At 41.8% G+C, this 144,179-nt stretch overlaps 6 protein-coding genes across 7 annotated transcripts in view; 4 read left to right on the forward strand and 2 right to left on the reverse strand.

Annotated features, from left to right (window-relative positions):
- Positions 1 to 8,304, reverse strand: part of stag3 (STAG3 cohesin complex component) — a gene marked incomplete at its 5' end in the record, with an annotated part of 26,906 nt that extends 18,602 nt beyond the window's left edge. Inside the window, 9 exons of the mRNA XM_080466220.1 lie at positions 207 to 286; positions 976 to 1,074; positions 2,367 to 2,564; positions 3,752 to 3,903; positions 5,031 to 5,235; positions 5,571 to 5,647; positions 6,637 to 6,733; positions 7,482 to 7,694; positions 8,149 to 8,304. Of these exons, the coding sequence (XP_080322346.1) occupies positions 207 to 286; positions 976 to 1,074; positions 2,367 to 2,564; positions 3,752 to 3,903; positions 5,031 to 5,235; positions 5,571 to 5,647; positions 6,637 to 6,733; positions 7,482 to 7,694; positions 8,149 to 8,304 (1,277 nt within the window). The remainder of the gene's footprint in view (positions 1 to 206; positions 287 to 975; positions 1,075 to 2,366; positions 2,565 to 3,751; positions 3,904 to 5,030; positions 5,236 to 5,570; positions 5,648 to 6,636; positions 6,734 to 7,481; positions 7,695 to 8,148) is intronic.
- Positions 8,305 to 11,622: 3,318 nt separating this feature from the next.
- gpc2 (glypican 2) lies at positions 11,623 to 26,695 on the forward strand. Its single transcript, XM_080466309.1, has 11 exons — positions 11,623 to 12,062; positions 14,176 to 14,334; positions 15,884 to 16,018; positions 17,695 to 17,870; positions 17,959 to 18,039; positions 18,742 to 18,907; positions 20,597 to 20,727; positions 21,944 to 22,090; positions 23,267 to 23,403; positions 24,328 to 24,500; positions 25,584 to 26,695. The coding sequence occupies exons 1-11, from the start codon at positions 11,906 to 11,908 to the stop codon at positions 25,862 to 25,864; spliced, it is 1,743 nt and encodes a 580-aa protein (XP_080322435.1). The 5' UTR covers positions 11,623 to 11,905; the 3' UTR covers positions 25,865 to 26,695.
- Positions 26,696 to 29,752: 3,057 nt separating this feature from the next.
- Positions 29,753 to 41,456, reverse strand: LOC308110588 (integrin alpha-6-like). Its single transcript, XM_080464982.1, has 25 exons — positions 41,175 to 41,456; positions 40,981 to 41,102; positions 40,424 to 40,503; positions 40,079 to 40,343; positions 39,693 to 39,812; positions 39,217 to 39,430; positions 38,849 to 39,045; positions 38,506 to 38,594; positions 38,300 to 38,427; positions 37,081 to 37,170; positions 36,928 to 36,992; positions 35,912 to 36,051; positions 35,636 to 35,770; positions 34,981 to 35,102; positions 34,745 to 34,901; positions 34,477 to 34,560; positions 33,676 to 33,755; positions 33,513 to 33,587; positions 32,599 to 32,701; positions 32,150 to 32,326; positions 31,912 to 31,992; positions 30,661 to 30,771; positions 30,423 to 30,527; positions 30,206 to 30,331; positions 29,753 to 29,871 (listed from the first exon to the last, which is right to left on the reverse strand). Exons 1-25 carry the CDS (start codon positions 41,342 to 41,344, stop codon positions 29,785 to 29,787), a joined length of 3,123 nt encoding a protein of 1,040 aa, XP_080321108.1. The 5' UTR covers positions 41,345 to 41,456; the 3' UTR covers positions 29,753 to 29,784.
- A 2,030-nt stretch (positions 41,457 to 43,486) lies between these two features.
- Positions 43,487 to 60,389, forward strand: bod1l1 (biorientation of chromosomes in cell division 1-like 1). Its single transcript, XM_080465054.1, has 30 exons — positions 43,487 to 43,714; positions 44,637 to 44,761; positions 44,848 to 45,053; positions 45,592 to 46,083; positions 46,350 to 46,496; positions 46,638 to 46,795; positions 47,337 to 47,433; positions 48,091 to 48,217; positions 48,299 to 48,359; positions 48,450 to 50,133; positions 51,236 to 51,306; positions 51,379 to 51,481; positions 51,575 to 51,679; positions 52,256 to 52,299; positions 52,380 to 52,431; positions 52,584 to 52,642; positions 52,741 to 52,798; positions 53,215 to 53,273; positions 53,374 to 53,449; positions 53,540 to 53,577; positions 53,935 to 54,103; positions 54,751 to 54,836; positions 54,925 to 55,048; positions 55,665 to 55,717; positions 55,814 to 55,871; positions 55,968 to 56,002; positions 56,411 to 57,224; positions 57,617 to 57,749; positions 58,505 to 58,570; positions 59,540 to 60,389. The coding sequence occupies exons 1-30, from the start codon at positions 43,598 to 43,600 to the stop codon at positions 59,655 to 59,657; spliced, it is 5,535 nt and encodes a 1,844-aa protein (XP_080321180.1). The 5' UTR covers positions 43,487 to 43,597; the 3' UTR covers positions 59,658 to 60,389.
- Positions 60,390 to 69,515: 9,126 nt separating this feature from the next.
- On the forward strand, positions 69,516 to 71,921 carry nkx3-2 (NK3 homeobox 2). Its single transcript, XM_080465055.1, has 2 exons — positions 69,516 to 70,132; positions 70,703 to 71,921. The coding sequence occupies exons 1-2, from the start codon at positions 69,775 to 69,777 to the stop codon at positions 71,125 to 71,127; spliced, it is 783 nt and encodes a 260-aa protein (XP_080321181.1). The 5' UTR covers positions 69,516 to 69,774; the 3' UTR covers positions 71,128 to 71,921.
- A 7,465-nt stretch (positions 71,922 to 79,386) lies between these two features.
- On the forward strand, positions 79,387 to 116,096 carry rab28 (RAB28, member RAS oncogene family). 2 transcript variants are annotated; one of them, XM_080465056.1, is made up of 8 exons: positions 79,387 to 79,616; positions 88,216 to 88,312; positions 92,030 to 92,118; positions 96,720 to 96,849; positions 112,350 to 112,453; positions 112,554 to 112,631; positions 114,994 to 115,095; positions 115,898 to 115,997. In XM_080465056.1, exons 1-7 carry the CDS (start codon positions 79,542 to 79,544, stop codon positions 115,087 to 115,089), a joined length of 669 nt encoding a protein of 222 aa, XP_080321182.1. In that variant the 5' UTR covers positions 79,387 to 79,541; the 3' UTR covers positions 115,090 to 115,095; positions 115,898 to 115,997. The 2 variants fall into 2 exon arrangements, with proteins under 2 accessions (XP_080321182.1, XP_080321183.1); XM_080465057.1 differs by lacking the exon at positions 114,994 to 115,095 and having other exon boundaries at positions 115,898 to 116,096.
- Positions 116,097 to 144,179: the final 28,083 nt, after the last annotated feature.

The following is a 144,179-nucleotide window of genomic DNA, read 5'->3' on the forward strand; positions in this document are numbered from 1 at the left end:
TTTGTGTACACAGGATAAATGCTACTGCTGATTATCTTCATGTTTCATTTCAGCTAAAAGTTCAGGTTTGGTCAAACGTGCGTCACGCTTGCTTTCAGTTTTGTTTTTGCATATTCATCAAATATGCCTCAAAATGACATTCCTGTCCTGCATGTTCCAGATAGCAGTGCAGAGAATACATTAGAGACTGAACACGCCTCCCTTACTGGTGGATGAGCTGCAACAGCTTGACCATTTCCACTGCCACGTCTGAGTCCTTGTCCAGCACCATGCGGAGCATCCTCTCCTAAACACACACACACACACACACAAATGAGCTGTCACAAAGCACACACAAAACGTGCAGACATGCCTAAATGTACTCTCAGACGTGCATGCACACGCACGCACACACAAGCACGCGTGCACACAACCCTGCTGATTAGCCAATAAGCCACAGCATAAATACCATTTATCTGCTGCAGCACATGTGGCTTAGGAGGGCTTTCAGTGTTTGAGAAGAGCTCATTAACCAACAGTAATTGGCAGCAATTAATGCAGCCAGACACATCCCCACACAAAGGCCAAGACCATAACAACAAACAGGAATGGTGAAAAATAACAAAAAAAAAAAAAAAAAAAAGCACAAGCATGACAAAGAAATGTGTGTGTGTGTGTGTGTGTGTGGGGGGGGGGGGATATTGGGAGGAGAGAGAGGCAGACAATACAAAAGCCTAAACAATAGATAAAAGGCAGATGCTGACACACACACACACACACACACACACACACACACACACACACACACACACACACACACACACACACACACACACACACACACACACACACACACACACACACACACACACACACACACACACACACACACACACACACACACACACACACACACACACACACACACACGGAGCGAGAAGAGGGAGAGCAGAGGCATTAAATGAGGCGTGAGTCCAATCCAGAGGGAAGCCTCACTTTAAATCTGCTGGTGAAAAGCTCCAGGCGGCCAATGAATTCCTTTTCCTGGTACAGACCCTGCAGGGCACGCACACACTGCAGACGCACTGGACTTTGCTGTGGAGGGGGAAAGGGAGAAAAAAGTAGAGTAACACACTTTCTATGAGTCTGCTCGGATTGGAGAAAGCCGTCTTGTGTGGGTGCAATTCTGTAATCTGGGAGTAAAATGCCCTAAAGGCCAGTAAAACATGGATATCAACGAAAAAATATTTGGACTGTAATCACAATTTTATATTTCACGCTGCAAACTAGGGCTGGGTGATTAATCTAATGATTTCCCAATCTAAAATGATGTGATTTGAAAAATACATAAATGCATGAGCACAGCTTCTTCTCAGTGAAATGATGTATTTATGAGATGGCCTTACAAGGACAAACGCAACTGAGAAAATATGTCCATCACAAAAATTGTCCAAGAATCCAATCCCCAAAAATTCAAAACTATAATATAATATAATATAATATAATATAATATAATATAATATAATATAATATAATATAATAGTTTATGATTATGGCCTATAAGGACATGCAAAACCAGTCTGCAAACAACATGAGAGATCTGCGCCAGCTTCAAATCAAAGCACTGAATTATTCACCTTAATGAATTCCATGAAAAGAAACCACTCAGAATTTTGAAATATGATTTCGATGACAGTCAGATCCACATCTGACAGTTTATCCACGATCGCACATTTACACCCTAAGACATTAGGGTGTATTTTTTGAGATTGAAATGAATGTTCGTCGTATGAAATTAAATTCTACACTAAAAACTAAGACTCCTTAAAATCCCCCTTCACTCAGTGTGAATCGTGTTTCTGAATCTAATTGCAAAAAGACTTGCACTCATTCAGAAGTGAGGTTTTCTTTGACAACTTAAGACGGCGGGTATCTACAGCAGATTCTTTAGAGAAACATGAAACTTCACAGAATTTAATGAATCATTTAACAAATCTTATGTCAGAGATTTTTTTTTTTTTTACTAAAACCTGTTTAAGCCCTTCACTTCCGTTTTTTATTTCCTTACTATGGGGAACTCTTAAGCTTGACCCTGGCTTTAGCGGGACCTTTCACCTCCATGCAACAAACTGTCACTTCTGAATAAGTCATAAAAAGCGATCCTTATTCGGCCATTTGGCGTATTTGTTTGGACTTTTCTGATGATCTGCATTTAAAAAGAGTCCAGCAGTTGCAATAGCACATTGAAACTTCCCCGGAATCGTATCTTTTCAAGTGGTGGAATTTGATTCGACTCAGTGATGTGCGACGTTTCCCCACTGTGATTAAACGACGAGACATTAAGGCCACAGAGTGACTCCTTTTGGTTTTCTGGTAAGTGATCTTACTTTGTCATAGAGGGTCCATCCCAAGTACTTAAGACATCCGTCATTGAGGAAGTCTTCGGGGTCTGTTCTCAGCCATACGCCCAACTCCTCCATACACGCTGCCCGTATGTCCACCAGTATGTCTCGATAGCGGTGCACAAACACACCGCGGAAAGTGGTTTTCATCATGGAGGACAGCTCCTCACTGTTCTCTCGCAACTACAACATACAGATAGAACACAAACTCATGTATGTCTTCACGATTATACATATTTAAAGGCAGAGGCCTCTTCATCTCAGGATCCACAACACTTCCTCTGTTCACCTTCTCGTCGATAAAATGTTTCTTTTCTGCTTTTTAAATCACTGAACTTATCGTCAATCATTAGTAAAGATACACGTACATCACAAAATTCTTATTTTTTTTAAAAGTTATCCCTTCACTCACAACAAAAGGTTTATTCCGTTTTCATTGCGATAATTACGGTCGCTGGTTAAAAATAACAGGAAAAATGTTTTGTTTCTTATGAAATATTCACATTTTTTGACATCTTTGAATTTCTTAAACTTATAAGCTGGAATTATGAGAAATAACACACAAACAGTTGAATTATGTCAGTTTTAGTGTGATGAATCTAAAATACATGGCAGTTTGAATCAGTTTGAAATAAATAATAGGACTTCCCCGTTGTCTTTTTCTTTGAAGTGGTGAAGTACACTTGTAGATGAGCAGAAGAAATGTCATCTTTCATTATTGTATTACATTTATTATTACATAATATATAAAAAGCAGCTAATGAAAGTATTCAGGTGTGAACAGAGACAGAAGTCAAAGAACAATATTGACTAACTGATCAATTTACATGACTCTATATGAAAAGCATATATTTCAGTTTGATTTCCTGGATTGTGGGATTAAACCAGAGTATGTGAAGAAAAATGCACACACAGAGTGACTCCCAAACTCATTCTTGACCCTTTACTTGTTGCTCTGCTCTTCAGATGACAGAAAGCTGGTAAGACTCAGGTCAGAGTCCACAGTCCTACAAATTATAACACAGGAACCTAAAACCTAAATCAATGGCCTCAAACTTTTTCCTTTTGTTTTAGTGCAAAGAGGTATGAAATTGATCATGAATTTGCAATTTACATACATTTACAATGGTTTTTTTTTAATGTTGTGGTCGTTACTTCTGGATCTCAGTGTTTGACTTCAGATATGACTGAATCAGACTGACACCTAGTAGAGAAATTTTAAATTATAGTTAGTTTCATGGGAAAGTTGCTGTTTCTGTCATTGTGATTTTACCATTTTATTATTTGTAAACCTCTGCCAAGCCAGCTTTGTCCCTCAGCCACACACACACACCTCCATTATGAGAGTGGCAGTGAGTGCGTTGCATCACCTCGTTGACGGTGGCCTGCAGCTCATTCAGCCTGTCCAGTGCTCTGTCCTGCGCACTCTTGCTTTTCTCCACGTCGTATCTCCGCTGGGTGGTCTGCAGCTGAACGGACACGGCCACAGCTACTTCCACCAACCCTGTCATCAACTTCAAGGCTGACGAAAGAGCAGGAAGGAAACTCCACGTGGTGCTAAAATAATTATGCATAACCGGGATCCTACCTCAGACAGACAAATCTTTGATTTTGTTCGAAGAATCAATTATTCCATCATCATATGGAGCGACGTCAAGTTGCCCCGAGATTCTCACTGATATTTTTCTGTATTTAACGTCACACTTCTGATGTGTACAACGGGCTCATTGTAGTTGATGAATCACAATAGAAATAAATCTATGCGAGTAATAATTTGCAGTGTTTATCAGTCTGATCATTTCCCCATTAGATTAATACAGCAGATCATCTTTGTTCAATCCGCTCTGTCTGTTTCAATGAGTAGCAACACAAACTGTTATAGTGAGGCAGTGTTCACACTTGTTCCGTCAAACATAAAGCCCATTGGCCAAAACCGCCTCACAAGAGGCTCCAATCCGGCCAAACCCCCAAGCAAATTGTATATATATATATATTTTTTTTTTAAAGAAAACATTGATTTCTTTCAAACAAATATCTTAAGACTCGAGCTTGAAATGTCGGTGATGCTGCTGCCATGAAAGATAACAAACTACCATGAGCCTCAAAACCATGCTGTAAGGGTGACTTTGTAAAAACTTGTGTAATGCAACAGTTATAAAAGTTTTTCTTGATATTTCACTGCATTTTGCAGCTGAAGGTGTCAATAAAATTGTTTTTTGTTGCGATTTTTAGTAATTTTAAGTAGTAATTGTTTGTTTTTTGGGGAAAATATAGACATTTCCTCACATATACTCTGCGCCACAACAAAGAAAACCTTTAAAGTTATTATGGCACTATTGCACCAGTTCGTCACCCTCAGGATGAAATTGGGTTGTGTGTAGCCATGAACTAAAATGTGTTTGACGCCCCTGATCTAGACCATATGAACCACCTTCCACCAACACTGTCCTATCAGTTTGGTCCAGAGACAATTGCAAAATAAATCTAATCAAAGTAATCCTGTCAGTGGTCAAATGTTTAACTGAATATTCAATTTGATTCCTGTTCTCATCTTTTAGTATTTGTATCTCTATTTTCATGTACATGTTAATGTCTTAAAACTGCAATAAATCATGTACAGTATGTCTGTATTTTCAACCATGTGCTTACCGAGCAGGGTGCTGGTGTGTCTGAACGCCCGGACCTGCGAGTCGGACAGGCCGGTGAGCAGAGCCAGCAGTGACGGGAAGAGGTATTCATCATAAATGAGGCTATTCTGGCAGCTGCGCACCAGAACCTTCACAAACTCAGACAGGCCTGCTTTTAAGCGCCTCAGCTGAGGCCCCGGAGTGGACAGAGGGTAGTCCACAGAGTCCTGGAGCGAGAGAGGAGCAAACAAACAATAAACCACAAAGAAAACAACTGGAACGATCTGTACCGAGATGTTTTTAAGAGACTGAAGCGTGGCCATAGGAAAAGTGATTAGCTCATTAACATGTTCATTAATCAACATTAGATTTTAATAAATGTGCTCCATCATGCTGCGCTCCATCCTTCAGATCATAATCTGTCCGGGAGACAGAGGCTAGATGGGCTTCTCAGCTAATTCCAACAGGATTATATTGTTGTGAGGAAAAGATTCACACAGGAATAGAAACATTAGTGATTGTTTTCATGGTATTCTATTTTTATTTTTATTACAGATTTTACCTCATTGAACTCTTTGGTGAGTCTGCTGATGATCTCAGCGTTCTCCATGCTTTCAAACATCTCCTGGCTGACCACACCTGAACAAAAAAAAACCCTCAATATCAGCAATTTAATCAATAATTTAAACAATTATAGCAATATTTGAAGGGTGCTTTCAAGATTTTATGAGTTTTTGGACATAAGCCAAAAATCTTACATGCCATTTTAAAACACATAACAATACTTATATTTTTAATTTGGCAAATCATCCTATTTGGCAACTCACACATGACATTGACAGAATAGATTATTAAAAGGGCTGCAGCTATCAATTATTACAGTAATCGAGTATTCGAGTGAATTAAACGAAGCTTTGAGGCACAAAATTTTGCGTCGATGCGTTTTAGTAATCAAATTACTCGAGGAACTGTTTCAGCCCAGATTAAAAGTTGTGCTCAAACTTTGAGTTGGGTTCTGCTTTTATAAGGTTTCTAGAAATCTGCTTCAAACATCTCCAACACCACAATTGCAGCTGTTCTGGCCCTTTTCACTTTCAGTCAGTCCACCTGATGAATGGATTGAGAATAAATGATGACACTGCACACATTCATTCATTTTGTAAACATAATCCAAGTGCAGGTGACAGCACGTCACGTCACATAAAATTTCATTGTTACGTTTTTTTTTGGTAATACCACATTATGTGATATGAGTTATTACTCAAACTTGTAAAAGATGAGGTGAGAAAGCCAATAATCATAGTTTATTAAAGAGACTCATACAGTATTATTATTTTTTTTTTATTTCTACTGCCTTTAAAAGTACATAAAAATTTGAAAATAGGTTTTTACTTTCCAAGTAGCATTAAAAAAGAATGGCTACATGATTTTAGAAAACAAGAGTGCTCTATGTTGAGATTGGTGTCACTTTGGTTGGATTTTCAGAAACACGCAGCATTGTTAGCAGGCAGATCGATACCGTTCGTCATCCGATGAGCTCCACTTGGAAAAATAATCTCTTAAACTTTGACCCCTTCTTCTAGCCCCCCTGCCACTCTCCTCCTGGCCTCTCCCGCTTAACCTCTGACCTCTGCATCCGCAGGACTGAACAATGAAGTTGATGAGCACCAGCAGCCCGGCCTCTCTGCTCCGCTTGTAGCTGTCGAGCCACTCATCCACCAGCGCCTTCAAGGATGACATGGGACAAAGAACCAGTGAGAATGATGCGTGGACATCAGCTGAATGAATAATACATTACAACAATACTGTGGAGTTCAGCTTCAGGCATTTCTCCACTCATTTATTCTGGTCTTTACAGCATATGGCGATCTATAGACTCCACATTTTTCAGCCCTTATAGTTCCCGCGCCCTTTAAATAGTCATTTTATTCATCAGCTCTTTTGCATAATCTTTTTTGTCAACCATGGCACTCTTCGAGAGCATCTGCTCTTTTGATTATAACTTGTCTAAAGCAGCCAAATTTCGGGGGAGAAAAAACAAAACAAAACAGAGAAACCTTCACAAAAAAGATGAAAACGTTTTGGGTTTTTTTCAAATTTGGCATATAAGAGGGGCTTCACCAAGATTCACCATCTGCATTGTTCTGCTGGTCCGTGCTGTAGTGACAGACTTTTTATTACAGCTCAACACACTTTCTTTTATTATGCGGTCATCCTTTTGTATTCTTTAGACCAGAGACGGGTCAAGCAATACTTGGGCTGGACGAGCAATGTCAATCATTGACTACAGCATCCAACGAGGGTGCTCTTTTCTGTAAAATCCTATCAGTCAGCCAGCGACAGCTCATGATGACCCCTCTCATTGTCAGTTTGAATCTCTCCTCATTACACATGCCTCCTGTAGCACCTCCCCTCCTGTCACAGGATTGCCTCTGTGTGTGTCCCCCCCCCCCATGCTCTGCAGTGTGCTCACCGGCATGGCACTCTTGCCAAAGCGGACAGCATCATAGATGTCCCGAGCACTGATGTCCTGTTTTCTCCCAGCCACGCTTGTCACAGGTCGAGGAGAGACGTGTCTGTCTTTCCCGTGAGAGCGTGGCTGTTGCTGGAGGTGGGAGGCAGTGGAGCCGTTGTGGGGGCTGGGCGTCACCCTGGATGCAGCAGCGCGTTTGGGTCTCTTGGGTGCCTTGACATGAAAGGGATTTATTTAGGGGTTTGGGGAGAATCGATGCAGTCAACTGAATTAGCAGCAGTGTTGTCAGTATTAGATATTGATATCAGACTTGAAAAGATTATGAAACTGATTTGAATTGTTCCAAAATATAGAAGATGAGATTCTTCCATAAAACAACATCTTCAGTTTCATCGGAGGACCACGTAAAACCCAGTTTGATAATCGTAAAATGAGATTATAGTAAATAATAAACAATCCAAAAAGTAGGTTTTTACAACTTTACATTCAGTATGACTTTAAAACCAAACCTTAACACGAAGAACCTTTAAAATTGAATTAATGTTCAGCTGCCTGCATGTTATACAACGCCAATCTGAACAAAACCCACGGCACTATTGCACACACTGCATCAGTATACAGAATCTAAATGAGTCAACTTTCTTTTGAAAAAGAAAAGAAAAAGTACCCGAGGCTCCAGTCCTGCCTTTTTTCTCCATGTTATGGGTTTCAGCGAGGCCTCGTAATCGCTGCCAGAGTCTGAAAAGTCATCCAACCCGTCGAGACTAGAAGTGATGGGGAGCAGCATCAGCACATTGTCCTTGATAAGACCACACAGCAGCATTATGACCTATGGACTCAACATATTCAGGACTGAGTTTAGCGATAACAAAAATCATTAATGCATTTTAAAATAACAAGTTTAGTGCCAAAGTAATGAGATGAACTATTATTGTGTTCATTTATTCACCTGTGAAGGACAGAAACAAATCAGTCTATCCTTGTCTGTCCATCCTAGTTTGAAATATCATTTTTCTATTAGAGATTAATCATTTTTTTACAGTTAATAATCCATTAATACACCATTTAATTTTTAACATATCTATTTGGTAAAGGTGTTTTCTTTACTGCTTTCTTTAAATTTTACATTTTTGCCTTCTTACCTTCATAACTCAATGTATGATTAATGTTAAGATAAAAACCTCATAACTTAAGAAAGGGTAACCAAACCTGTCCACTTTTGACTATCTTGTTTAGGGTGTTTGTAATCAATTCGTCCAAAAAGTTGTGTTTGACCAAAATAGAAGAGTTTTTCAGAACATAATCTCATAATATCTATTTATCTGTCCAACAGTATCTTCTCTGAGTCAGAATCAAAATACAACCCAACAATATCTCTCTTTTCGCATCTATTATTTATTCCATAGATATTTGAACCATTTATTGTTGAGTGACTGATCTGATAGTGTTTTTCACTATCAGGTAACATTATTTAGTTATAAACTGAATGTTATACACAGAGGAAGGATCACTGCTTGAACACTTCGACATTATAGGATTAAGTCTGTTCTTTTTTTGGAGGGGGGGGGGAATTAAAATATCAATGAAATTAAAATAAACATAATGTAAAAGCAATTCGCATTACTAAATTCACTGTGAGGCCAAGTAATGGAGAATATCCACTTTACCTGTCCAACACAGATCCTTCACTCTGCATTCTGGCTGAGGGATTTGGTCTGGTCTTCACAGCTGGTTAGATGGTTTTCCAGATGGTTAGATGGTTTCCTAGATGGTTTTCCAGGTGGTTTGATGTTTTTCTAGATGGTTTTCCAGGTGGTTTGATGGTCTTCTAGATGGTTTTCCAGGTGGTTTGATGGTCTTCTAGATGGTTTTCCAGATGGTTTGATGGTCTTCTAGATGGTTTTCCAGATGGTTAGATGGTTTTCCAGATGGTTTGATGGTCTTCTAGATGGTTTTCCAGGTGGTTTGATGGTCTTCACAGACTTTGGCTGCTGTGGATTGACACGTTCGAGGTCAGCTAAACTCTGCTAATAAAATTAGCATTGATTTAGCTAAGAAGCTAAACCGTAATATGAACTAAGAAGCTGCACAGACTGGTCTACTGTTTTAACAGAAGTTAAACTAAACTAATTTAAACATTGCTTTTAAAAAAAAACAAAAAAAAACATACGAATTTATTAAACATACTGAGATGAACTGTTAGCTCAGATGTTGCTAACTCCACAGAAAGTATAGGGACACATAGCATTATAGGCACAAGCAAACTTACAGCTTTAAGTGTGACGAATCAATTTCGGCTATATGACAGATGATAAGACTTTACCTTCTAAAAAAAGACCACTTTTGTGACCGCAATTTGTGCCATTAATTCGCAGTTTTTAATTTTCCTTTCTAAAACTACCAGTTTTAGCGGCAAAGGAGTCCTGAAAAAAAAAATGTTAGGAGGAAGCTGATTGGCTAAGATATCAGGGCCCCGAAGAAACTTGATATGAGTGATCCTGATTGGGTGGAATTTAAGCGCGCGTGAATATGATTGGTCCCTTCAAAAGGGATCGATTCATATTAGTTAATAATAAGACATAAACTGAACTGAATTAAATAAAATATAAGGGTCAATACTGAAGATTTGCAAGTTGGATTTGAAACCACAGTCACTTAAATTGTTTTTTTTCTTCATCATAAAGACATAAAAACACATTATTCGTTAATATCCACATATTATTTCTGTGCAGGTTTGATTTAACCCCCTGAGGTGGTGTCGGTGGGCTCAGCTGCTCTCTGCATGGTCCATTGTTCTGTGTTTGAAAGGCATGCACCTCGGTCAAAGCAGACAGGGGGAGGCACTGCTTCTGCTCCACGGCTTCAAAATAAAACATCTATATAACACAGCGTCTCCACCTCTTGAGTCTGGTTCTGCATGTTTCCCGCTGTTAAAAGCGCGTTTTTCCTTTCCATTCCCTCTGGTTGCTCATGTGGAACTGTATATAATCTGCCTAAGCTGTGCCACATACCTGATCATATTGGGATTTGTTTTTCAGACTCAAATCTGATTTATGATTTTAACAACAGCAAGCTAGATCACGTGGTGTAACTTGCACTCAAGTATGGGTAGAATAACACAAACTACTTGAAGCAAAATATCCTTTCACGTGTCCCAAAAACAAATTAATTACAGAGATTGTAGTAAATGTAAATCATTACTTCCCACATTGCCTAGTGGAAACTGCAGCTGGATAATCCATGCATTAATCCATCACTTATTTCCATTTTATCAGATTGAGAGCAAGCTGGAGCCTTGACATGGGCAAAATGCTGGCATGGAGCCAAATGTAACCACAAAATACACATCTGTTTGATCAGGGAAATTTGATAAATTTTCGATCATGACCCTGTTTTTCGAAATCTTATAAAGCAAATTTTGACCCGTGAAATTGCCACAGATCATGAAAACATCAGAAATACACATGCAGACATGTGTTTGAGAACCTTTGTGATATGCACATCAACCTCCTCGCAATGTAATTCATCACCTGAGGTTATGATGAATTAATTTCCATCTTTTTAAATTTACTTCATAATTCATACATACTCCGTATAAAGTCAAGCTTAGATCTAGAGTTGTCTGGCTCTCTTGTTATACCCGGTGATTCCTTGTATTTACTTTGTTTTCAAATATAACAAGTACTGCATTGTTATTGAGCTGCAGTGGCTCCCGCCTCTATCCCTTGTCCATGTTGTTATATAAATCAGATTTGCTGATTGAGTTCTTTCAGACATCCCATGATGAAGAATTGGGAACTCTCTTATAAATCAGTTCATACATTGTTTTCAGTCACGTGTTTTAATACTGGTATTTTCTGTTCTATGCGAAACAATTCAATTGTGCAAGGGAAGCATGCTTTCGGATGTGGATATAACAGTGAACTTGCTTCGTTATATATTCAGGTTGTGGATTATGAGAACTTTTAACACGCAACCACAAGCTGGTGATCTTTAATAGAGGTGTCATTGTGTTTGTTGTTGAAGCTCTGCAGTGTCCTCCTGTCTGTGCTTGTGTTTTGAAATCGCTCCCTCTTCCGGTCTGACTGTCGCTCTTTACTCTAACTTGACGCAGGTTGATTGAGGCTGGAGCGCCTCCCTCACGCTCCTTTCATTTCTAACATCAGCTGAAAGCAGGACACAACCGATGGAAACATACGCGTGACGTGAAACCTCACCCTGGATCAATTTTTTTTTTTAATTTTTGCATTTCTTAAAGAGAAAGTATGGCTGTTTTGAACGTCTGAGGATTCGGGACCTTCCTACCCGTTTACTTTTGTCTGCTGTCCGGCCACCACTCCTTCCTTCATTTATTTATTTATTTAATAATCCTCAAGCAGCTGCAGCCACTGTTTAGTTTTTAAATTTTTTTTGGGGGGGTGAGGATGGAGAGCCGGTTGCTGGTGCTGCTGGGCACGGTGGCTGCCCTGTCCGGGACCCGCAGCCCGGTGGCCGCTGCGGGGCGGAGCTGCTCGGACACCCGGCAGGTGTACGCGGAGATGGGCTACAGCACGGGCACCACTCCGCTCACTCAAATCTCCGGTAAGACTGTGCCTCCTCCAGGGAGGAGCAGTTTAAACTGAAACACTCATGTACAGTTATTATATTTAAAATATGGTGCGTTTCTGTGATATTAAACGCGTCATTGCGCTCCATTTAATCCCAACTGGGATTAAAACAACATTAAGCGCATTAATTTACGCACCATAAATCACTATAGGGACTATTACTACGCCAAGAAATGTCCTGCTTAAACTACAGACATCCATAACAAAAAAAAAAAATCACTGCATAGGGAAGTAGTACAAGAAGGTTTCCCAACTCACTAAAACGCCTCAGAGAAAGAGTGTGGGGATCATCATGGTGAGTTTCTTCTGGAGAAACACGGTGTGGTTTAAAACAAATTACACCCGCCTCCTCCTCCCTCTGGTGCGGTTTAAATGGGATGATTAAGGGGATGAGTAAATTGCCAACACCGGTGCAACAAAGAACCTCGCCCCTAATTAGTCTTTGCCTACTGGCCCACTGTGAAGCCCCTGCATATACCCAAAGGCTGTGTGCACTGCTGATAATCTAATCTCCAGAAGAAAAACACTTCCTGTAGATTACAAACACTTGGGATTTTGGATGATTTGAAGTGATGGGTAGAGGGGGGAAGGGAAGGGGGCAGATTTCAAAGGTTAAATGGTTTAAATGTTTGTTATGGCCAAGCAGGAGCAATTGTTTATTTTCAGATGTTGCCCACACGTCTTGAGGGTTTTAGCTTTGCAGGTGGATTGGTGAGAGATTATTCCTTGTTTGCTTCTGAAAGACAAAACATGAAGCTCCTGTTAAAAGTAATTGTGGGTAAAAAAAGAAAAAATGTAAGTTTGCAGGGAATTGATTTCATGGCAACCGAGCTCAGTGTGTGAAACACAACTCATTGTGTGTGTGTGTGTGTGTGTGTGTGTGTGTGTGTGTGTGTGTGTGTGTGTGTGTGTGTGTGTGTGTGTGTGTTCAGTGGGCCATCATCACTGCCTGAGTCTTGGCTCACCGTCCCGTGGGCCAGTGGGGAGCAGATGGCCGGGAGAGTGAAGGATGAAGGGTGGCAGTTTAGAAATGGAAATAGAGGGATGAGAGAGGAGTAATAGTGGGACGGAGAGAACAAAAGAGGCAGATAGGAGCATCAGCCAGGGTGGAGTTGGAAATGAGACTTTGGTCTGTACTAACAGGCCCGATGTTCGTGTTAGAGTGTAATACTACAGAAACAAAGAATCCAGTCGTCTTCCACATTTTGTGCTCGATGACCCCCCCCCCCCCCCCCCCCCCCCCCACCACCCTTATGCCTGTCGTTTGCATACATCATTACCTCAGACATATCAAAGACCCCAACCTGAGCTGACAAAAACAGACAGATTAAAGTTGAATTATTCATGTGGGTAAATTACAATTTTTTATTTTAATCAGGCTTTTTGTCTTTGATAAGATTTCCCTTTGCAGTGTGTGGAACAATGTAGTTCGCAAGACATTTCTATTTACCTTGACTAGATGTACTGACATCACTCACATTATATAGGGTGGTCTTTGAGATTGTTTCTGCCAAGGGAGCTCGATTAGCCTCAGGAGGTTTTGGTTTGTGTAAAGGCAGGCAGGCAGTTCCGCAGCGAAGACCCGGACTGTGAGCCTTGTTAGGAGCGTATTGCTCCAGACGGCGTAGCCCTGGAGATCTCCAGGCCATGTAAGGGGCAATGACCCCGAGTTAGAGGTGTGGTCTACTCAAAGGCGAGGCAAATGTAATTATAAAGCACCCAAGGCGATTCTCAACTCTTTACAAGGGAATAAAGGGGGCACATTAAAACAAGGCGACTAAGAAAAGGCGTAAAAAGAAAAATAAAGTGAAATGCAATGATAAAATAAGTAGAATCTATAAATTGGAAAGCCTGAGGAAATGATAGGGTTTTAAGGCCTGATTTAAAAAAAAAAGTGTCTAACAGCAGGAAGTTTGTTTCACAGGTGAGGCAAGTAGGTTCTAGTTTAACCTTATTATCACGCTGTGCAGCTATAAGTTCCCCCCAGGGTATTTTCTCCACTCGTTTCTCCACATCGACATCCCAAAACATCTGCAGACAGCGCTAAACCTTCTTTTCCCGTGTGTCCGGGTTGTGCATGGCCGTAGGGGAGCACCTGCGGCTCTGTCCTCAGGACTACACCTGCTGCTCCAGTCAGATGGAGGAGACGCTGGCGCTGCAGAGCGAGAGGGATTTCCTCAAAGCCATCGAAGACAACAGCCAGTTCCTGTTGACCACCTTCACGCAGAGACACCGCAGGTTTGACGGTAAGAGACACCGTCCTTTTAAATGGGAAGTAATGTGGAGTATTTATTTAGATGCAAAGGCAGGAAAAAAAAAAAAAAAAGCTTCTCACTCACTGCTCACTTAAAAAATAGTGGAAATGCTCTCTATCTCGCCTTAGTGCTTTGTGTTCAGAAGAGTTCACTCTACTTTATCCTGTTAAATCCTGGACGTTTGACCTGTTTCTTTGAAAAATAAATATTGATGAACTCTTTCACCCTTAAGGTCGCAGGGACGTGACACTTTTAGGAATGTAAACCAGACAATGGTATAATTCTTCTCAATAAATCTTTCCTTTAACCTCTTAACAAACTCAACTTCTTTTTTTAATGGTATTTTCAATGGTTTACATACTGTAATTCTCAACATAACATTTTACCTGTGACATCCATTCATAACTAAATAACTACACTCCCTAGAAAAAAGGGAAACATGGGTGCTTCTTTGTGATATAAAAAAAAAACTTTAAATATGAAGTAAATCTGGCAAAACCTGAAAAAAGAGCCGTCGCCTTTACACATTAACACACATTTTGTTGCAGTCTTATGGCAAATGTAATTCGATCCATCTTAAAAAAAAATCCTTAATGATGTCAATCCACCGTTGGTTTATTTCTATATTCCTACACTTCCTTGTAATGGCCTTCCTGCCACAAACTCAACTCTTTAACTAAATGTACTTTCTAACACAATGGATGAATAAGTCACACTAGAAACAGCAAAAGCCCTGAAATCCTGACTTTTTTTTTTGGGGCATTCAAGCTCCAGTAGTAATTGCGGCGATCTCTCGTCTCCTAAAATGAGTCGTCTTGCGTCGTAGGAGAGGAAGTCGTAGACGGCCACTGTCATGGTGGCACATAAAAGTTGTTTGTCTTGTTTCACGGTCAGACTCATTTATCTTCTACTGAAGGCACCGGCGGCGAACGTTCATGATGTCCGGGATGACAATGTTAGTACTGGATATTCAACTATGTCCTCCTGCTTGTCACTTTGAATTCAGTGGGGAATAAATCACATTTTAATATTGAACTTGATATTAAATCCACATCGCACCGTGCAGCAGCTAATAAGGGACCGTGACTCAAGACCCATGCCTTTTGTTTCCCGCGGTGGAGAGAGCAGTGATTGCTCCTTAAAGCGTCTGGGAACTCGGATCGTTCAAATCATTTGCATTTTTGCAGGCTTACACAGCCTCCACAGCCCAGAGAAGAATTTACACTTCCTCCTACCTGCGTTGGATGACTATCACCTTTTTTCCGCCGTCCTCTTACATTTATATAATGTCTGCGGTGACTCACTGAAGGACGCTTGAGGAGTGGGAGACTGTGTATGAGTCTTCAAGATGGATTTTCTGTGGCGTACGTGTCGTTACACTCGGTTACCACTGTGAAGGATCTGATAGAAGCATAATTCTGAGCTGTTAAACTGGAAGGGGGAAACCTGACACAAAAAAAAAAAAAAAAAAGGTTTAAAAAAGGAAAAGAAGGCGGGTGATCGACTCATTTTAATGTCTAACTCTCTTCTCTCTCTGCAGAGTTTTTCCGGGAGCTAATAGACATTTCAGAGAAGTCCATGAACCAGATGTTCACCAAAACCTACGGCCAGCTCTTCACCCAGAATGCACACGTCTTCCAGGAGCTGTTTGTGGAGTTTCGCAGATATTATTCTGGTTGGTTCAATGTCTTCTTTCTACATTTCACACATAGTGTCGTCAGGGTGGGAACTTTCTTGATCATTACACTTTTTGTGAGGCGACGGTCCCACCATCCATTATCTTGATGGATAAGAACGTTAAGAAATAAAATGTCAGCTTGCGGGAGTAGTAGTAGTAGTAGTAGTTTGTTTATTTAAACAACCCCTGTTCACTTATAATGTGCTAACTTACAAGTAAATAATTTGTGTTTTCAAATGTGTAAAAACACATTTCTTCACAACTACTGTCACATGGGTTCAATCACTGTCAGTTACAAGTAAAAGTAAAGTTGGACTTTTATTAAAAATACTCAAGGTATTAGTTACCATTTAACCACATTCACATTTAATTTAATTGACCTGGAGTGAATATACATGTTGAAAGCATATTTCTGAGAAACTATAGCGCAAATAAGAATTAGCCAATGGAATTTAATGTATAGCTGTTTAAAGAATTTCCCTCTTCGATTAATAAAGCTATTCAATTCAATTTTATTTTATTTTTTCTGAAGAATTAAGGACTTATAATAAAGTAGCAGAATGGATGACGCGATGTAAAATGATTTAGTTCAACAAATACTCCAAAAAGTACCCCTAAACATCACCTAATTGCAGCAATGTTAGTTTATATATTTCTAATTTCATCCCTGTAAATGTTCAGAAATGGATTGGAAAATCCGGGATACACTAACGCAGGAATGACGAGGCTCGAGTCGGCGTCATCATAAAGAAAGACTAACTGCCGAGTAAACAGTCTCCATAAAGAGCGACGCAAAGCTGCTGGGATGAATTCACAGCAGCGCTGGACATCAGAGGATATGGAGCTTTTTTTTTCTTTTGATCAGCAATTCACTGCAACGCAACGGAGAGAATTGGTTTCCCACGGATGCCAGACCGTTTCTATTTATGCTCCAGATCACTCTGTTTTGGTGAATCCAATCTGCAGCCTGCTGCTGCTCAGCCTGCCAAGCAGCATGCATATGGATCATGTGAGGCTGGATAGTAGAATGCAGACTGGAGAGTTTCACTCAACGTCAACAAGCTTATTTAGAGGAAGAGATTCGTTAATAATACCACGGGCCAGACAACATAATGTGACACACACACACTTATATTCAGGTTCTATTTTTGCAAATAACACATTATATTGTTGGATAACAGTACTCAATGTTGTATCAATGGAACCTCTTACAGATCTTTAGGAAATATCAGACATAAAGTATGTGTGAAGAAATGTGTTGTTAAGACTAGTGGTACACAATATTAAATAAAAAAACTTTAAGTAAAAAAAAAAAAGTGTTTAGATTTCTAGTATAACAAATTTTAAATCTTCTATTTCCACTCATTTTGATGAATTTCCTACAATAAGCTTAAGGAAATATTGAATACAAACACATTAGATATTTGAACATTATTGGAAAAATGTGCTCCCTACATGTTATTATTTATTTATTTATTTACTTCACTGTATCTACATCAGATGGTCAGTTTTGCCTCATGTTTGTAAAACAATTTAAAAAACAGTATATGAGTGAATAACACTGAGTGCCTTTTATCCTTTTATCACATCACCATAATCACGATTGGAATGAGTTTGCGTCTCCAAACCCGCCGAGGAAGGAAAAACTGTGACGTCTCTCCTTCTGTCCACAGGGGGCAGTGTCAGTCTGACGGAGGTCCTGTCAGACTTCTGGTCCAGGCTGGTGGAGCGGGTCTTCTCCCTGGTGAACCCTCAGTATCACTTCAGTGACGACTACCTGGAGTGTGTCAGCAAGCACGCCGAGCAGCTGCAGCCGTTTGGCGACGTTCCCCGCAAACTCCGCGTCCAGGTGTGTGCACATGAGACCAACGCACGGCACGTGAAAGAAGGTTTTACTGTGCGACTGATGTTATTTTTTAATGTTTCTTTGATCTCAGGTGTCGAGGGCTTTCATCGCAGCCAGAGCGCTGTCTCAAGCTTTAGCTACTGGACGGGACATCGTGAACAAAGTGACAAAGGTGTGAGAATTTTTTTTCACACTCCTCATGAGGGTTTTTAGAATTTAAGAGGATGGATGTTCACACTTGTTGTGACAAAGAGACTTTCGATCAGTTTTAATCTGAAAATATCTATTAACAGTTTATTTGTTTGCCATTTGTTTGTCATGAAGTTATTATCGGCAGTAAGGGAGTGTCAATACAGAGAATTAATACTATTAACACGCACACTTGCTCACACACACACTCAAATACACAGTTACACACAGACGCACTCACACTCGTATATAGAGGCACACACGCATGCGTGCACACACACACACTCAAGTAAAAGGGCACTCACAGACACACTAAAATAAACCCACTCACTCAAACAGTCACACACAGACGCACAAAAACACACTAAAATATACAAACACACACACAAACACACTGAAGTAAACAGAAACACACACTCAAACAGTAAGTTACACACATTCGCACACACACACATTCGCACACACACACACTCAAATATACAGGCACACACACGCATGCATGCAGACACAGTCAAATAAACGCACGCACACACACTCAAGTAAATGGGCACTCACTGACACGAACGCAGACACACTAAAATAAACAGACTCACTCTCACACACACACACACACACACACACACACACACACACACACACACACGGTTGAAGCTCTCTGACCCGTCCCTCCCGCCATGTTTTGCAGCTGACTGCAGACTCGGAGTGTGTGCGTGGCCTCATGCGTCAGTGGTATTGCCCCCTGTGTCGAGGGATGCCCTCCGTGCGGCCCTGCCACTCCCTGTGCCTCAACGTCATGAAGGGCTGCTTAGCCAATCAGGCCGACCTGGACACGGAGTGGAACAACTTCATTGGTGGGTGAGAGGACAGACGGCCGGGTCAGACGCGCCATGCATTTTTCATGTTTTGAGGTGGTTCCTGTTTGTCGGTGTAAACCCACAATTTCTCTCACTTCAAGAGATTTCTGGATCATGAAACACAAAATATGGCAAATGAGTCTTTATTCCTCTTTAAAATATTACCATCGTTAAACTTACCTGAAAGTGGCACGATTTCATTGCCTCCTTGTCACTCATTTACTTGCACTTTCTTTTTTTAACCCTAATGGATTACTGCTCCATTAATCATGCATGCCTCTCCGCTCCCCCACAACTGATCTGTCTTCCTGTGTTTGCTTCCCCTTTCATCAGACCTTCACCTTCTCGCCATTATTTTCTTCTTTTCATGTGCAGTGCCTCCCCTTTCATCACTCCATCCGTGTCTATCGAACTCAAACTCCCTTCCTACTTTTGTTGTACACCCTTTTTTCCCCCCTCGCTTCTCCACGCTCGTCTTTATCTGGTGACGGCTTCCTGATCGTGCCGAACACCTAAAGACATGCAAATCAAACCCTTTCAGCTGGGTAGGCGTTGGGATTTTCCAAGAGGATCCATCGTCTTGGCTTTTTGTTGCATATGCATCTTGAAAAAACTAGGTATTGTAAAAGAAATAAAAAATAAAATCTTGGGTCAATCAACTCAAACTTTCATGTATTTTAGATTTCTAGCACATAAACTAGGGATATTCCTGCCGTGATGAAATAGTACAAACCACTGCTCCACTGAGACTATTTTACATGTTTTATTTTCGTGTGCAGTTTCCACCAGAGGTGCATCCGTTTGTTGACTCTGTTGATTTTAGATTTTCGTGCTTCTGATGGCCTGTTCTGATGCCACCATGTATTATTTAAAGTGAACATAATAAAGAGACAACGTTAACACACCTAATGCAGGGATGTCAAACCCATTTTAGTTCAGGGACCACATACAGTTGAATTTCATCTGGACTGGACTGGTAAAATGGTGCCGTTAAAACCTTTAAATTGAAACTATTGTGACACTGTAATGATGATAAGTTTACAATTTGCAGCCCATTAATTTCTAATGCGAATGAATGAATCTTTATTTCGAACATACAAAGAGAAAAAGAGAATTGTTTAAATGAATAAAGCAAAAACAAAGAAATGACACAATCCACTTGATCTACATTTGCATGAGCGGAAAACTTATTTACCTCAGACTGATGTCATACTAATAAAGAACAGAAAACATAATAACTCTTCCTCATGCACACATGCAACATCAATTTCTCCTATAATTTGATATAAAATTATTAAACTGCATTTACTTCTATATTAAATATATATATATAAGGAAATGTGCCTAATATGTTGACGTGCAGTGCATGAGTGCTTCGTGTCCGGTTCAGTCAATAAGACTTTGTATGACACCGTATTCTGTGCATCACACACACACACACACACACACACACACACACACACACACACACACACACACACACGCACACACACTTTTTGGAGTCACCATATTAACCTTAACTGCAAAGTTGGTAGTAACCACACACCTCCGTGCTGCTCTAAGACATTCTGTGGATCGATTAGTAGGAAACCTCATCACCCAGCTCTTTCTCTCTCTCTCTCTCTCTCTCTCTCTCTCTCTCTCTCTCTCTCTCTCTCTCTCTCTCTCTCTCTCCCTCTCCATCAGATGCTTTGTACCAGGTTTCAGAGAAGCTGGAGGGGCCGTTCAACATGGAGCTTGCAGCCGACTCCATCTCTGTGAAAGTGTCAGAGGCCATTATGCACATGCAGGAAAACAGTGTCAGCATCTCCAGTAAGGTAAGGAAGAGGGCATCCGGACATAAAAAGAAACGTAAATGACTATCCTTAGTTCTGTTTTGTTGCTTTGGCATTCATCAAGCTGTTTTTTTTTTTTTAAGTCTTAAAGTCTTTGAGGGTGCAAATAAAAAATAAATCACCATCATGTGTTTCTTTGACTTATAAGTCAAAGTAATGATTTAGATTTCTTGAATCTAATCTTCTTAATGAGGCGGCACGCAGTAAAAAAATGACAGGACTTGAACACAAAGAGAATGACAAGCTCAGAGGATGATTAAAACATGGCAGAGATCCCGGGAGTGAATCCACCAGAGAGACGCCCACGTAGTCTCGGAAGCAGAGAGTCTCACGGTTGGTGATGGAAGCGCTGCGAGCAACATGCAGCTCTCCTTCCGACCTGCCCCGTCTTCTGCACCTCATCCAACCACTGTGACCGCTGAAGACGGGTTCGCAGTTCAGCTTTTCCCAGTCAGGCCCGGAAGACGACCCAGCGGCTCCTGCTCTTGTTTGTTGGCTTCGCTGTAATGTTCTAGTGGGCTGGGCCGCAGACATTCTGAGAGATGTGGAAGAGGTTGGGAAACACTGATGTGTAAAAAGCACATCAGTCTTTCTCATGATGCAGTGGAGCAATAATTAAGAAGAAGATTGCAGAAGATTCTCAGATTTGAAACACATTTGCATCTGTTCTTGGAGTGTGTTCTAGTTTTTCAGAAAAATTATAAAATATGCATAAAAATATCAATGAATATGCATAAAAATGTCATTTTTCTAACAGATATCTGCTATGCCAATGTTTCCTAAGTCTTTTTGGCCGATTTCTGATAGTTACATAAAGTTCTGTTGAAAGAAAGCAACGTGCCTCCTCCTTGTGTGATCAACATTGAACAATCGTCACAAAAAACAAAAAACATTTTAGACAACAAACGTGATTCAGACCGGTTGTCACCATTTTTCATGCTTGACGAGGAAAAGTTCATGCTTTTCTTTGGTACTATAGTATATGTCACTTATATTACACTACACAGGATGAATGAAAGTCGGAGTATATGGTACATGTCATTAAATGTTAAGACACAAGTTGATGCTCATTTAGTTTTCTTTAAACATCTGCGGACTTTCTCCTCTCGTGGTGCCGTTTCCCAAGGCGTTCTACGACGTGACTAATGAGAAATATCCTCATAAATAAGATGTAAACGTGAACGCTGTCTTCCCCCAGGTGTTCCAAGGTTGTGGAAATCCCCGGCCGACTCCAGCACGGGCCAAACGCTCGCCGAAAGAGTCGGGAGGCAGCAGGAGGCCTTTCCGCACCTACACCCCCGAAGAGAAACCCACCACAGCTGCAGGCACCAACCTGGACCGACTGGTGAGCAACGAACAGAGGCACCAAAAAACTCACCTGATCAATGACTTTTAGTGCTGGACAGGCAGGACGTGAGGCTTTAAGAGCTCGTGTGAGGTTCCTGACCTCCTGAGAGGTGACTAATTCATGCATTTAACGTCAGTACCAATGTGATGCCATCTCTCTGGTCTGCTACTCGAGTACTACAAAACTCTGAACGGTTCTTATACCGTTTTATAAATGACTCCAACCTCTCAGGTCATCCGGGTCCATCCTGTTCTCTGTTCGCGAACAATCTTCCTCACGTCCATCCTTTTATTAGTGCACGTACCAGCAAGTCTCCACGTGCACTATCATAGTGTTTCGTTCATGGAATTCCTTGAACGGGCTGCTTGACCAACAGATGAAGTGACGGGAAAGTGCAAACTACTAAAGCAAAAACCACCTCTGTCTTGGTTTGTCCATATTTTCACACAATGAATCATAAATCACTTTAAAACCGCTGAAGCCAAAGTGCCTCACATAATAGACGAGTAATAATTACAATAAAAAAAAACAATAAAATACAGTAAAACAAACAATAAGGAAATAGGGAATAAGTCAAAGTTGCTTTATTTATCAGCTCAGCTACACATTTTCACACATAGAGAACCGAAATAGCTTTTCCCTCTCACGCGACAATTTTAAATAGAATAAAAATTACACACGCTAACATATAATAATGTACATGTAAAAAAGTAGAAAAATGTACACAAAACGGTGAATAAAAAACTTACAACAGAGAGGTCAAAAACTGCAGCTGAGTAGCTTGAAAATAAAAATGTGTCTTAAGATGTGTTTTAAAAGTGAAGGAGATTGTCTGGTAGCTCATCCAACAACAGACGGGCTGAAACAGAAAAAAGCTCTTGTTTGCAGTTCGACTGGGAAAAAAAATCAGTCAATATAAAAGACTAAAATAACTCAAATAAGTCCTCGTTTGGTGACTGCAGCGGTTAGAGCCCAGGCAGTAATCATTCAACCGAGGTGATCGAGAAAAAATTGTGATTTTGTGAGGAAAGATGTTTTTTTAAATCTATTCAGAAGAAATAAAAGATGTGTGGTGACCCCGGGGGCAGAGTCGCGCCAGCTCCTCGTCCGCCCTGCAACCAAGACTTCTAACCACGTTTGAGTCATGAGCGGTTTGCGTTCACCTCCACGCAGGTTACCGAGCTGAAGGAGAGACTGCGGCCCATGAGGGGCTTCTGGGTGTCCCTCCCACACACCATCTGCAACGACGAGAAGATTTCTGCCGACGTCACGAACGAGGACCGATGCTGGAATGGGCAGACCCGGGGGAGGTGAGCCAGATCACAGCGAAGGGCTGGGGGAGGAAGGCGGACAAACAGATCCGAGTTTATTTAATTTTACCATCACCGGCCGCCCACACACGCTCCCTGTGTGGGTCTGCAGGTTATTATGGACGGAGAGTCCAGCGTTGTGGAGCGGAGCCGGTCTAGAAAAATGAAATCTGCCAAATGGGATTTATTTTTGTTCGGTTCAGTTTTATAATCAGGAACAACACAAGATCATGCGAAGACAAGTACAAAAATAAATAATAAAAAAAAGAAATCAGGTAATGCAACAAGAAACTGGGTCAGTGAGTCACTGATTCGTGTTTCTTTAAACAGCTTGAATGAGATGCGTCCGTTTCATTCCAGTCCACTCACCAGGGAGATCTTTGTCGCATCACTTCCTCTTTCAGTCTGAGCTTTTTCAAGTCTTCCCTCCATCGCTTCCAAATGTAGGCATTAAAAGAGGGGAACGTCCATCCAGATCCAGTAGCACTGCTGAGTGAAGGTCGAAGGATTAAACTCTGGACTGGTCGGCAGATTATCTGCAGGTAGATTAGAGTCACTTCACATGCATGTTCTTGGACTGTGGGAGGAAAACCCACGCTGTAAGAACATGCAAACTCAGCACAGAGAGACCATTTACAAATTCAGTTAAATTGATTCAGTGATCCGACACAAACCCAAGAACAGAACTTCCAGTCCGTCTATTTGCACTTTAGCTGATGGTTTATTTGAAGAAAACAAAAGATGAGGATATTTGAGGTTTTACTATAGAGTGAGGTTTATATCTTCCTCCTCGTTGTCGGGTACTAGTACAACCTGTGTCTAACTACTGCCACCAAGTGTCCAAATAATGCCACAACAAGAAAACATCTAAGTAAACGAAAGAACCTGCCAAAGAGCATAATGTCTGAGAGCGTCTCCACGCAGGTACCTCCCAGACGTGACGGGCGACGGGCTGGTGAGCCAGATCAACAACCCCGAGGTGGAGGTGGATATCGCCCGTCCCGACGTGAGGACCAGGCAGCTGATCATGGAGCTGAGGGTGGCCACCAACAAGCTGAGGCATGCTCAGACCGGCCAGGACATGGACTTCATGGACAGTGAGTGCTCCTGTCCATCGAATGGATGTAGTGTAGGGTCGCATGGCGGCTGGAGCCGAGCTCAGGCTGGTTGTGGGTGGAGGGGAGGTGTCACGGTTGGAGCCACCGCTCGGTGTGACGAGGACGTTTTTCTTTAGATCAGGAGAGCAAGTTCTGAAAGTTAACGCATAGGAGCTCCGAATGCCCCCCCCCCCCCCCACCACCCACCACCACCACCACCACACACACACACACACACACACACACACACACACACACACACACACACACACACACACACACACACACACACACACACACACACACACACAATTCAAAAGTGAAGCTTTTTACTGTATTTCTCTTTTTCTTTGCTGCAATTCATCATTTGTTTCTGGGGTTTTATCACATTGACTCCACTGTTTCTTTCTATTGTCACTCGTACAGCTCGATCTGACAGTCCTGCTCGCTGTTTGTCTCTCTCTTTCTTTCTCCCTCTGCCTCGCCCCCTTTCTCTCCATCTTTCCCAGTCTGTCTGTTTCTCTTCCTCCCCTTCTGTCTCGCTCTCTCTCTCCCCGCCTCCATCTCTGTCTCCCGCTCTCTCCCCTTCCATTTCTCTCTTTTCCTCCATCTCTCTCTCCCTCTCTTCCCCCCTCTCTCCCTCTCCATCTCTCTCTCCCTCTCTCTTCCACCTCTCTCCCCTTTCATCTCTCTCTCTCCCCCTCTCTCTCCCTCTCTCTCTCTCCCCCTCCCTCTCTCTCTCTCCCTCTCTCGCTCCATATTACAACAGAGGATAAATTTCATACTTGTTTTTTTCTTCTTCTTTTTTTAAACCTTGAATATAAACACACCCTCAGAGGATTGTAGGAAAAATCTGACTCTTTTAATCAGCAATGTTAAAATTTTGATGACGGGATAAACACACTAACTGGACTTTAAAGAAATTGTATTTCCATGTTTGAATATAAATGAGAAACATCAGTGGCAGCTTTAATTTTCTTAACACTTTTGTGTAGAAACTCCTCCTAAAAGTCTCCACAGCCGTTTAGTAAAATCCCTTTGTGTGATTTTCTATAAATTGTTGTCACGTCCTCTTTGTTCCAGGTGAGGAGGGCAGTGGCTCCGGAGGCGGAGACCCCGATGAGAGGTACAGTGACGACTGGACGGGCTATCGGCCTTACATGCCACCTTACGTCAAACAGCCGCGGAACCCCGCCTCCAACCCGGCGAAGCCCCCCCGAGGCAAAGACAGAAACGGGTCCAAGTGGAGCAGAAACAACGGCCACGGCCGAGTCCAGTCCGCAGCCAGCCTGCTCTCCTCCTGTTCCCTGCATCCTTTGTCGTCTCTGCCCATCATGCTCACTGTTGCCCCCATGTGGAGGTAGCCGCTCACTACAGGCCGGAGGTGAGGAGGAGTTTTTCCTCTCATGCTGGACTCTAAAGCACATTATGAAGAAATTAAATAAAAAAAAAAAAAAGAAAAATCATTCCATTTGGTAACACCAGCAACAACAAAAAAACAACCTAAAACAGGCTAGTTTAGCAATAATAAAGAACCTGTTTATAGTATTTTTCCTACTCCCAAAGCTCAATGAAACTGACTTTTTTTTTTGGGTGCTAATTGTGAGACGTTTGACTTATTGGAGTCTGATGTGCTGTGCTGAGACTCATGAGTGGATAAACAAACACTTTTTTTTTTTTTTTTCCTACAATGACAGGGTTAGCTTCAGATTTGTGGGGTGGAGCTGATGGTTCGATGTTTTCTGAAGGGAAGATGAATAAGATGAATGCTGCCAGTAACTTTACTGGAGTCTGAATGAGCATGTGCTGCTTTTCATCTCAAATCTTACTGATCAATTGAAACCTTTTGGTTTGGATCCGGACGTGGGTAACAATTTAATTCACTTCCATTATTTAAACTTTCTTATTTTTGTTGGATGTTCAAAAAAGGCAAAAGTGCGACTTGTGAAAAGAAACACTTTTGAATGTAAAAGCTCAAAACTGAGTTGGCTTTCTTATGGTAATGTAATATACATTTTTTAATTTATTTCTAACATGTTTTATTCTCATTGTAATTTTAGTGTTTTTTTCTCTCTCTAACTTTCTCTGGTTTAACGAAGAAACTCAAGTTGAATGTATGAGTATTACCTGCAGACCACACATACCCGTTATGAAATTGTGAAAGGTGCATTATGTATTATTTTTTTTTAATGTATAAAAAAAAAAAAAAAAAAAAAAAGAAACCTCGCACGACAGCACTGGTGTCATTTCAAAGACAATTTTCTGACGTTGTGCTGCTATACCAACTAAAATCATCAAGTTATGCCATGTGCCTGTTTACTCTTGCAATGCAGGTTTTACCCACCAGGTGGCGAATCACACCAGCTGGCCCGTGTCCAATCTAGTTCATGGGTGTCAAACATTAGGCCCAAGACCAGTTTTGCTGGTGCAGTCCAGTTGGTGAGCCGATCGTTGTCTGTGTAAACGGCACATCGGGTTATTCCCTACAGTCGGAGCTTTGTCTGCATGTCTGTGACACAATCTGTACCACATCACGCAAAAAAGCGGCCCTTGTTTGTCTAATTTCTCATAATATTTTGCAAGAGAATGTTTTTTTTTTTTGATGTTGCATTTAAAAAAAATTAATTAAAATCAACATTTCACTGTATTTGGCACCAGAAAGTGTTAAAATTAGCTTCATGTTGGGATTGTACTAATTTTCAATTGTTATTGTTTTGTGTTTTTCCGGAAATATAGACATTTTCATCTCAAATACTCTGCGTCACAACATAGAAAACCTGTTAAAGTTTAAGTTTAAAGGTCATCATGGTACTGTTTTTTTAAGATGAAATTGGGCTGCATGTGGCTTCTGAAGTAAAATTAGTTTGACATCCCTGATCTGGTCCATCTTCAGTCCCCTTAATGAAAAAATTAATAAATAGAATATGGATTACAATCATGTGGGTTATCATGAACAATTGGAGTGATCTCGTAAACGGCACAATCAGACACGTTTATCAGTGAATTACAGAGTATACATGTTAATTTGATAAATGTTTTTGTTCTTTCACATTTGTATACACACATACATACATACATACATACCTACTTGTGCGCCTTCAAAAAATTCCATAAGACTGAGGCATGAAAACCAGTTATCACATTTTCCAAAGTTCTTGTAAAGGCTTCAGATTCTATTATTCCAATGATCGGATTTCTCTTTAATGTTTTTATGGTTATTTAAACAGGCTCACAGTCACTCTCATATAGTGAGTGAATTCTTTAAACCTTTTAAACTGAAACTTATCTAGTTTTGTAAATGCATTATCTACTCTGTCCTACAGTTTTACCGTTACGTTTTTCCAGACAGAAACACTGCCACCTAATGCACCAAAGTGGTATTACCTATATTGTGCAGACTGCACCTTTAATTGAGGTTTCTTGTTTCTTGTTTTTCTCGTTAACCAGAGATCGTTAGGGGTGTGTGCGTGTGTGTGCGTGTGTGTGCGTGTGTGTGCGTGTGTGTGTGTGTGTGTGTGTGTGTGTGTGTGTGTGTGTGTGTGGAGTTATTAAACTCCTCTGTCTACGTAGTTACAGTCTCGATGTTGTATTTATTGAGAAGATGTCGGGACGTTTTCAATGATGTATTTGTCTCTTTATTCCTTCTGAAAGCTACAAAAGAAGATGAAGACAGTGAGTGAGCGCACAATGAGACGTGAAATTCAATCAGATGGACACAGAAAGACAAACGATGTTAATTTATTTTCTATTTACATTTTCTGAATGTGTTTTTTTATTTTCTATGGTGAAATTGAAGAGTGGAGCTGTCAACATGTAGAAAGGTCAAATTGAAGTGGAAATCATAGTTTGACAATTAGGGAATAATTTTAATTCAAATTTCTACTGAGAGTTAATTAAACCAGTTGGTTGGGTTTTTAAGCACAAGACTGCCGTCTTCATCTGGAGGTGAATAAATCTGATTAAATCTGATAATCTATGACTCTTCCTTCTTGGCTGGAAACGGCGTGACGAACAGCAACACGTGGAAAACTAAAGTTTCTTTGCTTATTTAAAAAATGGTGTTAAAGGAGAGGTGGAGCATGTCGACGTGTGTTTGGTGAGTCCAGAGACACAATTTCTCCTGAAGACAGAAATCGGTTTGTTTGGACGAGGAAAACGAGTGACACAATTCCAAGATTTAAAAAAAAAAAAAAAAGCAACACATACATAAAGACAGAAACACACATAGACAGACAGACACATGCAAATACACACAAATACACACAAAAACCAGGAAAGACACACAAAATGAGTGGGTTTCTTTCTGGGAATCAGACAAGTTGTATTTTCTGCTTCATTAAAAGAAAAAAAAAAGAATAAACGTGCATTGTGTGTTTCACACTTTATTCATATTTACAAAAAGTTGAGACTGATCTCAGTTGCACCGTTACGTCTTTCTACATTTTTTACATATATAATAGGACGTACAGTTTAATGGAGGAAAATCTGAATCGAGGTGAAACATTTATAGTTTGCTCACTTATTTATACGCTCATAAGCATAAAAACTAAAAAAGATGAATCTCAATAAAGAAGAAAAAGACCTGATATTATAAAAATACAGATGAGAGAATTATCTAAATCCTATTTGTGTGATGCATTTTTAAGGTGGAATTACAGATGTACTGAAAAAAAATAGAACATTATAGTCATATATGTTTTTTTATTTATTTATTATTTATGTTCCATAATATAAAGACCTAAAATATTCAAGCATTTCTAAAAGTTGAATTGTGATAATTATGGCCTCTTATTGAAAAAAAGAGAAAAAACGTCAGATTTGATGTGATATTCTGATATTATAGTCTGTAGTTTTTATTTGAACGGCCTAAAAGATAAAAATATTGATTAAAAAAAATGAAATGTTTCAGTCTGTGTAATAAATGGAAGAATATAGTAAATGAGATTAAATAAAATAAATCACACTTACTGACAAAACAAGTTACCGTCGTGTCGTTTTGTGTGAAATTCGTTAAAAAATTCAGATTTTCTTTATGAAATTAAATATTAAAAACTAGCTGATGCTTACTCACTGTGTAGTTTGTGTACTCTATATGGTTTTGACTCTTGTTTCCTCCTGATGAGGCATCAGGTTATATTTTGACCTTGAACGATGTGGACGCGCGTTTGAATCCCAGTCGCAGCCGGAGGAGCGTCCGCAGTAAAAAACTAGAGGTGTACTCGAGTACTTTGCACCCCTGCTCATCAAATGCAGCTCAAACTTCTTCTTCTTTTTATTTTATTTTTTATCCGTTAAGAGGAGCCGTTTCTTCCAGTGGATCTCCATCATGTGGAGGCTTCTTGTTCGGAGTCAGACGACGAAAGCAGCCACGCTGATGACGGCAAAGAGAGATGAGAGTCATTACAACAGTAATAGATTACATTTACTGAGACCGTATGTAAAACTGTGCCTGTGTGTTTTCTAAAGCGTGCATAAATGCTGCATAGAACTTAGTTTTGTGACGTTTCACTGCATTTTGCATTTGGAAAAACAAAAACTTCATGTTTTCTTAGTAAATTTAACAGTTTTTTAAAAAAACTAAACAAAACTTAAATTTTTTTTCAAGGCTTCTATTCTTTCGGATACTTTATTATCGTCTGTTATTCTGATTCCTCCTGCACCCTGGGCGTACTAACCACGAGGAAGCCACGCCATCGTGACATTACCTTCCACAGAAAGACGGCAAACACAAGCAACATGAGCAGCAGCGCGACGACGGTGAGGAAGATGATCCACCACGCAACTTTGATCAGTAATTCCACTTTTCTCTCAAAGAACACTGTCAGCTTCACCTGCACAAAACCAAACAAAACATAAAGACTTAATCTGAATCAGACACTTTAAAGGTTCTGAAGATTGATCTGAAAGGCATGAATACGGCACCTTTGTTGCAGGATTACTCGATTTGAATCCGATATTCTCTGGAGAGTCGGTCAGACTGAGGGTGGCGTCCACAACAATGTCCAGATAATTCAGGAAGCTGTAATCCTGAACGAGAGAGCAAAACTCAACAGAGCTGCACAATGAGCTTTAACGTAAAACAATCCAAAAAAAAAACATTTCACTGGGGCATCATGAGGATGACTGAGTTCAAATGTCAAGGCTCAGGGAAGAGATCCACCTCAGCCAGAGTTGAGTTCCACAGACGTGCGTGCAGCGCCAGCAGAGCAGAACTGTCCAGGCCCAGCAGGGGGCAGCGGACCTCCACACACCGCAGTCCGTCCGAACACGTCTGTGGGCGGGAAACAGAGCATCACCTCACTACTGCAAACACACCGAGCGATGAGAGGAACCAGTCTCCTTTAACCAGGACGCAAGTCAAAGGTTCAGCCTCCAGGACGTGTCCAGGGATGACTAGGTCTCGTTCAGGAAAAGGGACGATTGAACTGACGCACTTGTGTCACGTGTGGGAAACTGTTGAGTCGTACGGAGCAAAGTTTGATTTGATTTACATGATGTTCCTTTAAACACCCGAGCTTCCCCACGGGGATGGATAAAATATCCATCCATTCATCCATGCATCCATCATCCATCCATCATCCATCCATAAACCTACCTTTCTATCATCCATCCATCCATCCATCATCCATCCATCCATCCATAAACCTACCTTTCTATCATCCATCCATCCATCATCCATCATCCATCCATCCATCCATCCATAAACCTACCTTTCTATCATCCATCCATCCATCCATCCATCCATCCATCCATAAACCTACCTTTCTATCATCCATCCATCCATCCATTCATCCATCAATAAACCTACCTTTCTATCATCCATCCATCCATCCATCCATCAATAAACCTACCTTTCTATCATCCATCCATCCATCACCCATCCATCCATCCATAAACCTACCTTTCTATCATCCATCCATCCATCCATCCATCCATCAATAAACCTACCTTTCTATCATCCATCCATCCATCACCCATCCATCCATCCATAAACCTACCTTTCTATCATCCATCCATCCATCCATCCATCCATCAATAAACCTACCTTTCTATCATCCATCCATCCATCCATCCATCCATAAACCTACCTTTCTATCATCCATCCATCCATCCATAAACCTACCTTTCTATCATCCATCCATCCATCCATCCATCCATCCATCCATCCATCCATCCATCAATAAACCTACCTTTCTATCATCCATCCATCCGTCCGTCCGTCCATCCATCCATCCATCCATTCATCCATCAATAAACCTACCTTTCTATCATCCATCCATCCATCCATCCATCAATAAACCTACCTTTCTATCATCCATCCATCCATCCGTCCGTCCGTCCGTCCATCCATCCATCCATCCATTCATCCATCCATCCATCCATCCATCCATCCATCCATCTAAACCCTCACCAGTGATTTGTATTTTCTTTTTTTTGGAAGCAACTCGTCAGCGGAGAGAGCTTCAGCCTCTCGTCTTCTTCTTCTCCAGCCCTGCAGACAGACACACACACACACACACACACACACACACACACACACACACACACACACACACACACACACACACACACACACACACACACACACCGTGTCAGCGTCAAACAAAAGGCTTGTTCCTCACACCACCAGCGATGGATTTATTTCCCACCTTCGGTTCTTTCAGCGGGTTGACCTGCTGGGCAGGAGAGCAGGGGACGGACTGGACGCCTTTACTGCTGCTGTGACTCAGATACAGAAGCCACTTCCCCACGGAGTTCTCCTTCGGCCAGAAGACGTTCAACGACGCGTTGGCGAAATGTTTCAGAGGCCGGCCCAAATTTGTTATCTGTGAGGAAACGAGGTCAGATTTTATTGCACTTGATGTGAGCGGAAAGCAAACACACACACACACACACACACACACACACACACACACACACACACACACACACACACACACACACACACACACACACACACACACACACACACACACACACACACACACACACACACACACACACACACACACACACACACACACACACACACACACACACACACACACACACACATTCACACACACCTAAGAATCAAATGCAGTAAACGTGAGCTCACCCTGAACTCATACCGAACTGAGGCTCCGATCTCATCCACTGACTTTATGGCGCTTTCTCTGATGAAATTTTCACCAAATGACACCTGAGAGGGCACGGCACGCCTGTGCAAGAAACACAGATTATCAGGTTGAAATGATTTTAATCCAACAGTCAAAAAAAAAAAAAAGAAGCATTTAGTCATTTCAACCATCAGAAGACTGGAGTCGATCCCAGGTCACACACAAACAAGCTCGCAGGACAAACACACACACACACACATTCAAACATCCGAGCAATTTTGAATTTAGAAACATATTTTTGAACTGTGGGAATAAACGACACGACAAAGTAGCTCCACATCAGAAATGATGAATTACTAGTGTGTTTAGTGGTTTTGACACGCTTCTTAGTGCAGTTTTGTGTGTTAGAAAACGTTTTGTCAACATAAGATAACGTTTTTTTCATCCCACGCGTTGGGCTGGGCGATTTGACCTAAAAAAATTAAAAATAAATGGGTTTTTTTAAAAGGAAAATTCGAGTTTCGAGTCGATTTTTTTTCTCAATGTATTTAAAAATGACTGCAGTCGTCAGATATACTGTCAACAGTGCAACTTTTATTGCTGTGATTGTCCTCAGAGCTAAAAATGCATATAAACAATCCCAAAAAAAGAAGTAAATGAGTTAATTTGCAAAATAATCACTTTACCACCGTGCCATAAAAAGTCTTTAACAGACTCTTACAGACGTCAGTTTGATGTCGAGGCGATTGGCGAGTGTAGATATTCAATGTGTCTCTGTGTTTGTCCGGTGACGACCTGATCAGAGTGTAAGCTGCCTTCCTGCATCGTCAGCTGACATCGGCTCCAGGCTCCAGTCGGATAAAGCAGAATAGAAGTCACAACATAGAGGAGATGAAAAACAAGAGGCACATACCCAGAAACCTGCAGCTCCATCTCAAACACGACTCGAGCCAAGGCCTCGACCGGCTGTATGCTCTGCACACTTGTTCTACAGCAGAAAGAAAGTCTGAGTTACACAATCACAGTCCAGGAAAACACAAACCGGTGCCCGGTCCCACGCAGGTTGACCTCCTTACGTCTCAAGTTGCATCGTGACGTTGACGTGCTTCGTGCTCAGTGAGATGCCGGAAGTGATGAGAATGATGTAGAACGTAACCTGAGGGGAACGGAAATGAATCAAGCAAGACCCAGTTCCAAAAAACAGTTTTCACTAAGTGCAGGGAGGAGGACGGGCTGTGACACTGGTGTAAAAATGATTTATTTATCTATATTATTTCAACACTATTTACTATCCCTAATATTTACTATTTTACTTAAAAAAATAAAATAAAATATATATATATTTTTTTACGAATTGCATTTGATCGATCACTCTTTCAGCTATTTTTTTTTTTTGTTTTTTTTGGTAAATATGAACACAACTACAGGGGTATAAAATGATTTCTTTATTTATATTATTTACTTACTATTTTTCTAATATATATATATAATATAAAAGAATATAAAAAATATAATATATATATATATATATATATATATAAAATATAAGAATAAATAAATATATATATATATATATATTTTTTTAAATATATATATATTTTCTTTTTCTATTTTTTTTTCTTATATTTTTTATATATATTTTTTATATTATCATTATATATATTTTTCTGCTTCAACCTACTCCTTTGGAGATATGGCTGATGGCTGGGCATTATTTATTTATTACTTATTTTTGGCTTTGCTTTGCTGTGTCATGTTTATTTGTTTTGTGTGTATTTTTTTTTTATTTAATTTTGTTGTTATCGTTATGAATAATCTCATTTGTGCCCACATTTCCAAAATGAACTTTTCAAACCAACGGCAGCAACGCTCCTCACCCCAGCATCTCTTGGGAGGGGGTTCCCCAGCTCACAGTCGATCAGATTCCCTTTGTCGTTGGCCGTACATCCCAGCTGAGACTCCTGCGTGACAAACAAAACCTTAATATCGAGAAGAAAATCTCAGTGGCGGTGGAGCATAGGAGGTCATGGGTTCAAATACATGAGGACTTTTCATGTGTGTTTTGCAAAAAAAAAACGCGCATGTGAGGTTAATCGGTGACCCCGAACCGCCCGTGGGTGTGACGGTGTGTTTTCCTGGACTCACCGCCGTCCCGCCGAGCGCTATGGACGCGTAACGCAGCGTTTCGGGCAGCGTCACGACGGCGTGGCTCTGGTGCGCGTCGTCGCCGTTCTCGTTGGTCACGGTGATCTCCAAAGCGATGTCCTCCTGGGACGGAGTGATGACCGCAACGCCGTCCTCCCTGCAAGACGACACAAAATGAAACCTGCACCGTCGGGTGCAGGTTTGGGGGGCGGGGGGGTTCAGGTGAATTGGCTCACCTGGTCAGTGATGTGAAAACGTCGCGACCATTCAGCGTCTCTTTGGAACAGAACTTGTAGTGCAGCTGGAGGTTGCTTTGGCAAATGTTGTCGCCGCCACAGCCGCGATTTACCAAAATAATCTGTGCAAAAAGAAATCAAACGATCAAATCAAAGTAAGTTGTACAGAACTGTGGGAGTTTCACAAAGTTATTACGGATTTGTGAACTAATGACAACGAGAAGCCTGAAATGAAAACGACCTCCTTATAGAAGCTTTCTGCTTGTTGAGATTTATTTATTAAATTTTATTGTTGTTGTGGCGGTTATCACTCTCATGCAAACCACCAGGACACTATTAAGTCGTGACGGAACCAATAGTCTTTATTTTCTGAAGCCACTAGTTGGCGCTGTCTGTTCAACTTTCCTGCCAGTCTTTCAGCCTCTCTCTTCAAACCCAGAGCGCCCTCTAGTGGAGTCAGGAAATAAAGCAAGTGGTTCATGACGCTTCATTTGGCCATCACTACTATAAAGACATCTAAATTAGCAGAGACAATTAAAATTGACATACGAGTCACTTTTTTTTTTTTTTTTTTTAAATGAACAGTCAACATGAAATCATATGAATAATTCTTTCAAATTTTTCTTATATTTGGATAGTATCCAGACATTTGTACCTCCGACACGGTGCTTTTCCGCTGGTAGAAGTTAAGGATGGGCGTAACGCCTGCACCGCTGCTGCTTCTCTGGCCGGAGGTGAGCGACAGCGTGACGGAGACGGAGATGTTGCTCAGCCGGTCCTGAACGTCCCGCTGAAACACACGACACGCCATTATGCTTTGTGGCGCCGCATTATGTGATAACGGTGCAATATGTGAGCTACAAGGTTCATTGAAAACAAATCTACTTTAATGGATTTAGTACATTTCTGCTCGAACAAAGTGACAGAGTACCAGAAGTCGGAGCTTGATGTCCGTACAGACTTGGCTCCCCTGACCCGGCAGCTCCAGTTTTCCGTGAGGCGATCCTTGGAAGTTGACTCGAGCTCTGGAGTTCCTCCTCTCAGAATCAGCCTCGAAAGTGTAGTTGACCCCTGAGCAATGGAAGGAAAGTTAACAGTTGGCTGAGTACTGCTGACTGGATAGTATTACTTCTAAATATACCCCTACATCATATGGTAAATGAACACTGTCTGTCTTTAGTACTTTTACTGTCACACTTTCAACATAGTCCAATATCATCCAGGTGGGTGTTGCATATAGGATAGCATTAATAGTAGTAGTAGTAGTAGTAGTAGTAGTAGTAGTAATAGCAGTAATAGTAGTAGTAATAGTAGTAGTGGTGGTAGTAGTAGTAGTAGTAGTAGTAATAGCAGTAGTAGTAGCAGCAGAAGTAGTAGTAATAGTAATAGTACTAATAATAGCAGTAGTGATAGTAGTAGAGGTGGTAGTAGTAGTAGCAGTAGTTGTAATAGTACTAATAGTAGTAGTAGTTATTGTTGTAGTAGTAGTAGTGGTTGTGGTAGTTATAGTACTAATAGTAGACGTAGTAGTGGTGCTAGTGGTAGTAGTAGTAGTTATAGTAATGTAGTAGGAATAGTAGTTGTACTCATTGTAGAAGAAGTGACACTATTAGTTGTAATAAAAGTAGTAGTGACAGTAATTGTAGCAGTACAAGTCATAGTAGTAGTACCAGTAGTAGCAGAAGTACAATAGTAGTAGTAGTAGTAATAATAACAGTAGCAGTAGTGATACTAATAGTAGTAGTAAAAGTGGTTGTAGAAGTAGTAGTAGCAATAGTAGTACTGATAGTAATAGCAGTAGTAATAGTAGTTGTACTAATAGTAGCAGAAGTGACAGTAATAGTTGTAATAAAAGTAGTAGTGGTAGTAGTAATAGTAGGAGTAACAGTAGTCACAAAGAATCCCAAACATGAAATTCAGTGTGATGGACAGTGTGAGGACACTCACTCAGCTTGGCGTTAAACGATGCAGGCCAGGCAGTGTAAGTGAAGCACGCCTTGCCTGCAAAATAACTTGACGGGTTTACAACAACATGTTTGGTTAAAAACAATTCAAACTGAAGCGCCAATATGCAAAACTTTGTGGCTGTGCACATCTTACCATGTTTGTTTACCACATTGTTGCTTTGTGATGTCTACTTCGTTTGGTGTGATCTTCAACAAAGTTCTAACACTGACAACCGGCCTCGCTCTAGAACAACAACAACAACAACACCCTGGCGTGAATTCACTGGTCGTTAACACGTTTACACAACTTTTCATGTGACAACACCTAATCTGTTAAAAAAAAAAGTGGTGCGTTTACACTGCAGCTGCACACTGACCGCGATGTAGTTAGTATGCCGGACCACGGGAGGGCGCTGTTGCTTGTTTTTGTAATGAAACCACAGACGTGTGTGCAGAGAACAACACGCTGTAAACGTGAACAAAATGGAGAGAACCTGACATTGGTATGTAATGATGACGAATCGGATGCTATCAGGGGTGAGTCTCAACTATTAAACTACTGATATGGACGATAAATCTAGAATACAGACTGCTTGTCATAACACTACAGGTCCGCCATGTTTGTTTTCAGGCGCATGAGCAGAAGGAACTATTTAGGGGGGGGTTGGGGGCGCATACGCAGTAACAGCACTGTCGCCCCCATCAGTCTCTGCATCTGAATCTCGACCATGAAAGAATCTTTCCACCTTGGGGGACCCGTATAAAAAAGTGAAGAAAGTGTTGCGGATACACTCGTATTCGTTGTCGTGTAAACATGGCCTTAGCGCTTCTCCATCTTTATATATATTCTCTCTCTCACCAGCCTATGTAACATAACCCATCCACAGGACTCTGGGACTTTCGCTCTCTTTTTCTTTTCTATATTTGTGGTTTGTTCTCTATGAGTCTCTGACCATCGCCCTTTGTTTTTAAATGCTGCCAGTTTGGCCAGGCCTTGCTTGTAAAAATCATTTAATCTCCAGCAACTGCCCGGTGAAAATAAGGCCCAGTTTACGCGACGACATTTCGAGTGAAAATGCATCGTGTCGGAAAAGCTTTGCCCTTCCATGCCAACGTTGTGGAAGTTATGTCTGTTTCTACACTTAGGCTGAAATCAATGTAGTTTTCATGTTGGGCCAAACATTGTTCGTTTTGTCCATCTTCTGAGCGTGTGCAGACGAACTGCTCACTACAGCCGCGGTAAGCAAATTGCAATCGCAGCAAAGAGCTCCACCAGTGTTACATTAAATGAAAATGTGTTGTTGAAATGAATCTCAAAGAATCAGGGTTCCAGTAATTGAAAATCATCTTCAAATATCAATATTTCATCTCACCTGTAAACAAAAACCGAATCCGAAAGCGATCCGACGGCCAAATCTGGGTATTGATTGTCATCCACGTCCAGGTTTCCAGTCAGAGAATATCCAAACTGTTTGACCTTCCTCGACCTGTGTGACAGTACCTGATGGAGGAAGTAAGAATCTCACTGTTAAACATTTTCAATCAGTGGATCTTTTCATTCCCAGTCAAACAGGCTCACCTGAGCTGGTGTTTTATTGATACCGTTGGACGAGCCGTAGTAAAGATATACCCGCCCAGAACCATCGTACGGTGCCCCTACTGCAATATCTGTCGGCAGAGAAAGTAGATCACAAATGTGTGTGTGTGAAAACAAAATCTGCTAAAAATCGAAAAGTCATCGTTTTCTCTTAAAAGGTGTGAAGTGTAAGAATAAAAGATTCTACTTTTATGTGTTGGTGGCAGTGTGTAGCGTCTGGGCATTCTCTTAATTCACCAAAAGTACAATTTTGTTCTTCAGGTTATGAATCAGTGTCCTGCGAGTGTATTACCTCGTGCAATATATATTATGAATAAATGACAACCTCCAAAGCCATCCTGATTGACGTCTCCTATATTTTCCACAGCGAGTCCAAACATGGAGTCTTTACGTCCGGCAAGTTGAGTTGGAACAATCTTCTCCCAGTTCTTCCCCTTGTCGTTGAGGTAAACATAAACTGCGCCTCCGTTTGCTTTATCTTTATCGTAGAACTGCGGCGCGCCGACAGCGAGGTCGTCCCACCTGCACGTACAACGAGTCCAGAATACCGGAACAAAACCGTGAAACAACAATATGAAGCCGAATGGAAAACGACAAGCACAAACCTAAATAACTGAGAAAATGGTTATTAATTGGCATGTTGAGACACAATAGAGAGCACTGTAAACTGAGTGGAATCCTGACGCGTCCTACCCATCGCCATTGAGATCCACCACCGCCACATCGTAGCCGAAGGAGGAGGCGAGGCCCGGCCCGGACAGCACCAACTCTACCGAGAGATTTCTCTTTGCCGCGGCGTCGGCCTTCATAAATGCCACCTGGCCGCTGTAGCCCCCCCGCGGTGCTCCCGACACCACCGTCAGCTCACCCTGACCAATGAGAGCCATCCCAGAGTCGATGGAGAATCCTGAACAGAGAGCGGAGAGCTTCATTGTCCCGCGCTTTTCGGTGATGGGTTCCATCTGCCGATTACACTGCGCAAATAATAGATGGTTAATTAGGTCAAATGTGGCCTGATGGCACTAAGGGTTGGAGTTAAGCAGTGCAGTCTACGGTGCCGATTGGTCCAGTAGGCCATAAGCAAATGTTGAGGGCGCTGTGGCCTCCAGGGGGTGCTACCAAATCGAGGAAACATGAGGTGAACGACGGCGATCAGACTGAAAACTCACCCAGGTAGCTGCTCATTTGCAGAGGGATGAGTTTTCGGTTGAACTGGTCGATGTCGCCGGTCTCACGCGGCTCCTCACTGTCATTGTCCAAGTTGTCCAACACCTCCATTCGTACGATTCCTTCACAGCGTCAACGTGTTGCAAATAAAAAAACACAGAGAAAGCGAAACTTACTTATTTTGGGAAAATAAAAATTGGAGATGAAGCGCAATTGCAAGTGTGGATTAAGACAGTCGAATCTAATAATAAAAACAGGCTTGATAGTTTGTTCTATAATGACGTTTTTTTTTTTTTGTGAACACGAACTTTTCAGAAACAAAAATGATGTATTTTCACTTGAAACGTTGTCGTGTAAACCGGGCCCGACGCTCTCTACTTTATGGTACCTCGCCACTGGTAGGCTCCCGGCGCTCCAAATAGCAGGGTCTTGTTATCCTTGGCGAAAGCAGCCCCGTGACCCTGTTGGCAGTACGCAAACCACTCGTGGTCATTTTGACGTCTCAGGAGGTGCTCCTCGTCACAGACGACCCTCCTCCACGTCCTCGCTTCGTCCCCGACCCGCAGGTCGTCCTTCAGGAGGAAGCACTGGCCCGTCAGGAGGTGAGTGGTGGTCGGGCTCGGGATCCACTGCCTATAGCGATGTGCACAAGCCTGTGATGAAAGGAAATTAAGACTTGTAAATGCTCCGAACATTTTATTTATTTATTTATTTTTAAGTTGTGTTTTCTTACCATCACATGCTTTCCTGGACCTTGACTTGTGACTCTGACTCCCATCCACTGGTTGTTTATGCCTTTGCTAAGGAGGAACTCTGGGAAATAAATGAATAGAGCCTTGAGCTTTACTCTTGTTTGGTAATAAACAAAAACACAAATATGTGTTTGTATTTTCTAGCCTCCAATAGTACATGTTGAAACATTTCTATAATCTGTGCATTCAATTTAAGTTACAATTACTTTTGGAAACGTTTTTTTAATCAAAACCTGAAGTGATGTAGTGGATGGACGATATACAAGTGATGTTTTACTATCTCTCTCTCTCTCTCTCTCTCTCTCTCTCTCTCTCTCTTGCTCGACAGTAGAACTAAAATATTTTGGTCTGAGGCCCAAGCTTCAATGATCTGATTGTTGCTCTCTGTCTCTGTCTCTGTCCTCTCTCTTTCTATCCTCTATCCTCTAACCAGAACAGCAGGGAGTCTCCACCTCTGAGTCTGGTTGTGCAGGCGTCTTCCTGACAAAGCGGTTAAAAGGAAAACAGGTAACTAGGACAAAAAATGAATTCAAGATACCTCGATCCTGAAACTCAATGGGCTGACAGTGCTCCGACGCCGCACTCAGGTCACACTGGTAAACCAGGCCCGTGACGTTGACTTGGTCCTGACGTTTAGCACGTGGCGCACCAACAAGTAATCTGACAGAAAACAAAAAGTTTTAAGGCAAATTGGTGATTTGATTACAGAAATTAAAAGTAACTTTGACTCACAGGTTCTTTCTCGCTGGGCTCAGCTGCTGGTGGAAGGCAACAGAAAATCCAAACAGGCTGCCTGGATCTCCGTTTTTCTGCAGAACATTCTCAGTGTCTAGGTTAAACGCTACAGCGACAAAACCTTGAAAATGCCATATCAGCCACAGAACCAACACGTGCCTGCCCATGACGGAGAGTTTCAAGTAGTCCTCTTGTTTCCATGCACCACACTCAGAGAGTGCAAACACTCATAAGAAGCAGGTGTGAACCGTCTCACTGTTCAGACAAATAAGGTGTGGTGGCAGAACATTTATCTGCAGTAACAAAGCTCTGCTGTTCAGCTTTATGGTTTACGACCCAAGTTAATATTAACCGATTTTTGTTGTCACGGAAGATAAATGTGAGACACACCTACTGAGAAGACATTCAGAAGTGTACTTGTTCTCGCAAACTGGCCCTCCCGTTCAGAACAATAACACACACATCTATGAACAGTATCATATATTCTTGCCTTTTATTTATTTCAATTTAATAGCTGTAAAATTGTCCCCCCCCCCAAAAAAAAGTGTAGTAAGAGAAAGCCTCTGCACATTTTTCTGTGTGTGTATGTATAGGTGTCCATATATAGATAATATAGTCAAGTCAGCTTTATTTATATAGCATTGATTGGAATATGATGGAGGGATTGAGGAGAGAAGAAATGGAAGGAGGAGGAGTGAAGGAGATACTGCTGTGGTGAGAAAGTGGAAGGGACAGGAAATGTCTAAGCATGTTCCTAAAGACATAGAGAGGTAGAACCAGCAGATGGCGGTAATGCAACAAACATGGATGCAAACTGCCGGAAAACCAAAAAGAAAAAGAAGAAGACGAAGAAGTGGTACAGACAGACACATCTAACGTTAGACAGACAGATTGAGAGACAGACAACTCTCCATACGCATAGACAAATAGTTTTGCTACAATAATACCCCCATACAGACTGTACTTTTCGGTTTAACTGTCTGATCAGTAAGGTCTTTTTTTTTTAATCATATTGATGGAAAATATGGCACAGCTAAATAAAGTTAGCAGTTAGCGCCTACGCTATTGTAGGGAGCGGTCTAAATCCTGCAACCAATAAGCTGGCATAGTAATATTACGTGAGACCTACGTATATGTTGGTCAAGATACTAATACTTACGTGTTCAACGTGACTGCATATGGTAGCGTGGCCGAGCGGTCTAAGGCGCTGGATTAAGGCTCCAGTCTCTTCGGGGGCGTGGGTTCGAATCCCACCGCTGCCAGAAAGTTTTTTTTATTAGTTATTTAAACTCATTATTGATAAAAAAACAACTGCACAGTAACGTCGTCTGACACCACGTTTAGATACTGTTAGCCAGTATAATATCTGTGTCTTATGGACTTAGGCTCTATTGGGAATAACCAACAAGAACCCAATTTACACACGACGACTTCACATAACAGAAAAGCATGAGGTCGAGGTTTGTTGCTTAATCCACTTACCTCTCTAAAAGAATGATCCCAGGTAACGAGCATGGTTAAAATGCTAGAAAAATAAAAATTGTATGTGCTTTATGTTTAATGAAAGAACTGTTTACATGTACATTGTTTTTCCTCTCATGGTGGAATAATAAAACAGATTTTCTACTTTAATTTGATTCAATAATTCCTTTTGTAATTAAGTCTACTTGTCTGAATTCAGGATCCACACCATGTCTTTACTTTGTAAAATTTAAGTAAACAAAACTCCAAGTTATGTACTTTGTTCATTGTGTTTTGCCCTATGACCCTGAACAAGATTAAGCAGTATAGAAGATGGACGGATGGCTGTATGTCATTATCGATGGTTTTGTATTAAGAATTTATTAAAAAAGCACTTTAGTATTGAAGTTTTGTTATTTGACATTAAATCCAGAGAATCTTCGGCACAAGGGCAAAACAAAAGACTGCTTTTGAAACCTCTCTTTCACATTTAGATTTCTAATTGTAAATAATCCTTTTGATTGTACATTCGTTGATTCATTTTTACATTTCTGGCTTTTGTTTGCTTCTTTGTATATAACAGGGGTGTGTAATATAAGACTGTGGGCCAAAACTGGCCTGCAAGTATTATTATTATTATTATTATTATTATTATTATTATTATTATTATTATTATTATTATTATTATTATTATTATTACCACTCAAGCCATTAGGTCGTATTTAAATTATATGGAAATAAGATTGATAATGAAATTTCTTTTTACATATGAATGTGTCCAGATTTCCACACTCTTATTTTGATACGGACAGTCTCTTCTCAAGAGCTTCCGGTTGCTGCTCACATCTTCTTCCGGGTCGTTCCCGCCTCTCCAGTCAGACCACAACAGAGCATCGGCGTTCAGCTCGGAGGTTTTCCTTCCTATGAGCAGCTTCTGTCGTCGCTTCTGAGCCGAGGTGATGGCGGGTTTGGCTCCCGGAGACCCGCAGCTGGTGTCGATGATCGTGAACCACCTGAAGACTCAGGGGCTTTTCGACCAGTTCAGGAGAGACTGTCTGGCAGACGTCGATACCAAGGTACCGGCCGGCGGCTCGGAGCGCCTTTAATAACAATTACTGCCGCTTATGAGGGTTTAACTGTGTTAAAAAAAAAAAAAACAATAAAACAAAACATCCTCATTGTGTTCTTATTTGTCCTGCCACTTTTTGGAAATCAGAAGAAAATCACTACAGCTTAACAATAATTAAATAAAACATGGCGACAAGGCAATTTTCTCAATACACGTTTATATACTGTATTTTGACAGTACTTTATGCAATAGTTTTTTTTTTTTTTATATATATATAAAAAGAGATTAAAAGCTACTCATGCACAGAAAACAATTTAACCTCTGCACAGAGAGGCTATGTCGTTATAACCAGGTTTGCACCTGATGCACTTTGTGTCATGCAAGTGATTATAAATATACTATAACATCTGTAGTTCAAACAATTGGCCCGATTTTAGCCCTCAAATCGTAAGGATGCAATTATTGTTGCCACAAATGGCAAGTCTTTGCGTATCTTTACTTTTTTGCCTTTGAAAAGCCTCAAATATATATATATATATATATATATATATATATATATATATATATATAAAATAAAAATATCTCAATACAACAGTATTTCGGTCATTTCTTCCAAATTGTGTTTTTTTCAATAGATGTTATGCTTTCATAAGTATATTTCACATTACTTTAGAGTGTTGTTGTCAAACTGTGATCTTTGCGGATGGCGTCCAATAGGAAATGTTAAATATTGAGGGATTGAGTTTTAACCTCGACACTCTTGTTTAAAACCATAGAAGAAGGTTTTACCTCACTCTGACTGGAAACATCCCTGCAGTTAAAATAAAAACCCTCACCTCAGAAAAATGACTTCTTCTCAGTGATCCCCAGTTGCGGGGGATGTAGTGTGTTGCAGTGTTCATCATATAAACGTGAAGCCTCTTTTGCAGCCGGCTTACTTGAACCTGAAACAGCGAGTGGACAACTTTGTCTCCAACCACCTGTCCAATCACACATGGAGCCCTCATCTGAACAAAAACCAGCTGCGAAACAACATCCGGCAGCTCGTCCTGCAGTGAGTATGACGCTCCATCACCTCCTCTTGCTCTCGCCTGCACGTGGACGTCCAGGCGCTAACGGCATGCTGTGTGTGTGTCTTAGATCAGGGATGCTGGAGCAGGGAGTGGACCGGATTGTGGCTCAGGTGGTCGATCCCAAAGTCAACCACATCTTCAGGCCGCAGGTGGAGCAGGTGGTCCGGGAGTTCCTGTCCCCGGGCAGCTGCTCCGAGGAGCCAGCGCCACCCTTTCCTCCTCCTCCTCCTCCTCCGCCAGAGGCCACCCCGGACTGCAGCTTTCCTGAGCAACGTACGCATCTTTTTACATCGATGAACATGAAATACTGCTGCATCTAATGAAAGACGATTTTCCTTAAAGTGGTGGCAGTTTTGTTAGTTCATTTATTTATTCTGTATTTTAAAAAGAAGATTTTCATGAACTATAAGCTAAATTTATTAAGAATAAAGAAAAATAAAAAGGTTTGAATTATTTCAGTTGCTGTGAAATATATATAAATGTATGGCTGTTTCACAGTTTGGGTTGGATCTTTGGAAAATACATTTCCATTGGATACATTTTTGTTAATATACTATTATGTTGATATTATTTTTAAGAATTTAATTTGATATTTTTTATAATTTCTTTAATTATTATTCTAGTTTTTTTTATTTATTTATTTATTTATTTATTTATTTATTTATTCATTCATTCATTCATTCATTCATTCATTCATTCATTCATTCATTCATTCATTTATTATTTTAAGAATTTAATTTGATATTATTATTTTTTGATATAATATTATGTGGCTAAATGAAAGTTGAATGACTCGCTTCTTTCTTCACAGCCTCCTCATCGACGCCAGCTGCCTCCAGCAACGCCCTGTCCATCCTGGACACGATCACGTCTCTCAACCAGGAGGCCAGTGTCAGGGCCAGCTCGGCCCTGGAAAAGACCCGCAGCAGGGGCCACGCGCTGGAGGAATCCGCGCAGCTGATGGAGGAGAGCGAGCAGGACGAGAGTGTCATGGAAGAAGGAGGCAGTCAGGGTGAAGACAAGCAACACCAGGACACCCAGGACGCAACGCCGGCAGCAGAAGTGCAGATGATGGAGGCAAAGATGGAGGAGGCGCAGGAAGACATGGAGCTGGAGGGAGAGGAGCTGACAGAGGAGGTGAAAATGGAAGAGGAGGAGACCCGAATTCAGCAGCAGTCAGAAGAGGAGAGAGAAAAACATGCAAGCAAAATGGGCGGGAAACCTTCAGAGGAGAAACCGGAGGAAGATTCTCTCAAATCCAGCTGCCAGGCCAAGCAGAAGGCTCGGGACAGGATCAAAGAAGGTGTGTGAGAGAGAGTGTGTGTCCTTGAAGCATGTTGTGATTGGTTCATTTAAAGTTTCCGTTGATCGTGTCTAGAGCCAAATCAATGACACGTGTGTATCCATGGCAACATTTGTATCTTTGTTACCTCAACTTCTCTCGACAGACTAGTTTGATTAAGCACCATTGCAGAGCACACATAAATGCATGGAAGCATTTTGTTGCGTTTTAACCCCAGAGTACTTGCAAAAGAAGGATTTCAGGCCCGTCTTCTCTCTGTCCTGCAGAATATTCTCTGGAGGACTCCGACTTGGAGGGTCTGAGCGACATCACGGTGAGCTCCGTCCACACCAGCGACCTGTCGTCGTTCGGGGAGGAGAGCGAAGACGAGGAGCTGCTGACGGACTCCTCTGAAGAGGGCGAGCTGCCGCCAGGTGCTCTATGAGCCATTTGCTTTTGTGTTTTTTCCCACTTGAAAAATGTTGTGGAAACGGAACCTAAGCGTAAATGACAAGTAATCTTAAAAGAAAACGCTCACAGACCTGTCAAAATTGTGCCTGTTTTCATCGCTCCAGATCAAGATGACAAGAAACTCGCCGGTGGAGAAACGGGAGACGAGGACAAAGAGTGCAAACCTCGCCGCAAGGCCTACGTCCACAAACCGTTCCTCTACTCTCGTTACTACAGCGACTCTGACGATGAAGTCACTGTGGAGGAACGCCGCCGGTCTGCGGTCAGTACACGTCCGCCTGTCGGGAGTGGTGGAAGTCACTGAGATGAAGCTGTGTGTCTTTCTTAGGATTTATTTTCTGGTTAATTTCTTTATTGAATTGTACAAGTTTTACAACGGATCAGTGTTCATATTTTCATCCGACACTGAGAAAAAATATATAGATACTCCGACCCTTCATATATTTAAAAAAAATGAATTCAATTCAATCAATAAATACGAAAAAATAAATGAATGACTGGAAAATAGAAAATATTGGAGGGATGGTTAAAAAAAGAAAAAGTACCAGTTTTTGTCTGCAAAGATGTAAAATATGTCAGGAAAGTTGCCATTTTTCAAAAAAACATCTCGGAATTACCCTTGAACTCCTCTTATCTTTTCTACTCGAATGAAAAACAACAGACTTCTAATGCAGCAAAACTTCTTGCTATCAGTGATGTAAAAGCGAGAACTGTCGACCGCTTAGAGGTAAATTGACTGTGATCCTGGGGTGTTCCAAATATTACTGTAAAACAAAAAGGATTTTTTTTAACTGTTTTAAAAGGCAAAGGACAAAGAGGAGAGACTCCTCAAGAGACAACAGAACCGAGAGCGAATGGAGGAGAAACGTAAACAGAGAGCAGCACAGCTGGAGGAACAAGGTTGGTTCTGCTTTCTGCCCGTCAGTTTTTTGTGCTTAATTTTGGCTTTTTTGTTGTTTTGTATATAATTGCACCTATATGGGGCTGTTATACATGCAAGTGGTGCGTTCCCAAACACCTACAGGGACCTGAAAGTGTTTCTACCTCAGGTTAACCTCACTCATTTTTTTTTATTTCCTTCACTGTCCAAGACTTTTCTGTGACTTTGGATTTTTTTTCTTTGCCCTCAATCACGACTTGCAGGCTCACTTTGGTGCCCTTCTCAAGTCCCCCCACTTTCTTCCTACAACTTTATATCCTATTAATTTGATATATGATTTTTTGATGTATCTCTATTGGTTGTTAGTAGCTGTAGGTGGTAGCAGCAGTCGCGAAGTTGAAGATGATATCAGGCTGTTTGCGAGCCCACTTCTTGTTATACGTCATAAGACGATGCGTTTTAAGCCACAACTAGAGGTATGGTTGAGACGGACAAAATTACAGTGTTCTGTGACATGTCAGAAGAAGAGACAAGCGTAAGCCTTCCAGTCAATATTGAGGGTAAAAATAACGGTTATGGAGAAATCTTTGCCACTGCAGGGGAATAAACTCTATAAAGACAAATTTCCTTTCAACACTGAAATGCTATTCATTGATGGAGCCTGGTGTCTTACACAGATAACAAAAAACAAAAGGGTGGCGACGCCGGCGGGCAGGAGGGTCCCAGAGCCAAAGAGGCTCGCAAAGAGAGGAAGGTCCTGGAGAAGAAGGTGGCTCTCAGCAGGAAGAGAAAACTAGACTCCAGGTGTGCCATCAACACTCACAGAGGCTCGTCTCACTTTTTCACTCTTATGTTTTCTGAATGTGTGTGAATTTGACCTTTCAGGAAAGAGGGAGATGCTCCAGGCAAGAAGAAAGGAGAAACGGGAGACGCACCCAAGAAATCTGTACGTGAAAGCTCTCATGGAAGCAACAAAGTTTTCAATAGTACGTTGTGGTTTTAATTGGTCATGTTTATCTGTTCCATTCGCTATAAGGAATCAAAACCTGCTTCGTCAAAGAACCCGCAACCTAAAGCGATCAGAACTCAGTCCGATTCGGCCTCTTTTGATGACAGACACAGAAGGATGAGCGGCAGCTTCTCAGAAGATTCCAGCGACGCAAAGAAGCTCCCCGACAAAAATCGGACGCACTCCTTCATCCTGGAGCTGGAGCAAGGCTCCCAGGAGGCCCTCAAACAACGCAGCGTAGGGAAGTTCGATCGGCTGTCCCGCAAAGAGTTCCATCCCAAGGAACGGAAGGACAAAGAGCGCAGCCTGTCCGATGAACGGGCCAAGCTCAAACTGAAGCAGGAGAAAAGATCCGAACATCAGACGGACGATCTGCAGCAGAGAGAAGGCCCGGCAGGTAAAGTGAGCTCTGATGAGAAAGGCGAGAAGAAGCCAAAGATCAGGAGTGAGAAGAAGGTGGCAGGAAGCACAGAAGAGGGAAATCTTAGAGACGTCAAGAAGACGAAGGCTGCAGCTTTGGAGGGCGTCAAAAATAAGGAGAAAGATAAGATCAAGGAAAAGGGAAAATGTGAGAAAAGCTCAGTTAAAGGTGACTTCAAGCCGCTGCTTCAGCCAGACTCTACCGGCTGCTCCGAGGATCGGTCCGACGTGGAGCCCGGCTCCGACAGTAGCAAGAGGAAGGACAAACACTCCAAAGAAGCCCTGAAAAGGTCGAAGAGCCACGGTGAGGAAAGGCCCGCAGACAAAGTCAAGCCTAAAACGGAGAAGGACGGTGAGAAGGAAAAGGTTAAAGCAGATCAAGAAAAGTCAAACAAGTCGAGCTCCGAACCAGAGAAAGACCAGAAAAAGGTGAAAGTGTCAGAAAAGGGAAAAATATCAGACAAATCCAAATCCAAATCAAAAGAAGAAACTAAGATTCTGCTGTTGCCAAAAACTGAAAAGAAAGTTCAGAGTCCAGAAGTCAGAAGTGCCGGAGGAGCAAGTCTCGGCAAAGCTGAAGCTCCAAAGGAGAAGAAAAAAGAACAAAACAAAACCTCAGAGGAGAATTCACATGACAAGTCAGATGTGAAAGGAACGAAGAGGAAAGTGGAGAAGAAGGACAAAGCTTCAGAGAACAAAGACGATACCCAGGAAGTGAAAAAAGCACCAAGAGAGGACAAAGTGGAAAAGGCTGTTAAAAGTCCGAAGCCTTCAGTTCCTCCTCCGAGCCAGGAGACGGACGAGCCGCCCAGGAAAAAGGCTCTCGTCCAGGACGCGAGCACAGACTCCGACCCCGTCACCGCCACCGTCACCTCCTCCTTCTCAGACGACACCTGCGACGCCCTGAGCGACATCACCCCGGAGCCGCCGGAGGGGGAGGGGGAGGCAGAGGCGGAGGCGCGATTCGGCGAGCTGCCGGCCGAGGCCGACGCCCTACTGAGCCTCATGGACGTCTGTGCGTCGGCGCAGGCCAGGCTGCCCGCCGGGGGCCTCGCAGAAGACCGGACTCCCGAGATGGAGCTTCAGGACGCCGACATGAAGATGAAGGAGGCGGCCCTGACGCTGCTCTCTATGGACCCCGACAGCACCGTGTCCTCCAGCCTCCTCGGCCAGACCATGACGGAGGAGCCGGTGGCGGAGGGGCTGCTCCCTCCTGACGAGTTGCAGGCGGCTGCTGCGCCGTCACCACCTACACCTCCGCACGCTGCGGAAGGGAAAACCCACTCGGCAGGTTAGTGGGAATGAATCCTTAAAGCTGTAATGTGTAGAGCTTGATCAAATCCACTTTTGTGCAGTAGGTCGCTGTAGTGATTCGAGATCTTGAATTTCTGAGGGTTTTTTTCAGTTACCGTCATCATCTTGTGTGATTACTGACATTTTTCTTCTGCTGAGGACTGATCAAGGCCACGTCCACATTGACATGGTGCATCTAATTAGGTTTTTTTTTTTTTTTCAATCGCAGCAGTCTGAAGAGTGAAATCACTCAATTTTGAAACCAGCTTCCAGAGCGTTTAAAGCAGATAATACTGGCTTAACATCTCTTTCCGGGCTGCTACAAGCTTGGCTCAAAGTGGGAAAACGGGACACAACATAAAAAAAAACAGATGGAGCAAGGTTATTTATTTTCATCTCCTCTTAAAGGGGTCACATTATTCAAAAATGACTTTTCTAAAGGTTCTCCAGCAGTACTGATCGTCCTCATACCTGGAGTGACGCCCCAGAAGTGAAGACAGTCTGTCCTCTCTCTCCCTGGCTTGTTTCACTTTTTAAAAAGTGTGTTGCTCCAACCAGCCAATCAGAAATCAAACCCTATATAGTGTTTCACTGTAATTTATACAGTGAAATAAATTAGGAGGCGACAAATGGAAAGTTACATACACTTTAGGCTTCCTGCTTATTATTGTTCATCTGAAAAAGATGCAACACAACAGAGCCCTGACGGACGCTTGCCAGCCAACAACTCAGCAGCTGGAGGACTGCAGGACTGTGTTTCTGTTACCGGAGCTGCTGAGCTTGTTTTGGCTTTTCCAACTAAATCTGCTGCTGCTCCTCCGTCAGGATAGTGACAACAGCGAACGCCACCCGCTCCTCCGTCCTTCATGTTTTCTTCTATGGTGGTCTCACAGTTCCCTCCTTCAAAAGGCAGCAAAACATCTCGTCTTTTTATGGTTTTCTTTGACAACTTTAGAGTCGGAGAATTAAAAATGTTGAACAACTGGACTTAATTTAAAACTGACGAATGGACGTTTGAAGATTGAAATCGTATTACAAACTCTTACCTTTTAAGTCACAATTGTTCATTATTAAAAAGTTCAATACGCTCTTGTTTACAGGTCACTCTGAGAACTCTGAGGAAATACAGAGTACATCAGAAGTTGGGAACGTTGAGGTGCCGGCTCTACAGGTACAAACGTTTCACTTCTGTTGAAAAGGTTTAAGGAACAAAATGCCACTAAAACAGATGTCTTCATCACAGGAGGAAGACTCTGCCTCAGGTCAGACTCCCTTGAATAATGAAGCTGAAGCTGTTTCTGAAACGCAACCGGAGGAGAGAGAGTCTGCACCCGCTGTGAAAGAAGGTATTTTAATGGATCATTTTCCATTTAAATCCTCTTTGTGTTTCTGTTGTACGTCAACCTCACTTCTACTTTTTCATTTTCCCGCTGGAGAAGCTGTGCAGACTGAAGCAGAGATGGGAGGGAGCTCGGTGGGGGAAAGCACCGTGACTTCAGGTTCTGACTCCGCTGAACAAGTTTCAGAAATCTCCACTGAACAAGGTAACGAGAGATATTAGGCACACGACTATTGATTTCCTCCACTTTCATTCCCTCATGTTGGACCTGCTGACGTAAAATCAAACAATTTTCTCTATTTACTGCCCAGAAACCCTGTACGCAGAAATTCTTACTGGATTGTTGTGGAAAGTTACACCGTGATGTTGCCACATGCACAGATTTAACTGTAATATTAGAAAAGTTTTTACACTAAATGTGACTTACTAGATACTTGTTGAAAATGAACTCCCTGCTTTTGCTCCACCAGCTTGATTGTAAGATTGTTTTTTGTTTTTTTCCCCCACATTCTCAAAATAAAGCCAGTGGGCAGGTCCACTGGCTGAAGCGAAGCAGTTCATGTTATTAGTAGAGCTTTAAAGCAGAAATGTCCTTCCATACAACATGTACTTCTTCTATTCTGTCACCTTATTATTAAGAGGTGTGATGCAACAGGAAGAGATGTGGAATTAAGGGATGTGGCTGTCATTATGATAAATTGATGAATGAAGCCAATCAGTGTTTTAATAAATGATCAAAATGCTTGGATACGTATGTAATAAGGGACTCTGTGTGATTCAGAGCAAACCGAGCCGGATGCTGTCGTCAAGACGATGAGCGTCACGGTGAGTAACGATTCTTGTTTCTTGGTAACAGACTGCCTCATGTTTTCCTTCATTTCACCAAAACTCTCTTGGACCAACAGACAGAGGAGGCAGCCCCTGAGGAGAACTGGGCCCACGTGGACGTGAATAACGGTGAGCCGTCCTGTTTCAAGAACCGTGTTCACTCTTGTCACGTTTGGTCCGACTCAAGCGAACTCTGCTGCAAGTGTGAAGTTCAGAGTTCTCCATTTTCACACGTGGTCTTAAAAGTGTGGAGAGCAACCCTTCCCTCTTTCCACCAGCAGGCGAAGCTGAGACTCGGCCAGTGGAGGAGCCGGAGGTTCCTGCCGAGGGAACGCAGCCTGTAAGTGTTCAGCTTTCACCTTCACAAATCATCGTTCTCTCCACAGGTCCGTCTCTGCTTGTTACTCATCTTTCAACCTGTCAACTCACTTTGGTCAGATGGAAACTGACGACGTGTCCGAGCAGGAACCCGAGTCCAAACTCATCAAGCAAATCAGTGAGTTCACTTATTTCCTGCTTCAACACATACTTTGTTTTTGTTTTTTTTGTTGTTGTTTTTCATCCAATCCAACCCGCTGAGGTCTAATTGATTATTCCAGCTTAGCAGAAATTAGACTGATCTTCATAGCCAGTCTCATATCAGTCTGTGAAAATCTGTTTAAAAAGCACTTTTGATGCATTTAGTACAATTCAAAGTGTTTTACAGCGAGAGTAATACAATCATTGCAATATAGGGTTAGGGTCATGAGATATGAAAAGATTGTTTAATATAAAAAGGTAAAAAATGAAGTTGAAAACTAGATAGAACATTTTAAATCGTGAAGACAATCAAAATGATGTAAAAATGGTGTTTAAAAGTCAAATAAAACTATTTACAACACATTTTTTTCGTCTTGTATTATTTCTTTTCAGGTAACGTCTCGAGCACCGACAGCCAGGAGGAAGAGAAGGGCTCAGACCTGTCAGAAAAAGTACCTTCCAACAGTCTGACTGAAAATCTGCTCCTAAATAAAGTGTGTTTGTGGGTACAGTCTGCACCTCTCCGTGTCAACACGTTCCCTGTTTTTGTAGGAAGAGAGAGCGGAGGGACGGGGACGCCGCAAACGAAAGCTGTCCAGTCAGGAGGCTTCAGCCGCGAAGGAAACGGGTAACGCAAACTTTTCTGCCACGGCTCTTTCAGAGATGTTTCCAATAATCTGAGTGAATCGTGATAATCTGTGTGTCTTTGTTGTGACAGGTGATGAAAAGGAAAGTAAAGAGCTGCTTTCTGCAGAGGTAAATAAAGACTTCACTCACTCTGTCAGTGAAAAAGCTGGTGAATTTTGTTTTTCTATTTCTGAAACTGAACATTATGGCCACTAAAAGGTGACGGGAACAACACGAGGTGAACATTTTGTCCTTCAAGTTGTTTTTACAATCTGAAAAAAATGGACACGTGTGAGTATTAGAGTGAGTTTGCATCAGTGCAGCTCCAAACCTGAAGAAGCTCCGAGGAAGGAAAATAATGGAAGCAGCTGAAGCTGGAGTCCCTGCTGTCAGAATACACACAGCAATATTGAGGTTGATGTGCACATGTCACTGTCTTTGGGTTTATTTTTCATTCGAATTTGCTCCTCGAATTTATGTCTTCAGGAAGCTGAGATGGAGAAGGTGGCGGAAATCAAAACACCCCGCAGAGGACGATCATCCAGAACCGCAGAGGAGGCGGAGAAGGAGCAACCGAAGGAGCCGGAGAGGACGGAGGAAACGCAGAGTCGCCGGGGAAGACGTTCGGGAGCGAAAACAAGAGAGGCTCCTGCTGGTGAGACGACCTCCAATCAAATTCATAAGAAAACAAACTAACAACGACGGGATGACATTTTTAAATTGAGATCGATTATTCGTGTGTCTTTAAGACAGTTGTCAAAATGTGGGAGGATCAACTCCTCCAAAGAGCTTTAAAACACTTCATGTATTTGATTTAACTACGATTAAACCAGATACGTTTTGGAAGGTAGAAAAGGTTGTCACTGATTTATGGTTTCTTATTATGTATTAATCACAAAAGTTTCCGCCCTCAACAACCAGAGTTAGTTGTGTTTTGCTTGAGGGGAAACGATGTTGGTACGTAAATAGAAAGATGGTACGAAAACCCCAACGTCTTTCTTATAGAATTGATAAAACCCAAACAAGTTATACATTACAATAGTCTTTATTTCTAAAAAGCAAACAACCACAAATGGTTTATAAATCAGTTAAACAGTTTATATCCGATGGGCTGTAGCATTAATGAACATGACCCACATTTTAAAAACTGATAAGATACTGAACGTTTCTGCTTCTTAACTTATATCGGCACATTGTTGAACAATTTAAAAGCACAAATGTGTGTTTGCTCAGTGTGCCAAGTTACTGGTGTCCATTCAAAACTGTGTCCATGTTTCCAGACTAACCGTTGTTGTGTTTTAGTCTCAGACAATCCAAACAAAGAGGAGAGTCAAGTTGAGGTCGGTGCGGCTAATAATTCATCACTGATTCCAGATGAGAAAGAAGAGGTACGATGTGTTTTCATTCAGTTAAAACAATTTAAAACATTTAACCGCTTTGCTCACGTCATGTTTTTTTTTTTTATTCTTTTATTAGGGACCCGAGGAAGAAAGTGAGCAGAAGCAGCAAAGTGGAGAATGTGGACGTGAGATCAGTGCGACTGAAGCAGAGGAGGCCAGAGCTGCTGGAAGCGCCGACACGAAAGACGAGACTGACGCCGGTGAGCTCGTTTCCATTATTTCTATCAGAAAGAGCAAACTTCTTTTAACCAGATGTGGAGCAAACAACTGGAACAACTTAAAAGAAGAGCTGCCTTTTGTTGTTGCCTTTTGTGTGAATAATTTGGTTCTTCTTCTTCTCAAAAACACTTTAAGTCTTACTTGATTTGAACCAACAGGCTTTGTGTGTGTAACTGAGAGTTAAAGCTGTTGTTGCAGAGGAAACACCCGCTGAGCTGCATGTGCATCTTCACTGAGGCGGTCGAGTATGGAATTAAATTTGTGCTTCAATCCTGTTCACAAAATACCCAAAGCACAAAAAAAAAACAGACTTGCACAGGATCGTTCTGATTGGCTGATTCTATCCAATCAAGTCGATATTTCGGCCGCCTCTCGGGGGCGCTGTTGAAGAGATTCCCTTAAATAAAATGGAGTTTTGATGAACAAGCCCACGAACACAGGACTGAAAGCCTGAATACTTTTCCCACAAATGTACTTGTAATGTTGAATTGTCTCCTCTTTCCAAGTATCTTATTAAATTCCCTGAAAAGCCTAGATCGGTCGATTTTCTGTCCGATTAATAGAAAATATTTTAACATTCTTATAATGAAACTGCAGGTGGACCAGCAGTGAAGAGGAAGCGGTCAGAGCACGCAGAAGAAACTGTGGAGGTGAGATTTTCTTTATGAATATGTGACTTCATTGTAAAGTCTTTTTCTTTTCTCTCGGTTTGTTTTCACCGTTTGCTGCTGTGAATTGTCCTGCAGGCGCTTCAGGCTCAGGAGGAAGTGAGAGACGACGGTGACGAGCCGGAAAAAGACGCCGGTCAGAACACAAACATCTGAAAACACAACGGAGAGAGAAATTGAATGGAAAACAATAATTGCAATGACAATATTGTTTTGTCTTTGTCATTCCCAGCAGGTCTGCAGGATGTGAAAGAGAAACCAGAGGATGTAAGTTTGCAGGATTCTGCAGTTTTCCTTAAACCTTTTTAATTTAACAGTTTAATCTGTTCTGAAGCTAAAAAAATTATGCATTCAAACTCTTTTTAATTTTATTTTAGTGCAAAAAAAGACCTACAAATGCAATGTAATATTATGAATATTATATTTTACATTATTTTTGGTATTCATTATTATTATGACTTTCATTTTTTTATATATTTGGATTTAATCATAGTCAATCGGTGCATTCATCACACTAGTGAAAGGCAGCGTGTCGGTGACAAACTGTTGAAAATCCTCATTCAGGAGGCAAATGACATGTAATAGTCATTCAGGAAACCCCTGCAGGGGGCGCTCAAGAGCCACAGGTTCCACACATTTTCTGAACTTCATTTCCAATTCTTCACACGTCTCCAGACTGAGGAGCAGCAGCCGGAGGAGGAGCAGCCAGAAGAGCAGAAGCAGGAGGAGGAGGAGCAAAAGCAGGAGGAGCAGCTGCAGGAGGAACAGCTGAAGGAGGAGCAACTGGAAGAGCAGAAGCAGGAGGGGGAGGAGCAAAAGCAGGAGGAGCAGCTGAAGGAGGAGCAACTGGAAGGGCAGAAGCAGGAGGAGGAGGAGCAAAAGCAGGAGGAGCAGCTGAAGGAGGAGCAACTGGAAGAGCAGAAGCAAGAGGAGCAGCAGGAGGAACAGCTGCAGGAGGAGGAACAACCGGAAGAGCAGCAGCAGGAGGCGCAGAAGCAGGAGGTGCAGCTGCAGGACAAACAGCTGAAGGAGGAGCAACAGGAAGAGCAGAAGCAAGAGGAGCAGCAGGAGGAACAGCTGCAGGATGGGCATGAGGAGGAGCAGCAGGAGGAACAGCTGAAGGAGCAGTTGCAGGGTGGGCAGGAGGAGGAGCAGAAGCAGGAGGAGCAGCTGCAGGACAAACAGTTGAAGGAGCAGCAGCAGGACAAACCACTGAAGGAGGAACAGCAGCAGGAGGAGCAGAAGCAGGAGGAACAGCAGGAGGAGCAGCTGCAGGAAGAGCAGAAGCAGGAGGAACAGCAGGAGGAGCAGTTGAAGGAGCAGCAGCAGCAGGAGGAACAGCAAGAGGAGCAGCAGCAGGAGGAGCAGCAGCAAGAGGAGCAGCAGCAAGAGGAGCAGCAGCAGGAGGAGCAGCAGGAGCAAGTGACGGCTTCAAAGAAACCTGCTCGGAGAGGACGGCCATCGAAGGCAGCAGCTTCAGACGATCAAGGCAAGAAAAGCTTAAAATTTCCCGTCTTCAGGAAATGTTGACATTTGCAGTTCTTGTATGCTGAAGTTTTCTACTTGTGCTGTAGGAATTCTAATAAATGGCTTTGACTCACTTCTGCCACCTAATGCACAAAAGTGCAATTACTATCCCTAATCTTGAAACTCAAATAAACTGGAGCAAAGTGAAGAGGTGAAGTATTTCAGTGTTTTCAGATCAACACTGTGACTCATGTGTGTTTGGTATTGTTGAATATATTATAACAGTATAGTATCACGTTATATACGTTAAAAATACTTTTCCTAACATGTTTTTTTTTCTTTCTTTAAGTACTTGTATGTGGAACTGAACGGCATTACGACAGCGGGATTTTGAACGTTCTCTCTTTCCCACAGACAAAAAGGACAAAAAAGGAGAGGAGAAAGACGGTGAACAGAACGATGAAGAGGAGGAGGATGAGGAGGACGGGGAGGAAGGAACTGCAACCAGAGCGACGACACGGTTAGCGTCTCGACTGGAGGCTGAAAGGTAAACCAAGATGGAGGCCGAATTCTTCTCATGATATTTATTTTGTTTGATTATCTGTTACACTCATAAGATATAATTTTATTTTGTCTCCAATACAAATTCAACCCTCAAAAATCAGTATTAGAAATAAATTTACACCCCACTTATTTCTTTTTTTAAGAATTTGAAGTATTTTATTTTTAGTAGTTGAATTTAATTTATATGTATAGACTTTTGACAAATATTTTTACTTAATAGTGGAAATACATAGAGAAATATTAGTAAAAAATGAGCACAATTAATTTTAAACAGGCGTCATAAATGGAGAAAAATGTGTCGGAATATTAAGCAAATAATTTGATTTTAAGAAATATATGCAACAATTTCTACCAGTTATTCAACACAACAGAATGAATATATATTGAAATATATGTAGGAGTTTTGATAAATAATTTAGGTTGATAGAGTAATTATAATTGACCATTAAAAGTTTTTTTTTAAGATAACAGAAAAAAATATATGGAGAAATATATATATAAAAAAAAGTACAAGTAATTTTAAATAATATTTGTAATAAATTATAAATAAATTCATTTAATAAAACATGCATAAAAATCTGCACAATTTTTGTTAATTCTGCAGGAATGTATAGAAATATGTAAGATGTTGTCTAATGTAATTTAATTGAGTAAATTCATGGGAAAAAAATGGAGCAAATAATTAGATTTAATAGAGAAAAAGTGACTTCATGCCACCGCGGTTTGTTTCCTGTTCAGAAACAAGCCGTCCACTCGAGCTCGTCGCTTCACCGGCAGAGACGAGACGACAGCAGCGGCCACGCGGTGAGTTCCCGTCTCTTCCCACAGAACGAATCGCTTCTACTAAATAACTAATTCACCTGTAAAGTTTTACTGAAGTACCAGGACGCCCGGAAAATAATCACATTTAGCTGTTTTTTCTAGACTTTAAGGGACACTTACTTTTAGCTGCTGGAGTGACTTTAATGAAGAAGTGACATTATGTATAAGTAAAATATACTGGAACGTACCACGTGGAACCACTAGATGTCAGTGTTTGACCAAAGAAAATCTCCAAAAACAAAAAAGCGACACAGTAGAAGTTAAAATTATTCAAAGACAACTTTGAAACTCATGCAAGAATAGAAATTTAGGTAGGTTGCCCCCTCTCTGAGGTTGCCTCCTCAGTTGCTTTCTCTTTCAGATTGCCCCCTCTTTGAAGTTGCCCGCTCAGTTGCCTTCTCTTCTGAAGTTGCCTTCTCTTCTGAAGTTCCCCCCTCTCTGAGGTTGCTTCCTCTTCGAGATTGCCCCCTCCCTGAGATTGCCCCTCTCTCGGGTTGCCTGCCCTCTCAGGTTGCACCCACTCTGAAGTTACCCCCTTTCTGAAGTTGCCACAGCTCTTAGGTTGGGTCCTCTTTGAGGTTATGTCCTCTCTCATGTTGCCTCCTCTTTGGGATTGCCCCCCTCTCAGGTTGCCTCCTCTCTGAAGTTGCCCCTCTCCCAGGTTGCCCCTTCTCTCAGGTTGCTGTCGACACACAACTTGCTTTCCTGCAGCGGAGACGACCTTGTTCTTCTCTCTGTGATGTTGTTGCCGATTCCTGCCGCAGACGTTAAGTTGTCGGGTTTAGTTGACACGTTTCTTGTGTGGGGAGACTTCAAATTGCCAGCTATCAGAAAATTGCTGTTAGGTGCCAAACACAATCCACTTCACTTATTGCAACAGCGTCTCGGCTGGATGGGAACTTGACACTGAGACGAACACTCTGATAGTTGCTCCTTGTTTCCCTCCTGCAGCGGGACGAGGGGCCAGGCGGCGGCGGCGGCGAAGGGGGGCCGCAAGCGTGAGGCCAGCCCCCCTGCTGGGCGTACGAGGAAATCAGAGGAGCCCCCGTCCAAGAGGGGCAAACGCTGAAACGCTGAGGTCTCCCGACGGCGCTGGAAGGTGTTTTCTTTTTTTTTTTTTTTTTTTTTATAAATACCCCGGCAGGGTTGTTTTTCCTCTCCACAGTGAGTCCGTCGGCACGTCGAGCCTCATCAGCTGCAGACACACATTAATACAGAGCTGTGGGCCGTACATATAGATTAAGACACACAGGAACCACTTCGAGGTGTCTCGCCTTGGTTTAGAAATTCATTCTGTGAATGAACGTGTTTCTCTTTATACCCACAAGGTTGTTTTTTGTTTTTTTACTTCAGTATTAGTCACCAGCAAAAAGGAAGAACAAAAAAAAGCTCTCGTTAAAATATAGTCTGACGTTTGTATGTGCGTCGCCACAGTCCTCCTCACCGCGATGAAGTTTGTTGCTGAGACGGTTTGTTGCAGATTAAAAGGTGCAGCAGTGAGCCTGCCAGTCATTACAGAGGGCGCCAAAACCCGGAGTGTTTGTCGCAGCTTCACTGGCAGATATTGAGGTGAACACACACTTTACAGACACACACACACACACACACACACACACACAAGTAGAAATCCTGATACTCACTGAGGAGTCGTCCCGTTGCTCTATCAGCTCCATGTTTTTCTATGTTCTGCAGTCGTAACTTTTGGTTTTCGTCCTGTAAATGTTATTTTTGTAACGCTGAAAAATGTATTTTTACATTTGTATTTAATCCATTTCCTGTTTCCAATAAACAAATTGAACGTATCTCAAACTGAACTGAACTACACACACACACACACACACACACACACACACACACACACACACACACACACACACACACACACACACACACACACACACACACACACACACACACACACACACACACACACACACACACACACAGATTAGGATTAATCTTCAGATCACTTCTCAGATTCTAAACCCGGCACCTCGCTCAGGGATTTCCTGATGCTGCAATCCAGCCCAACAACTGGAAGTCCTGCAAGCCTGGCAGGCTGCTGCACGAGCCACAACATTAGGACCACCTGCCTGAAACAGGAGCGTCTCAGTGAAACCTCCAAATATTCCAGATTTAATAGACAAACAGAAAATATTTTTTTATCAAGTTCAGGGTTGCAGCTGAGTGTGTGAGTGAGTGAAAGCAGGTTCACCTGGACAGGTAAGCAGTCAATCACAGGACAATCAATCATGCAGGTGTAGCTGGTTTATTCGTCTGACTTTATTTTTTTTTAAATATCTCGGTGAAGTTCCGACTAACACTTCAGTTTATACAAGAATATTTACCAGGAGACGTGTATGTTTTCATGAGACTAAATGTGTTTTTTCATTTTAAAACTCAGTATCTATTAATGCTCCTCTGAAATACAAGCAAAATATCTCAAAATTTCTTATTTTAACGAGAGAAAAAAAACATGAATGAGAGTTGTGCGGATACAATATTGTTCGAGCCGTCTGAGAAGGTACTGTATGTGTTAGCAGTGTAAAAATAACTGGAAAACAAACGTTTTGCATTCAATAGGTGAAATCTCTATCTGACAAAAAAATAATGAATTTGCACTCGCCTGATAAGATATCATGGAAAAAGTAACGCAGGCGTGTCTCTACAACACGTATAACTACTCTTACTTTGGAAGGGTGTGAAGTAAAAGTTTTAGTAAACCCTGGAGTGAACGTACGCAGGAACGAGCGTCTCTGGAGCTGCTCTCTTTTTACAGGAGGAGTAAAAACCTTGCAGCGTGAACTAATTCTGATTGTAAATAAAGTTCAAATTGAAGCAGCGAAGCTCAAAAATGAATTTAAATTGCGAACAAAAGCTGCTAAATTGCTTAAAATTACTTTCTTTTGTTCTTTCTTTCCTTCATTCCTTTCTTTTGAGTGGCGGGAATGATATGGACTAGCTGCGACCAGCAGATGGTGGTAGTGTGATTTCACGGATGCAAACTAATGTTGAACAAAAGTGAAGAAGAATAATGGGAAACAGTCATCAGGGATGAAAAAGCTTCTGACAGGAGAGAGAGGGAAACAATCATCAGGGACTACGAGCGGAGGGAAATAATGTAGATAGAACCAGCAGATGGCAGTAATGCAACTTTATTTCTGCAATCTGCCATTAAAAGGAGAAGGAGAGGAGGAAGAAGAGAACGCGGTATAAACACAGTGAACTACTGTATGTGGCAGTTTGTGGCACTAGTAGACATCATACACCGAAACAAAGTACCTAGTTGGACCAACCTAACTGAATTGCTTCGATTGGTACAACTTGCTTCAACTTAAATAACTTAATTACCTTAACTTAAGTTAATGAAGTAGATTAAGTTCGATCATTTATTTAGATTTTACCAATTGAAGAAACTCATTTAATTTGGTCCAACTATTTTTATTTTTTATTTTTAGTGTACAAGACATTAAACTGTAAATCAGTCCCTCGATGGAGATTTGAACTTCTGTCTGGAAAATAAACATGGAAACTATATATATATTTTAAAAAAAACACCTAATTAGTTATTAGATTTTTTTCTTTGTTGTTAATTACTTGATAATAAATTACAGAAAAAGCATTTATTGAATCACTTGACTAGTAGAAAATGGGTTCCGTAGTTTTTTTTTTTACACAGCTGTCAAGTTGATGGGAGCTGAGTGCTGCTGGAGGAGGGGGTGTGGGTGGTGGTGGGGGCGGGGGCGGGGGCGGGGGTCTTTCCTCTACAGGGGATTTGGCCGAGCCGACCGGCTCTGAATATAATGTGCTCCCATTCAGCCGCTCCTCTCACAAGACATAAAAGTTAACAGGTGTTTAACGTCAGAAGTGCTTCACGGCCGAGCGGGAGAAATCAGCAGCGACAGGCAGAGGGGGGAGGCGGGGGGGTGGGGGATAGGGTGGGGGTGTGGAGTGTTTTCATGCTTCTGCAGGATTGAAATAGCTGAGCGGTTTGAGTGGAGCTCTGGATCGGCTTCGACAAACTCACAGCAGAGAGCAGAAGCGTTTCCAGCTTGTTTACTCGCCGTCACTTCTGAGCAAAGTGGATTGTTTTGCTGCATGCCGGCGGCGTTCGTCCATCTCCAGCTGACGAGTGTGAAGAAAGGTCAGGAGGGCATCACAGGATGAACACTCACACACGTACGGGACATGCAGAGTCACCAAATCAAACATGTTTTTAGGCTGTAGGAGAAAGGAGAGCTACCCACTGCACCACCGTACCACACCGGGTTTAGCCAATCCCGATCAAGGTGGGCCCTCCCTTTGACTCCTCCCACAATTATGGCAGCTCTGCTCTGGCACATGGCACCACGAGAGGAAATATTTCCTCCTCTTCCCAAGATGGGCATGTGTGGGCGGAGCCAGTCCAGCTCACACAGACACAGCAGATTCTGAATGCAGCTCCTATGATCCGATATCCAAATGGAGGAAAATCAAGGAAAACCTGGATAATATAACCCCTTTAATATATTAACTATATATAAGGATTCAATTACTTGGAAGCCTGATGGCATTGTTATTTTAATAGCAGTCACATAGTTTTCTACATGTCCTGCATTAACATGCATTTTGCCAATGAAGATGTCTGCAACAGATCTGAAGCAAGTCTGGACTTCTGTAGCAGGTTCTTCTCATTAATATGTATATTAATGAGAATATTCTGACTGTCCAGGTGTCTCTGTTTGTTCACAGTGGTGAGCCACTGTGTGGGTGTTTCCTCCTCTACTGTTAATACGCGACGTCAATAAAGATTTATAACTTTCTGCAGTGATCTCCCAGCTTCAGCCGTTTGAGTTTGCATGTTCTCCCAGTGCATGCGTGAGGTGAAAGAGTGACTGTCAATGCAGCGGTGCAGCTGCAGTGAATCACTCCACCGCCTGCAAACAAAAACCTCAAGAAGAATTTCTAAATGGTCCTTGAAGTTTTCATAACTCCGGTTTTCCACAGTGGTTTTGGTTCTTGTGACATGAAAGCTTCATTTGGGCGTAAATTCAGGAGAAATGAGTGTGAGCTGCTGCTGCTGCTTCTTCTGGCATTGAAATACAGTATATGAAAATATTCATTGGGCTGTATTAAATAATCTTTAGTTATTTATTCTTCATTCTTTTTTCTCATTTTTCATTTAGTTTTCTAAACTTCATGGTTATTTAATGACGTTTTCTGTCATTTGTGTGTCTATCTTCTGCAAATAGTAATTTTGAAAATTCTCAGTTCTTCATCTCCTGCTTTCTTCTTCCTCCTCCTCCTCCTCCTCTGCTCGTCTTCACCATTCTCTTTACTTTGTCTGAAGTGTTTGCTCCTGCGGGCTTCGTGAAGTTGGTTTGTTCTGCATCGCATGCAAGCATCACTTCTCTCTGGTAAAGTGGGTTCAGTTGTAACTGAGGTCACTAAGAGCTGGCAGTACCCCCCCTCACTCACCCCCCCCCCCCCCACCCTGCTCCTTCTCTTCCACTTTCCCCTGTTGAGGTTGATTAAGAGTGTTGTCAGGGTGTATCTGATATTTGGTGAGAAATGTAGAGGGCGTTTGGGAGCATTTACTGCAAATGGCTCCTGGCAGCGCCCTCTCATGTGTTGCTCCATCTGAACACAATTTACCAGCTATGAGTGGGGGGGGGTTCCACTTGTTTTTCATACCGAGGAAAAATAGCCCCATGACCTGTCATAAACACACCCCGCGGAGGGGCAAACACAGACGTTACTATGGCAACCGGCGTGTAGCTGCTCCCGGCGAGGTTTCAGTTGAAAAAGAGATTAAAGTTAGAAGAGGAGGCTGCAGGGCGGAGGGAGGGAGGGAGGGAGGTAATAGCCTAATATGCCATTAAAGTTTATTTCTTTACTGGAAAAGGTGGTGGGATTTTCACCCCGGTGTTACCTCAGAAAGAGTCTGGGGGTATTAAAGGACTGCACATTCGAAAAAAATGAAATTGAAGACAAAAATTCACATTTTTCCCGGCAAAGCTATTATATATTATACAAGAATGGTCTCATCTTTCCATGTTTGTTGTGTGGCTGCGGTTCGTCTTCCTCACCAGCAGAGGGCACTAGACTTTAGAGACATAAAGTAAATGATTATTTTCTCCCTTTTCACTCTGTTTCTTGTAGAAGAAAAAAACTTGTTTTGTTCAGTTTTTTTCCTCATCTTCTTCAGTTCTTCCAATCTAATCCAAATTAATTTGTAAAAGACTTTTAAACCCACAAAGTGTTGTGCAGAAAATAAATAACACAATTAAAACCATAAAGAGAAATCAAATACAAAAAGAATAACAATTTAAACCAAGTACAAATAACTCATGAAATGATCTTTAAATATATAAATATATGTCCTGATTACATTTTTTTTTTTTTTTACATTTTGGTGGCAAATGTTTCCTATTCCAATGTTGAATGTAAAATGTTCTGCCTTTACTGATCCACATCCCTCTAATAAATACTAAACCAATGTACTAAGTAATTGAGTATATTTCAGAAGAACTCTTTATATTTCCACTTGAAGCTATTTTACTTTAATCTCATTTCACAGTTGTGCTAAGAAAAACAACAACTTTGTTTTTGACCAAGATCCACATTAATTAAGTAGAAATTACACTGTTGTACTATATGTAGATAATAAGTTTGTCATTTTAACCTTTCATCTGTAAAATTATCATATATTTGGTCATTTTCAATAGGAAATCAGTGACAGTAACAGAATCCCAATGAATGTACTCTAAAAACACACACAGTGTGTTCAGTAAAATACCTGTAAAGTACCTTTTCCCCCAGTTTAAGACCCTCATTAGCTTATATACTATTTAAATACATTCTAAGCAGATAAACAATGTAAAATCTGTGATTTGATTGGATATAAAGTATTCCCTTATATCATCACATCGTAGATCCTGTATGTGTTTTCAGTTTCCAAGTATTTTAACTAATAAAATCTGTATTTACATTTTCTCTTTTTTACGTTTTGTTATTTCCTTTCCTTGACAGGTGCTTCAAATGGAATCATTTCAAGTAAACTGAATCAAAACTCAGCTTAAACCTTAACTTCTTTACTGTGGTTTGAATTATTTTTCCCTGTTCCACCTGCGTTTCAATCGGAACTTTAAAATCCGTAATATATTCTGAATAAAAACCACACTGCAGTTCACAGTCGCGGCTCCTCGTTTATTTTACCTTTTCTTTTTTTTTCCAGCCAGGACAAAGGTCACGAAGGCACGGGAGGTCACGCCGGCCGACAGCGGGAGAGTTTAAAACGGAGAGTGTGTGTGTGTGTGTGTGTGTGTGTGTGCCGTCCTTGGGTGAAACGAGCAGCTGTGAGAGGATCCAGATGTGTCGGTGGTTTGCGTCTTTTCCTTTTCCAGTTGTGTTTTTTTCGCTGCTTTGCGGCGATGCGGACGTTTATCCTCAAGGCTGCTCTCAGCCAGAGACAACGCCACATAATGCCATTTACACACACGCCGAGCGCAGCGGGACACGGTTAACCCGGGTTAAAGAGTTCAGCTCGTTTTCTAAAGGAAACACGTGCGGCTGAAAACAGTTTAGAACGTGAGTGTCTCTCTCGTGGGTTTATTCTGTGTGAGCGTCTCCATGTCCCGCCAAACACCTGAACGCAGCGGTGGAGGTGAGTCACTGTGAACGGATTACCCCACGAGCAGCAGCTTCACAACAAGCTTTCTCTTATCGTCGCTCCTGTTTGATGTTTTTTCAAAATGTTCTGTCTCTACATCCAAATTCTGATGTTTTAATATTTTTCATTTGCTGGATGTGATATCAAGACGAAAAGAAATTAAAGATTCAAGTTATCTGAAATGGGGATTTCATCTCTTATGCATGTTTATTTTATATCTTTTGTTCTATTTAAGTTTATTTTATTGTAAAACAAAAAACAACCCTACATATATATATATATATATATATATATATATATATATATATATATATATATATATGTAGAGAGAGATGACTTTCCTCCATGTAGCTCTAGAGGGTGCTGGAGTACTGCCTCTGCTGCCTGTTCCCCAGTTTGACAAACATTGGCACACACACACACACACACACACACACACACACACACACACACACACACACACACACACACACACACACACACACACACACACACACACACACACACACACACACTTACTGACTGAATCCTCAATCACTGTGTGAACTTTGCTTCAATAATCTTAGTTTACAGCCATTCATTGAACTCTTTACATTAAATTAGCTCCAAGTCTCACACATCTTTACATTATCCATTACAATTACTCCTACAATTTTTTATTTATTTTATTTTTCTCTTGTATCACTGGTGTCCTGGGAAACTTTATGGATTTTTCAGGGATAGACAAAAATAAGCCTTAGCTTCAGCCTGGACACATTTCGGCTCCAGAAATTGTAAAAAAAACAAAAAAAAAACCAAACACAAATACGTGCGGGACGTTTAAGCACTATGAACTGAATGCACAAGATCTAATTTTTGCACTGTAACTTTAAGCGAAATAAACAATTCATTATTTCATTACATGTTGATCAGAGGTGAACGTCCCTGTTCCACAACTCCCCAGAGCCCTGGGTGATCACCACAGGAGCGTTTTACTGATCTAAATTCTCCACCTCCAGTCCAACTGTTAAAGACAGACCCTGAGTGTGACCCTGTGTCCTCCTCCCGGAGATCCTCTGCCTCCAGAGGAGGTTTGTTCCGCGGCCACTAGATGGTATAACGTGTGCAGGGAACAGAGAGAGCAGCACCGACCTAACACACCTCCAACTGTGTGACACTTCGGCGCGTCTTGAAACTTATTCATTATGTCGAGAAAGTGTTTTCAAACAGAAGCAGGGGGGACGTGGACGTCGACTTTAAAAACATACTGGATTTGTGTGGGTCAAGAAAAATAAAAGAACAAACCTCTGGGAAAGAATCACAAAACAAACCAGGCATTACAGATTTTAAGAAAATATAGATATATTTATATCTTAACTTACTCATTCGTCGTGCGTATTAATCCGCTTTATAATTTCCTCCATTGAACTCGATGTGGCTTGTGCAGGATGTGTAAGATGAGAAATGGATCATATTTATAAACGTATTCAATTTGTAAATCATAAAATATACAACAATTTGTTGAATCTTGCACCACACAGCAGATCTGACTACAAACAAATGAGATTAATGGTGTTTTTTTATATAGCTTGTAGAAATATACAGTCGTGCTTTAATAATAAAAACAAAATAATGTTGATTTATTTTATTATCGATAGTCCTTTAAAAGGTTAAAATATAATCTGCTCAGTTTCCAGCAGTTTGCAGGATTTATAGGAAGAAAATACACTCAAACATAAGACAGACAAACAAAAAGCACGTTTGTTTGTCCATCGTGAAAATTGCTCTTATAATAGATTGAAATATTATCATGAGATCTCGATTTAAATTCTAATTGTGAGAATCAACGCTTTAGTCTGGAAATTGGTCAATTTGGATTCTTATAACCTTACAAACGTAAACATTATTCAAGCTGTTGGATTCTTAAAGATACAAAAAGACAAAACCAGAAAAAAAACCGTTTATGGTCACTATGATAATGATAATTATTTTAGAATTATTTATGTTTTGGTTTTTTTTAAAGAAACAAAGACACAAAAATCAAATCAAACCAACTCACCTGTGTGTCTAAACGGACAGAAATGGATTGTGTTTATCTCATTCTCCCACACAATTCTTCACTTTTAGTCAATTTTTTTTTGGTTGAATAAATCCTACAGGACCGTGTGGGAGCAGGTTTGGAGAGACTCGGTTTGTAAGTGGACAAACATCTGGACTGACGATCCGGATCATGTCGTTTATACTCAGAGTCACATCAGAAGCTCCGTAACACCTCGTGTCCAACCAAACACTTAACAATGTCGTTTAAAAAATAAAAAAAAGTTCACTTTTACATAACAAAGACTTGATTCTCAATGGAACAGATTTTTTTTTTAAGAGATTCCAACAAATTGATTTAATGACTTCCAGCTTCACACACAATTTTAGAAAATGTCTTTCAGTCGTTTGGAGACAAGTTGATGGAGGCTGGCGTGGACGTCTCAGGCGTCTTCCGTGAAGGTCTGAACAGTCGGTGAAGTTTCTGATGTTTTTCTGACTCATCGTGTCTCACACACACTGGGAAGAGTGTGTTGGTATTAATGCGCACAGACGGAGGCCTACCTGCTCCTGGTGCGTCGCTGCGCGTCCTGCTAAAGAGGTGAAGATATGAGAAAATCAAAGGTTCATTAAAAAAAAAAAACAAGACAAACAAAATAAAAATTAAAAAAAGAAAAACCTCATCAGCTCATAACTTTACGCACGTCAGGCACAGACGATTCGCCCGTTTGGGTGGTGAAGGGTTAAGTTCTGAAGATGACATTTCCCATAAATCCATTGTCCTTGTGTTGCATTTAGTGATGTGGGAAAAATTGGTGTCTTAATGTGTGTCATTGACTGCCGCTAAAATGTGTTATCAGACTTTTACGCACAGATATTTCGTTTTCCTGATTCCTAAAAAAAAATACAACCGAGCGTTAAAATTCTTTCCATCACCTACAATATTCCTCAGATTTCAGAAAATCACACAAGATGATAGAGCACATTTTGTTGCAACAAAACTTTTAAAATACAAGTATGTTTTGCTGTGTTTGCTGACGCTGCGTATGATTAACTTTGTTTGTCTATTTTAATCTAAAAACTGCGCGTCTTTTATTCAACTTTTTTTTTTTTTTCCAAACTCAAACGAAAGTATCGTGACGTGGTTTTACAGTGACCAATAGTGAGACGGCTTCCCTCATTTTGGGGCCAATGGGAGGCGACGCCGAGTGGCTGTCAGTCACAGGTGAGGGTGTGTGGTGAAGAAAAAGTGGGTGAAAAGGGCCGGAGAGTGGAGGCGGCGCGGGTTGGTGGCAGAGCTATGCGGCGGAGCAGCATCGCGCCAGCGGATCGAGCTGAAACGTCTCCATGATGCGTCCTGAACCGGAGAGCGCACGGGAACTTTAAGCGCAAGTACACTTTCAAAGGAGGAGTAAAATGTCGATGAACTGACAGTTTCTTCATCCGGATCCTTGAATTACTCAACTTGAAGATCGAGTAAACTTTGGGAGTTCTTTTTTTTTTTTTTTTGTTTGGGAAAATGGCCGTTCGTGGCAACTCGCTGATGCCTTTCTCCATCCAAGCGATCTTGAACAAAAAGGACGACAGCCGACACTTGCCAGATCTGGACATGTGTTTCTCCAAGACTGCGTGTTGGAAAATATTTGAGGAGTCGAAGGGAGACGCGGAGGCTTGTGAGGCGACCGACCAGAAGAGCTACGACTCGGACTCCGGACTGAGCGACGACAACGACAGCAAGAGCGCGGCCGTGCGCAAGGCTGAGGGGGACGGGGACGAAGCGTCAGACGTGCCGGAGGAAAGTCCGCAGGAGGAGACGGACCACGAGTCCGCAGCTACGGAAAACGCCAAGAGCGACAGCGAACCCAACAACTGCACGGGTGAGTAGGCCAGGGAGAAGGATCCTGCATGGAGCAAGACTGAAGAAATGAATCGTCACTCTTTGATTTTAGTCAGTCACTGCGAGGGGATGAGAGTATTTCAATACAGATGTTTTCACTGCTGTTACAGACGTGTTGACTCGCATAAGAAAACATTTCCTCTCAACCTTCACGCGCCGTTTATCCAAACTTTGCACTGCTTTTATTGATTACATGATTGAGTTTATCATCAAGATAAAACATGTTGCATTCACAGGATGTATAATTTGATTCACGTCATAAATTTTTTTTTAAATGCAACAAATTCCCCCAGGGATTTATGAAGTATTTATATTTCATTCCATTATATATATATATATATATATATATATATATATATATATATATATAGATATAGATATAGATAGATAGATATATTCAGTAACAGCAGAAGATAAAATCACTCATGACATTTTGCACAGACTATTTTGGTTTAAGTAAAACAAAACAAGAACCAAACAGCAAGTTTCGAGAGTTTATAATGGGATTTTCTTTCCAAGCGTGATCCATGTGCGTGCCCCCCTCTCCCAGACTCCAGCACCCTGGATGAGAAGAGTCTGGATCAGCCCAAGCAGCGGAAGAAGCGCTCCCGAGCCGCCTTCTCTCACGCGCAAGTCTTCGAGCTGGAGCGCCGCTTCAACCACCAGCGGTACCTGTCCGGCCCGGAGCGCGCGGACCTGGCGGCCTCCCTCAAGCTCACAGAGACGCAGGTCAAGATCTGGTTCCAGAACCGCCGCTACAAGACGAAACGCCGGCAGATGGCCGCCGACCTGATGGCGTCCACCCCGGCAGCCAAGAAGGTGGCGGTGAAGGTTTTGGTGCGGGACGACCAGAGACAGTACAGCCCGGGAGAGATCCTCCGGCCGCCGCTGCTCTCCCTGCAGCCGTCCTACTATTACCCGTACGCCTACTGCCTCCCTGCCTGGACACTCTCAGCGTGCGCGGGGAACCAGTGAGAACTGTATTTATTATAAAAAATTTTTTTTGTCTTTTTCGCTCCCGGGAAACCAAAGTAACGTTTTATTTCAACAAGAGGAGGAGACCTGAAAGGACCTGAAGCTTCTTATTCCCCAAACTTAATCATGGTTTCTTCATATGCATTTGATAAGAGCCTCTCCTCAGGGGCCAAATAAGACATTTCTAATGCTTTATTCTCTGAAATCCTATATATCTGAACTAGTGTGGAGACAGGACCTCTGTGAGGAGCTGTTTGGAGCTCCCCCCCATCCTCCTGTGGGATCCTGATGCGCCCCCCCCCCCCCCCCCCCCAAAAAAAAAGAGACAGACAATCTCACCTTATGTCAGTTTCTCTTTGACCTTCCTACCTCTGCAGTGATTGGAGAGAAAAAAACCAGGCATATTTTCAATAAGTTTTCAGATTACTGTTCCAGGTTGTTTCTTTTTTTTTTTCTCTCTCTCTCTTGCTGTGTTTGTAAAGGTAAGATATTTCAGCACTTTGGAGAATATAACGATGCAGTACTTCAGTGTAAACGCATTATGTGTGTGCGCATGCTCGGTGTCAGAGTGAAAACAGGCGCTTTGTGGAGTGTTTCTGGGCCTGGATGCGACAAACTGGCTCAAACGAAGCGAGATACTTGTGTTATTTGTGTTAAATGACTGTTTGGATCGAAAGCATTAAAACATATAAGGCATTACTTTAATTTGGATGATATTTTATTTGAACTTTTATATTGAAAAGTGTAAAATTGGCACAATGGAAAAAATATAATAAAACAGCCATAGTTTTACCAACGATTTAAGGATTTTCTAATGCTTCCATCATGCATTGGTTTATTTTTAAACGTTAATTTGACAGGTGAGAAGAACTGGCAACAACTTGTTTACATTATTGAGGTCGAGGACAGACACCCTGCCATACCCAGCCCCACCCAAATATTCATTATACCGTTACTGTTTTTTTTTCCTGTGTTGTAAATATTCGATATATGAAGTTATAATGGAAACATGACTTGCTTTCAAAGCACAACTCATTCAAGACTGTATATAAGTGAGGGATATGCGGCCTATTTACAAAATCCTTGTCACTTTTACGCACGAAAGGTCCAACTTCTTCATTTTTTTGTTCTTTTTCGGTTAGACTCAGAAACCCTCAGAAGCTTTGCGGATCTGTAAACAAACGTAATGAGACAGGAGTAAATCAAGAGACACAAACAACATATTCCAAGTTATAATTTATCTGCCCCCCCCCCCCCACACACACACACACACACACACACACACACACACACAGTCGGATGTTGTAGTTGTTTCTCCTCCCTCCTCCTCTTCCCCGTGATGTTGGGAACCATACACTGAGACCTGTCATCCGGGCCACCATGGCTCTCTTCCCAAACACACCTGTCAGACAGTGATGAATAGCTCCGTGATTCCCGGACAGGGCAAACTGACAGCTACCTTTAAGGCCGTATGTCAACACGAGGAGAGGAGTATTCCGGGGTTAAGGAGGCCCATGTCAGTGCGCCGAAATTTAAGTCAGGGCAAGAAAAAAAGGTCCTCGTTTCAAGCTGTGAGGAGATACCAAACATGTCTTTCCCACTGCGTTTTCGCCCAATACTGGAATTGAAATATTACAGGAGTTGTGCGTGCAGCTATGCTCTTTCCACTGACGGCCTCGGTGTTAAGTCGGGGTCAGGAGGGAGCTGCCGTATTTCCACCATCCATCTCTGAACTCGTAAAATCCTTCGAGCCCTCGCCGAGGCTGTATATTACAAGGTGTTGGCTACTGGATACTAAAAAAAAAAAAGACGCATAAGTCTTCACATGGTCACATGATATCGAAACACCAATTCATCTTTAATTAAAAAAAACATTTGAAACACACGCAGTCTCATAATCTACTTTTTACGCACAGACAGCCCGGACCGTGTGCTTTTAGTCCCATCTCTTTTAACCCTATATGGGTAAAAAAAAAAGAAAAGAAGGAAAAAAAAAGAGAGTCCCCACACTCGCGCACGGCGCCTATACAAGTCCTAAAATCTGATCTGCTTGATGCAGGTATACGCGCCACCAGAGGCCATCTGATGCTCCTCATTGGCTCCTCCGGAGCTTAAAGGACACGGAGGGGATACCGAGGAGTGGACAGCTTCCCACATGGCTTCCTTCCTTTCATACCTGCATGTGGAGATATCTGATATAGAGGGACATATCGCGGCTGCGCTTCCTTTCAACTTCAACTTGAAATGCAAACACCCCCATCGATGCACATTAACCCCAGTGCAGTGACGCCCCGTTATTCTATGTTTTTACACAGAGTTTACGTCTCGTTTGTGGCCATACGGTTATTGCATTTCTTAACTGGGCTGTGACTGGATAGTATCTGCTGCCATCTTTACGCAAGTGTAAATACTTAGGGGGTTTACTATCGGCAGGGACGTTTACGCACAAAGCATTTGCGTCACATCCACTCGTCACAAACACTGCTGCTGCACGCGTGAGCTTTCCTATATTGATTCTAAATTGACTTGATTTTTCACCGGTATTTTAGACACGTACTTTAAAGCACAATGAACGTTTTTTTTTTTTTTTTTTTTAATTCCATTACTCACCAAAACGTTTTTAAATGTTTGCACAACTGCGCTTCGATTTCTATCCACTTGACTCATGACGTACCTCCACACGATAACGCATTTTTCCACATGTACCTATCGACAAATTACTGTTTATTGGCATTTTTTATTTAATTTTTATTTTTCATGGTTAGGGTTTGCAGCCTGATTAATTTATGTTCCTCAGTTGAATCGCAGACACGTAATTTAACGCGTGAATACGCATTTTTACGCACTTATTTATCAAAAAGTTTTATTTTTTTACAGGTTGATTTTTTTTATTTTAATGTTACACCTTGGCTTCATATGGGACTGTAATCTGGACACGCACTCACCCATCACAAATGCAGTTCATTGCACATTCCTGTTGTTCATTTGTTCTAAATTTGCACTTTGTATCGTAAGGACGCGGTTTTTTACGCACAGATAACTTGATTTACTACCAGTACTCATCAAAAACATTTTTTGTATTATTGCACATTTCTACATTTCTCTTTAAATTTGCCCTTAACACAGGCTTCAGAATTACCTTAAAATTCACACAACTACTAATTTGGAGGAGGAAAAAAACCCAGTTCTCTTACTGTACGAATGTGCGGTTTGATCACACGTCACGTTGAATTATATCCACGAGCAATTGAGCATTTGAATAACCTTTCAGCATTATTATCCAAATGTAGTTTTTTTATTTTTATGGTTTTTTGCACTTTTGGTGTCTCTGTCTAAATTTGCAGTTTGAATCGATTTTAATGACAGAAATCTTCAGTTATTCGCACTTATTTTTCACGCTCAAGTTCATCATTTCTGAAGGCGTATTTGTGCTTCACACTCAGATTATAGTACTTATAGTAGGATATAGTAAATTATAGTATTCCACACACCTGTAGACACTCATCAAAACAGTTTTTTCTGCCCGTTTGGGCTTTTTAATAGGCTTCACATTTTCCTCATTTCGCTATTTTTACGCACAAAGGACGTCCTTTTCCTCCAAAGTTTTCTTATTTGTTAAACATGTATTTTCGTTTCTTGTAATTTCTGATTTTTGTGAATATATTGGCAGAAACGGTACAATTGTGATTCTACTCATCAGATTTCCCCATTAATGTTCATGATTCCGTCGTGATTGAACTGACTTGTTAACATTGTTCAGGTGTTTTCTGAAAAGAAAAAAGTCTAAAGTCACCTCCTCGAAGTCAAAGACAATTCTGCAGTTTGACCTCTGCACAAAGCACGGACCAGTTTCATAACGATTCATTAAGAGGATTTACAGTATATATTAATTAAAACCTGCATTTTTAATCGACGTTATTTGGCGCGTGACGCCTGATCCAACAGGACCTGTATTCAATTGTCTTAAAATTCTGTGAGCAAGCTGTTAAAATATATCGAGACCATGAATCGTCACTGATTATATTTTGTGCTCAAACATTTTCAGGCCAAAAAAAAAAAAAAAGAATCCCTTGAGAACGTAAGTCCAGACAGGTGTTCAAAGTTTACACAGCGACAAACATCAAGAGGAAAAACGTTAGTGTGTTTAATATATATATATTTTAATCGTATTATGGAATGAAGCAGATCTTGAATTTCACTAATAACAGTCATCAAACCAAAACAAACCGAGAAATATCAAAGATAAGAACATTCAAGGACAGGATACCTTTAATTTTAAACGTCATAAATGAGAAATATTTCACTCAGTTTTTAGAAATTACACCACAGTGACCTCAGATCCAGTTATTTGTCATAACTAAACAAAAAGAAAAGAATAGAAACTTATAATATTAACGTAACAGGTTTTTAAATGTTAGATTGATCTTACTCTAACTTTTCTTTTACGCATCCATCATCATTGTCAGGATCTTTGATTTATAATACTTTACAATTTATATATAGTTTTTTTATTGTCACTGTGCTGCGAAACCAAACCACCAAACATTTTGACTTTTTCCTGTTTTTGTTTTTAACGTCTATAACAATCACACGCAAACTCTACCTCAAGCAACTCCAAACTTTAACGAGGCTGTGCGCAAAGCGTTATTTATGGAATTTTCCTTAAACAGTTGAATTACTGCTAATATCCCTGTGAAAGGTCCAGCGTATATTACCACGAATTCAAACACCACCATACAGTCCACTATAAGCCGCATCGCTTTGGTGGTATAATATTGAGTTATGATAAACTTTTATAGGCGTAAAATGAAAGTAAGTGATTTTATCCCAACGTGAACTTCCACGTCCAGATTAACAGCCAGGGTTCAGATTTCTGAAGATCCAGGTGAGAAGCAGGTGGGATTCCTCCCCTGTATGAGAGACATTCCAACATTCCTCCAAACGTGGGAATGACGTTGGAATTATTCAAAAAATGACATTTTTCACTGGATTTGGGGAGAAATTTGTAAATTATTCCACATTTTACTTGAGCTTGCAGACCAAATATTCGTATAGTTTATAGTAAGAAATGTTTTGTACAGTCTCAGCTTTAAAGGTGAAGATTTTACCTTTTAATTAGAGAAAAGATTTAAAAATACTGAAGGTATAAATACTTTGAATGCATATAAATATACGAAAAATTGGTCAACAAAATGGTCAACGGGATAGTTCAATTACTTAGGAAAACACCTAGAAAAATAGTTTTATGTCCAAGTCCTGTTTTTGAGATGTTCACCTTTTATACCCATTTTGTTTCACATTACTTACTAAGTTCTACTAAGTTCAAAATTTGATGTCAACATAGCTGATATATTGTACAACACCTTATCAAAATTTTATTTTTAACTCACACACTTTAGAAAAACGTGTAAAAACAATAAATATAAGAGAAGCTGATCATTTATGTAGCAATCCTTTTAAACATATTCACCTTTAATAACAACTATGTTAACCCAAAGGTGAAGTTTATGTCTAATTTATTTTGTTACATACATTTTTTTTGTATTTATTTTCTTTCAGGGAATATATTTTTAATTACTTAAGGCACAACAAGGTAAATTAAATGACATGTACAATGTTGGAAATGGTAGATCTTGGTCAATAATTATGAATAATCCAACATTTATCACAGTAACAGTTGAAAACCTTTTTAAACTCCAACATAATAAAGAAATACATTTATTTTTCAGAGATTTTATATATAATTTTAAACTGATGTTCGGAATAAAAATTCAAATCAATCTGAAATCAGGATTTTTTTCTGCTCCAGTTTAAACTGTGTCTCTATATGGCGATAAAGTCAAAATACACAAAAAGAGAGGATTTTACAGAAAGACTCTCCTGTTAGTTTCATTCTGTCATATAAATGTTTAAGCTGTTGTTATTTTTGGTCTTTTCATGCTGTAATTCAACACTTCTAGTCCTGCTGGAATCCAGCGGTGCTGCATGATCCTTGATTGATGATCCCTGTTCTGATTCAACCGATCAGCTGATCCCAGCTCACAGTGAGGGAAGGCAGGTGAGCCTGGACAGGTGAGGGCAGGTACACCTGGATGGTCTCCAGTCCATCACAGGACACCTCGGGAGGTGGTTCGAGTGAAAGCGCTTCGGTGCCTGTTTACACCTGTGATCTGATCATGTGACACACTCACGGCATGTTTTTAGATTGTGGAGTACTCAGAAGCAAAACCCCACACAGGGAGAACATGTAAACAACATGCAAACTCCACAGCGTAGTGTAATCAGACTATATAAAACTACAACACACAGTATTTTCACTAGATCAGTCAGTGTTTTAGTCTGTCTGTGCACAATGAAAATGTTAAGTTGTTAGAATATTAGAAACATCTTTAACTTCAACAGAGTGTAAAGTTCAACATCAACATCAACCACAGAATACTAAACAGTCGTGGAATTCTAACCTAAATTGAGCAGCAGATGCTGTTCTGGATTACTTTAGATTATATAAGTAATACGCGTTCTGTTTGTACACTGTAGATTTAGTCCTGACTAGAGTGACAGTGTCTGTGTGTTGGATTCATATATCCAGAATAGAAGGTGGTGCTGAAAGATTTCATGTACTGTTACATTCATTCAATTGTAATCAACTACAAGTGAAAGTAATCTCAATTAAAAGTATGAAGTATAGGTTTCTCAGTAATTGGCATTTAAATGATTTCACCATTATAAAATCTTAAATTAAAACACTTTTCTTAGACACACAACAGAAGAATATTCAGTCAGTTTTACAGACATGTAACTCACAAATTTAACTGAAGCTAAAAGTACCCCACAATACTACTTTATTACAATATTGTGAGTATATTTATGAATTAAACTCTTGTAATATTGTCTTCGTTATACTTTATACAATGAAAAAATGAGGGAAATTAAGCTTTCCTGTGGAGGATATGTTGTAGATTCTACTCAAATATATGAACATTTACATGCCTGAAAAAAATCTAGTGAATGTACAAGTACCCAAAACTACTCATGGTAATGTGAGTATTTGTTACTCCCACTCTGTAACGTGGCTTTTCCTGCAGCACAAAGCTTATGACTAGGTTTATTCTCCGATGACCTGACAACCTGTGGTTCATGTTTATGATGAAGGAATAGTACACATATTAGTACTCATAGATAGACTCAACTGCAACTTAATTATGTACTTATGTGTTACTTTCACAAGTGATTTAAATACTCCATTACAAATCAAATGAAGCTACTCAACAAATGAAATTAAATACTTTATTTTACAGCAATAGCAACTATTATACTTCTTGAGATAATCATGTTTTGTTGGTAAACTTTACAACAGTACAATAATGAACCCTCAATTATGATATATAAACTAAACCTGGACATACTTAAGTGTGGCCCTCATCAGTATATTATGTATGATCACACCAGTTGAGTTAATAAAGAGGTTTTGGTAAGTAACGTGCAGATCACCATGTACCTCCTGTAAAATATACCTCAGTATGTATTCAATCTCACAGGTAATGTTCTTACTTTCTACAGAGGGTCTTCTGGTGCATGCAAGTACCTGGATAGTTGCAGAGTAATGGTCAGTATTTGCACGCCAAAAAGAAAAAGCCACATCAAAATCTTCAGATAAACAAGAACCCATCTATAAACCAGTCCGAGGGTCAGTGAAGCTTGTACGTTATTATTTATTAACAACACTTTTTTCACATCTGGAAAGACTGCTGAAGGTGAAGTAATTTTTTTTGTCACATGATAATATATCATTAAAATATCTATATCATTTTTCAAGTAAAATTACATTCATTCACTGCCTGAGAACACAGTTCTAGTTTGTTTTTCAGTGTGTATCATCAATTAAATCATTTATATGAACTGTCCAGTGAGATCACACGACATCCTCAAACTTTTTCTAATGGAAAATTCCGATTTATTGCTTTCGGTATATTATGCCACTTCCCAGTTACCATGAACGCATCACTCCTCCACCAGGTCTCTGACCTGTTACCATGGCAACGACTACGCGTCACACCCCGGACTCAACCACAGCGGAGAACCGGTGAAGCGTCTTTTACTTAAAAAAAACAACGAACCTCGTAGTAAATCTGTAAAACATTTACAGACTGATAACTTAAAAAGCTTTCTCCATAATCCCCAGTGTCGTTTAGCTGCTGTCGCAGTGATTTTCACAGACTTTAAAGCGGCAGGAGAGTGGATCCTGCCGAGCGGAGCCGCAGCTACGTTCGGTTTGAGCCAAAATGGCGTCTCACTGCGTCCACTCGACGTTTATTTAATCCAGCAGTAATCATCCTGTTAGATTCAGCAATCTGCGGCTGGTTTCCAGAGTTTTCTGCACCTCGCTCTGACACGGAGCACATTCCTCTCGCGTCATGTCGGACTCCGAGGAGGACAGCCAGGACAGGCAGCTGAAAATCGTGGTGGTCGGAGACGGAGCCTGTGGGAAGGTGAGTCCGTGATAGACGCGTTAGTCTCCGGTAGAGATGAAGACCGTTTTCCCGGTGTGATGCTTTGTTTACCGAGTGTTTTTCACCGTTTTGTCGGTGTCCTTTTGTTTACACCGTCGCTACCAACGCTACACCGGCCTCACGGTTACCATGGCGACTGACGCTACGTTACCGAGCTAGCTACAAGCTAAACGTAGCTAACTGTGATCAATAATGCCAAAGTACTTCTTCAGTTATTGTGAGGAAGAGACTCTATAATCTAGATATTCGTGTGAGGAAGATGCTCTGTAATGTGATGTTAGAGGAGGAAGATGCTCTGTAATGTGATGTTAGAGGAGGAAGACGCTCTATAATCTGGATATTAGTGTGAGGACGATCTGATGTTAGAGGAGGAAGACGCTCTACAATCTGGATATTAGTGTGAGGAAGATGCTCTGTAATCTGGATGTTAGAGGAGGAAGATGCTCTATAACCTGGATATTAGTGTGAGGACGATCTGATGTTAGAGGAGGAAGACGCTCTATAATCTGGATATTAGTGTGAGGACGATCTGATGTTAGAGGAGGAAGATGCTCTATAATCTGGATATTAGTGTGAGGAAGATGCTCTGTAATCTGGATGTTAGAGCAGGAAGACACTCTATAATCTGGATGTTAGTGTGAGGAATATGCTCTATAATCTGATGTTTGAAGAGGAAGAATGCTCTATAATCTGGATGTTAGAGGAGGAAGATGCTCTATAATCTAGATGTTAGTGGGAAGAAGATGATTTATAATCTGGATTTCAGTGGGAGGAAGATGCTCTATAATATGATTTAGAGGAAGAATATGCTCCCTAAAATAATGTTAGAGGAGGAAGATGCTCTATAATCCGGATGCTAGTGGAGGAAGATGCTCTATAATCTGGATGTTAGTGGAGGAAGATGCTCTATAATCTGGATGTTAGAGGAAGCAGATGCTCTATAATCTGGATGTTAGAGGAAGAAGATGCTCTATAATCTGGATGTTAGTGGAGGAAGATGCTCTATAATCTGGATGTTAGTGGAGGAAGATGCTCTCACACTGAACACTCGACACTGTAGTTAGACTGTATACTTTGAACATAAATGAAATATTTTGGCATGTTGGACAGATGTTCAGAGAGGTTGGATTTGACTTTACACTGCGTCCAAAGTCTGAATTAATCTGAAATGATTATCCTGGACTTCTACCGTCATATATCATTGTCTCCTCGGCCTTTTTGTAGTTAGAGGTTTTGACTTTTTGTTGCACAACCTTAATCAGAGACATATAATATCCCGCCGTATATTCTCTTTTAAAGATTCAAAGTTGCTTTACTACCGTTACCTGTTCCTCAGGGGATCATTTAGGGATTCTTTTGACTTTTCACCCAGATCTCTACTTATATGTAGTTTATATCAACATTATCAGTGGAATATTGTTGTGAATATTCAGCTCCCCTGGTCACGATGACTCACCACTGGGTAATCTTATCTTAATCCTGAACAACTCATCATAGTGTTACTTTATTCTTAAATCTTAGCCATGAAGAAGGTACAGGGACGAATACAGAGAGGAGGATCTGGTCGAAACCCAGGTCCTTCATGAATAATGTCTTCTTTCCTGTGGACATCAGACGCTAAAACTCTTCTTTGTAAATTGTTTTCACTGTCCTGCCCTTCTCCATGGATATACTGTATTTATTCACCATATATATTCACTCTCTTTGTACATTAATTAATATCTTCTTATCTAATTTCAAATTTTTACTTATTTGATGTTTCACTATTCTATTCTATTCGATTCTATTCTGTGAAAAACTGACTAGAGAGTAAAGATTTACTAAATGATCTAATGCAGCAGTTCTTAGCTTAACAGACACATACTGTATAATAAAGTTTAAAGTGAATAGTTGTTCTTGTTATATTCACATACAAAACAATTTTAATTTAATTAAAATAATTTTGGCTTCTGACTTTAATAGTTTTTTGAAAAATATCTATCTAATTATAATATTTTTATATACGGCATTAATAATTTTTTTTAAACCTTTATAGTATTAATTTAATGTGTGTTACAATAGAAATTTATGGGATTTTCACAGTAAGAATTGGATTAGGGAATATTAAATCTTAAATAATTGCATCTTAAAGATGATATAATACATTTACATTTTAAGATTTTATCTAAAGCTGCTTGGCTAAAAAGAAACACCAGTGATGGAATTTACACATGAAAGTTTCATATTCCAACAAATCGAATCACATTTAGCTTTTATTTTTTTATTCAAATAGTTTGTCTGAATAAAGTGCTTCTTCTCATTGTGTGAAGCTCGTCTATATTAAGAATGTTCCTGGAGCTTTCACTTTAAAAACAGTCTTTTACGTCTATTTTTATAACGACAAACCTTCATATTCTCCCGATCCGTGCCGGTTCTCCTGATGATCTTTTTTATTTTTGTAGAACTAATTTGAACATTTTGTTTTTTCCATGAATTATTCCTTTCGGCTCTTTTTTTTTGGCTGACATGGTGCCGATGCTGGAGTGCGATTAGTAATATGGTCTCATAATCTTGTAATCTGTGGAGTTTCTGGCTTTGTGGCTTGATGACGCGAGGCTGAATGGATGTTTGTGTTTGTTGAGTTGTGTTTGGAGCGTGTAAAAGTATATTTTATGTTCTTGTAGCCAAGACTCTCCTGTTGCATCTGATGTAACGTCACTATATTCTGTCTTGATACGTGGATTTTTCTGGGCCAGCTTAACGACGGTGCGGCTAACGGAGCTCGGCAGACCACAATGTTTGCATTTTGCAAATTTCTTCTAAAACACTTGTTTGCTGTCGGAGCATTTTTCTTTTCCAGGTTCAAGAGGTAACCATCTTGGATTACTTTACTTTGGACTCCACTGATCACGCACTGGGAATACTACTTTACGTTGTCAAAACAGACATGAATGTGAGCGCGATGTGCAAGCTGACAACATTTTAAATACAAAAAACAAGATCGGACACTTTGCACCTCTGATGCTTGCAGCAGATCCTCTCGTCTGTGCAGGCCAACGGGAGCCCTGCAGGTTTACAGAGGTTAAAGAGCAGCCTGTCTGTTGCAGCTGCCGCTTGTTTTTCCGTCAGTAAACGTCTCTTCTCCTGAGTGAGGCCTCATCGCAGAAAACGACACCTTATGGACTCGTATGAGAAACGTTGCTCGTCTCGTAGAATTAAAAGAAGAAAGTCTCACATATGAAGTATTCTCGAATTTCTTCCTCCTGGAAAGTAATCAGGTCTGGCATGAGGAATAGTACCTTGTATTTAGGCAGTATACCTGCTAAAAAAAAACACCTACCGAGCACAGGGGTGTCAAACATGAGGCCCGTGGGCCAAAAGCAGCCTGCCAGAGGCTTCAATGTGGCCCAACACCAAGCCAATTGTACAAATTTCAAAGAAAACATTTAAAGCTTAAATCTAAAGGTTCTCATGGAACTATTTTACTGGTCCGGCCCACTGAAGGGCTGCGTGTGGCCCCCGAATTAAAATGTCTTTGACACCGCTGACGTAACAGGTTTTAAAAAGCAATAACAGAAACATAAGAGAAACATCTGCAAACAGATGTGGTGAACTGGAGAAACCAAAAGCAAACGTGTTGTCCAGTTAAAATCTTCAAATCAGATCCAGGAAGAGAACGAGCGCTGTTATTTGGAAGTAAACGTCACATATGTGTTTATTTAATGCAAATCACATCACGATCGCAATACTTGACAGCATTACTGCATTACTTTAATCCGTATTTTAGGAAGATTGAACTGAAGAGCACTTGTTTTTCTTTCTACGTGTTGGTCTGTACAAACTGGTCTTCCCTCCTCTCTATTTTTCTTTGCGCCAACCGAGTCGGCCCGAGACGTTAAGAAGGAATAAGAGTCCAACTAATCAGAGCCAAGTATGATCAAACATGATCAATCGTTGATCCAGCCGCTCTCCAGCTTCACTTCTTTTCACCTGTGATGGTCTGACTGATGGTCTGACTGATGGTCTGACTGATGGTCTGATGTTGTAAATGAAGCTCCACTCTCCCAGGTAGTTTCTGCTCCCTTTCAAAACCCCTGGACTGAATCATATTCGTCACCCGTCAACAGCCGAGGAATTTCTCCTCGTTGCACCAAACAATTGTTTGCAGCAAAGCACGGAGGTTGTCATGGCAGTTCAGCTCTGTTTCGTCCTCGTCTCCGATCCCCGAGCGAAGGTGGATGTCAAGTGCTTTTCAGCCGCCCCCCACCCCACCCCCCCACCTCCTTCATGACTAATCTGTCCTTCCTCCGGGAGAAAGAAAATGAGTGTAGCAGTAATGGTGGGACTCAATGAGAAAAATGAATGTTCTCTTTTTCTGGAAAGTCGACATTTTCCTCTTTTGTGTGTGTGTGTGTGAGGAGAACACACACACTCCAGTTCCCAGTAGATACGCTACATTAATAACCCTCCTCACCCCGCTGCCAGGTGTCAGCTCGTCACTGTTTGAATGACTTACCTGCTTGTCTGTTTTGGGCAGAAAACAGCAGGCCCAAAGCCCCCCCCCCCCCCACCCTCCACCCCCCCAACCCCATTTGGAGTCTGCACCACTGACTGACATCTTGAATGCCGTTTCCCCCGCTTATTAATGTCAATTTGCTGAGCAAATTGCAATCGGATCAGTTTTTCTTGGACGGCTTCTTCAGCCGTATTTTCGCTTGTGGTCGGTTGTCCATTCAGAAATACTGGGAGATGTGGGGAGGCTTGTCCACCTGATGTTTTTAAAATATGGAGCCTCGCGTTCAGCCAGGCTCTTAAAAGCACAGGGTTCTAAATTAACACACGGCTCTATTTTTCAAACTGACTTATAAGTTTTTCCTTCAATATTTACCGTTCTCCGGGCCACATAGTGCAAAACGGGGCTTTAGGTGCAGGCCGCTCATTAATAGACGCTATGTTTACCAGCAAGCTTTGCAACATGTACATGTATTTAAAAAAAAAATAAAAAAAAGAAGCCAGGTTTGATCCCACGCTGCCTCCCCTCTCATATGAATTGCATCACATGGTCACAGTCGGCGTGCCATATTTTCTTTTTTTTTTTTTCTCCTCCCTCCGTAGTTTCTCGTTTCAACTTCCCCCCATTTCCCGGCATTGGTATCACTGGTGACCCTGTGCTGTTCTCTGTAGGAGTGTCAGGATTACGCCAGCTTTCACATTCGCTGGTTAGTTCCAATCGTACGCTGGAAAAGAGGAGATATTAAAAAAAAAAAAAAAAAAAAAAAAAGGACTTCATTGCAGGAGGAGAGCCAAGCTACTGGAATGCCAAGACAAATGGCCAACAAGGCCAACGTGAGCATGTGGAATAAATTTCTGCTGTCCCGGCTTGTTATTCTTGTGTTGTCAGTGATTGTTTAGGCTACTTAAATGGCCGATTTTCTCCTTGTTGCGTCAGTCACCTCTAGTAATTGTTCAGTCACTCCTCAGCCTGTGACGTGACCCGCAGCCTGGAGAAAAACTCCGTCAATTAGGGAACTTTTAAAGAATTACATGTCTGAGAAAAAAAATAAAAAAAACCATCCTCCACCTTCAGGGAAGAAGAAAACCACACTTTCAGTGCAGCTTCTTATGCTGCACATGGATTCTCTCAAGCAGTGAGAAACAATACAGATGAGTGGGAAATGGCTTTGTGATTAATCACAACTAGGCCCATTTGAGTTGCGTCTCTATTTGACATCAAAAGACTCATTTGAAACAAAAGTTTCTCTGGTGCATCTTGAAATGTTGGGAGTGTAAAGGTAAAACACAATTTTTAACACATAGTAAATCACACTACACAAACAGACAAAAGTGTGTTTTTACAGAGCTTACTACAGTAAGGTGTTGGGATTCAAACCTGGCGATGTTCCCAAATCAAACAAACCAAGCATAAATAAGTATTACTCTTCTTGTGGCCGTTAACTGACTTCAATTTTAAAATATCTGCTGAGTTAAATTTGTTTGTTATATTTTATTTCGAACATAATACATAGAAAAAAGCATCAAAAACAATGAAGATGAAATGTGAACTTGCTCAAAAAGGAGTAGAAAGAGGCAGAAGCTTATTTAATTCCTCTCCAGTCAATCTGCATTTATCTTCCCCCAGTCACATCCTCATAACTGACATCACCTTAAATAACTGCAAAGCAAAGAAAGCAACCAACGACCAAATAAACAGGCAACTAAACAGCGTCTTCAAATAACTGCAACTCTTTTATTGTGTTCAAGCTTATGTTTGAATAATGTTATGTGCTTTGCTTGAATAATGAATGTGTTTCCCCTCCATCGGTTTTCCCACAAAAACAGAAACGGATCTTTATAATCTCCTGAAAAATCGTCCCCTCGACCCTCCGGCCACTGCTTTCATTACAAATGCACATAAAAAAAATGGATTTTTATAGAACCGCAAACAACCGAGGAACAGCATGAAGACTTGTTACTCTTCCACCGGAGTAATCCGGAAGTAATCCTGAATCATTGGAGTAACCCTCTAGCTCGTGAGCCTGACTGGAGGTGGATGAGGCTCAAGAGAAAACTTCCCGGATTGAAAGAAAAAGTTCCGAAGTCCCCGAGAAGACCACATCTAAATGGACATGCAGGGATTCCCATTGCTTCACTCCTCTGTTGTGTTTACGTAAGCACACTGCTCTAAAGATAGCTAATAGACGTTCGGCACTTCATTTTTTTTTTTCTCTTCCCCTCCCCAGTCCTCATCCATCAAAGTGAATTAAACTTGGCATGTCAGAGCCGGCGCTACAGCTTCCCATGGCTTTCAGGAGAGCCCCCTAACACGCCTCAAACACTGACAGTGATGGAGGTTTTATAATTTGTGGCAATTATGAGGTCTGCAGCGTGGAGCCGCGACACACGGCCCGACACCTGTTTTTCTAATTCACGTTGATTGAGGGCCGGGCAGACGCCTCGCCAGTCAATCATGACGTCTTTGAAAGTGACTTGGAACGACCAGGATTTTGACACGTTGCTTTTTTTTTTTTTTTTTTTTTTTTTTTAGATTCTTCACCTTCATTTCACTGGAAAACCTTTTATAGCACTAAGTTGCAATGGCAAGGACAACTTGAAGAAAAGTAGAATTACAATCCAACTGGGTTCATTTTGGTCTTGGGGCCACATGCAGCCTGCTTCTGAGCTCAGTTGGTTCTGAGCACTGAAATGATAGACATCATAATCTGTTGTTTCTTTTAGTTTTGGAGCAAAGACTTTTCAATAAACCCCCAGGAAAGTGTTAAATCCTTTCTGCTTCAGTGTTTCTGTCCCGACTAATATTGGCACAAAACCCTCACTGTTTGAAATTTATATGTGATTGATCTTTTTCGAACAAATCTTGACTTCAGGGTTTAAGACTGTTCAGAAAAATGTCTTTCTATGTCATTTTCATTTGATGCAGGGTCATTTTTTTTAATGTTGCCCATCAGAGGGTTACACGTTCGACATCCCCGCAATAGAAAATCACAAGAGTAGAACTCTGAATGGTTTTGTTCCTGGAAGTTGCTGGTTTGCAGCTCGAACCAGCAGTGTAACATTAAATAGTCAGATTTGTGTATGTGTGTGTTTAAGACATAGTAAATTACTGCTCTTACACACACACACACACACACACACACACACACACACACACACACACACACACACACACACACACACACACACACACACACACACACACACACACACACACACACACACACACACGGTGCATCAGCAGAACAGAATGAAACAATCTCATCAGATAATATAGAACCACCTACTAATTGTAGAACACTGTCCAAAAACAAATTTTAAAATTCTAAACCAGGTATAATTTACTGTGAATAATGTCTCTTATACCATATAGTACAACATTTCATGTGAAATTTTAACGTGTTGGATCATATTATGTTTGATACTATTCAAAGCATACATACTAAACTTTGACGTATTTCACCTGCGCTACCTCTGATCACAACCTCAGTGAAAATACATTTGAGCTTTTTCTATTTGTAAATGAGGTGTTGTTGTATTTAAATGAGGTTTATCAGACTATACATTACAAAAAGTAGTGTGAAATATCCGTTAATGCGTTGGAAACAAGTTCTTTAAAAAGAGTAAACCACCAGATTGGTGATCGATTCTGAAGAAGTCACATTAATTAGACCTGGTCAGTGATCAGGAAGGTTAAATACATTCGGTAGAAAATGAACAGTAGTTATTTGTGCTCTTTTTCACTTTACTTTTATTTTGTTTTCTTCATCAATTTACAAACAAAAATCACATTAATCTGGAAACTTCTTCATAAAAAAAATACAAATTTAGCTAATATTCAGCCCACTTTATAAATCTTTTCCAGGATATATTCCTCTTTAGTATTATAATATGCATCCGTGTTCTTCAGTATTTTAAAAAAAATTTTTTTCAGGAAATGTTTTTATATTCTGTCTATTTTCTTTGGATCTTGGATTCTCTGCGACTGTGACTCGGTTTCTAACTCGTGTATAAAAGGAGCAAGTGTTACTGCATGAGTGTCGCTGCATTAGAGTTCCTAACGCGTCTCCTTTTGTCTCTGCCTCAGACTTCGCTGGCCACCAGGTTTGCTCAGGAGGCCTTCGGGAAGCAGTACAAACAAACCATCGGCCTGGACTTCTTTCTGAAGAGAATCAGCCTTCCAGGTGAGACAGATTGATTCTGCTGGGAACAAGTGATCAAGTACTTCTACTACACACAGCCCTGCAATAACTATAGTTATATTGTGTGTGTGTGTTATGTAAGCATGTTTGCATGTGTGCCCAAGATGCTTGTGTAAATGCCATTTTTAACTACATAAATTCACTTTTATTTGTTGTTTATTTTTACCGGCAACTAATTCAATTGAATTAAATTCAACTTTATTTATATAGCACCAAATACAACAAAGTCATTTCGAGGTGCTTTTATTGTATTTGGTGCTATATAAATAAAGTTGAATTTAATTCATTTGAATTAGTTGCCGCTGTAGTGACACAACTTTTCTTCCTGCATACATTATAAAATACTCCTACATAACTCATACGATCCAGAAACATAAAGAATTTTTACTAATAGAAGCATTCACAACCAAAACCACAGCAAATACAACAACAAAAACACAACAAAACCCAAAAAGCCCTGTAGCTTTGAACATAATTGATATTTCAAGACTAAATATAAATACCCTTACTTGCCAATTTTATATATTGACATCTGACCAACTGACCAAAAGTGACTACATTAGAATTCTCTAAAATGGAAACCGTTGATTTTCTGTGATGAAGTTAAACGACTGATAAGCGTGTCCGATGTTTTATCATGGGGACACTAACTTATTGTGCTCAGTGCCAAAACTCAAGCATGTTTCTAAAACAACAAATATTTTACCTTTAATATTTAGGGGCCTCATACGGTCAGATTTCAGTTTGAGTGGGAGGAACTGGTAAAGTAGTGCCATAATAACATAAAATTGTCAACTTTATAGTTGTTCTTTATTGTGATGCAGAGTATACATGATTAAAAAATGTCTATATTTTCACATAAACAAACAATTACTGCTGAAAATGACTACAATCTCAACATGAAGCCAATTTTATTGAAACTTTCTGTTGCAAAATTCAGCAAAGTATCCCCCACAAAACCCGTCTCCTATTGCTTTTGCATTACGCATGTTTTTTTACAAACTCCCTCCGACAGCGTGGCTTTGATAGTTTGATAGCAACGAAGTGCTGCGGGCTGGTTTTGGCCCACATGCCTTATGTTTGACACCCCCTGCTCCAATCAGGTCACAAGCATTAGTTTTGAACAAACGCAAAGGAATGTCGAGGTTAAGAAAGACGCCGCTGTTTCCACAAACTTTATCCGCCGTGTGTCTTTGCTGGTAGCTCCTCGAGTGTCTGCCACTTCTCAGGATTATTCACTCTGAAAGTTTTTTTTCCTCTCCAGAGCAAACAGCTCACTTTACTTATTTAAATTTTTTATTTTTTTTTTTGAACTCCACAAGGCCCATAGACAGGTTATGTCTAAATGAGCGAGTCACGCTCATAATCCTGTGGGCACGGTACAGAGTAAATACATTAAGGTTTTATATCCATATCACAAATCCACAGCTTCAACCGATCGTTGTCCTGCACCACATAAAACGCTGATGCAGCTATTTGTTTATGTTGAGCCCACAGACATAAAGCCACACTCTGTATTCCCCTCGTATCTGTCAAATACAGCTTTATTGACCGATGCTATATTTAGCCCAACGCTCTCCATTTTTGACTTCCTACCACGTGAAATGGGGAGTTTTCAGAATTCTTTAAAAGGCATTTCTCAAACTCTGCCAAAGCCCGAGCTGCAGGTTTTCTGCAAAGTGGCTCCATTCTTTTATTACTAATAAAACAACATTAAGCGAGGGCAAATTAAGTGTTAGAAGTAAAAGTTATGCTGATTTGAGACTTGGCTGACGGATTCTGTTTTGACTTTGTGTCAGCTTCAGCTTATAAGACTTAGGAGAACTAAAGCCCCAAAAATGTTGTGGTGAGGTCGGGATGAAGAGAGCAAAGCACGAGCAGAGTCGGGGCTCAGCTCCTTAATACCAGCCCGAACAAACGCTGCTAATTCAGAATCCCTCATCTCCTCGCTGCTTAAACTGTGAGCTTTCTTTAAATAAAGCGTACATGTGTCCGTATCACCGAGGCGGCAACAAGGCCGCGCTCCACCCCGAACTTGTTAAATGGTCCATTTTCTGGGGAATTGGGTGTTGGTGAGCTGATGAAGAGGAGGGTGGCTCGGCGAGCTGGGTGGTCCCAAACTCGGTCAGGACCCCCACCCTGCCTCGTATCGGAGGGGTTGTGTGGTTCTGCGGGTCTCTGTGGGGCTGTAAGGGTCTTTTGCAGTGGGGGGTTAGCCTATAGCCGGCGCTGGCCCCTCTCACTATGAAGGCCCAGCTTGTCAAACTTAATGTACATTTTCCAACGCAGGGAGAGGTGAGGCAAGGCCGACTGGCACACAACAGCCTCCTGTGTGTGTGTGTGTGTGTGTGTGTGTGTGTGTGTGTGTGTGTGTGTGTGTGTGTGTGTGTGTGTGTGTGTGTGTGTGTGTGTGTGTGTGTGTGTGTGTGTGTGTGTGTGTGTGTGTGTGTGTGTGTGTGTGTGTGTGTGTGTGTGTGTGTGTGTGTGTGTGTGTGTGTGTGTGTGTGTGTGTTTTATAACAATACCTCCTCCAGGCCTGCCAAACCCATGAGGTACAGGCGGTGAAGGGGATTGACTGGAGGTGAAAAACCCTTGATAAACTCTCAGGAGCTGTTGGTCTGCATCACCTTCACACCACACTGAGACCGTCAGAGCACCAAAACCCCCCCGAAAAACTCTTTTGTTTAAATCCTTGTTATCGGTACTCATGGTTCCTGCACCCCCCCAAAGAGCAAGGAGAGAAATGTCAGCCCTGTGGAGTCAGCGTGAATCTCCGAAACACAAATAAAGCTGGTGTCTGCGCAGGCTGGATGGGCGGAGACGGCTCTTTACGACACCAAGGAGCCGTTATTCATCGCAACCCTCAATGTAGCTTCACCTTGACACTGTATAGTCTAGGTGTAGTGACTGTGAACCTCGGCGTTTCCGTGGCGACTTCTGAAGGGGCTGAGCGGTCCAGCCGTGTCCGCCGTGCTCGCCGTGCTCGCCGTGACCGTCCATCACACCGACAGAATCCCCGCGCTTTCACAACCGCCTCTTTCATTTTCCAGAGGAAGAAAATATTTATTTGGATTTGGTTTTTGTGCCTTTCTTTCTTTCTTTCTTTCTCTCTCTCTCTCACTCTCTCATTCAGTCCTTCCTTCTGTTCCCACAGACGTTAGGACAACAGTCTTCATTTCCTCCTATTTTATGTTTAATTATTACTATTTTCCCTAACAGCACATATTTCTCTGCACTTTGCCTCACTTGGCAGGATATGGCACAATGCAAACAGCTCTTCTCCGGCCAGTAAGAAGTCACCTTTTTCTTACTGCTTGCCCGGGGCATTAATAATGTTTAGGTTAGAGGGTCATAGTACCTTTTTTTTTTTTTCTTCTTCTTTTTTACCCCCTTTCAATCTGTGGGGTGGATATTCTTGGATCTGAAGTGTAGGTGAGTCAGTCAGCTCACACAAATATCTGATTTAGTGTTTTCATTATGGATTTTGACCTTGACTTTTATTAAAGTAATCACTTCACTTTGTCAAAACAAAACCTTTAATAAAACACCCACATACAGCAGCTCCACCCTTATTAGCCTTTAATGCATTTTGGAGGAGAAGCTTCACTGCCTGCTCCTCTACACTGACGATTCCTCCAAACTTTCTTTTTGTTTTTTTTTGATATTGGATGTCGTTTTTCTCTCTCTTCTTTTCTGCAGGCAATCTGAACGTGACGCTGCAGGTGTGGGACATCGGAGGCCAAACGTTAGGAGGGAAGATGCTGGATAAATATGTATATGGAGCTAATGTAAGAACACACGCAAATTTACAGCAGCTTTGCCACCCGCTTGCCGTTCATCCCACAGCTTCCTCTCTAACGTCACTCCTTTAACCCTTCAACAACCAACAGCTACAAACCACCAACCGCAGACGTTTCACTCATCTTATAAATATAGTACATATAAACTATCATTTGTGTGTATTTGTTGATTTTACGGATAAATCCACATTGTGTCCCAGTTCAGTTTCAAAGATAAGACAAACTTTATTGTCTGCTCCACGCAGTGACCCACATTTTTCTTTACGGGGCCCCGGACAATAAAATACAACACGTATTTAAAACACACTTAAGACACAAGTACAGGAAATGTTGAAAAGAAACAGAAGCCGATGAAAAGAAAAATGAAAAAATAAAATATGTGCGCTCCAGTTTCTTATTTCATTTTGTTCAGAGTGGCTATTTCAGTTGGAATGAAGGACGTTTTTGTCGATGTCTTTGTGGGGCTTTGTAGCGTCTCCCTGATGGGACTAACTGGAAGGAGTGTTGGAGAGGGTGAGAGGCTTCCTCTGTGATCGGGGTGGCTTTCCTGATCACAGAGCGGCTGAACAGTTCTGAGACCTAAAGAGTTTTAGAAGCAGAGAAGCCGAGTGTCTTTGTCTCTGTTAGCCTCAGAAAATGAAGGAAGCATGTAAATGTAGAAGCCAAATGTTGAAACTCGGTGCCACAGGTGGTGAAGAGGTCATAAGAAGCACAGGAAGAATTAGTTTCATATTCCTTAACGCTCTTCTATCGGTGAGTCCGTCCATGCTTATTATTACAGCCTCGGCGGCTTCGTTCAGCCGCTGCCACTCCCTCCCTCTGCAGCACAATCATAATAAACTGTCATTTGGAGTCACAGTGAGCGCACCAGGTCAATAAAGTTAGAAGAATCATCCGATTTCTACTGTTCACTCTGTAAAAGTAAGATTGGAATGGTTTGTTTCAAACTGAATAACTACAGTTCAAGGTGTTGTTGCACTGAACATCCAAATCAGTGAAGATTTAGGCGAAGTGAGGCGACATCTTGCTTCCTATCTCACACACACACACACAGACACACTCGCATAAACTTTAAAAACTAAACTGCAGCCTTGTTCTAATATCTCACATTTTCCTGTTACCGTACTTTAAATTCAAAACATGAATACAAAACAGTCCAATATGACCCAGAACTGTCACGTGAAAATGTTTTCCCAAGTGAAAGAGCAAAATATTACATACCGACGGCCAAACAAGTCTCTTTTATTCTTCTGTTTACATTCATTCTTTTCATTCACGTCTGGTTCAATTTAAAAGTAAAACTGCGCTGTAATTTCTGCAGGTTTGTACGTGTAGCAGTAATGTAAATGTGGTTGTGACTCCAGAGTGTCTTGTTGAAAGAGCTTGGATAATTACCAGGTGGGAAGTTTCCATTTCCCAGTTCACGGCAAACCCATAGCACCAAGTAGTGCTGCTTCACGATGACTGTCTGAGTCCCAAAGAATTTATACACACTTGCTTTACGTTGTCTTTTCACTCATCTGATTATAACCATTTCTATAAATCTTCAGGATTACAAACTGAAGCCCATTTCTTTGAAGAGATGCGAGGGAGTGGTGTAATTTATGCATTAAGTAACACAATAACAAAAGTTTTCTTAGGAGAATATAAACACCTTTTTGGAAAATTTCTTTTTTTTTTTTTTTTTTTTGCCTGAAAAGCAAAATCAAACACTTATTGTAAGAATTTGTCTCAAACTGTGTCTGAATAAGATAATACAGCGTCTGTTGAGTTAAAATGAGCAGTAATGGCCACAACACACGTTTCTATGATGTCCACACACAGGAGAAAGAGTAGTTAACTACCATTTGCTTTGAGTAACTAAATCTTGTAACGCTCCCCGTCAGAATTCCAAGTTTGACCATATTCAAATGCATTTTTCCATATTCCCTTTAAAATTGCATCGAAAACATGAGTTTGGTTTGTTTATATGTGCAGTGATTGTAGCTCAGTTTGGTTGGGACTGGACTGTAATCGGTTTATTGGTATAGTCGTGACATCTCCGCCACAATCGGTGGCCATCTCCACTTTTTCTACTTCTTGATATTGTCCACTTCCTGTAACAACGTCACCGACCAGTGAGATGGTGAGTAGCAAGCCAGCAAGTACAAGTCCACATATTTTTAATCGATCTCTGTCCACTGAGAGAGCAGGAAGTGTGTTTGTGTATTCATCCTAATAGAAAGCCTCATCAAAGTGTTTACCGAGCTGGTTTGTTCTGTTTACTAGCTTTTAGTCTTCTAGTCTCACTAACACAGTCTTTGTTTTTAATGCTCGGACACATTGACTGTGTTGGATCCCACTTTAAATCCCCGTTGCAATGAAATACTGTGGTAAAACCTTTCAAACAGGCAACTGAATAGATGTTGAACAAAATGCTCGTTGGGGGTATGATTCTTCCCGGCTGAGTGAAAGTGGCCCCCTCTCACCTGAGCACTAATAGTGTGTCCCTCCCTCCACAGCCGTCACAAGCACAAACGTCACCGCCACATTACAACACTTTGCTTGGTCAGCCCCGTGTGAAATGTCCTAGCTTTTGTTCGGCGCTGCGCGTCCTGTAATCAATCATGGCTGCCGGGAGAGACGTGCTATGCAATTGTCAGGGCTGGAGCTGTCGTCGCCGACCTGCGTGTTGTGACAGTGTCTGTCGGGCAAAAAGCACCAGACACCTCTTCAGTCGTGTTGCATCATGCAGTCAAAGGGGAGACATTTACTTTGGCTCACGTTCACTTCCAGCTCTTCAGAAAAACACACAAAAAAAAAGAAGTAGTGAGAGTCGATAGTCGAGCTATTAGTAGTAGTGGTAGTTTGTCATCCACTCTAGTATCTTTTTATTTATTTTTTTTTTTTTATGAATTTATGTGTTCGTGTAAACAGCTTCTGACCTGAGTGCTCAACACCTCACCTCTATTCTGTAGAAAATTTGGACTCTGCAAACCACTGCTTTTTATTTTAAAACAAAACATCCATCCAACTTAATTCACAAGTACCTGAGGCTGTTTGAGTCAGAAAGTCTGTCCCAGACTTAAAGAAGAGGAGCAGTGCCACCTACTGTTCCCTTTCCCACTCATCGATAGGAATGAATGTCAAGTGGACATAAGCAGCTTCAGTCAGTTCAATATGTAATGAAGTACTCATTGGATAATATCAAAAACAAGAGCTTTCCTTCAATCAAACCTATTACAAGGTTACTCAACAAATAAAACCCTCAAAACTTTTTAAACATACAAAACAATGTCCAGAGAAGTAAAACCATCTTTTGCTCCGTCACTCAGACAAAATAAACACGCTTGTCGCATTTTTGGTTATCCTCATGAAATATTAGTAACGTGCTTTATCTCAGAACACTGAAACAACAGTTAAATCTGAACAGCATCATTCTCGTGATTACATATCAGGACTAGTTTAGGTCCACTTTAGGTTATGACTGCATGTACAGTGATGCCCGGAGGTTTCAGTGAGAGAATGAGTCAGCGAGACTAGAAACAGCACAGCAGCACTACACGTTAGACTGAGAGTCAGAACTAGAGGCTCTAATACTCTCTCATAAAAACAGTGCTGGAAAAAAAATGTAGAGCTTTTTCTTCACCACACGTTACAGAACAGACACAGCTGCTACTTAGCCTGAAGCTCGGCGTGGGACTGCGTCTCCAAGGTAAAGTACAATTCAGGACATTAAGACGTTACTCAAACTGCACCCAGCGCACTCGTTGCAGGTCGAACGCATCGCTTTAAATCTTGAGTGTGGAAGAGCTGGGTCAAATCCCAGTCGCCCTAAACACATCCAGCATCAAAGACGAGTCAAGTCTCCGGAGTGAGTTGCAATGACTTAGAAGTGACTTTTAAAAGCCATTAAAAGGCAAACTTTTCACTCATTTATTAATAATAATAAAACCTAAAGGGAAAGATATAAATATCAGCCATATTTCATGAGTCATAGCTTAAAAATTTGTCTTAACAGTTTATAGTTCCAGCTGGATTTCAATAAGAGCTTATCAAATCTCATTCAGTCCTAATGCCTGTTATTGCAATGTTGTTGTTTTTTGCCAACAGGAACATGAAACATGCCTGCAATGTGTCATTTTCCCACTTTTTTTGTTGAGTATTGTGAATAAATAAACTTTTCAAGTTATCAGATTTATCAAGTAAGAGTTGCCTTTTCAAGGCAAAAATGCAAAACACATCAGGGTTTTTGTGGATATATGAGAAATATAAAGCAGAAGTGTCACGCTTTGTCATTATTTACAGGAATCCTCAAATTCTTTGCAAGCAGCAACTTTTTCAAGTATTCTTTCATGGCCACTGTCAAAGAAATAGAACTATTAGTGATTTCATATGGTATTGAACTGGTGTTGTTTTCCTGTGTCCTCCTTCCTCACACCGTTCACCTGCATGTCCTCGCTCACTGCCCTCTCTCCATCCTCAGCATCCTTTCCCCATGTAGTTATTATCTCTCTACACACAATACATGACCAGACATCTCGTCATCATCTCTCCTAATTTTTCGTTGTACAAATCAAACCCCCTCTGTCTGTCTGTTTGCGTCGCAGGGAGTTCTTCTAGTGTACGATATCACCAACTATCAGAGCTTTGAGAACCTGGAGGACTGGTTCAGCATGGTCAAGAAGGCCAACGAGGAATCTGACATTCTGCCCGCAGTCTTCTTGGTAGGCAACAAAAGTGAGTATAACACAATCACTGACACGAGGCACAAGAGCTTTCTTTTATCATCAGCCATGTCAGTGATTTAAAAAAAGAATCCATACATTAGGCTGGTTCTGACTGGCGATTTGTTCATATGTTGACCATTTTTTCCACCTCAATGAAACAACCAGACGGTGTGGTGCATGTATGGCGTGTATATGTGGAGGAGTGTGTGTTTGATGGTAGCAGACGTGTTTGTTAGAGCAGCACATAAGTGATTGGTCTGATAAGAGAGCCGATAACAGTGAGAGAGTTTTTTTTCAGAGCGATGGGGAATGCTGATGTTTGTGAACTCTTGGGAGTGTCTGACGGTGATTTAATATCCCCGGGCCAATGGATCCAGGTTACTGCTTATCTGCCCCGTCCTACCTCCCAGCCAGTGCCCCTCTGCTCCATGCACCCTCCCTCCCTCCCTCCCTCCAGTCTGAGCCCACTCTCCTGTCCGGAGTTGTCGGTTAAGGTGAGGAAACTGGACGTAAACCAGACGGCTCTCCCCCTATCAGCCAGAACCCCCAACCCCCCCCCGAACATCCACAATAAGGACCAATAATGACGAGTCCTTCCAAACATCCCCGAGACAGAGGTGGAGTCGTAGCTGCTGCTGTGTTATGGTGAAGAAATGTGTGTGTGTGTGTGTGTGTGATGGTGACTGTCCACCTTCCTGTTCCATGATGGACGTTCATCAGAGTGGTGCCTGCTCACAGGAAGCTCTCACTAATGTTCCTGGTCGGGGCCCATAGGTCATGCTTTAATTCTCCTGTCTCCAGCAGATTCTCTCGTCTTTGCATCCATTGCGTCTTCTAATGCGCCGGCTTTACTGACGGGCGCCTCTGTATTTAGGCTAGGGTTCGGGTGTGTGGACGACAGCCATATTTAAGCGGTGTACATCCCGCTGTCAGGCTCCTCAACCCCCGACTCAACACACTCACTCTGTCTAATGGCTCGGTTGCTGAGAACGGCCCATGTGTGTTTTTTCTGTTCCTACACTCTGAAAAAAGAAAAACAAAACCCCACACAGATTGCCCCTGGAGGAGCAATCAATTACCTTGCAGGCCTTTATGAATCCCCGAACCCTCTCATGGACTCTTGTTTTCAAGCTGCTTGTAGCGAGTTAGTCAAGAAATCTTCCTGGAAATAGTCACACCTATACTCTGAGTGTTTGTTCGCCAAAGATAATATAATCTCTTAAGGTATTGTAGCGTTTCTCCTTTTCTTTACGCGCATTAACAATAATCTGAAGACATGACCACACGGCCTTCTTTTGGGATTGGAGTTCAGATTTCTTTTAAATGGTTCCCATGATGCCAAACTGAGTGAGGCAACATGTTTGTGACAACCGAAATAGAAGTACAGACATAACAAGGAGCTTGTAAAAACACTTCAGATTTATTTCTCTGTGAGAGCTCGTCTTAGGGGAGATTGTGGTGTTTCACCACTCAGACATTTTTAGTGTTTCCACTTCGATAAACTGAAGGTGAACACTGGATGGAGATGTCATATGCAGTACTTACTTTAGTTGGTGGTTACAGCTGAAAGAATTATATGTATGCAGCTGAAAGTTTCTTTTTCCTTTCGATATGCTGAGCGACCTGTTAGAGTCTTATAATGTAGGTTGTTTTAAGCATAACTTATAGGCTATAATCAAGGGCTTTCCTTGGCGTATTTCTTTTATTTTGTTTTTAAACGACCTCAGGTTCACATCCCGAAATTATACATCGGAGCAACAAGTCATCATTGTTGTCGTTTTTCTTTTTTAAATGCAGAACTGACAAATGTGTGGGAAAATGTTGACCAATGGGAGAAAAACACTGTAACGTTGTCAGGCCCCATTTACACGACAACGTCTCAAACGCATCGTTTTTGCATTTTCGAATAAACCCAAAACAAGAAAACAAGAGTCAGGACACAACACAATGAGAAGAGAACGAGAGAACAGGTCATTCTGACTCTCTGATTCAGTCCAATGACTGATTCACTCATTAAGTTCATCTGAAGTTACATCTGTTAGTTGGTGGTCAAATGGTGGTGGACACCCTTCATTTCTGTCTGTTTGAGTTAATCAGTCATTGTTCAAGTAGATAACTGCTCCTTGGAGGGGGAAGCACTTTTTGCCGGTCATGCAGAATGCAGCATAACACCTGTTCGCAAAAGAAATTGATTATTGAATGGTCGATAATGTAAAGAAACAGCAAAAAGAGCTGGGTTGAAGAACCCTGTGGAACTCCATGTTTAACTTTAGCCGCAGCTGAAGAGTCATCATTAACATGAACGAAGTGGAATCCGTCTGATAAATGTAATTGAAACCAGGTTAGTGCTGTACCTTTAATCCAGAAAAGCTCCCGTCTCTGTAGTAGGATGTTCTGATCAACAGTGTCAAATTCAGCACTGAGATCGAAGAGGACAGGAACGGAGACCAGTCCTTTGTCTGAGGCCATTAGAAGATCATCAGTAACTTTGACCAGAGTGTCTCTGTTCTATCGTGAGCTCTAAATCCTGACTATACTGTACATACATATCGAGTTCACCTTAGACCTGACTCCTGGTTTATTTTGAATGGATCGTCTTTACTCAGTGTAAATGATCCACCGGACCAGACAGGGTCCTGAACGTTGTGGTCCCCTCCTCTCCTGGTCTGACTGCCCTCCTGTGCCGCGTCACTGCCGGGAAACAGCGTCTCCTTTCTTTAGCCGGCTCAGGTTAAGTGTGCTTGTTAAGCACTAGTGCCCCCCCCCCCAACACACACACACACACACACACACACTGCCCGCAGCCTCGCTTTAAATAATGGCACCACTTGTAACAATTTGGAGAGGAAACCAATGAAATGTTTTATTGAGGGGAACACATATGTGCATACAATTACTTACGCAGTCGCAGACAGACACTGTGAAGTAATCTGACACACTTGTGGACTTTCTGACAATATGGGTAATGGAGGAATGCTAAACGCTTGGTCTGTCCAAACATACTGTAACTGTTTAAATACAGTGCTGCCTTGTGTACTTCTATACATTTCACACTAACTTTGCTTGCATGCTTTATGTTCTTAAAGGAGTCGAAATGATTAATTTTGCTCACCATGTCAGATGCTTTCGATCTTTTTGTGACTGTTCTTTTGAAGTCGATGAAAAAATAAAACTATGAAGAGAGTTTCATTAACACTAGTATATTTTAGACTGTTTAAGTGCAGTGACATAAATCCAGCATATAACTGAGTCCATCATTTTAAAATGGCATATGTTACTGTCCAGATTTAGTGAACATTTTTCTTTTCTGACATTAAGCCTGTGTCGTTTATCAAACCAATTTGTTTTTATTAAGTGGGGATTGCTGGACCCCTGCTCGCTCCCTACCAGTCACCCTTCCCATCAACAGTGCTCTTTCCCTCAGGAACCCGGGACGATCCATCATGGGCTTGTACAGCCCTTATTTGGGTGACTTAAATGGGTTCAGTTCTCTTAACCCCTCCTCATCACTCATGGGTTTCAGCTCACAGGTTCTAACACTGTTCTCTGGTGATCCACTCAGGCCTGCCATGGGAAACCTTCCCCTCAGCAAACCGATAAGGTCCCAGCTCAAAGACAATTCATACTCTCACCTATATCTGACCTGCTTTTCTCCTCTGCCCCGTGGAGTTTCTCCCTTTCTTTCTTCAACCGTCTCACAAACTAACTTAGTTTTCATCCTCGTGCAAACATCAACTCCTTCACTCAGTAACTAATTCACTGTTTGAAAAGTATTTTTGCGTCTTTAATTCTTTGACACAAATTTTAATATCAGTTAATTCAACAATAAGTTACCCGAGTGAATGCAACATGTAGTTTTTGAAAGACTCAATTTATTAACCAGTTTCTGTAAAGATTAGTTCAGTTTTGCTCGTCACACCTAAGGCCCGATTACCTTCAGTGGTGTAATCAATAACAGTTGGAGTACACAGACATTCAGATGGACAGGCGACCAAGTTGTATTGTTATTACAGTGACTGTCAACTATTAAACTATCAAGACCCAGGAGAATGTGGACAGGGAGTCATGACACTCTGGAGGAAACATCGTTGTTATTATCCATCTTACTTACTTAAGTGCAGAAGAACTATTTACTACGGCCGGTGTGCACGCGCAGGAGCAGCGCTGTGCCGTCTACAGGGAGCCTGACTGTTTTCAGAATATTTAGTTCCCCCCCCCCCCGTTTCCACAGAGACTGACTAGAGACTGACAAAGAGAGTTTTCAAAAAGTTCCACCTCGGAAACCATTTTCAAAAAGTTGTGTTTTCAGTGACTCTGACCGCCGTTGTCATCTAATCTGACCCCCCTGTTTTCACTTGAAAGTGTTGTTGTATAAAGAGGTCCTGAAACATCTTAAAAAGTAACATATCATGTCTAAATTCATGAACAAATGAGACACAAAATCAGCCCAGATATAGACAAGAAACTTCACTACTCCGGCGAACCATAGTGAGAGCCATTTTACACAGAAGGCGAAAACACAAGAGAGAGAACCAGTGGTTTAACTGGCCGGTCGAACATCAACGACTCATCCAGCAGGTTACAAAACAACCCAGAGAAAAGCTCAGAGGCCCTGCAGGCCACACAGGCCTCCGTTAAAGTCAGCGTTCATGATTCAACAAAAAGATAAAAACCTGGGCATAAATGGCATCTGTGAAAGAGTTTCCAAGAGAAAACAACTCCTCACAAGAAGAACACAAATCCCCCTTTCACATTTGCCAAAAACGTCTTGAGGATTCCCAAGAATTTTGGCAAAAAATATCTTGTGACTCGACCAAACAGGAGTGGAGCTCTTTAGAAAGTATGCATCTCATTCCTTCTGGTGTGACAGTGACACGGCGTTTTAGGAGAAAACGTCAAATACTGAGTGTGGAACTTGGTTGGCGATGTGATGGTCCTTGGCTGTTCTGCTCTTCGTAACTTCAAGCTCAACCGCACTTGAGTTTGATCCGAAGCAATTCAGCAAATCCACGACGGAGTCGCTCCAAAATACCACAAATCTACATGAAGGATATGATGTTGGGACATAAATCCGGATGAGATGCTGCAGTATTATTAAACAGACTGTTCATGCTGGCAGCCCCTGCAGTGTGTCTCAATAAAACATTACTGCAAAGAGGGGTTGGTCAGAACTGTCCCTCACTGATTTAAAAGAGTCACTGATAGTAAACACAAACGCTTTAGTACATTTAGTTCAGTTATTAACTCTCGGGGGAATCGCTTTCTCTCACTCTCTCTACATCTTGTACACTCTCGGGTTGTCTTCAATAATCCAACTTGTTTCATATTTTGAAACCGGTAATCTTGACTCAAAAGCCAAAACAGAAGAAATGTGTGAGTTCACGGCAGTGTACCGCCTCCTCATGTCTGCCTATCTCTCACATGTGTACTCTGCTGTAGCTGCCTTTCCAGCCAAGTCTTTTCATTGGCTCCGCGTCTCTGTTGTGTTAAACAACATGCGTGTGTTTGCTTTCTGCACGCTACAGCCGATCTTGCTCGCATACCGTTCGCCGTCGCACTTCTCTCTCTCTCTCCCCCCAGTTTTCCACCCGCGGGAAGTCGAAGCGAAACGCCGATCTCCCCCAACTCTTAGTTCTTCTGAAGCATGTCCTCGCCACCAACATTGTTGGTTCTGAGTTGTTTGCCCTCTTGGCGTGCCCCCCCCCCCCCCCCCCCCCCCCCCCCAGCTCTCTCACCCCTGTCACCTCCCTGCCCCTGTAAAGCTGCCACACTTCCTGTCTGTTCAGTGTAGGCTTGCACATTTCTTAATAGAGAGATGCTCAGAAGTCCGGGAGTGCAGAGGAGCTCAATGCGCTTCTGTTTTTGGTTTAGCTCAAAAAAATGTTTTTCCTGGCTCAGCCCACTCGTACTTAGGTCCTCTTACAACAAACTAAAAGGTCCTAATTGCCCCCAAGGGGAAGGTTTAGCCACAATAGACATGTGGTGGGACAAAAGCCCAGTGCTCTTACCCCTCCCCAGATAGGAGGGATGAACACGTCAGCAGTGTCTGTTCTGCGCCGTGGGTAGCACGACCACAGTTTGGACGCTGTAAAACATTATATATACAGTCTATAGACCTGGTGAAGCACGAGTATGGTCCGGTAGAGATCTGGAATGTTTACAGCAAATCCAGTGTTTCCTCTTTCTCTTTACGTTTTATTTAAAGTTTCGGCTCCAAGTCGATGTGAGTATCAAATTGTTTCAGTAACCGCGCTGGCTCGAGCCCGCCGTCTGGAAAAGGTAGGAAATAGAGATTTGGGTCACAAGATACAGAGACGAATGAAGAATTACGGCTGTTTTACGCCGACACGTCAGTGTGGAATTACAATCGTAGATGCTGAGACGTGTAACCACCCGGGGATTCGAAAAATACTTCCCCGGGATCGTTCAGCCCTGTTCTGGTGGCTTTTCCCACACAAAGAAACGCAACAAGTGCCAATGAAGCTAAAAGAAGCCAACGAAAGATTTAAGAGTACCAGCTTTTGACCCCGCTCCAGTCCTCGCACTCATCTCTCTCGACTCTCATGCCTGTTGAAACATGGAAAGTCCTCATTCATTTTAGCCATCCATAAAGCAAATATTGTTGCACATGCAGTAGATGATCAGTCTTCGAATGCCTTCTTGTGTGGTAAGTCACGGGCCATTTGAGTTGCACAGCACAGCTTAGCCACCTGAGCGGAGTGCAGCCTGGAAGCCTCATCACACTCAGGCTGTACTTTATTTCTGCACGGCTCCACAACATTGATATGGAGGAATTCCTGGAAGCGGCTCTGCTCACACAGGATTGGCTGAATAACTGAGTGACGCAAATCGATAGGTGTACACTGTAAATACATGTGAACTATCGATAGTTTTCCTCGCCTTTCTGTTTTTGCTCCGGCGCCCTTTTTTTGTGACGTGAAATATCGCTTCTGTGTCAGATTTAAACTCGGACCTTGTTTGTTCAGGCGGCCATGAGCAGAACTCACTTTTCATGTCACGGTTCACGGCTGTGGCTCGAAGTCGAATATGTAAGCCGGTCCAACGCACCGTTGCCCCGAGGAAGACTTTATAATTATGAATGGAGACCCATCGCGATGCGGCACATGCAATTACCAAGGCTCCCCTGTACTCCGTGTAATTATTGTAGTTCATAGCTTGGCTGCTGGCTCACAGAGGCATGTAATACTGCTCTCCCATAAAAGTCCACTTAGTTTAACAGCGGCAGGAGCGCTCGGAGGACATGGCCGGTGAAACCCCCAGGCAGCGCCTTGTGCGGTCGGCTCAGAGCGAGGCCTTTTGTTCACTTTTCACGAGTCCTGCGAGCGCAGTAACCGGGCCCACACGGCACTCTGCCCCATGTTTTACTGTATCAGTGACAGCCTGCACAGCTACCGCTGGACACTCTGCTCCCTCACCCCCACCCCCCACCCCCGACTGCAGAGGACGACCACATTGTTTTACCAGCCGCCGCAGAGTATCTGATTATGTTTGAAAGTGTGAATGCACGTGTGTGTGTGTGCCTCTGCGCGTCGTTTCATGAGGAGCGATCAGGTGACAAGATGAGCTGTGATCAATGAGCTGTTGACAGAACACTTCTGACCTGGTGGAAAGCGAGTCCCCCGATGGTCCCAGCCCGTTTCAGGCCACCGGGAAGGGCGCCGCAGCACAAAGAGCGCTCTGTCTCCGTCAGGACTCCCCGAGGACTCCCGCACGGGCCCCGCTCACCTCCACAACACCCAGCCGCTAACAGCACTTCATCTGTCCGTACGCACTCACCAAACTCCCGATCATGTTATGATCTTACCCACAGCTTTGCATGGGCTGCTAGTTATTTGTAATTATAGCACCGCTGGTTTATATTCAGTTACACACTGTCTGAGGTCGCCGTGACACTGCAGGAGAATCCTGCAACTATAATTGCTGGAATTAAATTTCAATAATTATTAGTTTGAGGTGCTTTTGCTTTCAAAATAGATCTTTTTTTTTTTTTTTTTTTTTACTTTAAAGTTATTGTTTGATTCATTGCATTACTCTTTTTTTTGCCATTCCACTAAATTTTCTCTTAATAAAGTCAGATTTATTCTGTACAGCAGACATTTAACCAAGTGGCACAATTGTTCAATTTATTCATCATTAAATCTGTAGGAAAAGTGTAAAGCTGTTCCAAATTGCACATATTTCTTTATTTGAGGCCAAAATACAGATTGAAATGTCTTATAAAATATTTCTCACTTCGTTTCTTTACGAGGTTATAGACGTTTGCCGATACATCTCATTCAGTACTATATGGGTTTTGTGCAAAGAAAGGTTTCTAAACCTGCACTGTGTGTATTGTGTTTTGGGGACTACGATTAAATACTGCGTCACATCAGGTGAGCTCTTTCACTAACTGGAGGTCGGGGAAGCTTTTCCAAGGAAAACACTGTTTGTGTCAAAATACGAGACGTTAAAATCAATGCTTGGTCGCCATTTGCAGTAATTCTACAAATCATACAGAAGCAGAACCTTTTAAACACATTTTCATGTCTGTTCAAAGATCCAATCAGCTTCAAATGTTCAAACAGCTGTTGATATTATTTGTTGCTCATAAAGTTTTACCCCTCAAAATTCCTATATTTGGACACGTCTTCATTTTCATATGTAAATATTGTTTAGGACACCAGGGGAAAATGGCTCCTTCAGTGCGAAAGCTTTGCTTTTAGACCCTATTCTACTAAAAATGCTACAAAAATTGCTCTGAGATATTTTATGATAAACTCTGCCACATCTACCCCCTTTAATGAGGATCAGTAGGCACTGAGGCACTGTTTGCATTCACGTTATGCTGCATGTATTACAGGTACAGAGTTATCACACCATTCATATTTCAAAGCCCTCAGTTTTTATGAGGCCTTTCTGACTCATGCAAACCAGTTGGACCCAATAACTTAAATGCTTAAATTCCTCCAGTCAATTTGTTTTATTAGCCACTTGCGCTGTATGAGGTAAATCTGCGCCTAATTCAATCAGACAGCAAGCAAGAATGATTTATTATAGTTTTACTGACTTTTTAAAACTGCTCCAGGGCTCCTTATAAGTTGTAGGAGAAAGTTTATAGGTAAATAAAATGCCACTTTCAATTAATCCTCTCGATACATTATCAGAGAATAAAAACATTCAGCGGCTCTCCCAGACTGGTGCCATGTATACTAACAGCTGTTTAAGAGTTAAAGGACGCTGTTTCTGCAGCGTGCAAAGGTTCTGAGACCTTGTTAACTTAATTCAATTTTATTTATATAGCACCAAATATGACACAGTCAACTGGAGGCAGTTTTTCTGGGAAAAAAAAAAAAAACCTATGGAAAAACATCATTCCAACATAGTAGTAGTAGTACTAGTAGTTTATTCGTTCAACCAAATGCAAACAAAGTGCAGCAACAAAGGAAAAAAACCAAACAAACAGAGGAAGACCGAAGGGATTAAGCTGAAGTTTAACTTATTTTGTTGAACCCTGTACATAATATACGTAAAGCTTCTTCAAATGGTGGAACAGAACTAAAACAACAACAAAAATTTGCATTTTTTCTTTCCATTCCCGAGATACCAAACATAAACTGTCCTCTGAGGGAACAGTTGCTTTTAATCTCGTCCTTCCTGAGCTCCATATTTTTCAAAAGTGGTGCGCTTTAACCGCCTTTTAAATGTTTTAAGTGTATCTATCAAAAATCACAAAGAGCTCTGGATTCAATTATAAAAAAAAATAAATAAAATACAGCAATATTTTAAACCAATAAAAGATTTTCCAATTTGATTGAGCCTTAGTGACAGATTGTATATCTGATCTGAAATAATGACCTTTAGAAGATCTTTAAATTACGAATGAGTTAAGTAAAATAGTAATGTACACAAAGAGCAGTTGTATAACACGTTACCACCTTAGCACTTAAAAGCATTCAGTCATAGTACGCACGCACGCACGCACGCACGCACGCACGCACGCACGCACACACACACACACACACACACACACACCAATGATAGTGGCTGTCAGTCAAAGTGGTAGCACGTAGTATCGATCTCACTCAAAGACATGAAACATGGATCTGGAGATGAACTGCTGTTCTTAGGATTGAGTCGATTTGTTTATTTTTATGTAACATGGTAACATCTGTAGAGTCACATGGTGGTGTACTAGTTAGCTGGATGGATGGATGGATGGTTACATTCCATGATAAATAAAGATGAATATGTGTAAACAATTATGGGAAAAAAAACCATGAGAATGTTTGTTAGGATACTCAAAAAGCTCAAGATGTAAAGATAAACTTGTTGTCATTCTAAAGTACCACTTGAAGCTCACACAGCCCTGGTAAAAGTCGGCGCTGCAGAATAGCTCTGGGATGTTTTTAAACTTAGTGGTGCGTGGTGAACAATTTGCCCAGACAGTTGTAAGTCATTTCATGTGGACTGGGTTCAATGATCCTCGCCCCCACGGTGCCATCAGAAGGGATTCGTGATCTCGCCACTGTGGGGAAACTTGGGCAGAGACCTCTTAAAGGGTCTTAAAGGCAGAGTGTGAGGTCATTCTGGAAGTGATAGGTCCTCCCCTGGGCTTGATTAGCCTCAACCCTGTAACTTTCACTTAATGGGCTGTGACCCCTCAGAGCCTCGAGTCTCTGGCAACACACACCCCGCCATTACTGACACACACACACACACACACACACACACACACACACACACACACACACCTCCAACGCACCAGCTGGATTAAAATGAGGCTGCCAGCAATTAACTATGTCATGTCAAGCTCATTCTCCGGCTGGCGCTCGCTGGATAAACTGTTCCAATTGGTCCCCAGCAAGCGTCTCTGTTATCACAGCCAGGATTTAAAAAGCCCACCGAGGATTACAACAGCACCGGATCAGGTTTTGGTTTTCGTTATCCATGAAGGGCATCTCTCACACAATGATTTCCACTGAAAACGGAAGATTCTGTTAAGTTTTTTTTTAAACGGATCCCATGGTGGAACTTTTCCGAAATGCTCCGAGTCCGTCTCCGTGGAAATAGAGACACTCCTGAGTCACTATCTGAGACAGAAAAGATAAATAGGTGTAAACGCTGAATTTCATTTAGATGGAAGGCGACTTGGAAGCAGCTCAAAATGAAATATAAAAACATAATTCAGCACGAAAAGGAATATATGCTATGATTGCACTTCACTTTGATTTTAATTTTAGTATTTAAATTGACATAGGCTATTAAATAAAAAAAAAGATTCAGTCAGTAGCAACTTCAGGAAGTAATTAAAACCCCTAACAAGATGTTGTTTGAATTCATCCTCTCTTCTATTATTCTACTGAGTAGCTTAACACAATGTTCACACATTTTTATTAGAGGCGAGTCATTTAAAATATGACGATGTGTATATCAACACTCAATAAAATACTAAAATTACTACATGCGCATGCACGAACGTACAATTTTTTTATTTATATTACCTCCCCAAACATTTGTTCCAGTGCCAGGGTGACTTGTCGACCCGCTCTACACACCATTATAAAGAAAAGAACCATTTGTAAAGAAACAAAAACGGAATGTCGTGCGTAAAATGTGAGGTGACATGAGCGCAGGTCGGCGGTGTGTGAGGTTGCTGGTGTGTGGACGGAGAATGTTCTTCATCATCTGGTGGCTGCTTCAGGAGGAGTCCTGGTAGAAACTCAGGGTTTCTTCTATAAAACCTGCCAGCGAGCCGGTTCAGTTCAGTCGGTTACCGTGGTGACCGACTCGGAGTTTAACGGAGTTCTCTTTCTGGAACGAATAACTCAGAGTTTCCCTCATGTCAGGGTTAACTTACGCTGCATAACCCGCTTTCTATCCCCCGTCTGGATATGATGAGTCAGCTGGGGCCAATCGATCCCTGGTGAACTTGGATCAGTTGTATAGAAGATGGCGTTCTACTTATTTCGACAAACCCAAGACTTGTTAATCAAGTTCAGCTGTTTACAAGTCACTGAATCATAGTTTACTCAAGTCGTTGAGTCGCTAACATTTCTCAGTCCCATGTTTATGAATCCAAGAGCTGAGCTGACCTAAGAAAAATAAAAGCTCCAGGTAAATGCATGTATTGGTTTATTTAAAGTACCTGGTGGCTGAACTGCACCTGACATGGAGAACAATCCAGTTCTTGGTTTGGAGGCTGTCTTATGTGGAGTTTGCATGTTCTCCCTATGTGTGTGTGGGTTTATTACTCAGGGTGGTCTTAATTTCCTGTGTGGCGGCGTTGCACTGCTCTCACATTTATTTAATTCAGCTGAACTGGTTACAATGACAAGAACAGCTCTGCTTCTGTCCTCCTGAGGTTCTGTAGACCAATAATGTCATTTTATGATTAATATCATTCCAGTTTATAAGTTTTATTTACTGGAAGTCTCCCGAAGGATGATTTAAAAACTGACATTCTGGTTTAAAGGCACTCTCTCAGGCAGTGCCATTTAAAGAAAATCCGGCCTCCTCACTAATTTGAAGTTTTGAAGTAACATAAAAACCCTCTCCAAGTCTGTCTGGTTTCAGGATCATCGGCTCTGCCAGTGAGAGGATTCTTTCCACGAAGGAGCGAAGCTGACTTTTCACGTAGACGCCAGCTTTTTGGGAGAGAAACATCCATATTTTCTTCTCGTTTGCTTTGTGTGTTCCCCTGTCTAATAGGTCACCGCAATGACAAACCAATTATTTACGGTAAAAGCCTAATTTATCCACCAGATATTAATCTCGCGCTGTTGTCTTGTAATTCACAGCAATGACAGGCAGACCTTTTAAATAAACACGGCGGGTGACCGGAGCGAGGGAGGGCCATCGCTCTGGACGAGTGATGATCCACTCCGCTATCTCCCTGCGCCCAGAGGCCTAAACAGTTTATTTCGTGTTTGCAGTCACTTCCTCGTGGGTTGTGAGGCTGATGTACAGTTTGACAGGAACGGAGCGAAACCAGATCATTGGAGAAAGATTGTTTTGACCTGATAAGTAGAAATGGATACATTAGGGAGAAAAATGGAGCGAAACACTAAAACTGTGGGATTAGTCTCGTATTGGGTTTACACGGACAGATGCCACATGCTGAAAAATGCCTTTGTGTGAGAAAGTGGGCCCACCTACAGTACAAGTTTGTGATTAAAAGGAGTTACTTAGCTCCTCCAGAACCATTAACTGTACCACGAGCAGAACTGAGGATTTGTCCTGCTCCCATATACAATACAAATCTGTTCAGGAATGCTTTCAATCAGATCTTATCTTTAAGTTTGCTCAGCTGCAATTTGCATTTAGATTAAGTTTTTTTTTTGTGTGTGTGTGTGTGCAAAAATAATAATTTAAATAACCGGTTAGCGTCTTATTGTTTGGGGAGGCCTTTACAATGTCTTTGCCCTTCACCGACCCTGCGTGGCGTCAATGAGAAAACCTGCTGTTCGATAACAACTGTCTGCTTTTTATGGTTCTTTTGTAACTAAAATTATTCCAAAAAGACAATTTGGAATATTTATCATAGACTCGTGTACAAAGAGTAGAAGAAGTACAGTGAACAGTGATGTAAACTACAAGAAGGGAGTTTTTCTTTGGTAGATTATTTCTTGGTTGTAAACATGCCTTCTAAATGGTGCCACATATGAAATGAGAATGCATTTGTGGGATGAGCAGCAGAACAGAGTATGTTGATCGCACCTATGAGGACTTTTTGTCTGCCACTGCCAAACAGGATTTTTAAGTAGCTTGTTCTATCAGTATTAATGCTCATGAGCGGAAACTGTAGAGAAGAAAAAGAAAGAAGGTCTACTTTCTCCTTAACCTTAACTGTACTTATTGGGAGCGGTGGGCTGCCACAGCAGCACTCAGGAAGCTTGTGGGTTAAGGCTGGTAACCCGCCAGCTGTGTGATTCAAACCAGCAGATCCCAAACGCTCCACCCCCACTGCATGCGCAGAGAGAACATGCAAAAAACCAGGTTCTTTTCTCTCACGCCTCGGCTTTTTCCCCCCTTTCTGTAAAGAAAATTCGTCTGTGCGACTCTGTTAATGTTGGTTAATCTTACTGTGACTCATGATTGACAACCTTTCCTCAAGTGTGCAGGATCCAAAGGATTACCAGTGTTTACTCCTAGTCGCATGCTGGGTCCCTCCGCTGTTAATGACGGGAATTAATAACCTGCTGACGCCTACGAGACAGCTCTGTTTATGTACAGGCAGAGACATGACAGTCTGCCCGGGACACTGAGAAGCTGTAAAAGTTTCTGCCCTCCAGCAGAAAGGTTTGTGTTTATATGTCGCTTATGATGATGGTTCAATGCGTTTTGGCCAAAAAAGATTTTTTTTATTCAGTCCTTGAGCATTTTTTGAGTAAAGCCTCATATGTTGGAGATATTAATAATAGCGTTCTAGTGCAGTGTTTACATTTCCTCCTCTATGTATCAGTCTCTTTCTCTCTCTCTCTGCTTCTGGTATTATCTCCACCCCTCTCTCTCTCTCTCTCTCTCTCTCGCTCTCTCTCTCGCTCTCTCACACTAAGGGGCATGAGAACAGGGTAAATCCTTGACAACTTCAATGAAACCTCACACAAAGCCTAAAACTCGGGGGGACGAGGGAAATGCAACACCGTACAGTAGCCTGACCTCCTCCAGCTTACATAGACACGTATGCACCAGATACCGGGCGTGGCCACCTTCCCGCACAAAGCCAGAAATAAAGAACCGAGCTATTGCTTTCAGCGAGAAGACCCCCGGGTGACCTTCCTCGCCGACCCCGGCATGACCCCATAGTGAGGAGGGAGAGAAGCAAGGCAGCAGCCGGTATCACTGCACAGGACTCCGCTGCACAGAGACGTCTCCACAATAGCTAAAAAGGCAGGTTGCGTCATTGTGCGCTGGCGGTAAATCAGCAGGCAGGTGACAGATCCAGGGTCCCGGGCCCTTGTGCCCACCTTAATGACCCACCGCTCTCATAAGTCAAAACTGTTTTCTCCATCCACACTCTCACTGCGAGTGTAGCCTCAAGTCTTCGCTCGTTCAGGTATTGTTTCCCAAGCATTTCTCCACAGCCGGGCTGGTTTGTGTGTTTCAGGTCAAACAGAGGTCCAGCGCTTCAGGCTGCAGCTGTACTAGTTTTACACTCCACAATGTGTCGCATCCACCTTTGATAGCAGCTGGCAACGGAGGCTCCGGGCTACCGAATTTATCATTTCCTCCCGCGAGCCCAGTGGATATGACAATCAGTGGCCTCTGCAGCTGCGTTTGAAAGCAACATAACAATTGAGTTATGCTTTGTTTTCACGTGCCGTTACGTGCACCGGCCGTGAACACTAGACAGACCACTTCCATCTTAACCGGAGCGTAAACAGCTATCTTTTCTGTTTATGTTCTGAAATGTAAGAGTTGACCCCGGCAGAGTGCTGTACAACCGCCGTGTGGATCTGTCCATCTATCTTCTCCCAAGTTTTCTCACGTCATGCTGCGTTTTGTCCACAGTCGACATGGAGCACATGAGGACAGTGAAGGCTGACAAACACCAGCGCTTCTGCCAGGAGAACGGCCTCATCAGCCAGTTTGTGTCGGCCAAGACGGGAGATTCGGTTCGTACCCGCTAATTCGATACGTCACGATCAAAGAAGAAAATGCCGTGAAGCTCTGGTGATATTTTCTCGTCCCGTGTTTCTTGCTGTCGTTCTCCAGGTGTACCTCTGTTTTCAGAAAGTGGCCGCAGAGATTCTGGGTGTGAAGCTAAACAAAGCAGAGATTGAACAGTCCCAGGTGAGTCATAACGGCGTCAAAGTCTTTCTCTCAAATTTCATCAGACGAAACTCTTTCAGACTCACTTCATTCCGCCCGCCTCACTCCTGTTTCCTGCGTTCCGCTAAATGAAATTGGCTTCTTTCTGGCGGAACGGGTGAGAAGAATCTGGTCTTTTCAGCTTCCTCTTGCTCGCCGTGATTCCTCAAGAGGTCATCGGGAGTGTGTTAGGTCACGGGGGTCACCACACACTGTAAAGGACTTCTTGTTGCGTAAACAGGAGTTTGTTACGTCTGCTTCTCGTGATGGTATACCTGCCACTGACATCGCCCATCTGTAAATAGACCCATGTTGACCGCATTGATGCGTGAAGTCAGGGGTTAAAGGCAGGCAGTGGTCGGGGCGGCGGCGGCGGGGGGGGGGGGATTGGTTTTCTGATTTATTTGGTTTATCTCCCACCGTTTCGGACAAAACAGGATCTCCGCTTGCGAGCCAAACCAAGGTGTCCAGTGGTGGCAGCTGTAGGATTTACAAGGTCACCTCCCCCAGAGGCATTAATCCTCGGCCTGATATGAGCGGCTGGAGCCACACTGGCTGGGCAGTGGGTTGATGAGCCAGGGGGCTACAGAGAGGTCAAGACCCCCAGAGAAGGGAGAGCACGGAGGGGAAAGACTGGCCAAATTCTCAAGCCCTTCTCCCATCATCGACACTAAAAATGTCCACAGGCTAATGAAGCTGTCCGTCTCCTGGGTTGGTACGGTCCTCCCATGGTAGTTCTGTCAGCAAAGCAAAGTGTCTTAATCCGGGTCAAAAAGGCAACGGGTGGCTGCGTCCCGTTTGTGCTTCATGAGGCAGGTCACAGAAGAAGCACAGAGCAAAACACTGAGGAAGAAAACTGAGAATCCACTGAATTATAGTGAATGTTTGGGGTTTAATTGATTGTGTGACGCCTTCAACCAACCAACAGGTTTAACTTAACAAAAAGAAGTCATTGCAGGAAAAGCTGGCATTAGTTTGAGAAAAGTGATAAATACTTTCAGAACTTGTAAAAAAATACCAACATTTTCTTCTTTAATCAAAAAATTTATTAAACTTTATTCAACTTGTATGAAATATCTACGTTCAAAGAGCATTTCTCATACAAACAATCTAAAAAGTGAACAATGTTATATATATATATATACACAGATATAATGCAGGCTCCTTAACAGGGATCAATTTATTGATTACAAATGTTCAGATCAAAAGGTTTGAACATCAATTCAAAAGTAGAAGTGAAATTAAATGTCAGGAGAAGTGACTTTACCAAAAAAAGTGCCACAGTAATGTAAGTAACTGTAATTTGTCAATTCCACCCCTTCTGTTTTAGTCATGTTCTGCGTGTCAACTGAGTTTATGTCAAATTTATCCTCTAAATCACATGATCTCCACTGATTTGAGCTGTTATTTTTTCTTTTTTTAAAAAAACAGCCTGAAACCAGCAGAAAAATAAATACTGATCTGTAATAAGCTCAAACTGTGAACTGTTTGTTTTTACTGAAGTCATTTCAGTGAATTTGTGTGGACACTTTACATTATATGAATATAATTAGTCTTAACCTGCACCGCTGTACACCGCTGTGTATATATGAATGACAGTAAAGGTTGAAAGTATTGATGTGACTGAGCGAGGCGCTGACTTCATGCCGTGGATCTGGAGCTGAGGCCTCCAGCAGGTCAGGGCCTTCGGCTGAGCGAAGCCTCATTATCGGCTGTCAGGTTTAGAGAGCCGAACACGAGGGTCACGACCTCCAACAGTATTATATCTGCCTGGCAGCTCTCTCCGTCATGGTTCCTCTGTCTGCTGGATCAGATAGCCCGGCCACACAGCCCTCCATGACTGACACCAGACCAGAGCAGCTTGTTAACCAGGGCCCGGCCATGGCCCACCAGGACTGACCAGGGCCCACTAGGGCCCACCAGGACTGACCAGGGCCCACTAGGGCCCACCAGGGCCGGTTGGGGCCCGGCCATGGCCCACCAGGGCCCACCAGGACTGACCAGGGCCGGCTGGGGCCCACCAGGGCCCACCAGGACTGACCAGGGCCCACCAGGACTGACCAGGGCCCACCAGGACTGGCCAGGGCCGACTGGTCGGACATCATTATTATTTATTTTTGCATTTAATTTCGATATCTGAAATGAGTCCAAAGGTTTTGGATTGATCCAAGATCCTGGCGAACCTGATTTCACCGATTTTTGTTTCCTACATTTCATTATTTCTCATTCATGGTCTTATCTTTTTCTTTCCTAACTTTTAACCCCATGCCATTCTTTTCCATACCTCTGTCCCTTTCTCTGTCTTCTCCTTTCTTTCCTCACGTCACCCGCTGAACCTGCTCAGAGGATTGTGAAGGCTGAGCTGGTGAACTACCCTCAGGACGAAGGCCCCTTTAGACAAGAGAACACCCAGCAGAGCAAAATATGTTCGCTTCAGTAGCTCCAAGTAGGTCTCCATCGTCCAGTAAACCGTGTTAGACCACAGAAACTGTGGCGTCGTAGTTGTAGATGTAATCAGAAAATGTATAGAAGTGATATTCGACGCCCTGCGGACCGGTTGGAATCTTTATTTCAACACGTGTTAAAGAAAGTCTGGGGAAGTCGACCGAGTGGCGTTTCTGCAAAGTGTCTCCAATTGGGAGCGTAAACGTATTGAGTCCTCTGTCCTCCAGCCATCCATCCATGGTCTAAACCACTTTATCCTTCTCCTCCTCCTCCAGCACAGAAAATTAAAAAAAGAACGGTGTGTTATCTTAAAGATGATTCATGTGAGTGTTGGGACTTCGCTCAACATAGATTAGGAATATTAGGCAAGAATTCTGCTCGACTTCAACGTGTTTTAAATGAAAGAAAAAGTTCTACCGTATTCTTCACATTTGAGTTTATTCAACTTTAGATTTTAGATCTTTAGATCTTAAAATCAAGATTTGTTGTTATTCAGAGTGAATGTTTGATTGTTTCTCAGTTCAGAAATGTGTTAAGTAAAAAAAAAAAAATTATAACTTCTTGTCTTATATATTTCTTTTGATTTATGTATCTACACTTTTACTTAAACAAAAACTCAAAGTTCCTGTTACTTTAAAAAACAAACCATTTTTTCCCTCGGTCTTAACGTTACCTGTGTTATTAGCTTTGATGAGTTTTTTGCTTTTTCAAATTTTACCTTAGTCCTTATGTGGATGATAGTGACTCTACTTCCTTTTCCAGTGAGTTTATTGTCCTTCCTGTGTCTGTGTCACCTTTTTCAGCGCGTGGTGAAGGCGGACATCGTCAACTACAGTCAGGATACGGTGGCCCGGACGGTCAATCCTCCTCGCAGCTCCATGTGTGTGGTCCAGTGATCTCCTCCAACACGCAATGAAAACACACACCTGTTTCTATGGCGACGGGGATAATACACAATACGTCCCTCCGATTTCTGATGTGAAAATACACACACACACACACACACACACACACACACACACACACACACACACACACACACACACACACACACACACACACACACGGCACAGTAACCGGTCAGGAAAATAGATCGCTCACACTGCAATACCATGCACCACCTCCAGGGGCTCTGTGTTAAAATCTGACCCTAACTTTTTAAAAATATTTTAATAAACAACAGCAGCAGGCATTCTTTACAAGAGAGTGATGCGTCTGTTTATGGGGAGTTTCCCCTGCAAAATACCCCCCCCCCCCCCCCCACACACACACACACACACACACACACACACACACACACACACACACAAATGTAAAATCATATTGAGTCAGTATTAATGTTTCATCACCTGATTTGGTGATTTAGTGGATGAAAATTGCTCAGGACAAAATATAGTCTTGAATCTTGTATAGTCTCTCTCTCTCTCTCTCTCTCTCTCTCTCTCTCTCTCTCTCTCTCTCTCTCTCTCTCTCTCTCTCTCTCTCTCTCTCTCTCTCTCTCTCACACACACACACTCGTTTCATTTTGGGGTTCAGTGGATGAAAAGTGTTCAGGACAAATTGCCTGTAGTTCAGATCATATTGAAGTTTACACACAGCTTCTGAAAACAATGTATTTGAATAATTCTGGATGTATTTGCCTCCACTCGGAGGAAGCTGGTTGTTCAGAGAGCTTTTTATTATCCTTTTGCTGTGGGTGATTGTATAATATTTTATATATATATATAAGAACACCGTGAACACATTTTTTGATTCTGTACCTGACAGCAGCTGTGTTTACTTGTCCACGCTACACCCAGAATATAATATGATACATTCTATCCCATGATGCTTTGCACCGCGGCATTAGCACCCTCCTCCTCATTTCAATGGGGTGGGGCCAAATAATCAGACTGTGGTATTTAGATTGTTTACGGGACGACCTCAGGTGCATGTAACTGGAGAAGAAACCAGAACATGTTCTCCACGTGGTTCCGTGTCTGTGGTGCTGATCAGAAGTCAAACCGCCACAGCCTGCGGAAACACAACGCTTCAACTAGTATTGATATAACGTGAACTGTGTGGTTTCTTTTTCTTTCTTTTTAACATAGAAATTCTTCAATTTTCAGTCTATTTTGTATTTTAAGTTATTTTTTTATTAGAGAAAACCAAACATTTTCCTGCATAAATTAAAAGAAATGGCCAAGATAACGTGGTGGAATGTATTCAGAATAAATGTTACGCCGACGTTCGTCCGTCGTCGCCAGAACCGTTGTCGTGGGACGTTTCTGACGAAGACGGAGGAACGCCGGTCTAACACAGGAACCTGCTTCAGTGGCGTTTTCAGAAGAACGCCATCGACACGTGTTTTAAAACAACGTAGTTGCTCCGGCCCAAACCAAGAAGTCATCACTTATCTTTAATCTGCTCTTGAATGTTTGCAGCTTCTGATTCTCACCATCGACTCATCACACATTTGATATGTTCAGGGTCACACCTTTTCACTCGAGCGATGCCAATATAAGTGAGAATGGTTAACACAATCGGCTCCGGTAAAAAGACAAACTTGAGCATGAAGTCGAACCGGAGCAGGAATGTAGAGTTAGTTCTTTTTGTTGTTGTTGAACTGTCCGTTATAGAACAGAGGTTTGCTCTGGAGAATGCCGACGATGCATGAAATGTGTCGTACGATCTTTCCTCTGAGCACATTTTCATAACTCGCCCTTCTGCTCGTGTTCGGTTAGAAAAGTTTCAGGATGTTGGCACACGCATGTGCACGATTTGTACGATAAAAAGCTCTCGATTTTTACCGCTTGCGTGTTTGTTTATCCTCCTAAAAAATTCAATCACATGTCGTGTGTTAGTATATTTGATTTCAAATGCTGGAAAAATAGAGGCACAAAACAAATTGTGTGTGTGTGTGTGTGTGTGTGTGTGTGTGTGTGTGTGTGTGTGTGTGTGTGTGTGTGTGTGTGTGTGTGTGTGTGTGTGTGTGTGTGTGTGTGTGTGTGTGTGTGTGTGTGTGTGTGTGTGTGTGTGTGTGTGTGTGTGTGGTAGGTACTGGGTTACAGTTTGTCCCTCAGGACATGAGGACGACACAAACTTCAGTCCGCGCAGGTTGAAAAACATGAAGCGCTTGTTTTTTTTTTCCAACTTCTGAAGATTTCCTGATTTTCATCCTGTAAACTGATTTATTATTATTATTTTTTAAACTATCAACCGTGCACATTTAAAGGTGAATGATTCGCTGTTGTCTAGTGAAACTGTTGTGTCTTTCTAAATAAAAAAAATGCATTGTGAAAACCAAAATGATCTTTACTTTTGTTGTCTTTACACATTACACAACATTCAAACACACAAACTTCCCTGACCTCTGGAGGTTAGTTTCACTTTAAAACGACCATAGAAGTGACGACCGCCGTGGTATTGAGCTGTCATTCGGGCGGCGCTGCAGAACCTCTCGACGGGGTGAAGGATGTGAGTTCTGAGGAGTGAGAAGGGGAGCAGACGTCCCCATTACTCAGTCTTTGTTTGCGTGTTGCCGCATTCGGGCCCCGGAGGTGTTCATGTGAGCGGCAGATGATTCCTCATGACGACGTTACAGATTCAAGATCCATGTGTTGAAATTCTAGCATCAGGAGGGAAACCTGACCCCCCCCCTCCCACAAAGATCCCCCCCCCCCCCCCCGCCACCGCCACCGCTATACAGACCAACCTGAGCCTCTGCTCACTAATGAGCCACCTGGTCTTTGTGCCATAAATCTCCTCTGAAACGACGTCTAAATCCACCGCGGACAGACGATACAAACGGCTTTATAAACGCTTGTAAGCTCTATTAATTTATCACCTCAACAGTCCGTCCTTCTGTGGCTCTCACACAACTGGAAGAGGGATTTTTTTTTTTTTTTTTTTTTTTTTTGCTGAGTCATGTTACGGAAACCACTGACATGAGTACACACACGCACACACACACACAGTTTCTAGTTTTAATTTATTTAGTTTATTTTAGCTTTATTTTTTTTTTCTTTGAGCTGTTTTAGCCATTTTCTTGAGTTATGTTTTTTTTTTTTTTTTTAGCTGATTTATATTTTTTGTTGGTTTTTTTTCTGCAGTTTGAAGTATTTTCACACTTTTAGTTTTTTGTAGTTTTTGTGTTTTAGTGGTTTCAGCAGGTTTTTTTTTTTTTTTAAATCGTAGCCATGTTTAACTATTGGTGGTTTTATCTGTTAAGTATTTTATAAAATGTTCTGTATTATTTATTTATTTATTTCCTGCTTTAGTAATCTGGGATTTTAGCTGTTTTCCCTTTTTTTTTCTTCAGTTTTAATCATTTTCAGTTTAATTTTTTTTGTGGTTTTTAAGTTTGCAGGCAGTTTCATCTATTAGGGCCTTCAACATGGTTTTAGTATTTTATTTTTTTTTTGTAATTTCTCTCCACATATGAAACATACATAACAACCAGCTGCAGCGAATGAGTCGGTCAACGTTGAATTAAAGTCCTTTTTTTTCCTCCCAAACGTTTTGATTTCTTGATCGTCTTACCGAGAGGCGGGGTTGGAAACTTTTCTCTCCTTCAGTGGAAGGCGGCGATCACATGACATGTTCTACTGAAACAACGGAAAAGTTTGAAGGTGATCTGCTCTGCAACAAAAGCAAAAATGAGATTAAAAACTACAGAAAACTAGTCCAGGAAAGCCGTGCACGGTGGGCGCCTGCACTAGTGGGACATTGACATTGACAGCCATTCATCAATCTTGTGTTCTCCACCCTAAAAAAAAAGATCCTGCAAACAGCTACAGATATTTTTTTTTCTATTATTGTCCTTCCAGGTGTTTGGTAAATGCGTCCTCTGTGTTGCAGGGCCGTCTGAACGGCGGCGCTCCGGCACACGTTGCATTGTTTCGCTTGAGCGGACGTCTTAGGAATTGTCTCGGCTGGATTTCTGTCAGGAGCTGTCACCGAGGCTGACAGGCCAGACTTGCCCTTGGCTTTGCTGCTGTTTAGACAGGTGTTTTTGCAAAGAAAACAACGGCAGCTCAGACGCTCACAACAGCAAGACGGAAGGGGAAGAATATCCCCGGCGTGATGAGCTGGGGAGAGGCTCCTGACAGATCGCTAAAGGTCAGGGGCGATTTGTGTCCAGACCAATTTGTCTGCCTGTTTTCTCGCTGAGTCATTTTGTGTGTTCGCTGGTTTTGGTGTTTGCTCAGTCTCCATTAGAGTACACAGACGCAGGAGTAAGCGGACACACTGTACTCTGCATTTGCGAATATTTAGTTTCCCACTCTGACACAGGAAATTCGCTCTGGTCCTTCTCCACTGACGGTCGTGTGCTCTCCCTCTCGTGTTCGTCCAATAATCTCAGTGGAGAAGCTTGAACTGTTTTATGCAGATGAAACTGTGATATTTTGTTTTTGTTTAAATGGCCAAATCATTCTGATTAAATTCTTTCCGATTCAGAGGTGAGATTGTCTGATTTGCCCGAACAATGAATAAAGTGACCCGACTGATGAGCAGGTTTAAAGATGATTTGTTTGTTCAACCAATGGAGTTTATTTATTCTCCTTCTTTCGTCTTTTTTTTTTTTTTCAAACACATTGCTCTGACAGTTGGACTCTGATCGGATTACAAACATGGATTAAACTCCCTCCTTCAATCAGATTCAATCAAACAGTCTCCACTTCATCAGATGAAAAATGTTTACATTTCAATCAGATTGTCATTTAATCAGATTAATTCTGATCCATGCCAAACGAGCCACGGCCCATTCCGTTCACGACTTGTTAAAAGTACATTTCTCTTCATGAGATAAAAACCAAAAGAGTTTGAACCACTTGTTGAAATGTTGGATTATATGACCTCCTCCACCCTCACCACGGGACCTGCACCCCGCCTGTATGGGTACAAATAAAATAATTCACCCAAACCACAGCACTTCTTCCTCCTCGAGGGGTTTCTGCTCCAGTTCAGCAGGCGCGAGTCCTTGTTAGGGGGGTTTCTCTTTCCTCTTTCTCCCCGTCTGTGTTTCTCATCTCTGAAATTTGGTGATGACAGTCTGAAAAAAACCCCTAAAAAAAACACACGACAGGCTGGTAAGAAGCCATAGCTGTGGGCTGTGCTCCTTTTGTGTGTGTGTGTGTGTGTGTGTGTGTGTGTGTGTGTGTGTGTGTGTGTGTGTGTGTGTGTGTGTGTGTGTGTGGGCGGAGTGAGGCCAACACCCTCATGATCACCCACTCACCCGCTTCCATATTTTCCACCTGTGCAGAGTGCCAGAGCCACATCACGGAGTCACCCCCCTCACATGAGCTCCAGTCGCCCCCGGTCCCCATGTTGGCTCCCCACCACCGGGGGCAGCAGGCAGGAGCAACTGTGTGTGTGTGTGTGTGTGTGTGTGTGTGTGTGTGTGTGTGTGTGTGTGTGTGTGTGTGTGTGTTCTGATCTGCTGGTCTCATTTGCAGCCTGTGTCGGCAGACAGGACCGTCCAGGCTGGTGCCCTGTCTCTCCTCCAGCTTGATTTATTTTAGGGGCGAGGATGTGGGCATTCAGAGGGGTCGTATTTATAGAGCGCTGGGCTCGGGAGAAGACCTGCCAGTAAAAGCAGAGATTCTTAAAAAAAAAAAAAAAAGAGAGAAACGAGGGGACAGAAAACTGAAGGTCTTTCTCTCCTCGGAGGAAACGGATGAATGCTATTTTCAGTGGGATGTAATGAAGAGCACTTAGAACTGAAAAGCTCTCGTACGGGAGTTTTGATGCCGAGCGATAACAAAGCAACATCCTCATCCTCGTGTGACAATCTCCAGAAAAATCACAAAAATGAAGTGGGCATGTCAATCTGCCGATCCAGACACTCCTTCACCAGTGTGATTGAAACTCTGCTGGATTTAAGTGGAAGTGTCAGAATCAGTCCACAGTCAGTGAAGCTGACTGGAAGAACAGCGACTGTCATCACTGCTCCTTTACAGCCGCTTCTATATCGTCACTCGCTTTGTTGTACAGCTGCTGTTCAGGCGTCTCGTCGAAAGTAGAGAGTAGAGACGTCAGTCGCCAGCCTACGTGAAAAGAAGTCAAGACAAAAAACTGGAGAAGAACTCAATCACATGACTCTTCAGACTAAAGTTAACTATGGAGTTTCACAGGGTTCCGTCTTTTCACATTTTATTCGCTCCCTGTAGGGAACATCATCAGGAAACGCTCTATTGACGTCCATTGTCATGCAGACGACGCACTATATGTGGCCTCTGTCTGACACCACCAGAGCAGCAGACATGCTCATCATGACAAACCGTCAGCCACTGTCTGCTGCCGGACCGGCGGACGATGAATGGAGGCGGCCTTTTCCAGAGCTGATAACTGAGACGTTGTCTGACTTGTAAAGATCATGTGTTTGATAAAGGATCCGCTCTGTTAGAGACAAATACAATGATTGTCATGTAAAAATGACAGTAATGATCCAACGCCTGAGCACTTGCCCTCTTCACAGCCCCCGAGTCCAGTCTGTGCCGTCCTCCAACAAAGAGACGGGGACTGGGTGGGACCAGCGTTGGGTGTCACTGCTTGCCGCATCTGTCAGAAGGCAAATACACATAAAAGAGTTAATAAGCGCAGTGAAAATATCGGGAGGGGAGGCGGATTACACGCTCATTACTCAACTCTGCTTCTCCCTGTGTCTTCTGCTTTTGTGTTTCCTCCCTCATTGTTCCCCAAAATACTTTTGATACAAAGCCCGACACCAGATCCCATCCGTTGTTTTAAGTGCCGTTCATCCTAGAACACAAAAAAACCTGCATTTATCCAATAACAACACTTTGTGGCTTTTCAAAAGAATACTTATAAAAAAACAAAAAAAACTACAGTGCTCTGCTGTTTCAAACAGTTTGGGAAGAGTATTAAAGATTTGGACATAAGTACTACTACTGTTACATTGCATGAATTATACTAAAGTGGTAACAATTTCTACACAGAGAGCTCTATAGGATGGAGGCTGGTTAACTATTCAGGTTCTACTAACAAACCTAAAGATGTGTTTGATCGGTCTGTGACAGCTTTGGGCAGTGAGTCTTTAATTTTATCCTTAATAGTTAAACATTTTGTTGTTAAAGAACTTTCTAAAGTCATTGCTGCTCAAAGTTAAAGGAATATGAGGTTTGACAGAACTGTGCCGTTTTGTCAGCCTGGCTATAGTACTGAAGAGAAACCCAGGGTTGTTCTTGTTTTCTTCTATTAGGGAGGAAGAGTATGAATGTTAAAGTCAGCCGCTATAATGACCTTGTCTGAGCTCAGAACTAAATCAAAGCGAAAGTCTGAGAAATCAGACAAAAACTCAGAGTATGGAGGTGGAGGACGATAAAAGACAAATGAAAGATGATTTGAATAATGAGGGTTGCTTCATTTAGGCAGAGATGTTCTTCACCTTTAAACAAGTTTCAGGGTAAATAAGTCATAATTGTGATCAAATTGTTTCCGAGTGAAGATTTGGATGAAAGAGATTGGATATTTAACAATCCACAATTGATTAATGTGAGTTTTTATTTGGCCACAGAAGCGGTTTAGATTTTTCATTAAGTTTCTGAGATTAACTCCTCTTCTAGTTTGTCCTTATAAACTATTCATAATATTACAAATATCCCAAATAGTATTTTTAGATTCTTACTTGAATGCTTCAGCACTTGGAGACGCAGAAAAATGCTAATATCCACTTAAATGTCCCTCTGTGGCATTTCCTGAGGTGGGAAAATGTGAGTATAAGATTAAATGAGTGCAGTAATGCAGCCAGAACGGACCAAGTATTAATGTTAATTACAGAGGGAATCGCCCTTATGGATTTGTGGAGGCATTCTAATTCCATGTCGATCCCTGCCACAAATGATGAGCCATTTAACAAGCGACAGAGTGGAACTTTCGCTCCACGTTCGACTGGAAAATTCATTCAGCATGAAGCCTCAGAAACGAGTCTCTTGTTCAGACCTCGGCGGAGAAACAATTGAGTGTTAAGATGACTCGCAACGCCGCACAAGTCAGTGTTTATTGACATCCTTGAGTGACTGCTTCAGGTGTTGGTTTCACTGCAGGGACGGGGGGATGGGGGGGGGGGGGGGGGGGGGGGGGGTCTGGCTCTTTCTGAAGAACAAAGGGCACTGGGAAGTGAATTTTTCCACCAGGTGTCTTTGGAAAATGGCGTGCTTCGCAATGTGTACAGAAGGTGCATATCGTCAGTCAACCGCCACAATGTCAACTCTTCAGGAACCAAGAGAAACGAGCGTCATCTTCAGCTTGACGGCAAAGCCTCTCTCGGGTTATCCCGCAGGGATTCGACGGGGTTTTGTGTGGTCGGAGCACAAAGGCGAAGCGTAAATAAAACGCTACATTGGTCTGAACTGAGCATGCAGAACAGAAGGCGATGAGATTCCGTGCGTTACTTGATGAATGGAACAACTTCTGACCATCAGTCACGTCCCGTTTGATGCTCATCGCCAACTAATCACAACTTGTGAAACTTGCATCCAATAAGTGATAGGTGAAGCGCCACAGGCTGACCTCACCTGGCAGCAAACCTCCAATTCAATTCGGCTTTATTTATATAGCGCTGATTACATCATGACCGTCTCATTGCAGTTTTTACGTCCAAAGTATACAGAGAAAAACCAAACTCTCCATCATGGTCCAACATGACGAGCGTCGGCGACAGTGAAAAGGAAAAACTGCCTTGTTACAGCAGGAAGAAACCTCCAATCTACAAACTCAACTGTTTTATGAAGGGAGCAGAATCCAGAGACGACCTGTCAACACCTCGTGGGCGCGATGCCAATTTCTTCCTTCCGTAATGATAAAGAGTGTACAGATCAGCTGGCGCACGTGGATATCATGAAAATAATCTTACATTGATAAAGTTGTGTCTGTGCAGCCTTGTTACCACACTAACGAATCAGAACACAGACAGAGTACGACTCCGTGTGGACGCCGGCAACGCAGCTGCTGCTCATGAGCACCACGACCGCAGTAAATAGTTCTTCCGCTCCACCTGACAGACAATAAGAATGTTTGCCTCCGAAGTGTCATGACTTCGTAGTTTTACAGTCGAGAGTCTTCATTGTTCATTGTCTGTTCATATAAATGTGTGATTGTTAATGTTCACAGCTTCTTATTCTCTGCATGCATGGGTGTGTGGTTTCATTTCTAAAGTAAACAACAGCACCCACTAGTGGCCTGGCATGCCAACTACATAGTTTTCAGCATTTTCTTCCATTTACATGTAAACCTGAGGCTACGCCAAAACGATGCGTAGGGCATTCAAACTCCTGATAGAAACGTCCCCAAAGTCTGTAATTAAACCACAGTGAACTACCAACTCTTACAGCAAAGTCTCCCACAGGGACAGATTAACAAACGTTTCTCCTCCCTAACAGAGCGAGGTAAAGTCTTCTACGTATATCACTACTGCAACAGAGTGACCCAGTTCTACCAGACATGAGGTTTTGTTGCTCCTCATTGTGCAATCTGAAAGCTGCTGAATCCGCTTCAGAGCTGCATCTCTGCAGCTGGAAGGAATTCCATATCTTGCTGAAGGGCACCTCAGCAGGGTGGATTCTGCTCTGTCAGGGAGAATTGAGCCCAGGCCCTCTGGCTGTAGCACCGTGACACCAATCACAACACCACCCTGCTGGTCCAGCCAACAACAATATATAGTCAAATGAGCGACTGGCACGAATCAAGGGATCCTTCTTGAAATGTTTGAGAGAAATGTGTGACGACAGTACCCAGGGTCACTCCGTGAACAGACGACGTGCAAGAAATCTTGTATGCTGGGCAAAAAAAAAAAGAAAAAGAAATCGCCGGCCCATTTTGAGAAGCACAAGGGCGCTGATATAATATGAAGTGACGTTAGAATCCCGATTTCTGTCCAACACAATGTGGGCAGTGTGGAAAAGCAGCACGGTGTGATTTTTTCATTTTTTTCTTTTTCAGAAAATCCATCACGGCGTCACAAACCCTGCAGGTCTCGCCTAATGGCACCGTTAATCGAAACCAGCCCCTTCTGGGGGGCTCGGAGGTCATCAGCCAAGGAGAGGGTATTATCGGTGGAAATAAAGGTGCTGGACGGCCCTGCGGGCTCACCGCCGGCGAACATGCCGCATGTGGACTTCGTGCTACGAAGGAGTCACAGTCGTTCACGTCTGATTTAAGGGCTGCTTTTGTCTCGACTCGTGCCAAAGACGGACTCATGCTTTCATTGGCTGCTCAGTCTATTTCCATTGCCTGACCTGCGTTGGACGTCCACTAATGGCTAATAAGTCTTTAATGTTTTCTTGCTTCGAGAATTTGCCTTGGTACAGAGGGGAGCCGCTGATTTACCGACTCCACTCGCCGGTGCTGCACATCGAGAACGTTTCATTTTTTGCCTCCTATTATTCCACATTAACTCACTTACAAGTAGCTACTAATTCACGGTGATCTGTCATGGCGCTTTAATTCGAGACGTGGAATCATTACAGAGCGCGATGACATTGCGTGTGCGCGTGAGTCCTGGCCGGCCCGCCGGCCGGCCGCCCACTGGAAGGAGAAGTGCCGCTGAGAAAAGCGTCGCGAGGGAAGAAAGGGAGCCACCAGGGTCAAGTTCCCATGTGCAGGCTGTCTGTGCGAAGTGTCTGGTGATTGCCAGGCTGTTCTGGGGACGCTGCCGGACAGGGAGGTGAGCGGCAGGTTAATTACTATACTGAGAGGGAAGGGTGAGATGCTTTACATAGCCCTTTGTGGCCCGCGGTCTTGAGTTTCCAGCACGGAGAGGCGAGAGCTAAAAGGTGCCGGCGAGGATGGCGGCGGGCGACATCTCCACATGAGGCCACTGCTGGCAGGAGCCGGGCGTCCTGCGAGAAAAAACAACAACACGTCAAAAGGGGAATTATTAAGTGTAACCTGGTGACAGGAGATCATTTCTGGGAGAAGAAACTGCTGGGAGGGATGTTTCTTTTCCCAGCATGGATCTTTTTTTTTTCTTCTATTTATTTAAGGAAATCAGTTGGTGGTGGGACTCGACTGAAAAAGCATTTAATTCAAGAGGGCTTTAACTCAAACTGATTTAAGGAGATGAATGAATCAATAAATAGACTTATCAAACAACATTTATAAAACATTGATTAAACATCAATAATAATAATAATAATAATAATAATAATAATAATAATAATCAGAATAATTTTCGTTCCTTCTCACTGGGGTAATGAGATCAGATATCGCGTGAATCTTCATCTATAGTCGCTTACAGTTTTGCGCTAAAGCTTATTTTATAGCGTACATTAAACATTAATACACTTCCATTAAACACACTTCTCCACTCCACGGCTGCACTTCTTCTTGCCTTCATTGGATCTCATCCACACACCAGGAGTGTGAGCGAGGTCACGGGGGCGTTGATGGGGGGGGGGGTTGGGTGGGTGTCCCACTGCACATGTGTTTGGGTAAACATGGCATCTCTTCCAGTGTTAATCACATACACTCATAGTTTACACATTTTAATCTGCTGTTTACAATTCAGACCAAAGAGCTCAGTTCCTTGAAATGTGAAATGAACAAAACCATATTGGTAAAGTGTGATTACTGTGTGTGTACTCTTGGACTAATGCATTTTCAAGGGTTTTAAATGCATTAAATAAAACATAATATAGTGATTGCTCATAACCTGATATCACATTCAAGTCACTTTTAGGTCCAGTGGAGCTTAAAAAAACTGACTAACATAATCACTGACAGCGTACCAGCAGGGTAACGTATTACTGCTAACTGGGTAGCTTTTTTCTGTTTGCAGTGGCGGCCGGCCAATAGGGGGCGCACTTCCTTCATACAGGTTGAAACCTGCAGAACCAGTCTCATGAGAAAGACGCACAGAAATAAACCCCGTGGAGCAGCGACGATGTGCTGGCATTTATTATGTCTGGTGTTCGACCAGAGGATCCAGCCCCCCCGCTGCGAGTATCAGGAGATCTCTGAGCCGAGGTGTTTTGAATTATCTGGTTTCCCTGTTAATTGGTGACCAGCTTCCTCGAGCATCCCAGCAGATGTTAAAAATCTGACCGAAATCCTGTTCTGCGAACGCCGTTTGACCACATTTCCATTAAAGTTTTAAGTATTGTACCTTTTCTCTTATTTTAACATCAGCTGCTAATGGCTGGTGGCACAGATCACCAGTTAACAGGGGCACCAGTGAAACCAAAACACCGGACAATGAAGCATCCTATCAGGGGTGATTACTTGTGCACGGCGGGGAAAAAGCTCAGATGACTCCGCCCACGCCCGTCCTACTATTGCAATGGACAACGACTAGTGGAAAAGCGCCATTAGAGGTGGAGAAACCTGCAGAACCAGAGTCAGACGTGGAGATTAATCTTAATCTTGAGAACGAATTCAAACCGCGAAACGAGGTTTTGGTGAGGACAGGTAACACGGTGCTCGTGCTGAACGCCTCTGATCTACGCTGAAAGCGTATCCTTGTGTTCACTCTGTGGCGCACATGATCATTCCCCTCACCCTCTCCCAACACTCGTGTGCACACATAGGAAATCATCGTTAATACAATCCAAATGCTTTCTCATGGATATTTACTTAATTCCTAATTTCTGCCCCAGGCCTCATGAATCCCGTCATTATTTTTCCCGTGGAGGTCCAAAGGGAGGAAACACTTGATTTACAGCCTCGGCGAGCCGCTCCAGTCCGCGAGCGCAGGGACATTAACAAAAGCAGAATTGCCGATATTTACTTTCTCACTACTTCGACCCTTTGCATGTCCTGAGAGCGAATGCCGCTACGTCTCCGTTTATTTTCTTGCCCCTGAACACCGGGGCGATGTTTTTTTGGAGTTCATTAAGTAAATGAACAGGTGTGTCACCCCCCCACCCCCACCTAAAACTTCGTTCACAGTTAATGAGCCAACTTAAGTGTGTTTAAATTATTAGGCAATTAGGGAGGGGAAACGTGGAGAAAGCTGCACGCAGGAGGACATTAGCTGTGTGTACAGGCAGCGCCAACTCCTACAATGTGGAGGCTTCTTGTGCAGGAAACCAGCCAGCTTTCTGAGCGTGCAGTTCCAACACTAAACAAATCATTAGTGATTATGAAAAATGGCAAAGTTTGAAATTATGTTTTGGTTTGCTCAAAAAAAAAAAAAACCTGACCGCAGCTTCATTAACCTCCTAATGAAGAGCCGACGAGCAAAACACAAACTGCTGAGTGAGCGCTCTCGTTTACAGCTTTTAGAGTTGATTACTGGGGCAAAAGTTAATGAGCAATAAACACATTTGCGGGGAAACTTAATATTTGCTATTTGTTTAGGTTAAATCTGCCTATTTGTCAGCTGAGGCTGGAGATACAAACGGGTATTTTAACCGGGATTTAAAGCGGACCCTGAACTGTATCCTAGGACTTGAATGAAAGGTACAGAATGTAATATCATTTAATTTCAAACTTTAAGAATATAAAAAAAATATATAGATTTTTTCACCAAGTGTCATTATCTTATCTTTATATATGGCACTTTTCAATATGAGGTCACGTGACTTCTGTGTGTACACAAGGTAATTGTGTAATTTATGATTAAACGGGAAATAATCCAGTGAGTTAAGTTTCTTGTCACATTGAGTGAAACGATCCCTGGTCCCAGTCCTTGTTCCTTAAAGGGGTCATATTATGTTAAATTCACTTCCTTAAGGTTTTCCAACAGTACTAATCGTCTCCATCCCTGGACTGACGTCCCAGAAGTGAAGACAGTCTGTCCTCTCTCTCCCTGGCTCCAGGTTTTAAAAAGTGTGTTGCTCCAACCAGCCAATCAGGAATCAAACCCTATATAGTGTCATCGGGGGTTTAGCCAATCCCAATCAAGGTAGGCCCTCTCTTTGACTCCTCCCACAATTAGGCAGCTCTGCTCTGGCACATGGCACCACGAGAGGAAGTACTTCCTCCTCTTCCCAAGATGGGCATGTGTGGGCGGAGCCAGTCCAGCTCACACAGACACAGCAGATTCTGAATGCAGCTCCTATGATCCAATATTCAAATGGAGGAAAAGCTGGATAATATGACGCCTACCGACACAGAACATTCCAAAGGTATTTGTCCTCGACTGGAGGAATTGACCTTCTCTGCTTCTCATTTCAAAAGAGAAGCCAGGTTGTTTGTTTACTGAGGAGGAAAATCTGAAAGTAAACATGACATTTTGACAGCTTTTGAAAAACGTTGACTTCTTGAGCAAGTTTCTTAAGAGTAGCATGTACAATGCAACAACTGTAGGATAGGTTTTTTTTGTCATTTCACTCTATTTTGGACGATTAAAAAAGGATTTATGTTGAGATTATAGCAATTTTCAGTAGTGATTGTTGGTTTAAAAAAAAAAGCTTACACTTTTTCACCACGCCTACTCTGCACCACAACACAGAGAAACTTTAAAGTTTAAATTTAAAGGTTATCATGGTGCTATTTTACCTGTCCGGCCCCCATAAAGTGAAGTTGTGCTGTATGCGGCCTCTTAACTAAAACGAGCTCGATTCCCCGGCAGTATATATTCCCGTCAAATTGTACTCAGGAAAAGCCTTTGTGTTGCATAAAAACACGTGGTAATGTTGTTCATCTGGTAACCCGAGATGTTTTCCGTGCAATTATATTTCATTAAAGGTGATCTGGTTGTGTCTGAGGACACGGAGGGGTGGCTCTCCATCAGCCCGCTCGTGTCTCAATAATTCACCACAGTCACAGTTGGCGTACGAAAAAGAGAAACTGAAAAAAAAAGAAGAAGAAAAAAAAAAAACCCGATCCGTCTCCTGACAAGAGCCAAGTGTGAATATGACAAAGCCTCTCCATCTGACACCCAAAGCCCACAAACAGCCATCTGTCATCATTATAAGTGGCACCTGATGTGCTGCACTTAAGGGGCGGCTTGAATCTTTTATGCTCCAGCGGCAATTAAAGCCAATTATCTTCTGAATTATTGAGTCAAATTTAGAAACTCTGTCACGTCTTCATAACCTGGTCGGCTGCAGCGTTTTCCAGCTTTAAATGCGCCTCTGATGCAGTTCAAAGTGTCTCCACTCACTTACTTATTCATATATCTGGACGAGCTCATCTTGTGTTGGTGTCAGCCCCCCCCCACCCACCCCACTCCCCCCTCCTCCTCCTCCTCCTCCTGACGCCAGCTCTTTGGTTATTCATATTCCTGGCCCCGGACAATGGGAACCTCTTCAAACTCCATAACAGATAATCCTCTCGCCGCAAAAGTCACCTGTCTCAGGTGTATGGAGGGAGAATGTCAGCTGAAACTTTATCGCCACGCTGGACCCTGTGAAAAATATGTTCTTCCTTTTTGTTCGTCTGACAGGACTTAACACCACTTACAGGCTTTCTGACAGGTCCAGGAGTTTTATTTTCCACCATTATGTTCAGGAGGAGGCAGGGGGGGGGGGGGGGGGGGGGGGGGTGGAAATTAAATTGTGCAGCGGGGGAATTTGATGACACTCAATATTCATTTTAACAGGAGTCATTAATATCCCGGGTATCCTGTGACTAATCCCAAAACTGGCACAAAGAGGGCGGAGGGGGAGCCGGGGCAACTTTTATCCATCTCATCGTCTGACGTCTTTTTATCCTCCAACTCAGCAAAGTCACCAGAGACGAGTCGACTCCAGTGGAACAAGTTCTGCTCGTTTATTGGCAAAAACAAATGATCAGAAAAATGAGCACTTCAACATATAGACAGACGTGGGATCAAACCTGCTCTACCAACAGAGCTCTGTATTTCGGACATTCGTTCTTTTATATCTTGTGTAAATCTGCTTTTCACAACGACGTTTTGAAAAACGATGTTCGTTTACATGGAAAATGTCAGAAATGCTATAAAAGAATATACTACATACTTACAATATAAACTGACTGGATCTCTAAAATGGAGAGGGAAGATTAAAACTTTCTCCTTCTTTTGGCTTCTCTGTTTTTATGAACTCAATTTACATTCAAAACATTTACAAACTATTATATTGTCAATTAAATAATAGTTCTCTATATTTTATCAGCCTCAGTAACACATATTAAATCTATATTTTGATCAAAGTTAAACAGCCTTATTAAAATATACATATGTCTATACATATACATGCACAAATACATTTTAATTAATATCCTCACACTTTATGTACCATCTTCTTTATCACAATACCATTTTTTTTATTATTTCTCAATAGCTTCTTTATGCATCCAGAAGTTTAAAGTTAGTAATAGATGCACAACACTATTTTCTTGTATTTATGTGCTCTTTAGAGTGCTACAGTAAAACTGGATGATGATGATGATGATGATGATGATGATGATGATGCAACATAAATATAAGATTTTTAAAAAAATTTCCTCCTGGGTTTAATAAAGTAGCTCTGTGGTATTCTGCTCTCTCTCTCTCTCTCTCTCTCTCTCTCTCTCTCTCTCTCTCTCTCTCTCAGTGTGTGATGGAGGGAACACCCAAACCCTCCACCATTGTTTTCCCCTCCCGTGCTGGAGGATACTGATCCGCACGCCCTTTCTGACAGTTTCAGCCGGCAGAGAAACACAAAGACGTGAGAGGAACAAAGGTCGCCGAGCCCGGATCACCAACAGCCAGTGAGACGCTTCAAAACGAGCGACGAACAGTTTAACCTGACGAATATACATATATCTCACCCCGAATATACTTTAAACTGGAATCAATGCAGTGACATTAACAGATATGTAAATCAAATCAAACACTTTAGTCTTAACACATTCAGTTATCCACATCATATTTGTCACTGTTGAATGTTTTCATGTTTTTGACTTTTTGCAACATCACATTTTTTAGGTGGTATCATACATTTCTACGAGCTACTTTACATTTTTACATGGTCGCATTACTTTTTTAATTGTAACATTGTATTTTTGCAATAGTTAAAATTTTTAAATCTTACATTCCATTATTTAACCGTTACTTTACATTTTTAAGAGCTTCCTTGCATTTTTGCACTATTGTATAAAATTTTGAGTTGTAACATTATATTCTTCTAATTCTTTTTTTTAACTGCTACATTCCATTTTCTTACTCGTTATGCTACATTTGTATAGATTTCACCCATGTAACAGTTATTTTACACTTTTTAACTGCAAAACATCTCAAATGGTTACACTGTATATTTTTAGTGGTCCCATTGATCTTTCAACTGTTACATAACATATTTTATCTGTTACATAACATATTTTATCTGTTACATAATTTTTCTTTAACTGTTACATTACATTTGTTGGGGGTATTTTATGTATTTTACCTGTTCTGTCACTTTACACTTGTTTTAACCTGTTATGTTGCTGTTAAATGTCGATATTGTTCCATCATAATCATATTTTCTTTGCGGTTACATTAATTTTCTCAACAGTCACATTACATTTTCAATTGTTTCATGAGAGAGAAGTCAATTCAATTCAATTTTAATTCTATGGCGCCAAATTCAACAGAGGAAAACAACAATTCCACACGAGCAAGTAGACGACGGAAAAGAAAATGTCCTTTTTAACAAGAAGAAACCTGCAGAAACAGACTCAGAGGAGGAGAGTTTCTGCTGAACCAGACTCAGCAACAAACAGATTTTCATCAATGAACTGGCCGCAGACGTGATGGAGACTCAGACCAGAAGCTTTGAGTTCTACTGTCAGAGATCCTGGAAGGAGCAGAGTGGGAGAAACCATTGATTGGTCGATCGATTGACCACCAGAAGAGAGCTTACATCCTTCCCTCCTGAGTAATCACATCTGTCTGAGGTAAACTAGTTCAATAAAAAGAGTTTAAAACTTTATAAAATGCACTGAGCTTTGTACCTAAAAATATTTTAAACTAATTAATGAATAGTTTTACCACCACACCTGGTTTTTTCCTTTGTAAGTGCACAGGAGCAGCTTTTTAAAAGTGCGTCACCGCCGAGGTCTTCTGTGGATTATTCACACGCTCCGGCACAGAAGGACTGACTGCGCAGAGGAGAGTGATGATAAAGCTTCTCTCCGAGTTAAAGCCCCGGCTAATGCGCCGTGATGGTGATGTACCTGAGCTCAAAGGCCGGGGATGAAATATACAGTATCACGTATCGTGCAGGTGTCTCTCTGCGGCTCAGCAGGAATCCGTGGGATTTACTGCAGGACTCAGAGGAGCACTCTCTTCATACCACCGCTGGCTTTGTGCCTGAAGGAATCAACTCTTTTTTCTTTTTAAAGGACTGTCAAGACTTCCATGAGGGAGTTTTGGCAGGTTGGAAAGAAACACTGAAAGCGATCCTCCTCTTTTTGCCCCTTTTTCGGCTCAAGCTCTTAATCCATAAAACATCCATGAACAGGCCGTCTGGCATCTGGTGGCCTCCTCATCCACTCTGCAGACAGCGCAGGTCTTTACCTCTCTGGGCCTGTGATTTCACTTTTCACATCCATCTTTAGGGCTTTTTTTTTTTTCAGGAGGTGTCATTTCCACATCTCTTTTTCCCCCCATATGTAACAATGACACTCATGCACACTGGCTGAATACTGCTAGAATAACATCTACACTTGAAGACGGCTGCAGAAAATTTCATGCATGTTACTTGATGCTAGTTCTTCCCAGATATACTTTATTTAGGTTTTTAAACAGTTTTTATCCTTAAATAACAGTTGACCTGGACAGTGATGTTTTAATCTCACTGTTATCCTGCCGGTGGGGCTTTTATAAGGTGTCTTCATTTTAATCACTTTCCTTTTAAATTTTGTAGACTTTTTTATTTATGAGGCTTTTATTCTGTAATATATATATCACACCTTGTGTAATGGAGACAAATCAGAATAACTAAATAAGCTTCAGTGCTAACCATAGACATCATCCTTCCACAATTTAAAAGCCTATTATATATTATTCTATACAAACCAAGTGATTCTTCTTTTAACTTCTGAAACAGTTTGTTTCTGGATCCATCAAGAAGTCTTGAGAGCCAAATCACACTTCCACCGATGCATTGCAAGTCTCTGGGATATGTCAGATACTAGATTTTAAATACGTTGATTTCTATTTTAAAAGTGACAGAAATGAGCGTACCCATCAGTCAGGATTTTCGTTGCTGTTCTGAACAGCCACACATTATTGCATTGTTTAAAAACCAGGAATGCCACACATGTAGGAGCCCTTGCTCATCCTCAGGTCCTTCTCAATCTCCTCCCGAGGGATTCCCCACCCCCCCCCCCCCCATCCCCCTAGCGACCTCACAAAAGCCACAACACAAACAGCGGCGGCCACGTCGGCCCCCCAGCTGCCGACACGTCAGCTCAGCGGCGTATTTATTTAAAGCTGCCGCTGGCAGCGGCGGCGCTGCGCGGGGGCCTCGCCGGGGGCCTCCCCGGCTTGTTTGAGAATCCATTCACACCTGCGCATTAAATTACTGACACTAATGTTACTAGTAATGCTTGGACGGGCTCCCACTCTGGAGGCTATAAACCCGGCAGAGCTGGGGAATACTGGACGTGTGCGGAGCCGGGGAGCCGCAGATACACAGGCCTGTCTTGTTCGATAAGCGCGGCCTCACCAAATGTCTGTGTCTGGCTGAATAATATCAGACGACGTCATGGCATGCGGGGTCAATATGGATATTTTCATTGTCGGCGGGTGAGGATGACATGAATTAGGGGCGTGTGAGAGGACGGCGTCGCCCCGGGGTGAGGGTGGAGGTGGGTGACACATTGTTTGAATGTTGCCTGGTTGCTAGGGGCTCAATGGCTTTTGAACTTGAGAGGTGTGGAGGCATGAACACCTGTGCATGCCCCCCCCCCCCCCCCCCCCCCCCCCCCCCCCCCCTCCTCCTCTCCGTCAGGATACCTTTCACCTTGTCTCACTCTGCAGCACTCAGTGGCGGTCGAGAAGAAAAGGAGGAGCGGCGGAGAAAGGAAAGTATCTAAAGTCTCCTCCCCCCGGGGTCAGGGGTGAAAGGTGGGCATGGAGGGGGCATGTCAGGTGTTAAGTGGAGCAGACAAGCCAACGGAGAGCTTGGTGAACGCTCACCTGTGGCCAGGTGGGAGCACAAAGCATCCGGCTTAAGGACCAGATCACCCAAACAGGAGGCAGATCAGAGACTCGCGTGAGACCATGAAAGGAGGTGGCATTAGTCTGAGGGGTAAATAGTCACGTCTTCATGCTCCGTACTGCGTCCAGAGACAAAACTCTGACTGCTGTCGTGTGTCTGACAAATGCAGGGCAAAGATACTTTTTGCTTGACAGAAAGAACAAATAAAAAAAGTGCTTGAAACAAAGTCCTGAACATAAAACTGCACGCACAATTGTAGCTTTTCCTGTTTCTGCCGAGCAAAACCATTAAAGATTATCTGCACAATTTCACATTTCCATCTAGTCAAGATCTCAGAGAATCAATTATCACCATAGGTGTATTCATTTTTTTTATTTTTTGCATTGTCGTGACCATCACCAGCCCTCCCTGAAGGAAAATGGTCACACTGTATTGTTGCTTACAGCACCAGGGAGGGTAATTATATTCTAATGAACACCTTTATTTGCTATTCAGCTGATGAAAATGACTCAAAATCCCAAATTTCTCTAAATCGGATAGATTTATGACAAGATTTCTCAAAAGATAAATGTCAGATGCTTTTATATAGTGTCGGTACAATATGATGTGTCATTTGCAAATAATATGACCTCCTACAAGCTTCAGGGAAAAGTTTCAAGCGGCAGTTGCACTAGTTTCATGTGCCTGATCCTGGTGACATTAAAGGTTATATACTTTTGTGGTTATTTGTTGAAGTATTTTCATTTCAAAGAAAAGATCTGCTGTAATAAAGGACAGGTCGTTTCCCCAAACTGGCTTTACAGTTCAAGGTCTGGGTGACATGCGATCATCTGAACAAACAGAGTTTTTAATTAGACGCTGGAATCTGCTTTATGCGTCTCTAAGCTGAAGGTAGGGCGACGATGACGTGACAGGCGGAGGAGCGAGGGTGAGGTGAGCTTTGTGTGCGGCTCTCTATTATTTATTGAAGTCAGTTCAAGACAACCATTGTTCCGGGGGGGCTCACAATGGAAACGCACACCGATCCCAATATGCACTTTTCTTCTCATCTGTGGACTGCAGTTAATATTTTTGTAAGCTATGAGCCAAAATAAGTCACACGCAACCTTCATTTCATATTACATGATCTGTATGACTGAATATACTGTAATATATATATATATTTTTTTCTGTTAGTGTTTTGAAGGAAGGGGCACCCACTATAACTTTTATCTTCTTTGTGCACCTTTTCAAATATGTGACCATTTAATGGATGAGCTTCATGAAATCTGAGGAAAGGAAAATAACACGATTGAAATGAATAAAAAGAAAGAGATTCTATATTTTAACGCTCTGTACAACCAACAATCTGCAAATTGCAGGTTCATTTCAATATGTGCTTGTATTCAGTCCGAAGGCGTCTTTTCCCAGCTGATTGTCTTTGACGTGAGACGCGAGCGAATTCCGTCTCAGGCTGGTTATTTTTGTTATGCTGGACTTCACGATTCATTTTATTTATTTATTTATTAAATCATTTGGAGCAGGCATCTGCAATCTTCACGACCACATAAGAGCACTGCTTGTTTACACAATGAAACTGAATCAGCTCATCAAACCAGCCAGTTCAGTCTCTCCTCCTGTGATTAACAGACAGCAAACAGCCTCATGAGGTCTGATTTTCAATAACATCACTAATGCTCTTTATACTGTCTGGCAAACAGATCTCAATAGCAAAAATAATTAAAGCTATTAATAATAATATCATGATCATAAGTGTTACGACAACACCGGCACCATAACGTGGAAATAAAAATGTGCACAGTACTGTGATCAATGTGAACTAATGCGGTTATCCACGCTTTAGATGTTGTAAGTGGCAATAACGTTTTAAAGTTTTACACTTAAATATATATTTTATAACAATTTAAACTACAGTGATAAACTGGTGTGTGGATTTACCTCTGAGACACACAGTTGTGTGAACACAGTGATCAAACCTATTTAATCCCATTTGATCAAGTTGTTGATAATAATCCACTCAGGAAGTAACACATTTTAATTTATCAGCGTCACTCGTGTTCCTGGTTTCAGAGACATTCAAAGAAAGTAAGATTCCAAAGTAACTCCCATGTTCCTCACGGTGCTACTGGAGGTCAAAGTAATATAATCCAGTGTCACTATATCTTTATATAATTTCTCTCTCAGATGTTTTTGGGACAAACATAATAAATTCTGTTATATATGAGTTCAGAAGCAGAGAAGTAGCTCATTCTGGTTTTTATATCTTCAAGCCTCTAATTTGACAAAATGATCAGTCGGTACATAAATAGATTTGCGTATCATCTGCATAACAATTGAGGTTAATGGAATGTCTCCTGATCAAATTCCCTACAGGAAGAACATTATGGGTCCGAACACGTAACCCTGTGGAACTCCATGTTTAACTTTAGTCTGAGCCGAGGAGTCTTCATTCACACGAACAAAGCGGAAAACATGTCTGATAAATATGATTGAAACCAGTTTAGTTCAAACCTTCAACTATCTTTTGGTCATAAAAATCACATTCCCCATTAGTTCCACAAGGAGTAGGTGGGAAAACAACAACAATAATATAGATATCATCAAAACACAAAGAGAGAACACTTCACACAACTTCATCATAAAATGCAAGACCAATGTTTTACATGCGTCAGTTTTTTCACTCATTATAGTTTTTACCTTAAAAGTAGAATCTTCTAGCTCCCATACATGAACACGTGATCTTTTATTGCCAGTCAATCAACATTAACTTTGAAAATGAAAATACAGAAAATGTTCACACTGAATAACACTACTTATCAGAATGTGTACTTCTTTATTGGTGTTTCTCCGTTTATATGTAAATTGAAATATTGGCATATTTTTCTGAACAATATGCACTTTTGTGAGGACCTGCGTTGATATAATCCCAACCTCTGTGCTTGTAGTATTTCTATTTATTTATTTCTTAACAGGGAACAGATTCCTTCTTCTTTGGTTTGATTTCAGCTGTCAGTGGTTCACAGGTGCGCCGCAGGTCATCTGGTTCAGGTTCACGTCTCTGTTTCCCTAAATGTTACCAACCATCCGATTCATCCTCAGGGGGGTTTCACTAAGTGAGCGGCTATTGTTGGAGTGATTGTGCCCCCGCCCCTCCGTCTTTAAGTTCTTCAAACCAGGAAATGTTTAAACGGGGCTAATTAGCCAATATTCCCCACAGTGCGCGGCTCTGGCAGTTCTTGTCAGTGGCTGATCTGACGGAAGTCGTGCCCTTTGGGGTCCCACACGTGTGTGTGTGTGTGTGTGTGTGTGTGTGTGTGTGTGTGTGTGTGTGTGTGTGTGTGTGTGTGTGTGTGTGTGTGTGTGTGTGTGTGTGTGTGTGTGTTTTGGCCCAGATAAAAACTTTTTATTTGAGTTCAGAAGCAGAAAAGGCTTCTCATGTGTCTTTAAGACCAGGTTGTTGTAGTTTGACAATCAGATCATGATCATCTGGTTTCATTAATAAGAATTAAAAAAGATTCGTGTCATCTGCAAAACAATGGCAGCTAAAGGAGAGTTTCATAATAATATTTCCAAAAGGGAAAGTAAAGAAGATGGATGGATGGAAGCATGTATATTGTGAAGAGTATGGGTCCGATCACAGAACCCTGTGGTACTCCATGTTTATGATGTTATGATCAATAGTATCAATGCAGCACTGAGATCGAACAGGACCAGAACAGGACCAGAACAGGACCAGAACAGGACCAGCCCTTTGTCTCAGGCCTTCAGAAGATCAATAGTAAAATCTAAAATCTGACTCAAATAGATTGTTTGTACATTAATGGTCACATAACTGATTTACAACAACTTTTTCCAGGATTTTACAAATAAAAGGAAGGTTGGATATTGGCCTTTAACTTGTTAACACACCTGGATCAAGTTTGGGCTTTTCAAAAAGAGGTTTGATAACAGAAGTCTTAAAGCAATTGCTCAATCATACTTCTGTATGTTGGTATGACATCTGAGTATTCTCTGCAGTGACTGCTTCATTTTATTAATCAAAATACAGATAGATTAATCAATTCCAGTCAACAGCAGCACTTACAGTGTACACATTTCCTCATCTGGCTCCCCACCACTTCTATCTGCAGATATTATTGTAAATTATTTAGTTTGTTGTATTCTTTTTCAGGTCTTTGTACATTTCTTAATCTTAAGTAAAGACATTGAACAGTTAATTTTACTTCACCAGAGGGCTTCATATGTTCAACACAGCCACTCAACCAATGTGTTTTAGGTTCCGTTTAAAATACATTTTTTGCATTTTTCTTTCAGAAAAGTTTTGCGTTTGGACTTAAAAATGTTGCACAAACTGAATAAAACGTCCACATTTTGATCTCAAGTCAAACCCTGTTAATATGTGATTTAAAAATTTGAATTGGGGATTTTACCAGTAGCTCTCCCAATAGACGGATTACAAACAAAAAAAGGCTTTTACTTATATATAAGTATATATATATATATAAATCAGAAGAGCTGTTAGTTAATTTGAGAACACACAAAACTGCATCTAAAAATGTTTGTCCACATAAACCCACTGAAAACACTCTAGTATCTAATTCAACGTTTTCTCCCATTTCTACCCAGCACTGGCTTGAACACACAAAGATTTTTTTTTTCTTCCGTTTTCCTGCATGAAAAAGACATTTACAGCTGGTTTTTCCCCATTTTAATATGTCCTTGTGAGGAAAAAAGTATGATTCAAATGATCTAAAATGTAAGATAAACAAAAGTCAGACATGTGTCACCTCCTCTTTTTTTTTTTTTTAACCAATTATCATTAATAAGAACTCTGTAGGTTGAGGCTCAAAGAAAAACACTGGATGCTTCTCCTCTGCCATGAAATTAAGTTGTCATTGGAGCGTCTGCCTAAATCCAGCACGCTTACGGGGGAAAATAAAAGACCTTTCTGAGTTGAGAGTGCCGTGTAACATTCAATTACAATTTAACAGACGGGTCTCTATTAGCTGGTGTTCATTTCAGGGTTGGAGGCAGGAGGTCGCGACCCGCTCCTCAGGCAGGTGCTTATGTTTGACTTGGACTTCAAAAAAAAAAAAGAAAAAAAGAAGGTCCAAACAGAAAGATTAGGTCCAATACAAAACACACCTGGTGGACACAATCCTCACATCATCCTCCGCCGGGCAGAGCGTCCGTCACAGCGAAGACACACACACACACACACACACACACACACACACACACACACACACACACACACACACACACACACACACACACACACACACACACACACACACACACACACACACACACCGGTGGAAATTCAAGCTGACAGTCAACATCTCAAATAAATATATTCCTCCGTCTTTTTGTTTTTAAGATATTAAAGTAATTTCTATAATTGTTTGAAACAAGTCCACTTTTCCTAATTCCCATCTGTGTCCTTGACAACATGGGGTCAGAGCTCCAGATGGTGAGGAGCGAGAGAGAGAGAGACAGAGAGAGAGAGAGAGAGAGAGAGAGAGAGAGAGAGAGAGAGAGAGAGAGAGAGAGAGAGAGAGAGAGAGAGGGGTACAGGAAAAAGAAAGAACAAGAAAAAGAGTCTTTAAATAAAGTGAAAGGAGATAGCAATGGTGTAATTGTTGCTACATAAACAAGCTGAAGTGAATTGGGTGTCCACCACACGAACACGGCGAGCCGGTCGCTTCAGGCAGCAGCAGCCGGGTTGAAGAGACGGAAAAGTCTCCCGATTGTTTGAAGAAAAGAGTGTTTGAACTCTGAGCCGTTCAGCCTTCGGTAGATGAGTACAGGCATTAGAGGGGCGGCCCTGTCCAAACAACGGCGCTGCCGCCTCACGCACCCTCTGGACGAGCAGGAGTCCAGACACACAACAGGCCGCGGGTGACGCCGATGAAAGACGCTCATGTATATTCCGCCTTCAGGGAAGAAAGTCTAATTGGGTCGGAAGCTTTAGAGTGAGCAGCTGTATTTGAAAAGCAAATCTTCAATGACGGACGGGATTTTGGAGGAAAACATAACATTCCTTCAATCGACACGATTTCAGAGACACAAAGGGATTGTTTGGAAGAGAAATCGACAGAGGGTTTATTGGTTATATCAACAGCTGTAGCCAGTAGCGGAGGGAGTATGTTTAATTAGGCTGCTGTAGGTTTAGACTGCCACGAACAGAGCACTCCGATATTTGGATCTGAGTGTTTCCACGACGACGTTCTCATGTCAAAACAGAAAACCTTCGTTATGCTTCGAGTGTCCATTTACACAACAACAGTGCTGGGAGCCACTGAAAACACAACTTTTTGAAAACAGTCAGACTCCTTGACCCCTTATGAAGTGAAGCATCAGCGCTCTTAAATAATCTGTGGAAGAAATTTCTAACTTTAAATAATCATAATTTCTTTTGTACAAATCAAAAGTAATTGGGCGGCACAGTACCGCAGAGGGTAGATCCTTCTGACGACCTGTTACTATTTCAACAACATCGTCAGTACTGTACACCTAACCTGTCTCACAATGGTCTAACTCTCGTGTTCCATTAGTGGGTGAACAGTCCAACTCTTCGTAAATTCTGCTTCACAGTGAAAGGTAGGGCGACAGAACGCTTGGCCGCCACAAGCCAGTTCTCCCTGTGGGAACTTTTCTGACGCATCCTGCGTTTTTTGTCGATATACAGCAGAAGAATAGGTTTTATATCTCATGAACATATATACAAGGTGTCAAAACCAAGCAGAGGGTCCAACCTGCTTTTTTGTGCAATACATCCACCCCCATATTCTGTACATGTCCACACCTATAGGCACCGTGTGCATATTGTTTCTATTATATTGTATTTCTATCTGCTTTTTTTTTAGTTCCTGCAATGTGTGCTTCTTTCTCTGTACTATGCTGCTGTGCCACTGCAAATTTCTCCACATGCGAGATGATAAAAGGATATCTTATCTTATCTTATCTTATCTTAAAGAAGGATGACTGATGTTTCTACTTTATTCAGTGAGGGCATTGCATCATACGATCGATAACACAATCCTAAGAGTGGAGTTATGGACCTTATATCAAAGCCATTCGGTGAATTTAGAAAAGGAAAAAATTCAGCAATTGGTTGAGATTTGCCTCGTATTGATCAACATGAGGCATTTGAAAGCTAAAACAAAGGAAAACTATTTTATCCATCAATTATTTTGCTCCCATTTCACTGGTCACTTTGGGCTGAATGGACTGAAATGAGTTTAATGCCCTATGTCTAAAACCATCCGTCTTCTCATCAGGGCTTAATCTTAACTAAAAATATTTCACAAACGTCGGAGCGCAATGAAGAGAAAGCTCTATAACACTGATCAGCTATGAAAGAACTGTCTATTTTACTCAGAAGGTCGGAGCCAGACGTCCCGGGTGACGCTGCGCCGACAGCAGTGACGACAGTGGAAAGATTCTCCACAGAAATCCTCCTCCGTAATGTATTCAAGGTGCTCAGTTGCCCCTTTGTATTTAGACTAATAAATGTTACAGTAACTCGGCGCTGCCATGTGAGGCTGCGTGCAATTTACAATAATTGCCTGGAGATTGGTGTGATCATGAAAAAAAACCTTCAAGGAATGAGTGAATAATTCAGAATAATTTCATTTGTGGTAAATTAATAGAAAATGAGAAGTTAACATTGGCCTGGAAAATGGCGCCACCTCATGACAGACCTTCATGACTCATGTTTGAACTTTTCCTGAAAAGCCTTCAGACAGAGATCGCCCACTGCCCCTCCCCCCAGCTCAAGTCTCTGTTATGCAAATGAGCCGGTGTGAGGTTTCTCAGCAGGCAGAGCCTGTCAGCCTGTCTGCTGCACGCAGCACACAGCCGGACATGTGTCAGACACGACACATCAAAGTTCAGATGTCCCTTTCGATGAAAAGTCTAAATTTTCAGCGCGAGTCATCATCAACATATTTTACACTCGCAGCAATTAGTCAATTAGTTAAGAATCTTTCCTGTTGCCAGCAGGTGGTGCTATGTCTGTGTATGGATATCGGCATATCGATTTGAT

Source organism: Lipophrys pholis (assembly GCF_963383615.2).
Source record: "Lipophrys pholis genome assembly, chromosome: 6".
Classification (NCBI taxonomy): domain Eukaryota; kingdom Metazoa; phylum Chordata; class Actinopteri; order Blenniiformes; family Blenniidae; genus Lipophrys; species Lipophrys pholis.

Bases quoted from the DNA above. Each gene is read 5' to 3' on its own strand.
- gpc2 (XM_080466309.1), top strand. From the start codon at position 11,906: ATGGAGAGCCGGTTGCTGGTGCTGCTGGGCACGGTGGCTGCCCTGTCC. The intron at 18,908-20,596 runs GTGGGTGAGAGG...CCTCTCCATCAG, and splicing joins GGAGTGGAACAACTTCATTG to ATGCTTTGTACCAGGTTTCA. The intron at 20,728-21,943 runs GTAAGGAAGAGG...GTCTTCCCCCAG, and splicing joins GTGTCAGCATCTCCAGTAAG to GTGTTCCAAGGTTGTGGAAA.
- LOC308110588 (XM_080464982.1), bottom strand. From the start codon at position 41,344: ATGGGCAGGCACGTGTTGGTTCTGTGGCTGATATGGCATTTTCAAGGT. The intron at 36,993-37,080 runs GTAAGATGTGCA...AAACCCGTCAAG, and splicing joins CAATGTGGTAAACAAACATG to TTATTTTGCAGGCAAGGCGT. The intron at 32,327-32,598 runs GTGAGCTCACGT...GTTTCCTCACAG, and splicing joins CAGTTCGGTATGAGTTCAGG to ATAACAAATTTGGGCCGGCC.
- bod1l1 (XM_080465054.1), top strand. From the start codon at position 43,598: ATGGCGGGTTTGGCTCCCGGAGACCCGCAGCTGGTGTCGATGATCGTG. The intron at 51,680-52,255 runs GTAACGAGAGAT...TGTGTGATTCAG, and splicing joins AGAAATCTCCACTGAACAAG to AGCAAACCGAGCCGGATGCT. The intron at 52,300-52,379 runs GTGAGTAACGAT...TTGGACCAACAG, and splicing joins TCAAGACGATGAGCGTCACG to ACAGAGGAGGCAGCCCCTGA.
- nkx3-2 (XM_080465055.1), top strand. From the start codon at position 69,775: ATGGCCGTTCGTGGCAACTCGCTGATGCCTTTCTCCATCCAAGCGATC. The intron at 70,133-70,702 runs GTGAGTAGGCCA...CCCCTCTCCCAG, and splicing joins CGAACCCAACAACTGCACGG to ACTCCAGCACCCTGGATGAG.
- rab28 (XM_080465056.1), top strand. From the start codon at position 79,542: ATGTCGGACTCCGAGGAGGACAGCCAGGACAGGCAGCTGAAAATCGTG. The intron at 88,313-92,029 runs GTGAGACAGATT...TCTTTTCTGCAG, and splicing joins GAAGAGAATCAGCCTTCCAG to GCAATCTGAACGTGACGCTG. The intron at 92,119-96,719 runs GTAAGAACACAC...TTTGCGTCGCAG, and splicing joins AATATGTATATGGAGCTAAT to GGAGTTCTTCTAGTGTACGA.